Source organism: Trichomycterus rosablanca, chromosome 11, assembly GCF_030014385.1.
Source record: "Trichomycterus rosablanca isolate fTriRos1 chromosome 11, fTriRos1.hap1, whole genome shotgun sequence".
NCBI lineage: Eukaryota > Metazoa > Chordata > Actinopteri > Siluriformes > Trichomycteridae > Trichomycterus > Trichomycterus rosablanca.
Window position 1 is genome coordinate 39,421,934 of NC_085998.1, and position 121,854 is coordinate 39,543,787.

General features: G+C 38.3%; 17 protein-coding genes across 17 annotated transcripts; 1 reads left to right on the forward strand and 16 right to left on the reverse strand.

Annotated features, from left to right (window-relative positions):
• Positions 1 to 429: 429 nt before the first annotated feature.
• On the reverse strand, positions 430 to 3,796 carry LOC134323418 (extracellular calcium-sensing receptor-like). The gene is made up of 6 exons (XM_063004945.1): positions 3,582 to 3,796; positions 3,145 to 3,436; positions 2,159 to 2,953; positions 1,842 to 2,069; positions 1,621 to 1,744; positions 430 to 1,325 (listed from the first exon to the last, which is right to left on the reverse strand). Exons 1-6 carry the CDS (start codon positions 3,794 to 3,796, stop codon positions 430 to 432), a joined length of 2,550 nt encoding a protein of 849 aa, XP_062861015.1.
• Positions 3,797 to 7,383: 3,587 nt separating this feature from the next.
• On the reverse strand, positions 7,384 to 10,540 carry LOC134323419 (extracellular calcium-sensing receptor-like). Its single transcript, XM_063004946.1, has 6 exons — positions 10,326 to 10,540; positions 9,901 to 10,192; positions 8,962 to 9,753; positions 8,652 to 8,879; positions 8,396 to 8,519; positions 7,384 to 8,279 (listed from the first exon to the last, which is right to left on the reverse strand). Exons 1-6 carry the CDS (start codon positions 10,538 to 10,540, stop codon positions 7,384 to 7,386), a joined length of 2,547 nt encoding a protein of 848 aa, XP_062861016.1.
• Positions 10,541 to 14,163: 3,623 nt separating this feature from the next.
• LOC134322966 (extracellular calcium-sensing receptor-like) lies at positions 14,164 to 18,272 on the reverse strand. The gene is made up of 6 exons (XM_063004371.1): positions 18,058 to 18,272; positions 17,643 to 17,934; positions 16,704 to 17,495; positions 16,394 to 16,621; positions 16,138 to 16,261; positions 14,164 to 14,708 (listed from the first exon to the last, which is right to left on the reverse strand). Exons 1-6 carry the CDS (start codon positions 18,270 to 18,272, stop codon positions 14,164 to 14,166), a joined length of 2,196 nt encoding a protein of 731 aa, XP_062860441.1.
• Positions 18,273 to 22,452: 4,180 nt separating this feature from the next.
• LOC134323420 (extracellular calcium-sensing receptor-like) lies at positions 22,453 to 25,576 on the reverse strand. The gene is made up of 6 exons (XM_063004947.1): positions 25,362 to 25,576; positions 24,970 to 25,261; positions 24,031 to 24,822; positions 23,721 to 23,948; positions 23,465 to 23,588; positions 22,453 to 23,348 (listed from the first exon to the last, which is right to left on the reverse strand). Exons 1-6 carry the CDS (start codon positions 25,574 to 25,576, stop codon positions 22,453 to 22,455), a joined length of 2,547 nt encoding a protein of 848 aa, XP_062861017.1.
• A 7,140-nt stretch (positions 25,577 to 32,716) lies between these two features.
• On the forward strand, positions 32,717 to 35,147 carry LOC134322968 (uncharacterized). The gene is made up of 6 exons (XM_063004372.1): positions 32,717 to 32,806; positions 33,022 to 33,126; positions 33,480 to 33,596; positions 33,918 to 34,028; positions 34,120 to 34,251; positions 34,695 to 35,147. The coding sequence occupies exons 1-6, from the start codon at positions 32,717 to 32,719 to the stop codon at positions 35,145 to 35,147; spliced, it is 1,008 nt and encodes a 335-aa protein (XP_062860442.1).
• Positions 35,148 to 39,584: 4,437 nt separating this feature from the next.
• Positions 39,585 to 42,707, reverse strand: LOC134323421 (extracellular calcium-sensing receptor-like). Its single transcript, XM_063004949.1, has 6 exons — positions 42,493 to 42,707; positions 42,102 to 42,393; positions 41,163 to 41,954; positions 40,853 to 41,080; positions 40,597 to 40,720; positions 39,585 to 40,480 (listed from the first exon to the last, which is right to left on the reverse strand). Exons 1-6 carry the CDS (start codon positions 42,705 to 42,707, stop codon positions 39,585 to 39,587), a joined length of 2,547 nt encoding a protein of 848 aa, XP_062861019.1.
• A 6,346-nt stretch (positions 42,708 to 49,053) lies between these two features.
• LOC134323422 (extracellular calcium-sensing receptor-like) lies at positions 49,054 to 52,204 on the reverse strand. The gene is made up of 6 exons (XM_063004950.1): positions 51,990 to 52,204; positions 51,568 to 51,859; positions 50,629 to 51,420; positions 50,319 to 50,546; positions 50,066 to 50,189; positions 49,054 to 49,949 (listed from the first exon to the last, which is right to left on the reverse strand). The coding sequence occupies exons 1-6, from the start codon at positions 52,202 to 52,204 to the stop codon at positions 49,054 to 49,056; spliced, it is 2,547 nt and encodes an 848-aa protein (XP_062861020.1).
• A 2,393-nt stretch (positions 52,205 to 54,597) lies between these two features.
• Positions 54,598 to 57,738, reverse strand: LOC134323423 (extracellular calcium-sensing receptor-like). Its single transcript, XM_063004951.1, has 6 exons — positions 57,524 to 57,738; positions 57,115 to 57,406; positions 56,176 to 56,967; positions 55,866 to 56,093; positions 55,610 to 55,733; positions 54,598 to 55,493 (listed from the first exon to the last, which is right to left on the reverse strand). Exons 1-6 carry the CDS (start codon positions 57,736 to 57,738, stop codon positions 54,598 to 54,600), a joined length of 2,547 nt encoding a protein of 848 aa, XP_062861021.1.
• Positions 57,739 to 72,295: 14,557 nt separating this feature from the next.
• Positions 72,296 to 75,447, reverse strand: LOC134323424 (extracellular calcium-sensing receptor-like). Its single transcript, XM_063004952.1, has 6 exons — positions 75,233 to 75,447; positions 74,811 to 75,102; positions 73,872 to 74,663; positions 73,562 to 73,789; positions 73,306 to 73,429; positions 72,296 to 73,191 (listed from the first exon to the last, which is right to left on the reverse strand). The coding sequence occupies exons 1-6, from the start codon at positions 75,445 to 75,447 to the stop codon at positions 72,296 to 72,298; spliced, it is 2,547 nt and encodes an 848-aa protein (XP_062861022.1).
• Positions 75,448 to 77,688: 2,241 nt separating this feature from the next.
• Positions 77,689 to 80,842, reverse strand: LOC134323425 (extracellular calcium-sensing receptor-like). The gene is made up of 6 exons (XM_063004953.1): positions 80,628 to 80,842; positions 80,206 to 80,497; positions 79,267 to 80,058; positions 78,957 to 79,184; positions 78,701 to 78,824; positions 77,689 to 78,584 (listed from the first exon to the last, which is right to left on the reverse strand). The coding sequence occupies exons 1-6, from the start codon at positions 80,840 to 80,842 to the stop codon at positions 77,689 to 77,691; spliced, it is 2,547 nt and encodes an 848-aa protein (XP_062861023.1).
• A 5,159-nt stretch (positions 80,843 to 86,001) lies between these two features.
• On the reverse strand, positions 86,002 to 89,148 carry LOC134323426 (extracellular calcium-sensing receptor-like). The gene is made up of 6 exons (XM_063004954.1): positions 88,934 to 89,148; positions 88,519 to 88,810; positions 87,580 to 88,371; positions 87,270 to 87,497; positions 87,014 to 87,137; positions 86,002 to 86,897 (listed from the first exon to the last, which is right to left on the reverse strand). Exons 1-6 carry the CDS (start codon positions 89,146 to 89,148, stop codon positions 86,002 to 86,004), a joined length of 2,547 nt encoding a protein of 848 aa, XP_062861024.1.
• A 2,443-nt stretch (positions 89,149 to 91,591) lies between these two features.
• Positions 91,592 to 94,726, reverse strand: LOC134323427 (extracellular calcium-sensing receptor-like). The gene is made up of 6 exons (XM_063004955.1): positions 94,512 to 94,726; positions 94,109 to 94,400; positions 93,170 to 93,961; positions 92,860 to 93,087; positions 92,604 to 92,727; positions 91,592 to 92,487 (listed from the first exon to the last, which is right to left on the reverse strand). Exons 1-6 carry the CDS (start codon positions 94,724 to 94,726, stop codon positions 91,592 to 91,594), a joined length of 2,547 nt encoding a protein of 848 aa, XP_062861025.1.
• Positions 94,727 to 95,857: 1,131 nt separating this feature from the next.
• Positions 95,858 to 99,445, reverse strand: LOC134323429 (extracellular calcium-sensing receptor-like). Its single transcript, XM_063004956.1, has 6 exons — positions 99,231 to 99,445; positions 98,838 to 99,129; positions 97,906 to 98,697; positions 97,587 to 97,814; positions 97,337 to 97,460; positions 95,858 to 96,753 (listed from the first exon to the last, which is right to left on the reverse strand). Exons 1-6 carry the CDS (start codon positions 99,443 to 99,445, stop codon positions 95,858 to 95,860), a joined length of 2,547 nt encoding a protein of 848 aa, XP_062861026.1.
• Positions 99,446 to 101,508: 2,063 nt separating this feature from the next.
• Positions 101,509 to 104,664, reverse strand: LOC134323430 (extracellular calcium-sensing receptor-like). Its single transcript, XM_063004957.1, has 6 exons — positions 104,450 to 104,664; positions 104,065 to 104,356; positions 103,086 to 103,877; positions 102,754 to 102,981; positions 102,529 to 102,652; positions 101,509 to 102,416 (listed from the first exon to the last, which is right to left on the reverse strand). The coding sequence occupies exons 1-6, from the start codon at positions 104,662 to 104,664 to the stop codon at positions 101,509 to 101,511; spliced, it is 2,559 nt and encodes an 852-aa protein (XP_062861027.1).
• A 2,375-nt stretch (positions 104,665 to 107,039) lies between these two features.
• On the reverse strand, positions 107,040 to 110,364 carry LOC134323431 (extracellular calcium-sensing receptor-like). Its single transcript, XM_063004958.1, has 6 exons — positions 110,150 to 110,364; positions 109,747 to 110,038; positions 108,866 to 109,657; positions 108,524 to 108,751; positions 108,210 to 108,333; positions 107,040 to 107,935 (listed from the first exon to the last, which is right to left on the reverse strand). The coding sequence occupies exons 1-6, from the start codon at positions 110,362 to 110,364 to the stop codon at positions 107,040 to 107,042; spliced, it is 2,547 nt and encodes an 848-aa protein (XP_062861028.1).
• Positions 110,365 to 112,894: 2,530 nt separating this feature from the next.
• LOC134322969 (extracellular calcium-sensing receptor-like) lies at positions 112,895 to 116,854 on the reverse strand. Its single transcript, XM_063004373.1, has 7 exons — positions 116,829 to 116,854; positions 116,600 to 116,758; positions 116,158 to 116,446; positions 114,916 to 115,728; positions 114,122 to 114,349; positions 113,920 to 114,043; positions 112,895 to 113,790 (listed from the first exon to the last, which is right to left on the reverse strand). The coding sequence occupies exons 1-7, from the start codon at positions 116,852 to 116,854 to the stop codon at positions 112,895 to 112,897; spliced, it is 2,535 nt and encodes an 844-aa protein (XP_062860443.1).
• An 814-nt stretch (positions 116,855 to 117,668) lies between these two features.
• Positions 117,669 to 121,399, reverse strand: LOC134323432 (extracellular calcium-sensing receptor). The gene is made up of 6 exons (XM_063004959.1): positions 121,278 to 121,399; positions 120,861 to 121,146; positions 119,277 to 120,089; positions 118,915 to 119,142; positions 118,702 to 118,825; positions 117,669 to 118,573 (listed from the first exon to the last, which is right to left on the reverse strand). Exons 1-6 carry the CDS (start codon positions 121,289 to 121,291, stop codon positions 117,669 to 117,671), a joined length of 2,370 nt encoding a protein of 789 aa, XP_062861029.1. The 5' UTR covers positions 121,292 to 121,399.
• Between the last annotated feature and the right edge of the window lie 455 nt (positions 121,400 to 121,854).

Here is a 121,854-nt window from a genome sequence, read left to right on the forward strand (position 1 = left end):
TTCACATTAAAAGGTCTTTATGTGGTCATGTCTCAATAAAGGCTCCAGCTGATTTGTGGTCATTTATTTAAAGGCATTATTTATGTATCTATACCCACAACAAATGTACATTTATGTGATAATATGGTATTAAATTGAAGTAGAAGTAAAATTCAACTTTTTGGATTTTTAATTTATTGTTAATGGTGTTGTTCATAACTCGTAAGAGATCAAACCAAAAAAATGTGATTACAGCAAATTGTAATATTCACATATTTAGTGGTTTATAGAATATTTACAAAGGACAAACATTACAAAATTTGTTAATTTTTTAAATTGAAATATGGAGAAAAAGAGCAAAAATCAACAAATGGTAAGCTTTCACTTTACATTACAAAACTTCTTATTTTCTTAAACAGGAATATTTACACTGACAGCTCAGTTAAAAGCTCATTTTCCCATCATCTGTTTTTTGGTGTTCTTCTCAGGTTTCAGGATGATTATGTAACATTTAGGAAGGAAAATACAGAACAACAAACCAAAACTTGAGGCCAGAATAGCAAAAATCTCCACAGCTACAGTAAATTTACCAGGTGAACTGACATACGCTGGAATAAAAGTGATCCAAACTGCACAGAATATCAACATGCTGAAGGTGATAAATTTAGCTTCATTAAAATTATCAGGAAGTTTTCTAGCTAAAAAAGCCGAAACAAAACACAGAAGAGCCAAAATCCCGATATAACCCAGAACAGCCCAGAAACCCACGCTTGAGCCAAGGTGGCATTCTAAAATAATTTTTTCTTTAAAGTATTTTAAATTTTTGAAGGGAAAAGGAGGAGATATTATTAACCAACACACACAAATAATAACCTGTATTAAAGTAAAAGCAAGAACACTGAGTCTCTGCTGTGGAGGCCCAAACCATTTCATGATGTTACTGCCCGGAAGTGACGCCCTAAACGCCATCAAAACGACTACCGTTTTCCCCAGAACACAGGAGATGCAGAGGACGAAGGTGATCCCGAACGCTGTGTGGCGCAGCATGCAGGACCACTCCGAGGGCTGACCGATGAAAGTAAGTGAACAGAGGAAACACAGAGTCAGAGAGAAGAGCAGCAGGAAGCTCAGCTCAGAGTTGTTGGCCCTCACAATGGGGGTATTTTTATGTCTAAAAAATATAACTGCTATTACCATTGTCATGAACGCACCAATAATGGAAACCGTTGTTAGCAAAATTCCCATAGTTTCCTTATAGGACAAATACTCAATTTCCTTCCTTATGCATTCATTCCTCTGTGAATTTGACCAGAAGTCTTGAAAGCATTGTTCACATTCAATAGAATCTGCCAAGAGTGATAAGAAAATAGAACATGAGGTTAAAATCAAATGCTATACATATACTTATTGCAAGGCTGTGCCCATGAATGAAACATTGTTTGAATAATCTTAACATTAGTTTATTGAAAAGGACATTTTGTGCATATCTAAATATTAGTATGTTACAATCACAGAATATATTGTTATTACGGCCTTGACTTAAGACAATGAGAGGTGTCTACATACTTAAAAATGACATGTCTAAACAGCTTATTCTTGGTTAGCTTTCTATTTAAGTTTTGGATAGTTTGAATATAATACCTGTTATATTACTGATCTCTCCCTCAGCACATGGTATACAGTCAAAGCAGCAGATCGGTTTTCCTTTCTGTACAGCTTTTCTCATGCCAGGAGGGCAGCTCTCACTGCACACAGATACTGGAACCTGCAATAAGAAATGTTTTTCCTACATTTAATACTTTAAAGATTATATTTTAATGTTTTTTTTTAAAGCCGACCTACGATTCCCCCCCGATGCTCACCTGATTAGTATTTAGAGCCCACATAATAGATTGTGTGTTTACCACCAATCGATCGTCACCAGGTTTAGAGGAGTCATAAATTCCAACTGTGACAAATTCATGTTTCTGGTCCTTATTTAAATGCCAGTTTATTATTTCGTACTTTGCAACAGGGTCGCCGTTCTTATCAAAATATACTTCCTCACCGTCCCTGGTTTTAAAATGCACTTTTCTGAGGTGCTCCAGAAACTAGTGAAATAGAAAAGTATTATAGAAAGTATGAAAGTGTATATAGTATTTAAAGTGTGAATTAGCAGCACTGAGCACTGTTAACTTACTGTAAAAGGATCAGGCTGGTTCTTTGTAGGACAGGTTTCCTCGCAACCAAGAACTTTATGTAAGGTATGGGCAATGGCATACACCCCTTTATACACATTACTAAAGATTGGCATCAGGGTCATGTCCGTAAAGGTGTTTTCCACATCAGATAGTCTCTCTTTGCCGGTACAGACTGATCTGAAGTCCTCCGAATCATTCTGCATTGAATATTTACAATTGAACAGAGTTTCCCAGAACTCAGTAAAAATGGAACCCGCTGCAGATTTCAGTGAATGTACATCTAGAATGAACTCTTTCAGCCCGGTCACTTTTGTGTGTGGTATAGATAGCCCTATGGCTCCTCCAAGTATGTGGTGTTTATCCATTGTGGCCAGTTCTGATTCAGAAATCCAAGCCTCAGTTCCTACCCACTGGTATCCAGTGACGTTGTGCTCGAGAAACAGAGGCAGCAGGGTTTCCATGTCCCAGCTGTCAAGAAATCCCACTATCACCCGGGACGTGGAGCTTTTAATCTGTTCAATAATTCTCAGCACTTTTTCATGTGAGTACGTTCTAAAAAACGGAAGGGAGTATTCTAAGCAGATGCCCAACTGCTCTGCTGCTTCAGTAAACGTAGCCATGCCGTTCTTACCATAGTCATCATCACTTCTTATTGCTCCAACCCAGGTCCAACCAAAAAACTTGACCATCTCTGCTAGCGCTCTGCTTTGGTAGTAATCGCTGGGCACAGTGCGGAGAAATGAGGGATATTTGCTTTTGTCACTGAGACACTCACATGTGGAATAGTGACTGATCTAAAATGAGATTTACACAAGTGTCTTATGTGTTATGGTCGGATATATTATACACTATAATACCATGTACATCTCATAGCAAAAACAATTGATTTGCCACATAATTTTGCCATTTCTATTTTACAAAAACATATATAACATCGTTTAAATTACTGTTCAAATCAAACACATGAAATTGCATAAGATCTTACTAAGGGAATGCTGAAGGGTCCGATACTCTTCGCAATAGCCATGGACACTGAAGAATAAGTTTCTCCTATTATGGCCTGTACCTGGGCTGGTTTTGCACAAAGCTCTTCGAGGTTTGAGTTTTCATTTTCATTAATAAGCGTCATGGCCACTCGAACCCCTATTGTTGTTGAGCTACAGGTGTCATAGATCTTGTAGCCCAGTGAGACTCCAGGCAGTAAGGAGGAATTGTTGTTGATCTCCTCTACTGCATAAATCAGGGACTGTGAATACTGGAAAGCTCTAAAATCAAGACTGATTAAACACAAAACACAAATAAAATAGATTATTTAAGGATGATAAAATATATAATGATAAAATATCTATCAATCAAGCTGTAAAATTCATCCAGCACATTACATTTTACCACTACATATGCTCACCTGCGAATGCTGCTTACCTCGTGCACTTTATCGGTGCTGGCTTGAATACATACGACAAGTCTATGCTATCCCAATAACTATGAAATGGAAACATTCCACCCACTATAATATCGCCATTCTTCTGCAGCTGTGGATATGTTGGCTCTCCTTGCAGTATACAAGTAGTCCCATTACCTCTGGAAAAACTGATAATGGCCATTATTACATGTAACAGAGTAAAGATAGACTCCATCTACCTATCCAGCTATAGAATAAGTAACAGTAGATCTAGTACGTTCTAGCTCAGAGGTCTTATCTGACAGATTAGAAAGTATTTTGGGTATTTATAGAAATGGATTGGCAAATTCTCTGTGGTGATATTACACTGGTGGAACAAAAGAGGTGTGACCCAAATGTGAGAGGGAATAATGTTAAATAGGTTGGCCTTAACAGCTTTTTGGCCTAAATTAACCACTGGATTTAGTGTGTTTGTTACTGTTTTGTGCAGTTTTGCTATTAATAAAACAAACCAAAAAATATTTTAAATATTTGGCCATATAATACACATTGGTGGTCTATATCTTCCTTAATGAGACTTTCAGCAGTTTTCTGATGCACTTGTTCTCAAAAGCCTGAATGAGTCTTCAATGTTCAGGCTTCACATCCATGTGAGGCTACTAGCCAGACCAAGGCTTTCATCAGTTGCTTGGTAATGGTGCCAATTGACTTGTTTTTCCATACCCTTGTCAGTTTGACCATCACCACCACCACTGATGTCAGTAACGCATTACTTAGTAACGCGTTACTCTAATCTGACCACATTTTTCAGTAACAAGTAATCTAACGAGTTACTATTTCCAATCCAGTAATCAGATTAAAGTTACTTATCCAAGTTACTGTGCGTTACTATTTTTGCAACTCGGGGAGTGACGTCTGGCCAATGCGACAATTAAGTCACGAGCTGCGTCCGAAATCGCATACTTACAGAGTATGCACTAGATTGGAGGAAGTATGCACTACTCGGCCGGTAAAGAAGTACATACTTTCAGTACAGAAGTGTGCAGTATGCAAACAACACCGCTACGTACTACACGTGGGGACGTGATGACGTAATATCACCATAGTTACAGACTCATTACAAACCCCACTCGCCAAAATTTTTGATATTTCTCGTCTTTTTGTTATTTATTTGTCTTTAAAAATTTTATTTTATTTATCTTTCTTACACCTGTGAACAGAGGACGCCGTTTTCCGCGTCTTTCTTGTTTCTTATTCCGCTTCAATCGCCTACGCAGCTCCAGTTGCATTACGGCAGCTGCTGAATGTAACTAATAAAGTAACTTGTAATCTAACTTAGTTACTTTTAAAATCAAGTAATCAATAAAGTAACTAAGTTACTTTTTAAAGGTAACTATGCCATCACTGACCACCACCCATTGCCGTCTGTATTGATAGTCTACAGCTTAAATATAAGGAGTTCACTTATTCCAGTCTTCTACTTTTTACCACAATCTACAGCACTTCTTCAGTGTTCATTATTAAAGCAATAAGCCACGAGAGGCCGTGCATTACTGTGATTTTAGCACGGGGATGACGTTTTTGGAACGACGCGAAGCGGAGCGCCTAAAACTTCTTTCCCCGTGCTAAAATCATAACAGTAACGCACGGTCTCGAGTGGCTTATTGCTTTTATAAAACGGCGGTCAACAAAAAATATAATAAATACAACAATGTTTAATTCATAAATGTATTTATTGTGTATAAACTTACAATAAAGCGTTCTTCCGCGACGCAAAATAGTTCGATTAACAGTGTTGCTAGGCAACATGAGGGCGAAAATAACATTAACTTTTGTATTCAGTGGCGTATTAATATGGAATGATGTGAGGTGGTCCTAGGTGTGCGTTTATCGGGGATTTTACAACGGCTTCGAACGCGGCTCAGCCAATCAGATTTTAGGACCGGAACTATCCGTTTTATAAAACTTGTTTTGCTGCATTTATCAGAATGTTGTACTTCTTCACCAACCTGTAGTTCTTCTGATGACGTGACCATAATATGTCATCAGCATACCAGAGATTAAAATTAATGCATATCGCTACCCTATACAGTCACCCATGCTAAAAAGCTCCAATATAAATACTTCTTCTTTATACCTAAAGGTACCTTGAACTTGCAGAACTATTTAGTAATTCCAAAGCACTAGAACTTCCACCATGCAAACCTTAGTCTTGTACCCAAGAAATACCTTACGTTACCATGCCCTCTTGTGGTAAAATGTATTTACTGTTCATCCCTGAATCTCATGTTACGGTGAAATATGTAAGGCTCTGCAGGTGAGTTACCCTTGGCCATCTACTGTTCCACCTGCATGTGGTTTCTTTATGTAGATCCGACCAAAAACTGACCAATAATAACAAGGTCTTCTGCCAAGAACTGACCAATCATAACCAGGTCTTCTACCAAGAACTGACCAATCATAACCAGGTCTTCTACCAAGAACTGACCAATCATAACCAGGTCTTCTACCAAGAACTGATGATGATGCCACGGTATCCAGGGCCTCTCAACGGACGGCGGCCAATAGAAAGTCTATCCACTAACCGACCACTGGCCATTCACGGCCTGAGATTCGCAGACGTCACGGTATCTGGGGGACATAGCAACGGACGATGGAATTTTTCAACTAGTGCTTCTTGGCAAGTCAAGTATAAAGTATGTGCCCTCTGGTGCCGAATTAAATGCTTGTTTGTTTTAAAAGGTCAGAATATAGTTTACCCTTTAAATAAAATCAGCTTTGTGGTAATTAAATGCCCCAAAATGAACATGTTCCCCGAGATAATGGATGATTTAGGGCAGCTATCTATACAGCTGGAATGGATCTTTTCTTCAAGTGTGATGCTTACATGATCCTTATTTATTCACTTTTGTATTTCACAGCAAATTGAATGAAGTAAACAAATATTTTCATTTTAAAACATAAAAAGGTTCATAAACAGGATCATTATTGCGCTACACTACTGAGCAGGCGACCGTTATGGAGTTGTTTATCATGAAACCAAATCCTTGTGGTAACTGGTGTACACTGATTCCCTTTCTAAATAAAAGCTTCCTGTTTAAGACTTGATGGGGTACATGGTTTGTCTAAGAGATGGTTGTTTGCTTTATAGGCCAGACTACAGTGACCCTTATATAAAGTACAAATCTGACAGAACTTTAAACTATCTTAATGTCTTTTATTAGTCTTTTTTTATTTTTAAAAATTTTTTCCCACAGAGTTTTCTCACCATACCAGCTCAGTCTTCAATCAAAGACTCTAGTGTAATATAGTGCCGAGTCCAGGTGCTGCCAGTTTAGCTTACAAGCAAGGTGGTGACTGGGCTTTTTAACTCTGACTGAACTACAGAACATAGCACCACAGTTCTTGTTTCCTGGTGAAGTGGTGGATGTCAAATACCCCATTACCGGTTTACTTTTTACTCATTAGGCAATAAAATTATTTCTACAGACTTGAGAATAAAAGTGTTTTACACAAAATGTGACACAACGTTTTAGTTCCTCGTGGTTAGCACTGGTATTTACCTTGCAAATTCCCCATAAAAACTATTTTATGTCTTAATAAAATTCTCCACATTTTATTACAAATTAAATCGATTTATAAATTGGTTAAAATATGAAGAAAATGAGCTTTCAGTTAATGTTACAAAAAATCATAAAATATGTTATACAAGTAAAGTGTAAACTTTATTGATAGTTTCAGATCTTTTATGCACATTATATACATTTTCTGTAATTTAATGTATATTAAACAAATATTTACACTGACAGCTCAATAATGTGCTCATTTTCCCATCAGTTGTTTTTTGGTGTTCTTCTCAGGTTTCAGGATGATTATGTAACATTTAGGAAGAAAAATACAGAACAGCAAACCAAAACTTGAGGCCAGAATAGCAAAAATCTCCACAGCTACAGTAAATTTACCAGGTGAACTGACATACGCTGGAATAAAAGTGATCCAAACTGCACAGAATATCAACATGCTGAAGGTGATAAATTTAGCTTCATTAAAATTATCAGGAAGTTTTCTAGCTAAAAAAGCCAAAACAAAACACAGAAGAGCCAAAAGTCCAATATAACCCAGAACAGCCCAGAAACCCACGCTTGAGCCAAGGTGGCATTCTAAAATAATCTTTTCTTTAAAGTGTTTTAAATTTTTGAAGGGAAAAGGAGGAGATATTATTAACCAAAGAACACAAATAATAACCTGTATTAAAGTAAAAGCAAGAACACTGAGTCTCTGCTGTGGAGGCCCAAACCATTTCATGATGTTACTGCCCGGAAGTGTCGCTCTGAACGCCATCAACACCACTATTGTTTTACCCAGAACACAGGAGATGCAGAGGACGAAGGTGATCCCGAACGCTGTGTGGCGCAGCATGCAGGACCACTCCGAGGGTCGACCGATGAAAGTAAGTGAACAGAGGAAACACAGAGTCAGAGAGAAGAGCAGCAGGAAGCTCAGCTCAGAGTTGTTGGCCTTGACTATCGGTGTATTTCTATATCTAAGGAAAATCGTTGCTATTATCAGTGTCATACATGCACCAGTTATAGAAACAGCAGTTAACAAAATTCCCATCGTTTCCTCATAAGATAAAAATTCAATTTCCTTCTTTACACATTTATCTTTGTTTGGATTTGACCAGTAATCTTGCTGGCACTGCTCACATTCAACAGAATCTGTTATGAAGGGACAAAGAAGTTACAGTTAACAGTAACAGTTACATACTCAGAACAACAATGAGACATAATTCTGTACTATTCTATCAGATATATAGAATGAATACATTATATACCTGTCATGTTGCTGATTTCCCCTGCAGCACATGGAATGCAGTCAAAGCAACAGATCGGTTTTCCTTTTTTCACAGCCTTTCTCGTTCCTGGTGGGCAACTTTCACTGCATACAGATGTTGGTACCTGTACCCAATATAACAGGGTTTTTACCCATTTATTTAATTAAATATTATTTAAACATAATAACAGATAAAATGTAAAAGTAGCTATACTTTGTAAGAATGATATATATGAAGAAAAACCCTCTGAACTTACCTGATTGCTGTATTTTGCCCACACAATAGAGGCCATGTTTACTGTTAAACGGTCATGAATAGGAAAAGACGAATCATACAGTCCAACAGTAACAAATTCATGTTGGTGCTCTTTACTTGTTTGCCAGTTTATTATTTCATACTTTCCTGGGGGGTCACCGTTTTTATCAAAATAAACTTCTTCACCATCTTTGGTTTTGAATCGAACCTTTTTGAGTTGCTCCAGAAACTAAGAAAATAAAACAAAGATTCATTAATCATGGCTGGTTACCTGAAGTACTAAAGTTTAGAACAGTGTCTGAGCATCTTACTGTGAGAAGATCAGGTTGGTACTTAGAGGCACAGGTTTGTTGGCAATTAAGAAGGTCATGCAGGGTATGGGCAATGGCATAAACTCCTTTATACACATTACTGAAAATGGGCATCAGGGTCATGTCAGTATAAGAGTTTTTGATCTCGGACAGTTTCTCTTCTCCTGTGCACAAAGGTAATTCTTTTGAATCGATCTGCTTTGTGTATGTACACCCAAACAAAGCTTCCCAGAATTTAGTAAAAATGGCACTGCCTACAGATTTGAGTGGTTTTATATCTAAAATAAAGTCCTGCAGACCGGTTACTGTTGTTTTGGGGATAGCCAGGCCTATGGCTCCTTGTAGCATGTTGTGCTTGTCCAGTGTGGCCAGCACTGAATCAGAGATCCAGCCTTCAGTTCCGACCCACTGGTAACCAGTGATGTTGTGTTCAGCAAACACATGTAGCAAAATCTCCAGGTCCCAGTGAGAAAGAAATCCCACTATTACTCGAGAAGTGGAGCTTTTGATTGTTTCAACAATTCTCATCACTTTTTCTTGTGAGTAGGTTCTAAAAAATGGAAGAGAATATTCCAAACATATTCCCAACTGCTCAGCCACTTTAGTAAATGCAGCCATCCCATTGTTACCATAGTCATCATCTCTTCTTATTGCTCCAACCCAGGTCCAGTTAAAGTGCTTGACCATCTCTGCCAGTGCTCTGCTCTGATGGTAATCACTGGGAATAGTGCGCAGAAATGAGGGATATTTGCTCTTGTCACTGAGACACTCACAGGTAGAATAGTGACTGATCTAAAATTGGATTGACACACATTACAATTAATATTCACACATGATTTTTACAATATTACACATTAAACCACAGTCATGAAACACATTTTTACACGTAAATAACATAGTTGTGTTGTCATGTTCATAAAAACCTACAAAAATTCTTACTAAAGGCATACTGAAGGGTCCGATACTCTTTGCTATAGCCATGGATACTGATGAGTATGCTTCCCCAATTATGGCTTGAACCCTGGCTGACTTTGTACATGGCTCATCTAAAACTGATTTCTTATTCCCGTTAATCAATGCCATTGCTGCTTTAACACCCAGTGCTGTAGAAGTACAGGTGTCATAGATCTCGTAACCCAGTGAGACTCCAGGCAGCAAAGACGAGCTGTTGTTGATCTCCTCAATTGCAAAGATCAAGGACTGTGAATACTGGAAAGCTCTGAAATCCAGACTGGTAAAAAAAATAAACAAATATACAGATGCATTATTGTAGAAGAAAATCTAAGAACAACATTTGAATAATTAACAACAATAATATAACTGATACATTTTTAAATGCTATTTCTTTTACTTATGCTGCTTACCTCATGCAGTTTATTGAAGGTGGTACAATAGTATAGGTCATGTCTGTGATCTCCCAGCCACCATGGAAGGGAAAAATTGCTCCCACTATGATATCCCCATCCTTCCACAGCTGTGGGTACACAGGTTCTCCCAGCAAGCTGCAAATAGTCTCATTAGCTTTAGAAAAATTGATAATGGCTATTATCACATGCAAAAGAGTGAAGACAGACTCCATCTACCTACAGCACGCTAAAGTGTAGGTTATTATCAAGAGCATGTACTAAGACCTGTCTGATGTGGTATTGTGGTATTTATACCTTTAGATATGCTCATTCTCTATGGCAAATTTACACTCGAGGGCTTTTGTCAGTGGAGGTGTGACTTTTACATCTGCAAAAATAGACTTTGATATTTACCATGTTTTACTGTTCACTGAGTAGAACACAATAAAGTGCAGTAATGTTTTCTAACAATGTTTTTATCATCAAATTTATTTTGTTGACTTTTTACAAACATCTATAATGTATTCTGTATTTTCACATATTTTATCAGGGTCTTTATAACCCACCTGTTTGCTGTTATAAGAAAGCATTCTAAATCTATGTGGCGTCTGAACGTACAGATTTTCATTTGAGGCTTTAAAACTAGACAGTATAAATAAACCTATTTTACTAACAACTTAAGTAACTGTAAGTCTTATTAAAAATGCAATTTATTTCTGATAGTTTTACTGTGGCATATTCTGCACTTCAGTGACCCAGATGCCAGAGAGGCCAAACACAACACAGTGGTACCAAAGAAAAGATGCAGGGAGAGAAGGCTGGCATTATTACTCGCAAGAAATGCAAAAAAAGGAGAAGAAACCCAGTAACCAGTAACTGGTACTGTGAAGAACCAGCCATGGTGACACTGGCTGACTGGAAGGCCTCATTGTCTGCATGAGGTTATGGAAAAAAGCTACTAAATGAAACTCCCAACACACACAAAGACCACTTTTTTATTCATTATTAATTCATTTATTTATTTTAGTTGTACATTTATATAGTATATACAGATTTATTAATTTGTTTATTTACATACATGTATCATATTGTATATCTATTTTAGAATACATTTAGAGATGTTAAATTTATATATACTTAATAAGTTAATATACAACATAGAAATACATTTATAATTAAAATGTTTACATTATACTTGCGTAAATTGTGATTTTATAATATAATCTTAGTGTTTTTAAAATTGCTTACAAGGCCTTTATTAATTAATTTTTGTCTTTCGCAGCAGGTTTATTAAAGTCAATAAATATTTTCATTTTAAATAATGAAAAGGTTCCATAAACAGAGAACAATGAGGTGTGTGTTTATCCACATTATTAAGCCGGTGAGCGTTATGGAGAGCACAGCATTAAAGAGTTGTTTCATACGAACCGATTCAGTAAAGAGAGTTTGTTTTTATGTTATATATATTTTATTAGTTAAATGGAACGTCATCAGCACTCGGATCCCCCGACAATATATTTCATGTTAACAATAAGAACTTTTTACACAGAACGAGCTTCATTATACCGGTTCAGTCTTCATGCAATTAGAGATTCGGCACAATGAACCGAGTCCAGGTGCTGCGAGTTTAGATAACGAGCACGGCAGTGACTGGTCTGTGCGGTACTTACTTTTAACCTTAAAGTGTACTTATTTGTACAATAATAATGCATTTCTTTTATTGTGGGTGAGATAAAAACATTACTTGTGTTAGAATTTTAAAACCTGTTAGGATTTTGGGACAGATTTCACCCTGTTTTGTGTGTTCTTAATGGCACACCTAATGCCAGTAGGCCTCATGATGGACATGACATTCTGCACGTACACAGAAAACATTAGCATAAGAAAGCAGAAGATGGAACTGCACAAACAAGAGATGAAAGCTGTTTAGGCTCAAGTAAGGTGACGACCCCCCTTTCTGAGGTCAGCAATCGGCCTGGGTGTTAAACAACAATCTAAACAAAGCATGCAAAATAGGAAGTGTATGCAAAGCTAAGCCTTGGTTAGAGTAAACTAGTTTTAACTGGTAACCTAAAGAGACAAAGATTTTAAGTTGGGGCTCTCTGCTATAAAAAGGAAATTCAGCACGGAGGCGAGAGAGTTCCTCTTGATCTGGTGGCATACACAGGCTGAGAGAAACTTGCAGGCGAGCGCTCACTGCAGAGCTCAGAGACTTCCTTTCTTCTTTTCTAAATAAACAATTATATTTTAGTAGCTAATTTTGAGGTCCTTGGTCTTCATTCAATAAAAAATTTCATCGTAACACTTGTATGGTGTAAAACGTTATATAGTTTAACTTTGTGGGATTGCTTTTTAAATGTCGGATAGTTTCCATGATTGTTGCTGTTTATTTTCTGTGCTTATACGTGTGAGTTGTTTGTCGCCAAACGATTCAGTAAAGGGAGTCGACTCTCCGATTGACTCATGACGACTTTATGAACGGGTTTTATGTTTTAAAGAATTTATTAGTAAAATGGACGGTGAGCAGCTCTCAGATCCTCCCGACAACACTTCTCACCTTCACACTAACTTTAAACCTAAACCTAAATATCTTTTCTTTTAACTATATTATTTTTCTCACAGAGCGACCGTCATCATACCATCTCAGTGTTCAAACAATCAAAATGGCGGGTCGTAACTCACTTACAAATAATACTTTTAATAAAGAAATCGAACTGATGCTGAAAGTAGCAGAAAAGTTATAGATTTATTGAGGATTACACGTGAATACAAAACAGGGAACAACTTACTCATATTGCTTACAAGTTCGCTATTTATACACAAGGGTTGGCACTGGTCTTCACTTTGAAACTTCTCCATACACTTTTATTTTAAACTCATATTAATGATGTAATTACTTAAGTTGTCATTTTTAAGGCATGTCAGAGCTGCTTTGTTCATCTGTTTATCACATAACCAAGAGGCAATAACTGTTGTTTCATGAAGGGTCTAGATGTGTTGGATAACTTTTTTCTTTTAATAAATCTTCTTCTTGTTCCTCAGCCTTTGTCCCGTTTTTCGGGTTACAGGGTCGGCATTTCCGGCTTCTTCCCGTTAGGGGTCGCCGGCGGGATTTGGCACAGTTTTTACGCCGGATGCCCTTCCTGACACGACCCTCCCTATTCATCCAGGCTTGGGACCGGCACTACAATGCACTGGTTTGTGCATCTAGCGGCTAGGTATCTATAGGATATAATTAGTGTTAGTATAGGAAACAATTCAGTGTTTCCAGTTAGCCTGGTGGCATGTTTTTGGACTGTGGGAGGAAACCGGAACACCTGGAGGAAACCCACGCGGACACGGGGAGAACATGCAAACTCCGCACAGAAAGGACCCGGACCGCCCCACCTGGGGATCGATTCCAGGACCTTCTTGCTGTGAGGCGACAGTGCTACCCACTAAGCCACCGTGCCGCCCTATTTTTCTTTCAATAAATAAAATAATTGTTGATTCTAATTTCTCCTCGGGTTGATCATTATTATTTGTTTTCTTGGGCCGTCTGTGTCCTAAAATAAAGATTTTATGTGATCATGTTTCAATAAAGGCTGCTGCAGTTTTGTGAACATGAATTTAAAAAGTAATTTCAGTTATTTATTGTTATATTAAGACATCTTAGAGTTTTGTAATATTTATAAAACACCACATCACACATGGAGAAAGTGAGCTTTCAAGTCACATTACAAAACATGTTTAAAAGATGTTATTTCAGTTAAATGTAACATTTATTGATAATTTCAGATCTTATTTACATTGTAGTAATTTTCTGTAATTCAATGTGTATTAAATAAATATTTACACTGACAGCTCAGTTAAAAGCTCATTTTCCCATCAGTTGTTTTTTGGTGTTCTTCTCAGGTTTCAGGATGATTATGTAACATTTAGGAAGAAAAATACAGAACAGCAAACCAAAACTGGAGGCCAGAATAGCAAAAATCTCCACAGCTACAGTAAATTTACCAGGTGAACTGACATACGCTGGAATAAAAGTGATCCAAACTGCACAGAATATCAACATGCTGAAGGTGATAAATTTAGCTTCATTAAAATTATCAGGAAGTTTTCTAGCTAAAAAAGCCAAAACAAAACACAGAAGAGCCAAAATCCCGATATAACCCAGAACAGCCCAGAAACCCACAACAGAACCCAGATTACATTCCAGTATGATCTTTTCTTTGTAATGCTTGAGATTTTTAAACGGGTACGGAGGAGATATTATTAACCAAAGAACACAAATAATGACCTGTATTAAAGTAAAAGCAAGAACACTGAGTCTCTGCTGTGGAGGCCCAAACCATTTCATGATGTTACTGCCCGGAAGTGTCGCTCTGAACGCCATCAACACCACTATTGTTTTACCCAGAACAGAAAGTTGAGAAAAATGAATATTAGGCTGTTCAAAAAAATAGCAGTGCATAAAAATTTATCTATAACATGAAAACATGTTTGAGGTTTCACTTTACTTTAAATTACTGAAACTAATATTTAATTGTTTCCGAGATCTGTGTTGCATGGAGTCGACCAACTTCTGGCACCTCTGAACAGGTATTCCAGTCCAGGATGATTAGACGACATTCCACAGTTCTTCTGCATTTTTGGGTTTTGCCTCAAAAAAACGTGGTTTAGATTTCAGAACACAAGTTCTCTCTGGGATTGAAGTCAGGGGATTGGGCTGGCCACTCTATTACCTTAACCTTGTTTGTCTGTAACCAAGATGTTTTGGGTCATTGTCATGTTGAAACACCCATTTTAAGGACATTTCTTCTTCGACATGATTTCCTCAAGTATTCTGATATATTTAAATTGATCCATGATCCCTCATATGCCATAAATAGGCGTAACACTAATGTATGAAAAACATCCCAATATCATCATTTTGTACCACCATGCTTTACTGTCTTCACAGTGAACTTTGGCTTGAATTCAGTGCTCAGGGGTCGTCTGACATACTGTCTATGGCCACTAGACCCAAAAAGAACAATTTTGCTTTCATAAGTCCACAAAATTTCTCTTTGGACCAGTCAATGTGTTCCTTGGCAAATTTTACCCCATTCAGGACGTCTTTTTCTTAACAACGGGACTTTGCAAGGAGTTCTTGCTGGTAAATTGGCTTCACTTAATCATCTTCTGTACTTACTGGTAACTTCAGATGTTCCTTGATCTTTCTGAAGGTGATCACTGGCTGAACCTTTGCCATTTTGGCTATTCTTCGATCTATTTGAACAGTAGTTCCACGCTTCCTTCTGCGTCTTTCAGGTTTTGGTTGTCACTTCAAGGCATTTGAGATCATTTTAGCTGAGCAGCCGATAATCTGCTGCACTTCTCTGTATGTTTTTCCCTCTACAATCAACTTTTTAATCAAAGTATGCTGTTCATCAGAACAATGTCTGGAACGACCCATTTTACCCAGTATTTCAGAAGGAAATGCGCTATGACCAACCTGTGCAACATTTGCCCCCTCCTACCTTAAATAAGGGCCAAAATTGACACCCGTTCTTCTGCAGAATTAATGACTTTACCAATTGAACTCCTCACTGCTATTATTTTGAACAACCCCCTTTCAATTAATGCTTCGATTACTCAGAATGAGCGGCATGCATGTCCTAATTGTTGGGTTTGTTTTGTTTTCATTACTCTACTACACTTTCAGGTAATTTTTTGCTAAAACATTGATTTATCAGGTTAATGGTGTTGGACTGCTATTTTTTTGAACACCACTGTACATACTCAGAACGACAATGAGACATAATTCTGTACTATTCTATCAGATATATAGAATGAATACATTATATACCTGTCATGTTGCTGATTTCCCCTGCAGCACATGGAATGCAGTCAAAGCAGCAGATCGGTTTTCCTTTTTTCACAGCCTTTCTCGTTCCTGGTGGGCAACTTTCACTGCATACAGATGTTGGTACCTGTACCCAATATAACAGGGTTTTTACCCATTTATTTAAGTAAATATTATTTAAACATAACAACAGATAAAATGTAAAAGTAGCTATACTTTGTAAGAATGATATATATGAAGAAAAACCCTCTGAACTTACCTGATTGCTGTATTTTGCCCACACAATAGAGGCCATGTTTACTGTTAAACGGTCATGAATAGGAAAAGACGAATCATACAGTCCAACAGTAACAAATTCATGTTGGTGCTCTTTACTTGTTTGCCAGTTTATTATTTCATACTTTCCTGGGGGGTCACCGTTTTTATCAAAATAAACTTCTTCACCATCTTTGGTTTTGAATCGAACCTTTTTGAGTTGCTCCAGAAACTAAGAAAATAAAACAAAGATTCATTAATCATGGCTGGTTACCTGAAGTACTAAAGTTTAGAACAGTGTCTGAGCATCTTACTGTGAGAAGATCAGGTTGGTACTTAGAGGCACAGGTTTGTTGACAATTAAGAAGGTCATGCAGGGTATGGGCAATGGCATAAACTCCTTTATACACATTACTGAAAATGGGCATCAGGGTCATGTCAGTATAAGAGTTTTTCATCTCAGACAGTTTCTCTTCTCCTGTGCACAAAGGTAATTCTTTTGAATCGATCTGCTTTGTGTATGTACACCCAAACAACATCTCCCAGAATATAGTAAAAATGGCACTGCCTACAGATTTGAGTGGTTTTATATCTAAAATAAAGTCCTGCAGACCGGTTACTGTTGTTTTGGGAATAGCCAGGCCTATGGCTCCTTGTAGCACGTTGTATTGGTCCAGTGTGGCCAGTAGTGAATCAGAGACCCAGCCTTCAGTTCCGACCCACTGGTAACCAGTAATGTTGTGTTCAGCAAACACGTGTATCAAAATCTGCAGGTCCCAGTGAGAAAGAAATCCCACTATTACTCGAGAAGTGGAGCTTTTGATTGTTTCAACAATTCTCATCACTTTTTCTTGTGAGTAGGTTCTAAAAAATGGAAGAGAATATTCCAAACATATTCCCAACTGCTCAGCCACTTTAGTAAATGCAGCCATCCCATTGTTACCATAGTCATCATCTCTTCTTATTGCTCCAACCCAGGTCCAGTTAAAGTGCTTGACCATCTCTGCCAGTGCTCTGCTCTGATGGTAATCACTGGGAATAGTGCGCAGAAATGAGGGATATTTGCTCTTGTCACTGAGACACTCACAGGTAGAATAGTGACTGATCTAAAATTGGATTGACACACATTAGAATTAATATTCACACATGATTTTTACAATATTACACATTAAACCACAGTCATGAAACACATTTTTACACGTAATTAACATAGTTGTGTTGTCATAGTCATAAAAACCTACAAAAATTCTTACTAAAGGCATACTGAAGGGTCCGATACTCTTTGCTACAGCCATGGATATTGATGAGAATTCTTCTCCTATTATGGCTTGAACCTTTGCTGACTTTGTACATGGCTCATCTAAAACTGATTTCTTATTCCCATTAATCAATGCCATTGCTGCTTTAACACCCAGTGCTGTAGAACTACAGGTGTCATAGATCTCGTAGCCCAGTGAGACTCCAGGCAGCAAAGACGAGCTGTTGTTGATCTCCTCAATTGCAAAGATCAAGGACTGTGAATACTGGAAAGCTTTGAAATCCAGACTGGTAAAAAAAAAAAAAACACATATACAATGCATTATTGTAGAAGAAAATCTAAAAACAACATTTGAAATCATTAAAAACAGTAAAATACCTAATTCTATATTTTTCACTCATGCTGCTTACCTCGTGCAGTTTACTGAAGGTGGTACAATAGTATAGGTCATGTCTGTGACCTTCCAGCCACCATGGAAGGGAAAAATTGCTCCCACTATGATATCCCCATCCTTCCACAGCTGTGGGTACACAGGTTCTCCCAGCAAGCTGCAAGTAGTTTCATTAGCTTTGGAAACATTTATAATGGCTATTACCACATGCAAAAGAGTGAAAACAGACTCCATCTACCTACAGCACGCTAAAGTGTAGGTTATTATCAAGAGCATGTACTAAGACCTGTCTGATGTGGTATTGTGGTATTTATACCTTTAGATATGCTCATTCTCTATGGCAAATTCACACTCGAGGGCTTTTGTCAGTGGAGGTGTGACTTTTACATCTGCAAAAATAGACTTTGATATTTACCATGTTTTACTGTTCACTGAGTAGAACACAATAAAGTGCAGTAATGTTTTCTAACAATGTTTTTATCATCAAATTTATTTTGTTGACTTTTTACAAACATCTATAATGTATTCTGTATTTTCACATATTTTTTCAGGGTCTTTATAACCCACCTGTTTGCTGTTATAAGAAAACATTCTAAATCTATGTGGCGTCTGAACGTGCAGATTTTCATTTGAGGTTTTAAAACTAGACAGTATAAATATCTAAATTATGCTTTTTAAATAAAGCAAATCCTATTTTACTAACAACTTAAGTTATTATAGATCTTATTTAAGACATTGGCTTACTGCCTTTAATGGATTTACTTTGGTGATACTAACCACAACCACAGATTTTTTCGTCAGACCTTAAAATCCAATGAATTAAGAAAAAGAAATGCTATTTATTTCTGATAGTTCTACTGTGCCATGTTCTGCTTGGCGCTGCCAACCCAGCTACAACTGAACCCTCTCAGGTCACACTTCAGTGACCCAGACACCAGAGAGGCCAAACACAACACAGTGGTACCAAAGAAAAGGTGCAGGGAGAGAAGCTGGCATTATTACTTGCAAAAATGCAAAAAAGGAGAAGAAACCCCTACACTTCAGCAGTACTTCAGTAACTGGTACTGTGAAGAACCAGCCATGGTGACACTGGCTGACTGGAAGGCCTCATTATCCCGCATTATTACATTATTAAGCCGGTGAGCGTTATGGAGAGCACAGCATTAAAGAGTTGTTTGATACGAAGCGATTCAGTAAAGAGAGTTGACTCTTCAATAGTTTGTGAGGATTTTATGAACATGTTTTTATGTTATATATATTTTATTAGTTAAATGGAACGTCATCAGCACTCGGATCCCCCGACAATATATTTCATGTTAACAATAAGAACTTTTTACACAGAACGAGCTTCATTATACCAGTTCAGTATTCATGCAATTAGAGATTCGGCACAATGAACCGAGTCCAGGTGCTGCGAGTTTAGATCAGCCTTTCTCAACTGGGGTGCCGTCAAAAATATTCTGATAGCGATGGGTCGTTCGCGAACGATCCGATTCTATAGAACGGCTCTTAAAAATGAACAAAAGGAACCGAGTCGCGCCTCTGGGAGCCGCTATATATATTTTTATTTCTGTGCCGTTCAGACTGTAATCCACCCATTCTGCTTCCATCAGTGAAGGGAATCGATCAGTCATAATAAGAGCTGTTCATTATCGAAATTCAAACCCGAAAACGGAGAGCGGAGAGCGAGCGACACACACACACACACACACTCACACATTAATTTATATATTAAAATATTAATATATAAAGACACACACAGAGAGAGAGAGAGAGTGAGCGACACACACACAAAGAGAGCGAGCGACACACACACACACACAAATAGAGAAAGATTTAGAGATTTTACATTATTTTATTTATCAATACATCAAATACAAGAGAGAGAGACGCACACACACACACACACACACACACACACAGAGAGAGAGAGAGATGCACATACACACACAAACTGATCGTTATTACTACCTCATTACTGTAAATATTATAATTTTTATTGTTATTATTTTGCACTGTTTTTATTAATATTTTATTCTATTCTATATTTTTTTGCACATGTAACTGTTTTGTATACATTTGTTTTTTCGTATTGTTATTTTTATTATTTCTCTGTAACTGAGCTTTGGCAATATGAATGTCTTTATTTGTCATGCCAATAAAGCTTCTTTTGAGTTGAGAGAGCCGTAACCGAGCTACAGAGAGAACATGCAGAAAAGAAGCAGTGCTCTTAGTATAATGACAAACAATTGAGAAATAAACTATAAACATGTTTAATTATGTTAAATCCGATTCGTTCATGGCGCAAACTGAGCTTTCCGAGCCTAACTTACATCAAGCACAAGTACAGGGAGCGACTGAGGGCTCTGGACCAGGAGCTCCGTTTCTGCCTCTCATCCATCCCTGCCAGAATAGGGCGATTGTGTGCATCATCCCAGGCTCAGGTTTCCCATTAAAAGTAAGTCACGTTTACCCCTCCCTCCCTAAATGACACCTTATGGTGTGTGTGCATGTGTGTTAGCAGTCCGAGGGATGCAGAGTGTACGTTTTTTAATACATTTTAGACTGGGGTGACTTGAGATTTTGCATACTTTCAAAGGGTGCCGTGACTGAAAAAAGGTTGAGAAACACTGATTTAGATAACGAGCACGGCAGTGACTGGTCTGTGCGGTACTTACTTTTAACCTTAAAGTGTACTTATTTGTACAATAATAATGCATTTATTTTATTGTGGGTTAGATAAAAACATTACTTGTATGGTGTAAAACGTTATATAGTTTAACTTTGTGGGATTGCTTTTTAATTGTCGGATAGTTTCCATGATTGTTGCTGTTTATTTTCCGTGCGAGTTGTTTGTCGCCAACCGATTCAGTAAAGGGAGTCGACTCTCCGATTGACTCATGACGACTTTATGAACGGGTTTTATGTTTTAAAGAATTTATTAGTAAAATGGACGGTGAGCAGCTCTCAGATCCTCCCGACAACACTTCTCACCTTCACACTAACTTTAAACCTAAACCTAAACCTAAATATCTTTTCTTTTAACTATATTATTTTTCTCACAGAGCGACCGTCATCATACCATCTCAGTGTTCAAACAATCAAAATGGCGGGTCGTAACTCACTTACAAATAATACTTTTAATAAAGAAATCGAACTGATGCTGAAAGTAGCAGAAAAGTTATAGATTTATTGAGGATTACACGTGAATACACAACAGGGAACAACTTACTCATATTGCTTACAAGTTCTCTATTGATACATAAGTGTGGCTTTATTTGGGTAAATCTAGCCCTATGGCACACATATCTGGGGCCCTTTTCACATCTTATTAAGCTTAAACATTCACATATATACTATAGAATAATGAAACGTGTGGGAATTGCTTCACACGGGCCTTCATCCTCTACTGAGAAAAACTTACCAAATATTATAAAAAGAGAGAAAGGTATACTTCAATTATATTGATGAAACTACCAGAAATGCCTTTATGTTTACAATGCACTTATATTCCTACATCTTTATATTCAACTTCTCCACAAAAGACTCAGCACTGTATTGATCTACAAACACACTAATATAGTGCCGAGTCCAGACGCTGCTAGTGTAGTTGCCAATCATGGCGGTGAATGGACTTTGTGCTTCTTGTTTTCTGGTGAAGCAGTGAATGTTAAACACCCTGTTAGAGTTTCAGTTTTTGCTCATTAGTCTATAACATTATCCCAAAAGACTTGAGGATAGAAGTGTTTTACACAAAATGTGAGACTAGTGTTTTAGTTCCTAGTTGGCACTTGTTTTCACCCTGAAACTTCTCCATACACTTTTATTTTAAACTCATATTAATGATGTAATTACTTAAGTTGCCATTTTTAAGGCATGTAAGAGCTGCTTTGTTCATCTGTTTATCACATAACCAAGAGGCAATAACTGTTGATTCATGAAGGGTCTAGATGTGTTGGATAACTTTTTTTCTTTTAATAAATAAAATGATTATTTCACTAACCATTGTTGATTCTAATTTTCTCATGGTTATTCATTATTGTTCGTTTTCTTGGGCCGTCTGTGTCCTTAAATAAAGATTTTATGTGATCATATTTCTATAAAGGCTGCTGCTGCTTTGTGTACATGAATTTAAAAAGTAATTTCAGTTATTTATTGTTATATTAAGACATCTTAGAGTTTTGTAATATTTTTAAAACACCACATGTTATTAAAAATGTTATCTATTCATAAATGGGCTGAAATATGGAGAAAGTGAGCTTTCAATTCACATTATAAAACATGTATGAAAAAATTTATAACAGTAAAATGTAATATTTATTGATAGGTTCAGATCTTATATTCACATTGTAGTAATTTTCTGTAATTCAATGTGTATTAAATAAATATTTACACTGATAGCTCAGTTAAAAGCTCATTTTCCCATCAGTTGTTTTTTGGTGTTCTTCTCAGGTTTCAGGATGATTATGTAACATTTAGGAAGAAAAATACAGAACAGCAAACCAAAACTTGAGGCCAGAATAGCAAAAATCTCCACAGCGACAGTAAATTTACCAGGTGAACTGACATACGCTGGAATAAAAGTGATCCAAACTGCACAGAATATCAACATGCTGAATGTAATAAATTTAGCTTCATTAAAATTATCAGGAAGTTTTCTAGCTAAAAAAGCCAAAACAAAACACAGAAGAGCCAAAATCCCGATATAACCCAGAACAGCCCAGAAACCCACAGCTGACCCCAAGTTACATTCCAGAATGATCTTTTCTTTGTAATGCTTGAGATTTTTAAATGGGTACGGAGGAGATATTATTAACCAAAGAACACAAATAATAACCTGAATTAAAGTAAAAGCAAGAACACTGAGTCTCTGCTGTGGAGGCCCAAACCATTTCATGATGTTACTGCCCGGAAGTGTCGCTCTGAACGCCATCAACACCACTATTGTTTTACCCAGAACACAGGAGATGCAGAGGACGAAGATGATCCCGAACGCTGTGTGGCGCAGCATGCAGGACCACTCCGAGGGTCGATTGATGAAAGTAAGTGAACAGAGGAAACACAGAGTCAGAGAGAAGAGCAGCAGGAAGCTCAGCTCAGAGTTGTTGGCCTTGACTATCGGTGTATTTCTATATCTAAGGAAAATCGTTGCTATTATCAGTGTCATACATGCACCAGTTATAGAAACAGCAGTTAACAAAATTCCCATCGTTTCCTCATTAGATAAAAATTCAATTTCCTTCTTTACACATTTATCTTTGTTTGGATTTGACCAGTAATCTTGCTGGCACTGCTCACATTCAACAGAATCTGTTATGAAGGGACAAAGAAGTTACAGTTAACAGTAACAGTTACATACTCAGAACGACAATGAGACATAATTCTATACTATTCTATCAGATATATAGAATGAATACATTATATACCTGTCATGTTGCTGATTTCCCCTGCAGCACATGGAATGCAGTCAAAGCAGCAGATCGGTTTTCCTTTTTTCACAGCCTTTCTCGTTCCTGGTGGGCAACTTTCACTGCATACAGATGTTGGTACCTGTACCCAATATAACAGGGTTTTTACCCATTTATTTAAGTAAATATTATTTAAACATAACAACAGATAAAATGTAAAAGTAGCTATACTTTGTAAGAATGATATATATGAAGAAAAACCCTCTGAACTTACCTGATTGCTGTATTTTGCCCACACAATAGAGGCCATGTTTACTGTTAAACGGTCATGAATAGGAAAAGACGAATCATACAGTCCAACAGTAACAAATTCATGTTGGTGCTCTTTACTTGTTTGCCAGTTTATTATTTCATACTTTCCTGGGGGGTCACCGTTTTTATCAAAATAAACTTCTTCACCATCTTTGGTTTTGAATCGAACCTTTTTGAGTTGCTCCAGAAACTAAGAAAATAAAACAAAGATTCATTAATCATGGCTGGTTACCTGAAGTACTAAAGTTTAGAACAGTGTCTGAGCATCTTACTGTGAGAAGATCAGGTTGGTTCTTAGAGGCACAGGTTTGTTGGCAATTAAGAAGGTCATGCAGGGTATGGGCAATGGCATAAACTCCTTTATACACATTACTGAAAATGGGCATCAGGGTCATGTCAGTATAAGAGTTTTTCATCTCAGACAGTTTCTCTTCTCCTGTGCACAAAGGTAATTCTTTTGAATCGATCTGCTTTGTGTATGTACACCCAAACAAAGCTTCCCAGAATTTAGTAAAAATGGCACTGCCTACAGATTTGAGTGGTTTTATATCTAAAATAAAGTTCTGCAGACCGGTTACTGTTGCTTTGGGAATAGCCAGGCCTATGGCTCCTTGTAGCACGTTGTGTATGTCCATTCTAGCCAGTCCTGTAACAGAGATCCAGCCTTCAGTTCCGACCCACTGGTAACCAGTAATGTTGTGTTCAGCAAACGCGTCTATCAAAATCTGCAGGTCCCATTCAGCAAGAAATCCCACGATTACTCGAGAAGTGGAGCTTTTGATTGTTTTAACAATTCTCATCACTTTTTCTTGTGAGTAGGTTTTAACATATGGAAGAGAATATTCCAAACATATTCCCAACTGCTCAGCCACTTTAGTAAATGCAGCCATCCCATTGTTACCATAGTCATCATCTCTTCTTATTGCTCCAACCCAGGTCCAGTTAAAGTGCTTGACCATCTCTGCCAATGCTCTGCTCTGATGGTAATCACTGGGAATAGTGCGCAGAAATGAGGGATATTTGCTCTTGTCACTGAGACACTCACAGGTAGAATAGTGACTGATCTAAAATTGGATTGACACACATTAGAATTAAAATTCACACATGATTTTTACAATATTACACATTAAACCACAGTCATGAAACACATTTTTACACGTAAATAACATAGTTGTGTTGTCATGTTCATAAAAACCTACAAAAAATCTTACTAAAGGCATACTGAAGGGTCCGATACTCTTTGCTATAGCCATGGATATTGATGACACCGATTCTCCAATTATGGCTTGAACCTTTGCTGACTTTGTACATGGCTCATCTAAAACTGATTTCTTATTCCCGTTAATCAATGCCATTGCTGCTTTAACACCCAGTGCTGTAGAAGTACAGGTGTCATAGATCTCGTAGCCCAGTGAGACTCCAGGCAGCAAAGACGAGCTGTTGTTGATCTCCTCAATTGCAAAGATCAAGGACTGTGAATATTGGAAAGCTCTGAAATTTAGACTGGTCAGAAATATACAAAAGCATTATTTTAGAAGTAATAATGATAATACACGTAATTGACACATTTTTAAATGCAATTTCTTTTACTTATGCTGCTTACCTCGTGCAGTTTATTGAAGGTGGTACAATAGTATAGGTCATGTCTGTGATCTCCCAGCCACCATGGAAGGGAAAAATTGCTCCCACCATGATATCCCCATCCATCCACAGCTGTGGGTACACAGGTTCTCCCAGCAAGCTGCAAATAGTCTCATTAGCTTCAGAAAAATTTATAATGGCTATTATCACATGCAAAAGAGTGAAGACAGACTCCATCTACCTACAGCACGCTAAAGTGTAGGTTATTATCAAGAGCATGTACTAAGACCTGTCTGATGTGGTATTGTGGTATTTATACCTTTAGATATGCTCATTCTCTATGGCAAATTTACACTCGAGGGCTTTTGTCAGTGGAGGTGTGACTTTTACATCTGCAAAAATAGACTTTGATATTTACCATGTTTTACTGTTCACTGAGTAGAACACAATAAAGTGCAGTAATGTTTTCTAACAATGTTTTTATCATCAAATTTATTTTGTTGACTTTTTACAAACATCTATAATGTATTCTGTATTTTCACATATTTGTTCAGGGTCTTTATAACCCACCTGTTTGCTGTTATAAGAAAACATTCTAAATCTACGTGGCGTCTGAACGTGCAGATTTTCATTTGAGGTTTTAAAACTAGACAATATAAATATCCAAATTATGCTTTTTAAATAAAGCAAATCCTATTTTACTAACAACGTAAGTTATTATAGATCTTATTTAAGACATTGGCTTACTGCCTTTAATGGATTTACTTTGGTGATACTAACCACAACCACAGATTTTTTCGTCAGACCTTAAAATCCAATGAATTAAGAAAAAGAAATGCTATTTATTTCTGATAGTTCTACTGTGCCATGTTCTGCTTGACGCTGCCAACCCAGCTACAACTGAACCCTCTCAGGTCACACTTCAGTGACCCAGACACCAGATAGGCCAAATACAACACAGTGATACCAAAGAAAAGATGCAGGGAGAGAAGCTGGCATTATTACTTGCAAAAATGCAAAAAAGGAGAAGAAACCCCTACACTTCAGCAGTACTTCAGTAACTGGTACTGTGAAGAACCAGCCATGGTGACACTGGCTGACTGGAAGGCCTCATTATCCCGCATTATTACATTATTAAGCCGGTGAGCGTTATGGAGAGCACAGCATTAAAGAGTTGTTTGATACGAAGCGATTCAGTAAAGAGAGTTGACTCTTCAATAGTTTCTGAGGATTTTATGAACATGTTTTTATGTTATATATATTTTATTAGGTAAATGGAACGTCATCAGCACTCGGATCCCCCGACAATATATTTCATGTTAACAATAAAAACTTTTTACACAGAACGAGCTTCATTATACCGGTTCAGTCTTCATGCAATTAGAGATTCGGCACAATGAACCGAGTCCAGGTGCTGCGAGTTTAGATAACGAGCACGGCAGTGACTGGTCTGTGCGGTACTTACTTTTAACCTTAAAGTGTACTTATTTGTACAATAATAATGCATTTCTTTTATTGTGGGTGAGATAAAAACATTACTTGTATGGTGTAAAACGTTATATAGTTTAACTTTGTGGGATTGCCTTTTAATTGTCGGATAGTTTCCATGATTGTTGCTTTTTATTTTCTGTGTGAGTTGTTTGTCGCCAACCGATTCAGTAAAGGGAGTCGACTCTCCAATTGACTCATGACGACTTTACGAACGGGTTTTATGTTTTAAAGAATTTATTAGTAAAATGGACGGTGAGCAGCTCTCAGATCCTCCCGACAACACTTCTCACCTTCACACTAACTTTAAACCTAAACCTAAATATCTTTTCTTTTAACTATATTATTTTTCTCACAGAGCGACCGTCATCATACCATCTCAGTGTTCAAACAATCAAAATGGCGGGTCGTAACTCACTTACAAATAATACTTTTAATAAAGAAATCGAACTGATGCTGAAAGTAGCAGAAAAGTTATAGATTTATTGAGGATTACACGTGAATACACAACAGGGAACAACTTACTCATATTGCTTACAAGTTCGCTATTTATACATAAGTGTGGGCTTTATTTGGGTAAATCTAGCCCTATGGCACACATATCCTTACCAAAAAAAAGTATACTTAAAGTTTATTTTCTTAAGTAAACTTAAGTAAAGTTGAAGTATATTTCCCAAGTATACTTTATGTAGAAAGTATACTAATATCAATGTACTAATAGTGTACTGGTAAGTTTACTAATTCAATACTTCTTGGGACTAAATTGGCCCACTTTTTAGTTTATAAAAGTATACTTTAGGTGAAAGAGTAGTACATTTTGAGTGCACAACTAGTTTATATCCAAGTTTTATTTTGTACTACAACTATACTAAAAGTATACTTACATGTATACTGTTAGTTTACTCGTTATATACTTCTATTATACTTTTTAGTTCATGAAAGTACACTGTTAAGTATTACTGTATACTTAAAAGTGTACTCTCATAAACTAAAAAGTGGGATAGAAGTATATAACGAGTAAACGAACAGTATACAAATAAGCTTACTTTTGAACTTAACATAATAATTAGTTTACTACTTATATATGTTTTTAAGTATACAACTGTTTCAATTTAGTTTCCATTTTTTACACTAATATACCTTTAACTGTACTTTAAGTAGACTTACCAGAGGATTACATACATAAAAATAAACAAGACATACTCATGATTAAGAACATATTTCTTTATAAATTTAAATTTAACAAATAAATATAACAAATAACACTGGATGGCAAAATATGCCAAAATAAGAACATATCTCAAATTAACACCAGTTTGGGACAAGACAGAAACACAGTCTTGCAGCCTTTCTGGCTGCCCATAAGCAGGTTTTTGCCCTGTTAAATGGTCATCCAGAGGCAGAGGAACCACAAATCCAACCAAAAAGTGTTCAACAAAATGGAAAGAATGTTCTTTTCACACGGTCTTCTTTGCAGTGACTTGCTTTGTATAGCTTTCGTTGTTGCATTTTTTTCTTATGATGCGTCTCACTTCTTGGATGCTGATGTCAGGAAACTTTGACAGGGCATGGCCTGGGACACAGAAACAAAACCAAAAAACATTACTTTCTATCACCCTACGATCAACATCCTGAGTTAACATAATAAAACAGTCAAAGCAGCATGTCTCTACACGCAATGTGAAATTCAGTTTCATCAGGCAAGTATCTGAACACTAATGCAATTGGCAAAATTACTACGTTTACCTACAAATAACTGAAAATGTCCTTTAAATGTTTTCCTTCACATAAATTAAAGTTCATTTTTAGGTTCTTTTTTTCCCTTTTGTTTGCAGCAATAATGTTTTTTGCCACATTCACAAATATAAACTGATGATCGCAGATTACACTTTTAAGAGAGATTTAACTCAACATTGAATCAGTAATTTAACTAAATCATGGTAACTTCCAAAATGAAACATTCCAGTCATTTTGTTAAAAACTATACAAACGTGTAGAAATTTATTTTAGAATAAAATTTAATTTTATTTAAATGCAGTTACCTATTATAGCATCAAGTTTTGTGTTATCAAGTTGTGGCTTTGATTCCACGTCTTTGTGTGCCCCTGATTGTCTCCCTGTCAAGCTTGAATGAGATAGTGTTTCCCTGCCATAGACAAGCACAGCAAGGTCCCCGATGTAGACTGACGGATTCGTAGTCCGCAGAGAGTTAAGCTTTCGTCTAGGGACTTTGACATCAGAGCCTGGCAAAAGAAAGACCTGCAGAACAATTGAGTGATCAGTTAGTTTGCAATTGGTCATACATCGTTGTTACACACCAAAGTAATGATAAAATAACAACATATTCTCTGAGAAATCTATGCAGTATGTAAACCCAGCTGCCACTTTATTAGGTACACCTCCTTGTACCTCATTGTCCATTTTATCAGCAGTAGTGACCATATAGGACCACTTTGTAGTTCTACAATTACAGACTGTAGTTCATCTGTTTCTCTGTATACTGTTAGACCCTTTCACCCTTCATGGTTCTTCAGTGGCCAGGACCCCCACAAAGCAATAGGGGGTGCAAAATGCTACTGTGCCACGCAGGGGACAACCTGATGAAGACACTACACTCTGGGTACGTACCATATCATCAGACACTGCTGGAGTAGAAACGCATCCAGAAACTGGTGAGTTTAAAGATGTTGTGGGTGTTGACCAGGTGGATGCAGGAGTTGAGGGTTGAAATGCAAGTTTTTCAGTTACTTCTTTTAAATTTGTAACTACCACAGGAAGCTCTGTTAAGAAAATGAACATATAAATCATTATAAGACAATGGTGAAAGTTTAATTTCCAAACATCAGGATATTCACTTTAAAAAAAGAAATATCCATTCAAAAGCTAAGGCGAGTGAGAACAGTTGGATTTTTTATTTTTTTAGATTTTTGTGAAGCTTAGTGGGACCTCTATGAACCCTGAAGATAATGTCTTGAAGTTAAGTGTTGATGGACAGAAGGACCAACCGAAACTGCCATTCTTAGCAGGTAGCCAAGATGACAGGTAGACAGTAATCAGGACCAAATGGAAAAATATATTTCATTATCTTTAATATGAGTGTACTGCTCCTTTACAAGTTTGATGTTGATTTATTTTGCTACATTGTGATGTTGCATACAAATGGGGTACTGGTTTAATTTAATTACTTCAAATTAAAAATATCACCTCTCAAGGCATCTAGTATCTCTTTAGGGTTGCCTTCTTTCAGCCTCTTGTTCTCCCTTTTAAGCTCATTTATTTTCTGCTGCGCCTTACTCCAGTTCCTAGGCAGCAAGTCTTCATCTGATGAGTCCTCTTTTTCTGTAGATGACTACACCAAAAGAAAATCATCATCATTTTCACTAGTGTATAATTATAAAGTCATTAGGGAGTGTTGTGTTTAGAATGAGCCTTTAAGTATATATAGTGATGGGATGCAATGCTGTATTGTATGCATAAGATCTATTCTACAGACATTCAGCTCTCTGGCTTTAAATAGGTTTGGATCCAATAATAGGAACGGCTCATCTTCCAACAATGTAGCACCATTACATTATTACAGTAACATTATCAGTATATTTTTGAATAAAATAAATAAATGGCGTGACGTTGTGCATCACGTGACATTGGTAAGATGCCGGGTATAGTATGTCTGAAGTTCAGTGTATACTGAACATTCACATTTCTAAAAGATCCTACTGCTTTAACGGTCCAGCAGTGTGTACTGTACTAAATCGGGGTGACAACCGTTACACCCCTATTACACACTGCTCCTTTAAACACATAATTTAAACTCCAAACTGTGTAAATACTTAAATAATTTACCTCTAAAGATGCTTGCTTTGCCATCAACTCCTTCTTCAGGTCTTCAATTATTTGGTCTGCTGCCTCTTTTGAAGTACTGGATGCCTTTTTGCTCTTTTGCTGTAAAAAAAAAAAACATTTAAAGTTTTTCAATAGCAGGGGTGTGCAAATCTGCAGCCTCGATAGCAGCTCATCTTTTAGTTCAGTTCAAATCTCTCTTCATCACATCAGCATCACGTCTAACATCTACTCTGATGTTCTGTTTGTATCTTTCTCTCCTGATATCTCCTCACCTCCATCTCCTCCACTCTGTTCTTCACTTACTGCCTGTCTGGGTTTAAACGTTGTTGGATTGACATAAGGGAAAAGATGGCATTTAATTCTACTATTCCTTAACTGTATGAATGTAATTACCTGTTTTACTGGTCTTTCATTCACCTCTTCTACATCCCTCATCCACCTGCTGTTTGGCTTGGTCTTCCTCTTGAGTGACTGGTTCCAGATGTCCACACCCTTTATGAATTCCTCTCTCTTGTGGCAAAAGTCACTGTAGTTGTCTGTGTGAAAAAGTTTTGTGTACACTGAGCAAAATAAAATGCCAAATCGGTCATCAAACTATGTGTGATCTCTGCACTCTCCCTAACATACTCATTGGTGGCAACATAACACACTACACTTCCCTGCAAACACAGTTATGATGTGACAAAGTAACAATCTATTGTTTAATGCCAACAATGTTGAAATGCAATTTCTCAGAAAGTTCTCTTGGTACGTATGACGAATTCTAGAAGGTTATGACAGCGTACTGACAGCATTACCACTGCGTTCTCTGTGTAACAACGCAGTGGTAATGCTGTCAGTACGCTGTCATAACCTTCTAGAATTCGTCATACGTACCATTGTATCTGCATGGAACTCTAAATTGCCAGTAAGTTGTCATAATACCAAATGATATTGTGACAACCTAGTTCAGACAATATAAAAAAGCACCACCTTTTGACAAAATTGTAGCAACATTCGTTTCGTGCACTGGTCAATTTTGAGACTTAGGATTGTTTTGCTTCTATAACATGGATTCTTTCAGACTATGTGAAAGAAAACGTCTAAAGCACACATTTAAGTGTTTATTTTACTACACTTTATCTACTTTGTCTTCTCTCATACACTGAGTCAGAAATCTCTACTTTAGTAGCACTTACACACAACATAACTTTCCAGTTTTATTCTTATTTTTACTGTGAAGGTTTTTAAAGAAAGCTTTGCTCAGGGTGAAACTCTTAAACTAGCATACCTCACCCAGGACTATGTGACACTACATTAGTGACCTCCACATAGAAAACTGGTTAGTAAATATGAATTTGCTGTCCTTACAAATAATAAAACGTCAATTGGCCAACATTAACGCACTATGTTGGATATGTAACGTATATTATGAAGATACGTCTGATAATGTTTAACTTGGACGAGCGTTTCTAAAAGTCTGTTTCTCACAGTCTATACTTGACCGGAATTTTCAAACATTATGGCGCCAAAAGTCTCTGTAAAGGCTGAGTAATATGGAAGCCAAACGTAGCAAAAGTGATGCGTTTTAAAACTAAAACATAATGTCGACGTAGCCAAATTCAAACAGAGAACTTAGAAAGTTACTTACCACTGAGCATTAACACCTTAGCAGGAAAAAAGGCTGGACCATCTTTCTTTTTCTTGCCTTTGTCCCACTTTACATTTATCCATCCATCTTCATCATCTAGTCTGGGGCACTGTGTGATCATTTCCGAAGATGTACATTGCTGGTCTTCAGTAGTCATCCAGTCAATTTTCCCAACTTCCACGGACTTGTCCTTGAAGTAGTATATGGCAAATGCCATTGTGACGCAGAATAACTTCGTGTGTGCCAACCGCCGAAGATTCTCCCTCCATGCTCAACCGTCTAATTGCGCGCGAACAGGTCAAATGACCTTGATCTCGCGAGATGTGCGGGACTGCGACGAAAATAATTGTGGGAAGCATGAAAAACGCGCGAGATTCTCTCTACATCGCTAGCTGCTGTGTAACAGAGGCGAGAAAATGGCGAAACGTTCAGGACGGTACAAACGATACTTGGAGAACGATACAGAAATAATCCCAAGGCGAACCAAGTTCAGATGGAATGCAAAAGTAAGTAACATTTATTATTGATATACAGACATTAAAATACTACACACATGACTTTAGACAGACATAATAAATTTAAATTTGTTATTTATGACGTGCTGCACAGCATAAGTTATAATTACCATTATTTCTTATTATTTAATCAGTAATATTAACCTTGGGGAAAGAAATTACTATCTTTTTTCCCTAACATTCTGTCTTTCCTTGTCTACAAGTAGAACTACAATGAAAATGGTCCAAGAAATACTGGAGGTGACAGTAACACTTCCAACAGTGAAAATGAAAAAATGGGCAATGAGCACTTCGAGAAGGACATTCAAGAGGTATTAACACGATTATTCCCTACAGTATTATTGTAATATCGATACTAAGGTGTTCAGTCAGACATATTGTGATACTTAATTTTGTCCATATTGTCCATTCCTCATGCAGAGCATCTCTTTTTACAGCAGTAGTAATGTTCTTCATACTGTACTACACAATTTGTTTATATGACTTCCACTTTATATGTCTTTGAGTTGTCAAATAAACTTTTACCTTCTGTTTGTACTTCACATAAATTGTGTCTGTCACCCATTAGTGATTAACAAACACTGCCCAGTTCTATTATCTATTATTTGTGGTACAAGAAAAGTCTGCTATTTTTTAATTTACTTTTCACGTTTTCCCTTGTTAGCCTTTAGACATTGAGGATGACGGAGTAAACACAGAAGATGATATGGTTAATGCATCCAGCTGTGAAGTGGACAATGAAAACTCCACAACTAGCCTTATGGGTACTGACATTCAAGAGGTACAGTACATACATAATTGCAGTTTTGTCTAATGGCATTGTTATTTCTTTTCATCCAACTCATTGCTCCAACAACAAATCTTAAAATATGCTGATATCACTTGTAGTTAGTGGATTGCTGTGATAGTTGGTGAAAGCATTTATCCCCCTTACAGAAAGATTCCACTTTATTATGGCCAAATGACAAACTCCATTCTCCGTTCATTCCACTTATTTCCTCCCAACATGCACCAAGCCAGTGGCAGCAGAGGGCCTACACAAATTCAACGATATTCTGCCATTCATTCAGTTATTTATTCTTTTTCCCTTGTTAATCTTTAGAACAACATTGAAGATGACATGAGCAATGCATCCAACAGTGAAGATGATGATGGTGCAGTGGACAATGAAAACTCCTCCACAAGTAGCCTGTTTGGTGCTGACATTCAAGAGGTACATAAATAATTATACATCACACAGTTTTTTACCTTTTCGATATTTATATTGATATTCTTTTAAGTCATATCTTTTTCTTAACCTATAGTATGAGGAAGACCTGTCAGATTCTGAAGGAAGTATGCTTCATGCTACCAGGAGTGAAGCTGGAAATGATGGGGACAGTGAAAACATGATGGAGGACAATACTGGTGGAGGAAGCACCTCAGAATTTTCAGTGGTAAATGGTTTAATGACAAAGTGTTAGTAGTTAAGTTTAATAACTCATGTAAAGAAGATCATTTTGAAAATGAGTGCAATGTAGACAATATAAAATAGCTATGGGCTGACTGTAGCAGCTGTTTTTGTCCTGACATGATGCTTTATTTTTAAGTTGTGTGAGGTGGAGTTGAGGAAGCAGGTAGTAGTGCAAGGCATTCTGAATATCAGACTATTTCAAAATAGAGACAAAATAAAACCGATACAGATCACTACTCCTTCTATTGGGTTTGTAGCTTTTTATAATATGATGAAATTAACATTAATTTTGTGATAGCCTAGGGTAAGCATTTCTAGAAAATTACATTTAATAAAAAAAAAGAAAACATGCTGGACTGATATTCCTGCTTCGTTCTGTAGCTGCTCACATTTTTACATCTTTTGTCTCCCTCTCTTTCTCTCTAGGACAACGAAGATAGAGCTGATGCTGGTGACAAGCCCTTGTATCCTGGGGCACGTCTTTCTAAAGGAGAAAGTATATTGATGCTGATGTCCTATTTGTTACGACATAATTTAACCGGTGAAGCATTTACTCACTTACTGGAAATGTTTAACATAATGTTTCCAGGTCTTATCCCATCTTCACATTACCTTTTCCACAAAGAATTTGTTAGGAGTCGGTCCGTCCCCTTGGTGGACACCAGGGGGGGCCGATCCGCGTCTCACTCAGCTGACTCCGGTGCTTGCACGGACAGAAGCCGTTTGACTCCCTCTGCGCCCACCAGGGGGAGCCAAGCGCGTGAGACTCCTCTCATTGCCACCCGAGGGCGGGCTCGTGGTAGTTCTACTAGGGGGAGCAGAACTACAAAGCCCAAGCCGCCCTCGCGCAATCAGCAGCAACGGGGAACACCTGGCTGAGCAGGTACTTAAGGGAACGCTTAGCCAGGCATCCCCGTCACACCCTTTCTTTTGTGCTCTCTTGCACGGTTCGTTAGGGATACTGGTAACGCGAGGCCTCATAGAGGGTTCGCGGTAGACCTACGGTCGAGGTAATCAAAGTGACTCAGGGACAGGTCAGGACCGGTGTGACTACTTTGCATTTCACTAATTAAACTTGGGAATTTGCCCTTTAAGTCTCTTCCCTTTTCCTGTGCTCGTTGTGTCGCTTAACGTTCCTCGCTGTGCTTTCTCTGCATGGTCGCTAGACAGACCAAGCTCAGTTCGTCCCGCCCATGAGCTCGGGGTTTTCCGTACTCATCGGTGGTGTTCACGAGCGTATCGCCTCTCACTCGGGTGTGGGCGTAACGCGTTAGAATTCTCTCATTAATCCACTTTTGGTTAAGACGGGTTTATATTTTAGCCTGCTTCTTTCATAATTACCCCTTTGTTTGATATCGCCTTTAAATAGTCAGAGATAGAAAGAATTAATCTCTTTATTTACAAAAAAAAGCGATCCTTTGTTTGCCCTTCATATTGCTCACCAGCGCCGTATTTGTTAGTGGCGCTGTGGCGCATCCGGTTAAGTCACCGCGTGTTAGTATAGGACGGCGTCGGTTCGAATCACACCGAGGCGCGTTACAAATGCGCATCACGATTCGGCTTTTTGTCGTGTTTGGTGTAGCGAACCGGGCTCTTTAGCCCCTTTCTTTTATATCTCGTACTTAGTTGGGCTCGTCACTTCAGAGTAGTGAAACTTTTGTTATCTTCTCCTTTTCAGTTGGCTTGGGCTCGCCCAGCCCCTTTCCGTTCCGCGGTTTCAATTTTTGTCTTGAAGGGGTTCTCTGAGTTCTGCTTCGGATCGACTCTGCCCCCTCAGGGCGACACACACCCCGCGATTGAGTCCACCCATCAGTAAATCGTAACAGAATTTGGAAGTTCATCCAAATTTGAAGTTCACTTTTATTGTGAAAGCTGTTCAAAATACCTTGGCATTAGAGCAGAGTGTCCCTTTCAGTGTGACTCTTGCAACACAGTATTTGATGCCAGTGCAAATCTAAAGAATGGCTTTTATTTTCTTGTGTTGCCCCTGTATGCCCAAATTCAGCAACTTCTGCAAGAACACAGTGTCAGTCTTAATGAAAAAACTAGAACCTCTGGGGTTCTCTCTGACATACAGTCTGGTGAAGAGTATCAAAAGTTACATGACAGTGGAGTTCTTGGAAAAGATGACTTGACACTAATTTGGAATTGTGATGGTGCACCAGTTTTCAAAAGTTCTAAATGCAGCATTTGGCCTATTCAGTGTCAGGTAATTGAACTGAAACCAGAAGTGAGAAAAAAGCACATTTTGATGTCAGCGTTATGGTTTGGACCAAGTAAACCGTCCATGTTAACATTACTAACACCCTTTGTTAAAGAAGCCTCTTTATTAGAGACTGCAGGTATCGAGTGGCAAGACATACAGGGGAACTGTCATGTTTCTAAAGTGTTTGTGCTGGTTTGTAGCTCTGATTCGATGGCTCGTCCATTGCTTCGTAACACAAAGCAGTTCAATGGTTTTTATGGTTGTGATTTTTGTTATCATAAAGGTGGTAAATCCTATCCATATGATCGACCTGAACCCCAGCTTCGAAATGAGAGAGATCATTTTAGTCATGCGATGTCAGCTTCAGATAATGAGCCAGTGTTTGGCGTCAAAGGGCCATCTCCATTAATGAAGCTTTGCCACTTCCAAATGATAAATGGTTTCATTCCTGAATATCAACACAATGTGTGTCTTGGAGTCACTCGGCAACTGTCCACACTGTGGTTTGATACGGCAAACAGTGAAGCTGCCTGGTACATTGGCAAACAGATCGAAGAGGTTGATTTGCGACTTGTAAAAATAAAACCTCCTGTTGAGATAACCAGGACACCAAGGTCAATGAGTGAACGGAAGTTCTGGAAAGCTTCAGAATGGCGAGCATTTCTTCTTTTCTATGCTCTGCCTGTCTTGAAAGGCATACTCCCTGCCAGATTTTGGAATCATTTGTTCCTTTTGGTGTTTGGCATATATACATTGCTTCAGGATAAGATCAAAACTAGAAGCGTCTTGATGTCAGAACTGGCTCTTAAAAAATTTGTCATTGAATTTCAAAGATTGTATGGGAAACATCACATGACTTTCAACATACACTTACTCACACATGTTACACAAAGTGTAAAAAACTGGGGTCCATTATGGGCTACGTCAACATTCGTGTTTGAATCCAATATGGGCACTCTACTTAAATATTGTCATGGAACACAGTATATCCCTTCACAAATAGCTAGAAAATTTCTCTTGTGGAGAGAATTGCCAGAAAAGACCAAGCATACTATCACAAATGCAAAGGTTCAGTCATTTGTGGAAGAACTTCACTTTAATAAGCGAAGAACTGAAAAATGTGAAATACTAAATGAAAGTGTCAAGGGTTTTGGACATCCCCCATTGCAAGAGAACATCACAGCTTCGTATAGGCTTGCCATCGCCAAGTTATGTGGAAATCTAAGTAATTGCTTCTGGTCTTTCAGTCGTTTTTTGGTTGATGGAGTTTTGTATCACAGTCAAAAATATGAGAGGCTTAAGAAAAGGTATAACAGTGCTGTATACTTGAAAGATGGTACATTGTGTTTCATTAATGACATTTTTAAAGAACTCTGTGCCCATCAAAGCCCTGCAAATTGTGCATGTACCAAACATTGCTGTGTTATAGTTGAGGTACTTGCTACATCTAGAAGGCCATTTTGCAAAGATTCACAAATAAATGTACAGTGTACTTTTATACATGAGGTGAGGAAGACTGGAAATGTTAGTGCTATATGGACAGACATGATAACAGCAAAATGTGTTGTTGTTGAAACAGTTGACAAATTGTACATTACGCCTTTGCCAAATCGCCATGAACGGGACTAAAACAGCAGTCATGAGTGCCAGTGTATTAATGCTTTGTGATGAGCTTACAAAAATATGTTTTATATACAGGGGTTAGACAATGAAACTGAAACACCTGTCATTTTAGTGTGTGAGGTTTTCATGGCTAAATTGGACCAGTCTGGTGGCCAATCTTCATTAATTGCACATTGCACCAGTAAGAGCCTCCACCAGCTTCAAGTAGTGACCTGGCCACTATCCTGGCTTAAAATCCCTCTGAGCACTGTGCAGGACTTGTATATGTCATTCCCAAGACGAATTGATGCTGTATTGGCCGCAAAAGGAGGCCCTACACCATACTAATAAATTATTGTGGTCTAAAACCAGGTGTTTCAGTTTCATTGTCTAACCCCTGTATGTGTGTGCATGTGTATAATGTTATGTATTCAAGCTTGTTATAATGCTCTCAAACCTTGGAAGAATATTGTCAATAAAATTAGCCAAGTGTTTATCTGTTTCTGTATTGGTTAATAACTCTGTGTACATAAAGATCTGATTCACTTCCACCCATGTACTATTTACTCTAAGCTATTCCACCCCAAACTACAAGTCAAGTATACTTCTGTATACGGCAAGAGTACTTAATTATACTTTTCTTAAGTTTATATTGATCAAAAGTTTAAGTACAAGTAAACTCCACATATACTTAAACTATTCTGTATACTTGTCAGTATAAGCCAAGTATACTTAAGTATAACTGTGTTAAGTACATCACTGATAAGTACATAAAAAGTAAACTAAAAGCATACTTGCTTATTTTTAGTTTAAAAGAAGTATACTAATAGCATACTTGAATAAACTTCTTTTTCGTAAGGGTTATTAAGCTTAAACATTCACATATATACTACAGAATAATGAAACATGTGGGAATTGCTTGACACGGGCCTTCATCCTCTACTGAGAAAAACTTACCAAATATTATAAAAAGAGAGAAAGGTATACTTCAATTATATTGATGAAACTACCAGAAATGCCTTTATGTTTACAATGCACTTATATTCCTACATCTTTATATTCAACTTCTCCACAAAAGACTCAGCACTGTATTGAATGATTTATGGACTAACCAAGGGGCAATTACTGTTGTTTAATAAAGAGTGTAAATGTGTTGGATAACTTTTCTCTTTCAATACATAAAGTGATTATTTCATTAACCATTGTTGATCGTTTTTCTCCTAGGGTTATTCATTATTATTTATTTTCTTGGGTCATCCATGTCCTAAAATAAAGATTTGAAACAACATTTAAAGATTTTATGTGGTCTTGTTTATTTTAATGAAATCTATTCATAAATGGGATGAAATATGGAGAAAATGAGTCTTCAATTCACATTACAAAACATGTATGAAATATGTAAGTGTAAAATGTATTGATAGTTTGAGATCTTACATGCACATTGTAGTAATTTTCTGTAATTCAATGTGTATTAAATGAATATTTACACTGACAGCTCAGTTAAAAGCTCATTTACCCATCATCTGTTTTTTGGTGTTCTTCTCAGGTTTCAGGATGATTATGTAACATTTAGGAAGAAAAATACAGAACAGCAAACCAAAACTGGAGGCCAGAATAGCAAAAATCTCCACAGCTACAGTAAATTTACCAGGTGAACTGACATACGCTGGAATAAAAGTGATCCAAACTGCACAGAATATCAACATGCTGAAGGTGATAAATTTAGCTTCATTAAAATTATCAGGAAGTTTTCTAGCTAAAAAAGCCAAAACAAAACACAGAAGAGCCAAAATCCCGATATAACCCAGAACAGCCCAGAAACCCACAGCTGATCCCAAGTTACATTCCAGAATTATCTTTTCTTTGTAATGCTTGAGATTTTTAAACGGGTACGGAGGAGATATTATTAACCAAAGAACACAAATAATGACCTGTATTAAAGTAAAAGCAAGAACACTGAGTCTCTGCTGTGGAGGCCCAAACCATTTCATGACGTTACTGCCCGGAAGTGTCGCTCTGAACGCCATCAACACCACTATTGTTTTACCCAGAACACAGGAGATGCAGAGGACGAAGGTGATCCCGAACGCTGTGTGGCGCAGCATGCAGGACCACTCCGAGGGCAGACCGATGAAAGTAAGTGAACAGAGGAAACACAGAGTCAGAGAGAAGAGCAGCAGGAAGCTCAGCTCAGAGTTGTTGGCCTTGACTATCGGTGTATTTCTATATCTCAGGAAAATCGTTGCTATTATCAGTGTCATACATGCACCAGTTATAGAAACAGCAGTTAACAAAATTCCCATCGTTTCCTCATAAGATAAAAATTCAATTTCCTTCTTTACACATTTATCTTTGTTTGGATTTGACCAGTAATCTTGCTGGCACTGCTCACATTCAACAGAATCTGTTATGAAGGGACAAAGAAGTTACAGTTAACAGTAACAGTTACATACTCAGAACAACAATGAGACATAATTCTGTACTATTCTATCAGATATATAGAATGAATACATTATATACCTGTCATGTTGCTGATTTCCCCTGCAGCACATGGAATGCAGTCAAAGCAGCAGATCGGTTTTCCTTTTTTCACAGCCTTTCTCGTTCCTGGTGGGCAACTTTCACTGCATACAGATGTTGGTACCTGTACCCAATATAACAGGGTTTTTACCCATTTATTTAAGTAAATATTATTTAAACATAATAACAGATAAAATGTAAAAGTAGCTATACTTTGTAAGAATGATATATATGAAGAAAAACCCTCTAAACTTACCTGATTGCTGTATTTTGCCCACACAATAGAGGCCATGTTTACTGTTAAACGGTCATGAATAGGAAAAGACGAATCATACAGTCCAACAGTAACAAATTCATGTTGGTGCTCTTTACTTGTTTGCCAGTTTATTATTTCATACTTTCCTGGGGGGTCACCGTTTTTATCAAAATAAACTTCTTCACCATCTTTGGTTTTGAATCGAACCTTTTTGAGTTGCTCCAGAAACTAAGAAAATAAAACAAAGATTCATTAATCATGGCTGGTTACCTGAAGTACTAAAGTTTAGAACAGTGTCTGAGCATCTTACTGTGAGAAGATCAGGTTGGTACTTAGAGGCACAGGTTTGTTGACAATTAAGAAGGTCATGCAGGGTATGGGCAATGGCATAAACTCCTTTATACACATTACTGAAAATGGGCATCAGGGTCATGTCAGTATAAGAGTTTTTCATCTCAGACAGTTTCTCTTCTCCTGTGCACAAAGGTAATTCTTTTGAATCGATCTGCTTTGTGTATGTACACCCAAACAACATCTCCCAGAATTTAGTAAAAATGGCACTGCCTACAGATTTGAGTGGTTTTATATCTAAAATAAAGTCCTGCAGACCGGTTACTGTTGTTTTGGGAATAGCCAGGCCTATGGCTCCTTGTAGCACGTTGTGTATGTCCATTCTAGCCAGTCCTGTAACAGAGATCCAGCCTTCAGTTCCGACCCACTGGTAACCAGTAATGTTGTGTTCAGCAAACGCGTCTATCAAAATCTCCAGGTCCCAGTCAGCAAGAAATCCCACGATTACTCGAGAAGTGGAGCTTTTGATTGTTTCAACAATTCTCATCACTTTTTCTTGTGAGTAGGTTCTGAAATATGGAAGAGAATATTCCAAACATATTCCCAACTGCTCAGCCACTTTAGTAAATGCAGCCATCCCATTGTTACCATAGTCATCATCTCTTCTTATTGCTCCAACCCAGGTCCAGTTAAAGTGCTTGACCATCTCTGCCAGTGCTCTGCTCTGATGGTAATCACTGGGAATAGTGCGCAGAAATGAGGGATATTTGCTCTTGTCACTGAGACACTCACAGGTAGAATAGTGACTGATCTAAAATTGGATTGACACACATTAGAATTAATATTCACACATGATTTTTACAATATTACACATTAAACCACAGTCATGAAACACATTTTTACACGTAAATAACATAGTTGTGTTGTCATGTTCATAAAAACCTACAGAAATTCTTACTAAAGGCATACTGAAGGGTCCGATACTCTTTGCTATAGCCATGGATATTGATGACACCGATTCTCCAATTATGGCTTGAACCCTGGCTGACTTTGTACATGGCTCATCTAAAACTGATTTCTTATTCCCATTAATCAATGCCATTGCTGCTTTAACACCCAGTGCTGTAGAAGTACAGGTGTCATAGATCTCGTAGCCCAGTGAGACTCCAGGCAGCAAAGACGAGCTGTTGTTGATCTCCTCAATTGCAAAGATCAAGGACTGTGAATACTGGAAAGCTCTGAAATTTAGACTGGTCACAAATATACAAATGCATCATTTTAGAAGTAATGATCATAATACACGTAATTGACACATTTTAAATGCAATTTCTTTTACTTATGCTGCTTACCTCATGCAGTTTATTGAAGGTGGTACAATAGTATAGGTCATGTCTGTGACCTTCCAGCCACCATGGAAGGGAAAAATTGCTCCCACTATGATATCCCCATCCTTCCACAGCTGTGGGTACACAGGTTCTCCCAGCAAGCTGCAAGTAGTTTCATTAGCTTCAGAAAAATTGATAATGGCTATTATCACATGCAAGAGAGTGAAGACAGACTCCATCTACCTACAGCACGCTAAAGTGTAGGTTATTATCAAGAGCATGTACTAAGACCTGTCTGATGTGGTATTGTGGTATTTATACCTTTAGATATGCTCATTCTCTATGGCAAATTTACACTCGAGGGCTTTTGTCAGTGGAGGTGTGACTTTTACATCTGCAAAAATAGACTTTGATATTTACCATGTTTTACTGTTCACTGAGTAGAACACAATAAAGTGCAGTAATGTTTTCTAACAATGTTTTTATCATCAAATTTATTTTGTTGACTTTTTACAAACATCTATAATGTATTCTGTATTTTCACATATTTTTTCAGGGTCTTTATAACCCACCTGTTTGCTGTTATAAGAAAACATTCTAAATCTATGTGGCGTCTGAACGTGCAGATTTTCATTTGAGGTTTTAAAACTAGACAGTATAAATATCTAAATTATGCTTTTTAAATAAAGCAAATCCTATTTTACTAGCAACTTAAGTTATTATAAGTCTTATTTAAGACATTGGCTTACTGCCTTTAATGGATTTACTTTGGTGATACTAACCACAACCATACATTTTTTGTCAGACCTCCAAATCCAATGAATTAAGAAAAAGAAATGCTATTTATTTCTGATAGTTCTACTGTGCCATGTTCTGCTTGACGCTGCCAACCCAGCTACAACTGAACCCTCTCAGGTCACACTTCAGTGACCCAGACACCAGACAGGCCAAACACAACACAGTGGTACTAAAGAAAAGATGCAGGGAGAGAAGCTGGCATTATTACTTGCAAAAATGCAAAGAAGGAGAAGAAACCCCTACACTTCAGCAGTACTTCAGTAACTGGTACTGTGAAGAACCAGCCATGGTGACACTGGCTGACTGGAAGGCCTCATTATCCCGCATTATTACATTATTAAGCCGGTGAGCGTTATGGAGAGCACAGCATTAAAGAGTTGTTTGATACGAAGCGATTCAGTAAAGAGAGTTGACTCTCCAATAGTTTCTGAGGATTTTATAAACATGTTTTTATGTTATATATATTTTATTAGTTAAATGGAACGTCATCAGCACTCGGATCCCCCGACAATATATTTCATGTTATTGTAGCAGGATGGGGTTTTGTATTGATTTAATCTAAATTGCTCTCCAGCTGAGGACGATTTGTAGGTACTTTAAATTGCTGGGCGGTCCTTTCCCATGCTATAAGTATGGGCATTGGTTGGCTACCTGTGGTGCACTTCCTGCTGTTTCCTCTTCTGGGGCATCTGACGTCCATGCCTGCGGCGTTCAGCATGGACGAATTCGGCTTCGTGTCTCCCGGTGAATCGCTTCTTAACGGTTAAAAGCCATGTGGGCTTGTGTTTGTAGTACCAGTGCTATGTTGCAGGCTCTCTCTGCGTTTCTGTTGTCGTGTTTCGCTTTCAGTAAAGTGAAAATAGCGGCCACATTGCACTACTGTGACTACGGTAGTTGCTGTGCCTGCTGGTCTGTACTCTGACTTTCACTGCACGGAAAACTGCATTGCTGTATCCTGGTAGGTATACGATCTATTTTTAAATTGGTCATCGTGTGAGTTGATCATTTTAAGTGTTGTGTATTTTATAGGTCCTTTAGCCTGGATCGTGCTGGCTCGGTTCCAGTTCCCTGAGTGTGACTGTTTTGCCTGAGCGACTGTTTTGTCTACATTATTGTTTTGCCATTTTTGTATTAGTGTTTTGTTTGAGTTTCATATTTTGATTTATTGTTTTGTTTAAATACATTTGTTTATATTATTGATTTAATGTTCATTTATTTTGATTTATGGTTGATTTTATTGGAGCATTGTGGTTTGTGTATTTTCTATTTTTGTCTTTGTGTGGTGTAAGGGGGCTGTGAGAGACTAGGGACCCTGTGCTTACCTCATTGTGTGAGAAGCAAGAGAGATAAGTGTCCTTTGCCTCTTGAGTTATTAATGATCATTGCCCCCCCCCCCCTTTCCACCACCTGTTGTGTTTTTATAATTATTTGTTTCTCTTTTCCTTTGGCTAGACAGGAGCTGTGGGCCAAAGCAGGAGGCAGACGGACTTTGGTGGTGGAACCCCTTTCACTTGGCCTGCAGTCTAGAGCACGTTGGGTGTTATTGAGGTGTGCGGTGTGATCATGTGTGGTGTGTAGTGTAGGAGATTCCTTTACTTCCATATTTTCCGCTGCCGTGGTAAGCCCTCAGCCCTGTTCCTTACTGCCGTTGTTGTCTTTAAATTATAAATGGACCCATAGAGTATTAAATGTGATGTGGCTAATCATTTTATACTAATTGTGTCTGTCTCAGAACGTGGCCTGTCCCGTGTGGAAACTTTTGTAAACAATTGTTAATAAAATTGACTAAGTGTTGGAAGTACGTCTCTGGTCTCTAAGTGTGTTTGAACCTGGGTGTGTTTCTTTCAGAGCCTTAAGTGCCTGTTATATAAATATTCCTAGGGGTGAAATTCCCCTAGGTGGCGTTGTCGAGCAACTTTAACTAAACCACGTCCACCACTCCGTCACATTAACAATAATTTTCTACACAGAACGAGCTTCATTATACCGGTTCAGTCTTCATGCAATTAGAGATTCGGCACAATGAACCGAGTCCAGGTGCTGCGAGTTTAGATAACGAGCACGGCAGTATGGCAGTATGGCGTCCGTTTTTAACATAAAATGGCTTTCATCTGATTATCTGTACTTAAAATCTGGATATCTAAATATGAGTTTTGACTAGTAACAATTACATTTTGACTATCCGGAATGGCAATTCAAGATATCTGCATTTACAATCTGACTAAGAAGAACAATTCAAGATATCTTCAATTACATTTTGACTGGTCAGAATGGCTTTCAAGATATCTCGAATGACGTCTCTGGATTCGTCATTTGAATGGTCACACATCCGTAATTACAATTCAAGATATCTCTAACGTAATTATAACTAGTCAAAATGACATTTTCAGATATCTGAATTATATAAATTACGTGCATTAGGCCCCTTTGTGATGCCACTGAGCCGTCCAAACTGTTGCCTGCAGAATTTTGGGATTGGGACTGCGGTAAAGTTAGTTTAAGGCTACATACTACAAAAACTATTTTATAATAATTTTAAGATTACATGTATTTATTTAAAGAAAAAATAAAATGAAACCGCTGATCAAGCTCCCACTTCAGCTAACGCGTTACAGACCGTCATCAAACTAACAGAAAAACATAGGAAACATTTACTCTGCACTTACTACAGAGAAATAAATCTATTAAAGTCTTGTAATGTATTGATGAATTAATGTCAAACTATTTTTATACAACCACATCAATGTTTCTCATCTACTACAAACCCTATATATATTTTTTTAAAGTTAATATTTATTTGATATAAATTTTAAATGAAGATCAGTAAAACTGTGATAATTTTATATTGGAGATGAATAAATCTATAAATGTCTCAAGAAATTTTTAGCATTCTTATATGCAAACAATCAATGTTCCTCACCTACTACAAACCTTGTTTTTTTTATTGTAATTTATTTTATAATAAATGTATATTAAAGATAAATAAATCTATTAAAGTCTGATATGGTTAGATGAATTAATGTCAAACTAGTTTTATAAACACATGTCCCTCACAGCCTACAAACCTTGTTTTATAGAAACTGCTTTTATTTTTATTTTATTTTATTTATAATTAAGATCAGTAAATCCATAATTTTTAATATTATTGTGCAAATAAACAAATGTATTAAAGTTTTGTATAATTTGATAAATTAATGTTAAACAATTTTTATGCAATCATATTAATGTCCCTTACCTCCTACAAACCTTATATTTTTAAATAACTTTTGTTTTGTATTTATTTTATATTCATTTTAAATGAAGATTAATACATTTATCATTTAATAATGGAGATAAATAAATCTATTAAAGTCTGATATGATGTATTCACTTTTGTCAAACCACACATTCATTTCACAAATTCATTTTTTTAAATGCATTTTATATATTTATTTATAGTGAAGATGAATAAATATGTAATAATTGTACAGTGCTCATAAATAAATCTTTTAAAAACTTGTGTGAATTCTTTTATTGATGTAAAACCATTTCATATGTGTTGCTTAATTCCTGTCGAGCACGAGCTGCAGCACTAAAAATCGTGTTAAAAACACGAGAATGTGAGCTCGACTGGCCTGACTGGCTTAATAAACTTGGCGCTAAAATGCTACGTAAATCTGTGACGTTTTGACTGGACAGAATGATCATTCAAGATATCTACAAACACATTCTGACTATTCAAAATGATAATTCAAGATATCCGATATACAAAAGCCGTCGAGATAAAAAAATGTTCAAGATATCTTTAATTTATTTGGAGATATCTTAAAAGGACTTCTGACTAGTCAAAAATACAGTTCTGGATATCCCTAACTTAGTTTTGCCTAGTCATCATTATTTGCTTTTAAGATATCTGCAATTTAATTTGCACTAATCGAATCTTAGTTTCAGATATCTAAAAAATACATTTAAGTTATCTTAAATAATGACGACATTTAAGATATCTTTAATTGCAATTATGACTAATCAGAACAAAAATCGAGATATCTGTAATTTACTAGTCATAATTTAATTGTAGATATCTGAAATGTACGTTTCAGATAGTCAGTAATTAATAGCAGATATCTTGAACTGGAGCCTCCATACAACTCAAAAGTAAATTTTACGTCACTTATACTAGTCAAATATAATTAGAGATATCTTAATTATGTAATATGTCTAGTCATAAACGAATTACAGATATCTGTAATGTAAAGGTGGTGAAGCCAATTTTATGCTAAAACGGCCTGCCATAACGGCAGTGACTGGTCTGTGCTGTACTTACTTTTAACCTTAAAGTGTACTTATTTGTACAATAATAATGCATTTCTTTTATTGTGGGTGAGATAAAAACATTACTTGTAAACGTTATATAGTTTAACTTAGTGGGATTGCCTTTTAATTGTCGGATAGTTTCCATGATTGTTGCTTTTTATTTTCTGTGCGAGTTGTTTTGTCGCCAACCGATTCAGTAAAGGGAGTCGACTCTCCGATTGACTCATGACGACATTATGAACGGGTTTTATGTTTTAAAGAATTTATTAGTAAAATGGACGGTGAGCAGCTCTCAGATCCTCCCGACAACACTTCTCACCTTCACACTAACTTTAAACCTAAACCTAAATATCTTTTCTTTTAACTATATTATTTTTCTCACAGAGCGACCGTCATCATACCATCTCAGTGTTCAAACAATCAAAATGGCGGGTCGTAACTCACTTACAAATTTACATTTACATTTTCAGCATTTAGCAGACGCTTTTATCCAAAGCGACTTACACAATGAGCGGAACACGATGAGCAATTGAGGGTTAAGGGCCTTGCTCAGGGACCCAACAGTGACAACTTGGTGGTGGCGGGGCTTGAACCGGGAACCTTCTGTTTACTAGTCCGGTACCTTAACCACTGAGCTATCACTGGCACAAATAATACTTTTAATAAAGAAATCGAACTGATGCTGAAAGTAGCAGAAAAGTTATAGATTTATTGAGGATTACACGTGAATACACAACAGGGAACAACTTACTCATATTGCTTACAAGTTCTCTATTTATACATAAGTGTGGCTTTATTTGGGTAAATCTAGCCCTATGGCACACATATCTGGGGCCCTTTTCACATCTTATTAAGCTTAAACATTCACATATATACTATAGAATAATGAAACATGTGGGAATTGCTTCACACGGGCCTTCATCCTCTACTGAGAAAAACTTACCAAATATTATAAAAAGAGAGAAAGGTATACTTCAATTATATTGATGAAACTACCAGAAATGCCTTTATGTTTACAATGCACTTATATTCCTACATCTTTATATTCAACTTCTCCACAAAAGACTCAGCACTGTATTGAATGATTTATGGACTAACCAAGGGGCAATTACTGTTGTTTAATAAAGAGTGTAAATGTGTTGGATAACTTTTCTCTTTCAATACATAAAGTGATTATTTCATTAACCATTGTTGATCGTTTTTCTCCTAGGGTTATTCATTATTATTTATTTTCTTGGGTCATCCATGTCCTAAAATAAAGATTTGAAACAACATTTAAAGATTTTATGTGGTCTTGTTTATTTTAATGAAATCTATTCATAAATGGGATGAAATATGGAGAAAATGAGTCTTCAATTCACATTACAAAACATGTATGAAATATGTAAGTGTAAAATGTATTGATAGTTTGAGATCTTACATGCACATTGTAGTAATTTTCTGTAATTCAATGTGTATTAAATGAATATTTACACTGACAGCTCAGTTAAAAGCTCATTTACCCATCATCTGTTTTTTGGTGTTCTTCTCAGGTTTCAGGATGATTATGTAACATTTAGGAAGAAAAATACAGAACAGCAAACCAAAACTTGAGGCCAGAATAGCAAAAATCTCCACAGCTACAGTAAATTTACCAGGTGAACTGACATACGCTGGAATAAAAGTGATCCAAACTGCACAGAATATCAACATGCTGAATGTAATAAATTTAGCTTCATTAAAATTATCAGGAAGTTTTCTAGCTAAAAAAGCCAAAACAAAACACAGAAGAGCCAAAATCCCGATATAACCCAGAACAGCCCAGAAACCCACAGCTGATCCCAAGTTACATTCCAGAATGATCTTTTCTTTGTAATGCTTGAGATTTTTAAACGGGTACGGAGGAGATATTATTAACCAAAGAACACAAATAATGACCTGTATTAAAGTAAAAGCAAGAACACTGAGTCTCTGCTGTGGAGGCCCAAACCATTTCATGATGTTACTGCCCGGAAGTGTCGCTCTGAACGCCATCAACACCACTATTGTTTTACCCAGAACACAGGAGATGCAGAGGACGAAGGTGATCCCGAACGCTGTGTGGCGCAGCATGCAGGACCACTCCGAGGGTCGATTGATGAAAGTAAGTGAACAGAGGAAACACAGAGTCAGAGAGAAGAGCAGCAGGAAGCTCAGCTCAGAGTTGTTGGCCTTGACTATCGGTGTATTTCTATATCTAAGGAAAATCGTTGCTATTATCAGTGTCATACATGCACCAGTTATAGAAACAGCAGTTAACAAAATTCCCATCATTTCCTCATAAGATAAAAATTCAATTTCCTTCTTTACACATTTATCTTTGTTTGGATTTGACCAGTAATCTTGCTGGCACTGCTCACATTCAACAGAATCTGTTATGAAGGGACAAAGAAGTTACAGTTAACAGTAACAGTTACATACTCAGAACGACAATGAGACATAATTCTATACTATTCTATCAGATATATAGAATGAATACATTATATACCTGTCATGTTGCTGATTTCCCCTGCAGCACATGGAATGCAGTCAAAGCAGCAGATCGGTTTTCCTTTTTTCACAGCCTTTCTCGTTCCTGGTGGGCAACTTTCACTGCATACAGATGTTGGTACCTGTACCCAATATAACAGGGTTTTTACCCATTTATTTAATTAAATATTATTTAAACATAACAGATCAAATGTAAAAGTAGCTATACTTTGTAAGAATGATATATATGAAGAAAAACCCTCTGAACTTACCTGATTGCTGTATTTTGCCCACACAATAGAGGCCATGTTTACTGTTAAACGGTCATGAATAGGAAAAGACGAATCATACAGTCCAACAGTAACAAATTCATGTTGGTGCTCTTTACTTGTTTGCCAGTTTATTATTTCATACTTTCCTGGGGGGTCACCGTTTTTATCAAAATAAACTTCTTCACCATCTTTGGTTTTGAATCGAACCTTTTTGAGTTGCTCCAGAAACTAAGAAAATAAAACAAAGATTCATTAATCATGGCTGGTTACCTGAAATACTAAAGTTTAGAACAGTGTCTGAGCATCTTACTGTGAGAAGATCAGGTTGGTTCTTAGAGGCACAGGTTTGTTGGCAATTAAGAAGGTCATGCAGGGTATGGGCAATGGCATAAACTCCTTTATACACATTACTGAAAATGGGCATCAGGGTCATGTCAGTATAAGAGTTTTTGATCTCGGACAGTTTCTCTTCTCCTGTGCACAAAGGTAATTCTTTTGAATCGATCTGCTTTGTGTATGTACACCCAAACAAAGCTTCCCAGAATTTAGTAAAAATGGCACTGCCTACAGATTTGAGTGGTTTTATATCTAAAATAAAGTCCTGCAGACCGGTTACTGTTGTTTTGGGAATAGCCAGGCCTATGGCTCCTTGTAGCACGTTGTGTATGTCCATTCTAGCCAGTCCTGTATCAGAGATCCAGCTTTCAGTTCCGACCCACTGGTAACCAGTAATGTTGTGTTTAGCAAACGCGTCTATCAAAATCTGCAGGTCCCAGTGAGCAAGAAATCCCACTATTACTCGAGAAGTGGAGCTTTTGATTGTTTCAACAATTCTCATCACTTTTTCTTGTGAGTAGGTTCTAAAAAATGGAAGAGAATATTCCAAACATATTCCCAACTGCTCAGCCACTTTAGTAAATGCAGCCATCCCATTGTTACCATAGTCATCATCTCTTCTTATTGCTCCAACCCAGGTCCAGTTAAAGTGCTTGACCATCTCTGCCAGTGCTCTGCTCTGATGGTAATCACTGGGAATAGTGCGCAGAAATGAGGGATATTTGCTCTTGTCACTGAGACACTCACAGGTAGAATAGTGACTGATCTAAAATTGGATTGACACACATTAGAATTAATATTCACACATGATTTTTACAATATTACACATTAAACCACAGTCATGAAACACATTTTTACACGTAAATAACATAGTTGTGTTGTCATAGTCATAAAAACCTACAAAAATTCTTACTAAAGGCATACTGAAGGGTCCGATACTCTTTGCTATAGCCATGGATATTGATGAGAATGATTCTCCAATTATGGCTTGAACCTTTGCTAACTTTGTACATGGCTCATCTAAAACTGATTTCTTATTCCCATTAATCAATGCCATTGCTGCTTTAACACCCAGTGCTGTAGAAGTACAGGTGTCATAGATCTCGTAGCCCAGTGAGACTCCAGGCAGCAAAGACGAGCTGTTGTTGATCTCCTCAATTGCAAAGATCAAGGACTGTGAATATTGGAAAGCTCTGGAATTCAGACTGGAAAAAATAAACACATATACAGATGCATTATTGTCGAAGAAAATCTATGGGCAACATTTGAATAATTAATAACAATAATATACCTGATACATTTTTAAATGCTATTTCTTTTACTTATGCTGCTTACCTCATGCAGTTTACTGAAGGTGGTACAATAGTATAGGTCATGTCTGTGATCTCCCAGCCACCATGGAAGGGAAAAATTGCTCCCACTATGATATCCCCATCCTTCCACAGCTGTGGGTACACAGGTTCTCCCAGCAAGCTGCAAATAGTCTCATTAGCTTTAGAAAAATTTATAATGGCTATTACCACATGCAAGAGAGTGAAGACAGACTCCATCTACCTACAGCACGCTAAAGTGTAGGTTATTATCAAGAGCATGTACTAAGACCTGTCTGATGTGGTATTGTGGTATTTATACCTTTAGATATGCTAATTCTCTATGGCAAATTTACACTCGAGGGCTTTTGTCAGTGGAGGTGTGACTTTTACATCTGCAAAAATAGACTTTGATATTTACCATGTTTTACTGTTCACTGAGTAGAACACAATAAAGTGCAGTAATGTTTTCTAACAATGTTTTTATCATCAAATTTATTTTGTTGACTTTTTACAAACATCTATAATGTATTCTGTATTCTTACATATTTTATCAGGGTCTTTATAACCCACCTGTTTGCTGTTATAAGAAAACATTCTGAATCTATGTGGCGTCTGAACGTGCAGATTTTCATTTGAGGCTTTATAACTAGACAGTATAAATAAACCTATTTTACTAACAACTTAAGTAACTGTAAGTCTTATTAAAAATGCAATTTATTTCTGATAGTTTTACTGTGGCATATTCTGCTTGGCGCTGCCAACCCAGCTACAACTGAACCCTCTCAGGTCACACTTCAGTGACCCAGACACCAGAGAGGCCAAACACAACACAGTGGTACCAAAGAAAAGGTGCAGGGAGAGAAGCTGGCATTATTACTTGCAAAAATGCAAAAAAGGAGAAGAAACCCCTACACTTCAGCAGTACTTCAGTAACTGGTACTGTGAAGAACCAGCCATGGTGACACTGGCTGACTGGAAGGCCTCATTATCCCGCATTATTACATTATTAAGCCGGTGAGCGTTATGGAGAGCACAGCATTAAAGAGTTGTTTGATACGAAGCGATTCAGTAAAGAGAGTTGACTCTTCAATAGTTTCTGAGGATTTTATGAACATGTTTTTATGTTATATATATTTTATTAGGTAAATGGAACGTCATCAGCACTCGGATCCCCCGACAATATATTTCATGTTAACAATAAGAACTTTTTACACAGAACGAGCTTCATTATACCGGTTCAGTCTTCATGCAATTAGAGATTCGGCACAATGAACCGAGTCCAGGTGCTGCGAGTTTAGATAACGAGCACGGCAGTGACTGGTCTGTGCGGTACTTACTTTTAACCTTAAAGTGTACTTATTTGTACAATAATAATGCATTTCTTTTATTGTGGGTGAGATAAAAACATTACTTGTATGGTGTAAAACGTTATATAGTTTAACTTAGTGGGATTGCCTTTTAATTGTCGGATAGTTTCCATGATTGTTGCTGTTTATTTTCTGTGTGAGTTTTTTTGTCGCCAACCGATTCAGTAAAGGGAGTCGACTCTCCGATTGACTCATGACGACTTTATGAACGGGTTTTATGTTTTAAAGAATTTATTAGTAAAATGGACGGTGAGCAGCTCTCAGATCCTCCCGACAACACTTCTCACCTTCACACTAACTTTAAACCTAAACCTAAATATCTTTTCTTTTAACTATATTATTTTTCTCACAGAGCGACCGTCATCATACCATCTCAGTGTTCAAACAATCAAAATGGCGGGTCGTAACTCACTTACAAATAATACTTTTAATAAAGAAATCGAACTGATGCTGAAAGTAGCAGAAAAGTTATAGATTTATTGAGGATTACACGTGAATACACAACAGGGAACAACTTACTCATATTGCTTACAAGTTCTCTATTTATACATAAGTGTGGGCTTTATTTGGGTAAATCTAGCCCTATGGCACACATATCTGGGGCCCTTTTCACATCTTATTAAGCTTAAACATTCACATATATACTATAGAATAATGAAACATGTGGGAATTGCTTCACACGGGCCTTCATCCTCTACTGAGAAAAACTTACCAAATATTATAAAAAGAGAGAAAGGTATACTTCAATTATATTGATGAAACTACCAGAAATGCCTTTATGTTTACAATGCACTTATATTCCTACATCTTTATATTAAACTTCTCCACAAAAGACTCAGCACTGTATTGAATGATTTATGGACTAACCAAGGGGCAATTACTGTTGTATCATAAAGAGTGTAAATGTGTTGGATAACTTTTCTCTTTTAATAAATAAAGTGATTATTTCATTAACCATTGTTGATCGTTTTTCTCCTAGGGTTATTCATTATTATTTATTTTCCTGGGTCATCCATGTCCTAAAATAAAGATTTGAAACAACATTTAAAGATTTTATGTGGTCATGTTTATTTTAATGAAATCTATTCATAAATTGGCTGAAATATGGAAAAAATTAGTCTTCAATTCACATTACAAAACATGTAAAAAAGATCTAAATGTAAACTGTATTGATAGTTTGAGATCTTACATGCACATTGTAGTAATTTTCTGTAATTCAATGTGTATTAAATGAATATTTACACTGACAGCTTAATTAAAAGCTCATTTTCCCATCAGTTGTTTTTTGGTGTTCTTCTCAGGTTTCAGGATGATTATAAAACATTTAGGAAGAAAAATACAGAACAGCAAACCAAAACTTGAGGCCAGAATAGCAAAAATCTCCACAGCTACAGTAAATTTACCAGGTGAACTGACATACGCTGGAATAAAAGTGATCCAAACTGCACAGAATATCAACATGCTGAAGGTGATAAATTTAGCTTCATTAAAATTATCAGGAAGTTTTCTAGCTAAAAAAGCCAAAACAAAACACAAAAGAGCCAAAATCCCGATATAACCCAGAACAGCCCAGAAACCCACAGCTGACCCCAAGTTACATTCCAGAATGATCTTTTCTTTGTAATGCTTGAGATTTTTAAACGGGTACGGAGGAGATATTATTAACCAAAGAACACAAATAATAACCTGTATTAAAGTAAAAGCAAGAACACTGAGTCTCTGCTGTGGAGGCCCAAACCATTTCATGATGTTACTGCCCGGAAGTGTCGCTCTGAACGCCATCAACACCACTATTGTTTTACCCAGAACACAGGAGATGCAGAGGACGAAGGTGATCCCGAACGCTGTGTGGCGCAGCATGCAGGACCACTCCGAGGGTCGATTGATGAAAATAAGTGAACAGAGGAAACACAGAGTCAGAGAGAAGAGCAGCAGGAAGCTCAGCTCAGAGTTGTTGGCCTTGACTATCGGTGTATTTCTATATCTAAGGAAAATCGTTGCTATTATCAGTGTCATACATGCACCAGTTATAGAAACAGCAGTTAACAAAATTCCCATCGTTTCCTCATAAGATAAAAATTCAATTTCCTTCTTTACACATTTATCTTTGTTTGGATTTGACCAGTAATCTTGCTGGCACTGCTCACATTCAACAGAATCTGTTATGAAGGGACAAAGAAGTTACAGTTAACAGTAACAGTTACATACTCAGAACAACAATGAGACATAATTCTGTACTATTCTATCAGATATATAGAATGAATACATTATATACCTGTCATGTTGCTGATTTCCCCTGCAGCACATGGAATGCAGTCAAAGCAGCAGATCGGTTTTCCTTTTTTCACAGCCTTTCTCGTTCCTGGTGGGCAACTTTCACTGCATACAGATGTTGGTACCTGTACCCAATATAACAGGGTTTTTACCCATTGATTAAAGTAAATATTATTTAAACAAAACAACAGATAAAATGTAAAAGTAGCTATACTTTGTAAGAATGATATATATGAATAAAAACCCTCTGAACTTACCTGATTGCTGTATTTTGCCCACACAATAGAGGCCATGTTTACTGTTAAACGGTCATGAATAGGAAAAGACGAATCATACAGTCCAACAGTAACAAATTCATGTTGGTGCTCTTTACTTGTTTGCCAGTTTATTATTTCATACTTTCCTGGGGGGTCACCGTTTTTATCAAAATAAACTTCTTCACCATCTTTGGTTTTGAATCGAACCTTTTTGAGTTGCTCCAGAAACTAAGAAAATAAAACAAAGATTCATTAATCATGGCTGGTTACCTGAAGTACTAAAGTTTAGAACAGTGTCTGAGCATCTTACTGTGAGAAGATCAGGTTGGTTCTTAGAGGCACAGGTTTGTTGGCAATTAAGAAGGTCATGCAGGGTATGGGCAATGGCATAAACTCCTTTATACACATTACTGAAAATGGGCATCAGGGTCATGTCAGTATAAGAGTTTTTGATCTCAGACAGTTTCTCTTCTCCTGTGCACAAAGGTAATTCTTTTGAATCGATCTGCTTTGTGTATGTACACCCAAACAAAACTTCCCAGAATTTAGTAAAAATGGCACTGCCTACAGATTTGAGTGGTTTTATATCTAAAATAAAGTCCTGCAGACCGGTTACTGTTGTTTTGGGAATAGCCAGGCCTATGGCTCCTTGTAGCACGTTGTGTATGTCCATTCTAGCCAGTCCTGTAACAGAGATCCAGCCTTCAGTTCCGACCCACTGGTAACCAGTGATGTTGTGTTCAGCAAACGCGTCTATCAAAATCTGCAGGTCCCAGTCAACAAGAAATCCCACGATTACTCGAGAAGTGGAGCTTTTGATTGTTTCAACAATTCTCATCACTTTTTCTTGTGAGTAGGTTCTAAAATATGGAAGAGAATATTCCAAACATATTCCCAACTGCTCAGCCACTTTAGTAAATGCAGCCATCCCATTGTTACCATAGTCATCATCACTTCTTATTGCTCCAACCCAGGTCCAGTTAAAGTGCTTGACCATCTCTGCCAGTGCTCTGCTCTGATGGTAATCACTGGGAATAGTGCGCAGAAATGAGGGATATTTGCTCTTGTCACTGAGACACTCACATGTAGAATAGTAACTGATCTAAAATTGGATTGACACACATTACAATTAATATTCACACATGATTTTTACAATATTACACATTAAACCACAGTCATAACACACATTTTTACACGTAAATAACGTAGTTGTGTTGTCATGTTCATAAAAACCTACAAAAATTCTTACTAAAGGCATACTGAAGGGTCCGATACTCTTTGCTATAGCCATGGATATTGATGAGAATGATTCTCCAATTATGGCTTGAACCCTGGCTGACTTTGTACATGGCTCATCTAAAACTGATTTCTTATTCCCATTAATCAATGCCATTGCTGCTTTAACACCCAGTGCTGTAGAAGTACAGGTGTCATAGATCTCGTAGCCCAGTGAGACTCCAGGCAGCAAAGACGAGCTGTTGTTGATCTCCTCAATTGCAAAGATCAAGGACTGTGAATACTGGAAAGCTCTGGAACTCAGACTGGTCACAAATATACAAATGCATTATTTTAGAAGAGGATTTAGGGGCAACATTTGAATAATTAACAACAATAATATACCTGATACATTTTTAAATGCAATTTTTAATGCTGCTTACCTCATGCAGTTTACTGAAGGTGGTACAATAGTATAGGTCATGTCTGTGATCTCCCAGCCACCATGGAAGGGTAAAATTGCTCCCACTATGATATCCCCATCCTTCCACAGCTGTGGGTACACAGGTTCTCCCAGCAAGCTGCAAGTAGTTTCATTAGCTTCAGAAAAATTTATAATGGCTATTATCACATGCAAAAGAGTGAAGACAGACTCCATCTACCTACAGCACGCTAAAGTGTAGGTTATTATCAAGAGCATGTACTAAGACCTGTCTGATGTGGTATTGTGGTATTTATACCTTTAGATATGCTAATTCTCTATGGCAAATTTACACTCGAGGGCTTTTGTCAGTGGAGGTGTGACTTTTACATCTGCAAAAATAGACTTTGATATTTACCATGCTTTACTGTTCACTGAGTAGAACACAAAGTGCAGTAATGTTTTCTAACAATGTTTTTATCATCAAATTTATTTTGTTGACTTTTTACAAACATCTATAATGTATTCTGTATTTTCACATATTTTTTCAGGGTCTTTATAACCCACCTGTTTGCTGTTATAAGAAAACATTCTAAATCTATGTGGCGTCTGAACGTGCAAATTTTCATTTGAGGCTTTAAAACTAGACAGTATAAATATCGAAATTATGCTTTTTAAATGAAGCAAATCCTATTTTACTAACAACGTAAGTTATTATAAATCTTATTTAAGACATTGGCTTACTGCCTTTAATGGATTTACTTTGGTGATACTAACCACAACCACAGATTTTTTCGTCAGACCTTAAAATCCAATGAATTAAGAAAAAGAAATGCTATTTATTTCTGATAGTTCTACTGTGCCATGTTCTGCTTGGCGCTGCCAACCCAGCTACAACTGAACCCTCTCAGGTCACACTTCAGTGACCCAGACACCAGATAGGCCAAACACAACACAGTGGTACCAAAGAAAAGGTGCAGGGAGAGAAGCTGGCATTATTACTTGCAAAAATGCAAAAAAGGAGAAGAAACCCCTACACTTCAGCAGTACTTCAGTAACTGGTACTGTGAAGAACCAGCCATGGTGACACTGGCTGACTGGAAGGCCTCATTATCCCGCATTATTACATTATTAAGCCGGTGAGCGTTATGGAGAGCACAGCATTAAAGAGTTGTTTGATACGAACCGATTCAGTAAAGAGAGTTGACTCTTCAATAGTTTCTGAGGATTTTATGAACATGTTTTTATGTTATATATATTTTATTAGTTAAATGGAACGTCATCAGCACTCGGATCCCCCGACAATATATTTCATGTTAACAATAAGAACTTTTTACACAGAACGAGCTTCATTATACCGGTTCAGTCTTCATGCAATCACAGATTCGGCACAATGAACCGAGTCCAGGTGCTGCGAGTTTAGATAACGAGCACGGCAGTGACTGGTCTGTGCGGTACTTACTTTTAACCTTAAAGTGTACTTATTTGTACAAAAATAATGCATTTATTTTATTGTGGGTGAGATAAAAACATTACTTGTATGGTGTAAAACGTTATATAGTTTAACTTTGTGGGATTGCTTTTTAATTGTTTGATAGTTTCCATGATTGTTGCTGTTTATTTTCTGTGTGAGTTTGTCGCCAACAGATTCAGTAAAGGGAGTCGACTCTCCGATTGACTAATGACGACTTTATGAACGGGTTTTATGTTTTAAAGAATTTATTAGTAAAATGGACGGTGAGCAGCTCTCAGATCCTCCCGACAACACTTCTCACCTTCACACTAACTTTAAATCTAATGTTACGACGAATCTTTTTGTCGAGAGGCTCTGAAGAAGCAGTCGGAGAATCCAGAAAGTACTCTTCAAAAACACTTTATTAAGTGAAAGAAATGATCTGTGAATATATGTCAGAGCTAAGCCGATCGGCGTTCCTTTTCTCCTGCAATCAAGATGATCGCCAGCCAAAAAGACCCCGTGCGTCTGAGCGCGCGTTTTTTTTTAACTAATCTAGGCTCCTCCTCCTTCACTGCTGGTGGAGCCAGCCATGGCGCCTACCATGATCTCTTGGTAGGGTCCCTCCCTGCCTCGGAGGGACCCTACCAAGAGACCATGGTAGGTGCCATTTTGAACAAAGGGCCACGTGGGAAAATGCCGTAAAACTACCCATATTGAATTTACGTTTTTTATGTTCCGAAAATCCTAACCATCCCCCCTTGATAGCATCTTAATGCTTTCACATTAACTTTTAACTTTAGGTTAGGTGTTTCTAGATTCCAGGAGAAAAGGATAGCCGTCAGCAACCCCCCCCAATTTAACCCCTTCTGACTTACATGGCCACTGGGCTGAATTCTTACAATAAAAGGTATCTAAAAATAAAAAGGCTGCCAGTCAAATTAAAGGAACCGTACCTATCGCAACAGCTCCTACCCCTAAACCAAACAAACAAACAAAAAATAATAAATAAAATAAAATAAGAATAGGAAAACAAAATAAAGCAATTTAAAAATAGGAAATCAAAAGTGAGAAGAAAAATAAAAACAATGGGTGCGTAGCTTTTACAGGAAGTCCGCTCAGGTTGCCCTCCGCCGGACGGAGCTGCAGATATTCAGAAGGGGCCCATAGCTCCTGTTTCTCTGCATGGCTTCTACTGTCTCATGGATTCTCCCCTGTCGGTCTTACCTGTTTCCGCAGCGGCACAAACATTTATCCGATGAAAAACAGAGAATATCCTTCCTAAAAATAGCAGAGTACCAAACATATATACATCATAAATAATCCTGAACTAACCCCTTGCGTTTTGTAGCTAAACTATGTGTGTTGCACTTAACTAGTGTTTTCAAAGATGGTCCATGTGTCTGCGAACTACAGGGGTTGGACAAAATAACTGAAACACCTGGTTTTAGACCACAATAATTTATTAGTATGGTGTAGGGCCTCCTTTTGCGGCCAATACAGCGTCAATTCGTCTTGGAAATGACATATACAAGTCCTGCACAGTGGTCAGAGGGATTTTAAGCCATTCTTCTTGCAGGATAGTGGCCAGGTCACTACGTGATGCTGGTGGAGGAAAACGTTTCCTGACTCGCTTCTCCAAAACACCCCAAAGTGGCTCAATAATATTTAGATCTGGTGACTGTGCAGGCCATGGGAGATGTTCAACTTCACTTTCATGTTCATCAAACCAATCTTTCACCAGTCTTGCTGTGTGTATTGGTGCATTGTCATCCTGATACACGGCACCGCCATTGGATGCACATGGTCCTCCAGAATGGTTCGGTAGTCCTTGGCAGTGACGCGCCCATCTAGCACAAGTATTGGGCCAAGGGAATGCCATGATATGGCAGCCCAAACCATCACTGATCCACCGCCATGCTTCACTCTGGGCATGCAACAGTCTGGGTGGTACACTTCTTTGGGGCTTCTCCATACCGTAACTCTCCCGAATGTGGGGAAAACAGTAAAGGTGGACTCATCAGAGAACAATACATGTTTCACATTGTCCACAGCCCAAGATTTGCGCTCCTTGCACCATTGAAACCGACGTTTGGCATCGGCACGAGTGACCAAAGGTTTGGCTATAGCAGCCCGGCCGTGTATATTGACCCTGTGGAGCTCCCGACGGACAGTTCTGGTGGAAACAGGAGAGTTGAGGTGCACATTTAATTCTGCCGTGATTTGGGCAGCCGTGGTTTTATGTTTTTTGGATACAATCCGGGTTAGCACCCGAACATCCCTTTCAGACAGCTTCCTCTTGCGTCCACAGTTAATCCTGTCGGATGTGGTTTGTCCTTCTTGGTGGTATGCTGACATTACCCTGGATACCGTGGCTCTTGATACATCACAAAGACTTGCTGTCTTGGTCACAGATGCGCCAGCAAGACGTGCACCAAAAATTTGTCCTCTTTTGAACTCTGGTATGTCACCCATAATGTTGTGTGCATTGCAATATTTTGAGCAAAACTGTGCTCTTACCCTGCTAATTGAACCTTCACACTCTGCTCTTACTGGTGCAATGTGCAATTAATGAAGATTGGCCACCAGACTTGTCCAATTTAGCCATGAAACCTCCCACACTAAAATGACAGGTGTTTCAGTTATTTTGTCCAACCCCTGTATATGTTTATGTTTTTCTCTCCTAGTCTAACTAAATCCTCCCCCATCTTCTTGTTCCGTTCCGTTGACTCCACTGGACTTTTCTTCCACATAGTCGGTTTTGTCGGGCTTTCTGCTGTGTTTTGTTCCCTGTAGGCAGGTCCAGTTGGTGGCCCTTCTGTCCCTTGGAGTGGGTCTTCCAGCCCCCACAGAGTCTGCCTTTGCCAGTCCTTCCAAGTCTCCTTCCTTCATCACGGTGTATGATCAGTAGTGCTGGTCCTCTCTCCTCATCTTCTCTGGTCGGTTTTACCTTTAATTAAGCAGAGTTAGTAGCACTTATGCTGCTCGAAGTGGGTCTTCCGGCCCACCTTCAAGGGTATCCTCCACCTCATCATCTATATGATACTTAGACAAGTCTGCCAACACCATCTGGATAACTGGTGGATCCTGCCCCCCTCTACTTCCTCTACTCACTACTTCTACTACAAATTTCTCTATTAATACCCTGATACACGGGACACCACAACAACAACATACCACTAAAATTGCCAATCCCACACACACTGACATCACCAAACTCGTAATAACTCCCTTCCATGGTCCAAACATATTTTCTAGCCACTTGACCCATTCATTGTCTATCCCTGAATTTTCCTTCCATTCTCGTGACAAATCCCTCAATCCTTCCAAAGCTCGTGTCACACTACCATCGGGTGCAGTATTATTAGGGATGAAGGTGCAACACGATGAACCCACAATCTGGCAAACTCCACCTTTCTCTGCTAACAACATGTCTAATGCCATTCTATTCTGTATGGTCATAAGTGAAGTCTGGTCTAGCTGGTCTCTCAGTCCCTCAATAGCCTGAACACTGAAATTAACAAATCTCTGCTGATTGTAATAGAGATAGTTTATCCAGTCTACATTCTTATTGATAGTTACCCACCAAAAGAGTGCACTTTCAAACCCTGCAGCAATCTGGTTCCTAGCCTTAAATTCATCTGGGACCCCCCTTGGGACCCCTATACCATCAATCCACACGGTCTTGTCGAAGGATCCGCCAGGTTTGGCCTCTCGGGTGTCTCTTCGATGGCTGTGGTGATTGGTCAGGACGTCCGCGGCATCCTCCACTCCGTGCTGCTTGTAAATCCTGAAAGGCATAATCAGAAAGACCAACGCACACTCCCCAGACCAATTCCCATGCAACCTTCGCCGGATTCTCATATCTCCACACAACCACACTAAATCCGCCCTACTGAATTTTTGTGCATTCAGCTGGCTGCCTGTATAATTCCCATCACTATCCAGGATAATGGTTTCCCTACACCATCCTTCTGAAAAATGTCCCCTGTTTATCGGTCCTGGTTTGTTGCTCCTGAAACAGGTGTAATTGCCTTTATAGGCTTTGATGTTAGTTGGGGTTGGTTCCTGAGTTAATGGGTGGGACATGGATAAGTTCCCACACCCTACTGGCTCAATCTCATTGAACAATGAGAGTAGGCATGTCCAATTTCCTGAAATTACTGGATGAGTGGCCAAATTAGGTTTTGCAGCTGCGCATACAAAACAATCTTTAACATCTATGCTCTTTACTGTAAATCTGACCCATTCTAACCACATATTAGGCTCCTCATACCCAGTTTCCACCGCTAACTGATCGCGCCAGGCCATTATTTCCGTTGTCGCTATGGCAACCGGCTGTGACTTCTGACTACTTTCCCCTAATTCCTCTATCTTGCCAGTTATGTTGTTCGTAACTATGGTTGTCTTTGGTTTTACACACACTATGCCCAATGGGTCCTCGCCTTGCACATCTACTCCTAAGGTAAAATAGTAATTACGTTGGGGACCCCACCCATAGCTAGACAGCTTGGGTAGGGTTAGAAGAACTGTCTTTCCTCGCAACTGAAGTTTTGTGCCGAGATAGGCTCGGGACTTGTCGTCCAAATCTAATGCATGCCCCCTTGATGAACGGACCGTCGGGTCATAATGAAATCTATAATTTGGGTTCGAATGAGTGAACACTGATCCCCAAGTGGGACAGTAGGGTTCTGGCGAGGGATAGGAGGCGCAGCCATAAATATGATGACCCCTCCACCTATTTTCTTCACCACAATCCACTACTCTGCACACATCAAACAACACATTGGTGGATCGGTTGTAATCTATCTCAATCTCGAAGCACTTGGTGGGGATTCTATGGTTTTGCTCAAGGGATCTCTTTGATCTCGACCCTGGAGCAGTTATATTCGCAAAGTCGCACAATTCGGAAAGTCCCAGCAGGTGACACAGTCCTCTGAAAGTTAAACACCTCATGGTTATTACTGGGCTACTCCCGTATCTAAGGTCAAACCTCAATTTGTGTTATACTCACCACCTTGGTTTGTCTACCGCTTTTCCCCTTTTCCTTACTAGTCTGACCCGCCTTAAGCAGAATTAGGAATCACCCTCAAGGATGGGTGCCTGCAGATCCTGTCCAGTCCCTGCGAGGGTTCTGGTCGGAGGTTCAGCACGGACGCAGTGGCTCAGATGATACCAGTTGTTACCTTTGTTTCCTCTTACTCTGACTGCATGTGAAGTGGCTTCAGACACCTCCCAAGGTCCGGTCCACCTCGGCTTATCCCACTTTCTTTTGTGTGCCTTGATCCTGACCCACTGTCCTGGTTCCACCTTAGACAGCAATGGTACTCGTTCCTCTCCTTCTTCCGGTTTCTGGGGAGAGATACTGATAACAAACTTAGTTAAAGCTTCCATGTAATTGTCTACCTCTTCATCCCACAAATCTAACATTTTGCCTACTGCTCTATCTCGTGGCGGACTTGGCATGGGTCGACCAGTCAGCAGCTGGTGAGGTGAGTAATGAGTGTCCCCCCTAGGGGAGCTCCTCATGGACATGAGCACTAATGGTAATGCTTCAACCCAAGTCATCTTGGATTTATAGCAGGCTTTGGCCAATTTAGTCTTGATTGTTTGATTGGCTCTTTCTACAATACCCTGCGAACTCGGATGATAAACTGAGCCAAATTTATGGGTTATACCCAGGGCTTTTTCCACTTCTTGTAGTTGCTTGTTGCTGAAGTGGGTCCCATTATCCGACCTGATTGTTGTAGGTACACCATACCTTGGAATCAATTCTGTCTTAAGCCATTTCACTACAGTTTTGGCATCTTCACGCCTGGCGGGTATGGCTTCCACCCACCTTGTGTATCTGTCGATCATTACCAGTAGGTAACGATAACCCTTCACCACTCTGTCTGGACCCATGTCAGTGTAATCAATACAAATGTCTTTAAAAGGTGCGTCTGGTACTGGAAAGTTTCCGATAGGTAACCTGTAGGTTGGTTTCGGATTATTTTCCTGGCACGCCCCACACTCTCTCACATGCAACTGAACCATGTCTGCTAGATTTGGATGCCACCAATTGGCCCTAAGGTGGTGCAGCATGGTTTTTGTCCCTACATGGGTGGGACCATGGGCTTCGATTAAGAGTAGCTTTAGTACCGCCCCTGGTGCCACTATCTTCCCTTCGTGACTTCTCCAGATTCCGTCTACCTCTTTTGCTCCTTTCAGTAACCAACTGTTCTTTTCATATGCTCCTGCCCTTTCTTGCATCTGTCTAAGGTAAGTGTCCGTAAGTTCCGGCAGACTCGATGTCGTCAGTGCTACCAGCTGTCTTACATAGCCCCCAGCTGCTTTAGCTGCTAAGTCGGCTGCATTGTTTCCCTGGGCTACCTTTGTTTTCAGATTAGAATGTCCTTTACACTTAATTATGGCTACATGCTTTGGTAGGTGCACTGCTGTTAACATCTCCTGTAACTCAGTCATGTGTTTAATAGGGGTGCCCTGTGAGGTGACTAGGCCACGTCGGAGCCACTGAGGTCCATCTACATGTATGGCTGAGTGTGCATAGGCTGAATCAGTGTAGATGTTAACCCTTTTACCAGCTGACAGCTTCAGTGCCTTAGTTACAGCAGTGATTTCTGCCAGCTGGGCGGAAGCTGGTTGCGGTATGATTCCATCCTCTAAGGTCTCAAACTGTCCCTGTTTTTCACCTACCACAGCATATGAGGCTACCAACCCCTCATTGCTCTTGTAGCAGCATCCGTCGCAATACAGGTCCATGTCCCTTTCTCCTAGAGGTTCGGTGCTCAATTCCTCCCTAACCCTTAGCGCTTTACTAGCTACTAATTCACAGATGTGTAACTCATCTTCGTCTACTCTACCAGGAAGTGTGCTGGTCATATTAACCGTTTTTGCAGGTGCAAAGGTGATGCTTGGCTGAAGCAGGGTGTCACTAATCTTTGCCCGCCTAGCATTAGATAGTGTAAACGCAGCTGAGGTCAAGAATGCTACCACCCCATGCGATGTGTTGATTACCAAAGGATGACACATAACAATGTGGGCTGTTTTGTCCACTGCTGTGGCTAATGCTGCCAAATGTTTAGTACATTGTGGTTGTCCCTGTACTACCGGATCCAATTTTGAGCTATGGTATTGGAGAATTTGTCTTTCCCCATTGCTCCCCCCTCTCTGAAAAAGAACAGCATTTACAATGCCTTCTTTTTCAGAGACATCCAGATAAAAAGGTTTAGTGTAGTCAGGGGACTGCAAATGCTCTGCAAGTGCGAGTGCTTGTTTTACTTCTACAAAACTGGCTTCCAGGTTGGTACTCCACTCAATTAGAGCAGTGAGGTTACGTTGACCCAATCTGGTCACTTCAGACCTCAGTGGTGAGGTTAGGCCTGTGTAATTTGGGATGTAATTTCTACTATAGCCTGTCAGACCTAAAAAAGATAACATCTGGCTGACTGTTTTAGGTTTAGAGAAGGCTCGGATAGTTTGTACAACTTTCAAAGTCAATGTGTGTCCCTTTGGAGAAATGCAACGACCTAAGGTGACAACGGGTCGGCAAACCTGTAATTTGGATTTGTTGACTTTATATCCTGATTGTGCTAGCCTACAAAGGACCGTCTGTGTGTCTGTCAGGCAGGTGCGTGAGTCAGTGCAGGCAATAAGTAGGTCGTCTACATACTGAATTAGTGCTGTGTCATTGTCCAGCAATTGGTTAGTCAGCAGCTGGGAAAGATCTTGTTTCAGACACTTGTTAAAAATACCGGGACTGTCCTTGTAACCTTGTGGTAATCTAGTGTAGGTGTAATGTTGTCCCCGATATGAGAAAGCAAAAATATTTGCTAAATGCGATGGTACTGGTATGCAGAAGAAAGCATTGGCTAAGTCAATAACTGTGAAAAACTTGTGCTCAGGGGTCAAGTTCTGTAGTGATCTGTAGGGGTCCGGGACCGGTATGTTTTCAGTGACCAGTCACCTGATTGATCAGTCTCAAGTCATGTACCATCCTGTATTCGTCCTTGTCCGGCTTTTTAACTGGAAGTATGGGTGTGTTCCAATTTGATTGGGTTGGGACTAAGACCCCGGTATCCAATAGGCCTTGTATAGTAGGAGCAATGCCAGTCTCGGCCTCAGCAGAGAGTGGGTATTGTCTTTTATACACGACCTCCGCCTCAGGTTTCAGAGAAATAGGGGCGACATGATGTTTTACGTGCCCTACGTCTATTTTAGAGGTGGTCCATAAAGAAGTAGGGACAGTCCTTAGCATCTGATCATTCAGGTGGTGATCTGTGTGTTCTCGTCCATGGTGACGTGGGAGGGAAACCTGTTCATAATGTACATTGTCCACACACTTACAGTCAATTTTCCAATACTTACTGTCCTGAGTTCGTGACAGGTATGGAACGTCCGTCGGTGCATATGTCAGGGTCTGTGCAAGACATACCAAAGGACCAAGGGATCTAGCTTCAAAACCTTCAGCCAACAGCAAGGAGACATGTGGTGCCTGCGAGATGTCCGGATCCATTCTGAAGTACTCTTTCTGCTCCTGGTTTAGCTGCACCGCTGCTGCTACTCCCTCTGGTCCTAAGAAAATGGCTACACTACACAATTGGTTATTTAATCCTTCCATGTTTTGTTTCCATAGCCATTTCGGCGTTTAAGTCGTCCAACATGGCCAAGTGTACATTTAACTGCCCTCCGGTCACTACCATAGTAGTCCCTTGGGCTTCCGGACGGTGATGTGTGGGTGGAGCAACATCATGTCTGAGTATTGTAGTAGACTGGGTGGGTGGTTCAGTGGAATGTGTACACATGTTAGGGTCATTGTGGTGGTGCAACTCCTTAGGTGTAGTTACCTGCTTAGTAGGATCTGAATGCTCCTCATCTCTTAGCGACATATGCTGGAGAACTTTTAACATATTACTTACATTTTCATATGGAGGAGGGGCCTTAGGTAGGGGTACTGCACCAGAATTCAAAACTGATGGATCAGGGACTGGTAATTTAGGCTGAGGTGCGTCAACGTCTGGAGTCACAAGTCCTTTGCTCATTTCTCTATCTGTCTTGCTTATTACAACTTTCATATGTTGCAAAGCCACCTTAGTTCTAACTAGTTGGTCCTGCAGCTTTGTCAGCTGTCTTCTGTAGGCTAAAGACTTCAGTAGCCCTCCTCGATCTAATTTCTCCTGCTGTGCCCCAACTTCTCCCTGCTGGTGTTCCAAGATTTGTAATCTCTGTGCAGCTGGAGGAACAGGCTCACTTGAAACAGGATACAATCCCCTAGTTACCCATTTATGAAATAATTTTTTTATATTTCTCACCTTCCTTGTCTCTACCTTTTGCTGGTGTGGTGTCTTTGATCCTATTGATAACTACCTGCTGCAATTGTCTTGCTGTTAGATCTCCCATTTTAGGTTAAGTTTACTGTATATATTGCTATCAAAGACCTGAGCCGTCAAAGTCAAACACAAGTGTGATGGACTGTATAAAGTGTCAAGCTAAAAGGCAACACACACCAAGTTATTCACCTGGAGAAGAACTGGTCTTACTCAGAAATGGGGAGTCGCAGATAATGTCAGTCACTCGTGATGTCACTTTAGCTCCGCCCCTTGAGGGTCGTCCAGGGCCCCCAGTGGGATTCCTTCAATTCACTACCAACTACAGAGGGGAGCACATGCAGTATTTCTAAAGTTTAACATCAACACTACAATGGAGGCCTTAAACTTTTGGATCACGTAGACATGTGTTCCTAACTTCACAACCCCCACACATTAGAACAAAGAAACAATAGAACAATCTCTCAACAATACATGCACCAACCCACCCAGCAAATCTCTTATCACAATCAACAAGCACTGTGTTATTCTCAAATAATTTTAATCTTATTCATTTACATTACATTTTCAGCATTTAGCAGACGCTTTTATCCAAAGCGACTTACACAATGACCTGAACACGATGAGCAATTGAGGGTTAAGGGCCTTGCTCAGGGACCCAACAGTGGCAACCCGGTGGTGGCAGGGGCCTGAACCGACAACCTTCTGCTTACTAGCCCAGTACCTCAACCACTGAACTATCACTGGCCCCTATTCACTATAACAACCCTGATTAAGGAGATTTTCCTTAATTACTTGTGAAAATGTTTTACTCTTTTCAGTTGTGAGGGATAATACTTTTCACAAATGGATAAAATCTACTCTAAGTGCCCCCCCTTCCTAGTTTAAAAATTAAAACCTATTGTTCGGATACAATATGCCAGGGCTTGCAAGTCAATGGATTCTTCCAGACGCCACCTACCTTAAAACACACTTAATAAGGTACCATATCATATACTTCTCAACTCATAGTTTATAAAATTAAATTAAATTATAAAATTATCTACAACAACTTACACACCCCAGGCATACGAAGACAAAATAGCCCATGGACAAGAGATACGGCAAGCTGCGCACATAGAGCCAAAATGGCGCCGACGAACAAAAGAAAACACGCGGCGCATCCAGAGCCAAAATGGCGCCGACGAACAAAAGAAAACACGTTGCGCATCCAGAGCCAAAATGGCGCCGACGAACAAAAGAAAACACGCTGCGCATCCAGAGCCAAAATGGCCGACAGGCAGAAAACAACACGTGGGCAAGATGGCCGACAAACAAAAGGTAACACACAGACAAGATGGCCGTCAGACCAAAATAACACAACGCACACACACGGTTTCACCCGCGGTTCGCAGACAAATATACACAGAGATTTACTGACAAACAAAACTCCTGATGTACTATTTTCGAACCGAATTTAGAATTTAGAATAATCAAATTACTTGAGCCCCGTTACCAAAACAGACAGGCTCTTTAAAATTTAAAACACTCAAATCAGGCGAGTCCCGTTACCAAAACAGACAGACTCTTTAAAATTCAGAACGCTCAAATCAGGCGAGTCCCGTTACCAAAACAGACAGACTCTTTCAAGATTTGTGACACTCGAATTAATCGAATCCCGTTACCAAAACAGACAGATTCGTTAAAATTTAGAACGCTCAAATCAGGCGAGTCCCGTTACCAAAACAGACAGACTCTTTCAAGATTTGTGACACTCGAATTAATCGAATCCCGTTACCAAAACAGACAGATTCGTTAAAATTTTGAACGGTCAAATCAGGCGAGTCCCGTTACCAAAACAGACAGACTCTCCTTCCACTCCGATAGTGTCCCGGGCTCCGACCCAGCCGAACACAATGGCGCCCTGTACAGTTTATTTAGACCGGTCTGGTTTAAACTCAGCAATCAGGAAACATAAAATTTTTAGCTCCAGCATATATTCACAGTTTTAAACTATCTAATGATACTTTAGTAATTTAATCAGACACTTACGGATTCTCAGATTCAATTTCACACTCACTACGCTAAATAATAAGTGCAGCTAATCTATACAGAGAACGTCTGTTTACCTTGTGTAGGCGCGCCTTGTAGTGAGTACAAAAGATTTCCAGAATCCAGGTCTTAGCTCAGTCAGCTGAATCAATTTGATGCTATTTCAGGCCTCTTCGAGCCATCCTCTGCTACCATCTGTTACGACGAATCTTTTTGTCGAGAGGCTCTGAAGAAGCAGTCGGAGAATCCAGAAAGTACTCTTCAAAAACACTTTATTAAGTGAAAGAAATGATCTGTGAATATATGTCAGAGCTAAGCCGATCGGCGTTCCTTTTCTCCTGCAATCAAGATGATCGCCAGCCAAAAAGACCCCGTGCGTCTGAGCGCGCGGTTTTTTAAACTAATCTAGGCTCCTCCTCCTTCACTGCTGGTGGAGCCAATGAAATGTGCTAAAAAGCTCAGGCTCCGCCTCCCCCCCTCGGAGGGACCCTACCAAGAGATCATGGTAGGCGCCATTTTGAACAAAGGGCCACGTGGGAAAATGCCGTAAAACTTCCCATATTGAATTTACGTTTTTTATGTTCCGAAAATCCTAACACTAAACCTAAATATCTTTTCTTTTAACTATATTATTTTTCTCACAGAGCGACCGTCATCATACCATCTCAGTGTTCAAACAATCAAAATGGCGGGTCGTAACTCACTTACAAATAATACTTTTAATAAAGAAATCGAACTGATGCTGAAAGTAGCAGAAAAGTTATAGATTTATTGAGGATTACACGTGAATACACAACAGGGAACAACTTACTCATAGTGCTTACAAGTTCTCTATTTATACATAAGTGTGGGCTTTATTTGGGTAAATCTAGCCCTATGGCACACATATCTGGGGCCCTTTTCACATCTTATTAAGCTTAAACATTCACATATATACTATAGAATAATGAAACATGTGGGAATTGCTTCACACGGGCCTTCATCCTCTACTGAGAAAAACTTACCAAATATTATAAAAAGAGAGAAAGGTATACTTCAATTATATTGATGAAACTACCAGAAATGCCTTTATGTTTACAATGCACTTATATTCCTACATCTTTATATTAAACTTCTCCACAAAAGACTCAGCACTGTATTGATCTACAAACACACTAATATAGTGCAGAGTCCAGACGCTGCTAGTGTAGTTGCCAATCATGGCGGTGAATGGACTTTGTGCTTCTTGTTTTCTGGTGAAGCAGTGAATGTTAAACACCCCGTTAGAGTTTCAGTTTTTGCTCATTAGTCTATAACATTATCCCAAAAGACTTGAGGATAGAAGTGTTTTACACAAAATGTGAGACTAGTGTTTTAGTTCCTAGTTGGCACTTGTTTTCACCTTGAAACTTCTCCATAAATTTTTATTTTAAACTCATATTAATGATGTAATTACTTAAGTTGCCATTTTTAAGGCATGTAAGAGCTGCTTTGTTCATCTGTTTATCACATAACCAAGAGGCAATAACTGTTGATTCATGAAGGGTCTAGATGTGTTGGATAACTTTTTTTCTTTTAATAAATAAAATGATTATTTCACTAACCATTGTTGATTCTAATTTTCTCATGGTTATTCATTATTGTTCGTTTTCTTGGGCCGTCTGTGTCCTTAAATAAAGATTTTAAGTGATCATATTTCAATAAAGGCTGCTGCTGCTTTGTGTACATGAATTTAAAAAGTAATTTCAGTTAATTATTGTTATATTAAGACATCTTAGAGTTTTGTAATAGTTTTAAAACACCACATCTTATTAAAAATGTTATCTATTCATAAATAGGCTGAAATATGGAGAAAGTGTGCTTTCAATTCACATTATAAAACATGTATGAAAGATGTTATAACAGTAAAATGTAAAATGTATTAATAGGTTCAGATCTTACATTTACATTATAGTAATTTTAGTAATTCAATGTGTATTAAATGAATATTTGCTCCGTTAAAAGCTCATTTTCCCATCAGTTGTTTTTTGGTGTTCTTCTCAGGTTTCAGGATGATTATGTAACATTTAGGAAGAAAAATACAGAACAGCAAACCAAAACTTGAGGCCAGAATAGCAAAAATCTCCACAGCGACAGTAAATTTACCAGGTGAACTGACATACGCTGGAATAAAAGTGATCCAAACTGCACAGAATATCAACATGCTGAAGGTGATAAATTTAGCTTCATTAAAATTATCAGGAAGTTTTCTAGCTAAAAAAGCCAAAACAAAACACAGAAGAGCCAAAATCCCGATATAACCCAGAACAGCCCAGAAACCCACAGCTGATCCTAAGTTACATTCCAGAATGATCTTTTCTTTGTAATGCTTGAGATTTTTAAATGGGTACGGAGGAGATATTATTAACCAAAGAACACAAATAATGACCTGTATTAAAGTAAAAGCAAGAACACTGAGTCTCTGCTGTGGAGGCCCAAACCATTTCATGATGTTACTGCCCGGAAGTGTCGCTCTGAACGCCATCAACACCACTATTGTTTTACCCAGAACACAGGAGATGCAGAGGACGAAGGTGATCCCGAACGCTGTGTGGCGCAGCATGCAGGACCACTCCGAGGGTCGATTGATGAAAGTAAGTGAACAGAGGAAACACAGAGTCAGAGAGAAGAGCAGCAGGAAGCTCAGCTCAGAGTTGTTGGCCTTGACTATCGGTGTATTTCTATATCTAAGGAAAATCGTTGCTATTATCAGTGTCATACATGCACCAGTTATAGAAACAGCAGTTAACAAAATTCCCATCGTTTCCTCATTAGATAAAAATTCAATTTCCTTCTTTACACATTTATCTTTGTTTGGATTTGACCAGTAATCTTGCTGGCACTGCTCACATTCAACAGAATCTGTTATGAAGGGACAAAGAAGTTACAGTTAACAGTAACAGTTACATACTCAACAACAACGAGACATAATTCTGTACTATTCTATCAGATATATAGAATGAATACATTATATACCTGTCATGTTGCTGATTTCCCCTGCAGCACATGGAATGCAGTCAAAGCAGCAGATCGGTTTTCCTTTTTGCACAGCCTTTCTCGTTCCTGGTGGGCAACTTTCACTGCATACAGATGTTGGTACCTGTACCCAATATAACAGGGTTTTTACCCATTTATTTAATTAATTATTATTTAAACATAACAACAGATAAAATGTAAAAGTAGCTATACTTTGTAAGAATGATATATATGAAGAAAAACCCTCTAAACTTACCTGATTGCTGTATTTTGCCCACACAATAGAGGCCATGTTTACTGTTAAACGGTCATGAATAGGAAAAGACGAATCATACAGTCCAACAGTAACAAATTCATGTTGGTGCTCTTTACTTGTTTGCCAGTTTATTATTTCATACTTTCCTGGGGGGTCACCGTTTTTATCAAAATAAACTTCTTCACCATCTTTGGTTTTGAATCGAACCTTTTTGAGTTGCTCCAGAAACTAAGAAAATAAAACAAAGATTCATTAATCATGGCTGGTTACCTGAAGTACTAAAGTTTAGAACAGTGTCTGAGCATCTTACTGTGAGAAGATCGGGTTGGTTCTTAGAGGCACAGGTTTGTTGACAATTAAGAAGGTCATGCAGGGTATGGGCAATGGCATAAACTCCTTTATACACATTACTGAAAATGGGCATCAGGGTCATGTCAGTATAAGTGTTTTTGATCTCAGACAGTTTCTCTTCTCCTGTGCACAAAGGTAATTCTTTTGAATCGATCTGCTTTGTGTATGTACACCCAAACAAAGCTTCCCAGAATATAGTAAAAATGGCACTGCCTACAGATTTGAGTGGTTTTATATCTAAAATAAAGTCCTGCAGACCGGTTACTGTTGTTTTGGGAATAGCCAGGCCTATGGCTCCTTGTAGCACATTGTGTATGTCCATTCTAGCCAGTCCTGTATCAGAGATCCAGCCTTCAGTTCCGACCCACTGGTAACCAGTGATGTTGTGTTCAGCAAACAAGTGTATCAAAATCTGCAGATCCCATTCAGCAATAAATCCCACGATTACTCGAGAAGTGGAGCTTTTGATTGTTTTAACAATTCTCATCACTTTTTCTTGTGAGTAGGTTCTGAAATATGGAAGAGAATATTCCAAACATATTCCCAACTGCTCAGCCACTTTAGTAAATGCAGCCATCCCATTGTTACCATAGTCATCATCTCTTCTTATTGCTCCAACCCAGGTCCAGTTAAAGTGCTTGACCATCTCTGCCAGTGCTCTGCTCTGATGGTAATCACTGGGAATAGTGCGCAGAAATGAGGGATATTTGCTCTTGTCACTGAGACACTCACAGGTAGAATAGTGACTGATCTAAAATTGGATTGACACACATTAGAATTAATATTCACACATGATTTTTACAATATTACACATTAAACCACAGTCATGAAACACATTTTTACACGTAATTAACATGGTTGTGTTGTCATGTTCATAAAAACCTACAAAAATTCTTACTAAAGGCATACTGAAGGGTCCGATACTCTTTGCTATAGCCATGGATATTGATGAGAATTCTTCTCCCATTATGGCTTGAACCTTTGCTGACTTTGTACATGGCTCATCTAAAACTGATTTCTTATTCCCATTAATCAATGCCATTGCTGCTTTAACACCCAGTGCTGTAGAAGTACAGGTGTCATAGATCTCGTAGCCCAGTGAGACTCCAGGCAGCAAAGACGAACTGTTGTTGATCTCCTCAATTGCAAAGATCAAGGACTGTGAATATTGAAAAGCTTTGAATTCCAGACTGGTAGAAAATAAACAAATATACAGATGCATTATTGTAGAAGAAGATTTAGGGGCAACATTTGCATAATTAAAAACAATAATATCCTGACACATTTTTAAATGCTATTTCTTTTACTTATGCTGCTTACCTCATGCAGTTTATTGAAGGTGGTACAATAGTATAGGTCATGTCTGTGATCTCCCAGCCACCATGGAAGGGTAAAATTGCTCCCACTATGATATCCCCATCCTTCCACAGCTGTGGGTACACAGGTTCTCCCAGCAAGCTGCAAATAGTCTCATTAGCTTTAGAAAAATTGATAATGGCTATTACCACATGCAAAAGAGTGAAGACAGACTCCATCTACCTACAGCACGCTAAAGTGTAGGTTATTATCAAGAGCATGTACTAAGACCTGTCTGATGTGGTATTGTGGTATTTATACCTTTAGATATGCTAATTCTCTATGGCAAATTCACACTCGAGGGCTTTTGTCAGTGGAGGTGTGACTTTTACATCTGCAAAAATAGACTTTTATATTTACCATGTTTTACTGTTCACTGAGTAGAACACAATAAAGTGCAGTAATGTTTTCTAACAATGTTTTTATCATCAAATTTATTTTGTTGACTTTTTACAAACATCTATAATGTATTCTGTATTTTCACATATTTTATCAGGGTCTTTATAACCCACCTGTTTGCTGTTATAAGAAAACATTCTAAATCTATGTGGCGTCTGAACGTGCAAATTTTCATTTGAGGCTTTAAAACTAGACAGTATAAATATCGAAATTATGCTTTTTAAATAAAGCAAATCCTATTTTACTAACAACGTAAGTTATTATAAGTCTTATTTAAAACATTGGCTTACTGCCTTTAATGGATTTACTTTGGTGATACTAACCACAACCATAGATTTTTTCGTCAGACCTTAAAATCCAATGAATTAAGAAAAATAAATGCTATTTATTTCTGATAGTTCTACTGTGCCATGTTCTGCTTGGCGCTGCCAACCCAGCTACAACTGAACCCTCTCAGGTCACACTTCAGTGACCCAGACACCAGATAGGCCAAACACAACACAGTGATACCAAAGAAAAGGTGCAGGGAGAGAAGCTGGCATTATTACTTGCAAAAATGCAAAAAAGGAGAAGAAACCCCTACACTTCAGCAGTACTTCAGTAACTGGTACTGTGAAGAACCAGCCATGGTGACACTGGCTGACTGGAAGGCCTCATTATCCCGCATTATTACATTATTAAGCCGGTGAGCGTTATGGAGAGCACAGCATTAAAGAGTTGTTTGATACGAAGCGATTCAGTAAAGAGAGTTGACTCTTCAATAGTTTCTGAGGATTTTATGAACATGTTTTTATGTTATATATATTTTATTAGTTAAATGGAACGTCATCAGCACTCGGATCCCCCGACAATATATTTCATGTTAACAATAAGAACTTTTTACAGAGAACGAGCTTCATTATACCGGTTCAGTCTTCATGCAATTAGAGATTCGGCACAATGAACCGAGTCCAGGTGCTGCGAGTTTAGATAACGAGCACGGCAGTGACTGGTCTGTGCGGTACTTACTTTTAACCTTAAAGTGTACTTATTTGTACAAAAATAATGCATTTATTTGATTGTGGGTAAGATAAAAACATTACTTGTATGGTGTAAAACGTTATATAGTTTAACTTTGTGGGATTGCTTTTTAATTGTCCGATAGTTTCCATGATTGTTGCTGTTTATTTTCTGTGTGAGTTGTTTGTCGCCAACCGATTCACTAAAGGGAGTCGACTCTCCGATTGACTCATGACGACTTTATGAACGGGTTTTGTGTTTTAAAGAATTTATTAGTAAAATGGACGGTGAGCAGCTCTCAGATCCTCCCGACAACACTTCTCACCTTCACACTAACTTTAAACCTAAACTTAAATATCTTTTCTTTTAACTATATTATTTTTCTCACAGAGCGACCGTCATCATACCATCTCAGTGTTCAAACAATCAAAATGGCGGGTCGTAACTCACTTACAAATAATACTTTTAATAAAGAAATCGAACTGATGCTGAAAGTAGCAGAAAAGTTATAGATTTATTGAGGATTACACGTGAATACACAACAGGCAACAACTTACTCATATTGCTTACAAGTTCTCTATTTATACACAAGTGTGGGCTTTATTTGGGTAAATCTAGCCCTATGGCACACATATCTGGGGCCCTTTTCACATCTTATTAAGCTTAAACATTCACATATATACTATAGAATAATGAAACATGTGGGAATTGCTTCACACGGGCCTTCATCCTCTACTGAGAAAAACTTACCAAATATTATAAAAAGAGAGAAAGGTATACTTCAATTATATTGATGAAACTACCAGAAATGCCTTTATGTTTACAATGCACTTATATTCCTACATCTTTATATTAAACTTCTCCACAAAAGACACAGCACTGTATTGAATGATTTATGGACTAACCAAGGGGCAATTACTGTTGTTTAATAAAGAGTGTAAATGTGTTGGATAACTTTTCTCTTTTAATAAATTAAGTGATTATTTTATTTTTCAATGTTTATTAAATAAATAATGAAAAGCTTATTTTCCCATCAGTTGTTTTTTGGTGTTCTTCTCAGGTTTCAGGATGATTATAAAACATTTAGGAAGAAAAATACAGAACAGCAAACCAAAACTTGAGGCCAGAATAGCAAAAATCTCCACAGCTACAGTAAATTTACCAGGTGAACTGACATACGCTGGAATAAAAGTGATCCAAACTGCACAGAATATCAACATGCTGAAGGTGATAAATTTAGCTTCATTAAAATTATCAGGAAGTTTTCTAGCTAAAAAAGCCAAAACAAAACACAGAAGAGCCAAAATCCCGATATAACCCAGAACAGCCCAGAAACCCACAGCTGACCCCAAGTTACATTCCAGAATTATCTTTTCTTTGTAATGATTGAGATTTTTAAACGGGTACGGAGGAGATATTATTAACCAAAGAACACAAATAATGACCTGTATTAAAGTAAAAGCAAGAACACTGAGTCTCTGCTGTGGAGGCCCAAACCATTTCATGACGTTACTGCCCGGAAGTGTCGCTCTGAACGCCATCAACACCACTATTGTTTTACCCAGAACACAGGAGATGCAGAGGACGAAGGTGATCCCGAACGCTGTGTGGCGCAGCATGCAGGACCACTCCGAGGGTCGATTGATGAAAGTAAGTGAACAGAGGAAACACAGAGTCAGAGAGAAGAGCAGCAGGAAGCTCAGCTCAGAGTTGTTGGCCTTGACTATCGCTGTATTTCTAAATCTAAGAAAAATCGTTGCTATATTCAGTGTCATACATGCACCAGTTATAGAAACAGCAGTTAACAAAATTCCCATCGTTTCCTCATTAGATAAAAATTCAATTTCCTTCTTTACACATTTATCTTTGTTTGGATTTGACCAGTAATCTTGCTGGCACTGCTCACATTCAACAGAATCTGTTATGAAGGGACAAAGAAGTTACAGTTAACAGTAACAGTTACATACTCAGAACGACAATTAAACATAATTCTATACTATTCTATCAGATATATAGAATGAATACATTATATACCTGTCATGTTGCTGATTTCCCCTGCAGCACATGGAATGCAGTCAAAGCAGCAGATCGGTTTTCCTTTTTGCACAGCCTTTCTCGTTCCTGGTGGGCAACTTTCACTGCATACAGATGTTGGTACCTGTACCCAATATAACAGGGTTTTTACCCATTTATTGAAGTAAATATTATTTAAACAAAACAATAGATAAAATGTAAAAGTAGCTATACTTTGTAAGAATGATATATTTGAAGAAAAACCCTCTGAACTTACCTGATTGCTGTATTTTGCCCACACAATAGAGGCCATGTTTACTGTTAAACGGTCATGAATAGGAAAAGACGAATCATACAGTCCAACAGTAACAAATTCATGTTGGTGCTCTTTACTTGTTTGCCAGTTTATTATTTCATACTTTCCTGGGGGGTCACCGTTTTTATCAAAATAAACTTCTTCACCATCTTTGGTTTTGAATCGAACCTTTTTGAGTTGCTCCAGAAACTAAGAAAATAAAACAAAGATTCATTAATCATGGCTGGTTACCTGAAGTACTAAAGTTTAGAACAGTGTCTGAGCATCTTACTGTGAGAAGATCGGGTTGGTTCTTAGAGGCACAGGTTTGTTGGCAATTAAGAAGGTCATGCAGGGTATGGGCAATGGCATAAACTCCTTTATACACATTACTGAAAATGGGCATCAGGGTCATGTCAGTATAAGTGTTTTTGATCTCAGACAGTTTCTCTTCTCCTGTGCACAAAGGTAATTCTTTTGAATCGATCTGCTTTGTGTATGTACACCCAAACAGAGCTTCCCAGAATTTAGTAAAAATGGCACTGCCTACAGATTTGAGTGGTTTTATATCTAAAATAAAGTCCTGCAGACCGGTTACTGTTGTTTTGGGAATAGCCAGGCCTATGGCTCCTTGTAGCACATTGTGTATGTCCATTGTAGCCAGTCCTGTATCTAAGATCCAGCCTTCAGTTCCGACCCACTGGTAACCAGTGATTTTGTGTTCAGCAAACACATGTATCAACATCTGCAGGTCCCAGTGAGAAAGAAATCCCACGATTACTCGAGAAGTGCAGCTTTTGATTGTTTCAACAATTCTCATCACTTTTTCTTGTGAGTAGGTTCCAAGATATGGAAGAGAATATTCCAAACATATTCCCAACTGCTCAGCCACTTTAGTAAATGCAGCCATCCCATTGTTACCATAGTCATCATCTCTTCTTATTGCTCCAACCCAGGTCCAGTTAAAGTGCTTGACCATCTCTGCCAGTGCTCTGCTCTGATGGTAATCACTGGGAATAGTGCGCAGAAATGAGGGATATTTGCTCTTGTCACTGAGACACTCACAGGTAGAATAGTGACTGATCTAAAATTGGATTGACACACATTAGAATTAATATTCACACATGATTTTTACAATATTACACATTAAACCACAGTCATGAAACACATTTTTACACGTAATTAACATAGTTGTGTTGTCATGTTCATAAAAACCTAAAAAAATTCTTACTAAAGGCATACTGAAGGGTCCAATACTCTTTGCTACAGCCATGGATATTGATGAGAATAATTCTCCAATTATGGCTTGAACCTTTGCTGACTTTGTACATGGCTCATCTAAAACTGATTTCTTATTCCCGTTAATCAATGCCATTGCTGCTTTAACACCCAATGCTGTAGAAGTACAGGTGTCATAGATCTCGTAACCCAGTGAGACTCCAGGCAGCAAAGACGAACTGTTGTTGATCTCCTCAATTGCAAAGATCAAGGACTGTGAATACTGGAAAGCTCTGGAACTCAGACTGGTAAAAAAATAAACACATATACAAATGCATCATTTAAGAAGAAGATTTAAAAGCAACATTTGAATAATTAACAACAATAATATACCTGATACATTTTTACCTGATTACTTTTACTTATGCTGCTTACCTCATGCAGTTTATTGAAGGTGGTACAATAGTATAGGTCATGTCTGTGATCTCCCAGCCACCATGGAAGGGAAAAATTGCTCCCACTATGATATCCCCATCCTTCCACAGCTGTGGGTACACAGGTTCTCCCAGCAAGCTGCAAATAGTCTCATTAGCTTTAGAAAAATTGATAATGGCTATTACCACATGCAAAAGAGTGAAGACAGACTCCATCTACCTACAGCACGCTAAAGTGTAGGTTATTATCAAGAGCATGTACTAAGACCTGTCTGATGTGGTATTGTGGTATTTATACCTTTAGATATGCTAATTATCTAGAGCAAATTTACACTCGAGGGCTTTTGTCAATGGAGGTGTGACTTTTACATCTGCAAAAATAGACTTTGATATTTACCATGTTTTACTGTTCACTGAGTAGAACACAATAAAGTGCAGTAATGTTTTCTAACAATGTTTTTATCATCAAATTTATTTTGTTGACTTTTTACAAACATCTATAATGTATTCTGTATTTTCACATACAGTATTTTATCAGGGTCTTTATAACCCACCTGTTTGCTGTTATAAGAAAACATTCTAAATCTATGTGGCGTCTGAACGTACAGATTTTCATTTGAGGCTTTATAACTAGACAGTATAAATAAACCTATTTTACTAACAACTTAAGTAACTGTAAGTCTTATTAAAAATGCAATTTATTTCTGATAGTTTTACTGTGGCATATTCTGCACTTCAGTGACCCAGACGCCAGAGAGGCCAAACACAACACTGTGGTACCAAAGAAAAGATGCAGGGAGAGAAGGCTGGCATTATTACTCGCAAGAAATGCAAAAAAAGGAGAAGAAACCCAGTAACCAGTAACTGGTACTGTGAAGAACCAGCCATGGTGACACTGGCTGACTGGAAGGCCTCATTGTCTGCATGAGGTTATGGAAAAAAGCTACTAAATGAAACTCCCAACACACACAAAGACCACTTTTTTTATTTATTATTAATTCATTTATTTATTTTAGTTGTACATTTATATAGTATATACAGATTTATTAATTTGTTTATTTACATACATGTATCATATTGTATATCTATTTTAGCATACATTTAGAGATGTTAAATTTATATATACTTAATAAGTTAATATACAACATAGAAATACATTTATAATTAAAATGTTTACATTATACTTGCGTAAATTGTGATTTTATAATATAATCTTAGTGTTTTTAAAATTGCTTACAAGGCCTTTATTAATTAATTTTTGTCTTTCGCAGCAGGTTTATTAACGTAAATAAATATTTTCTTTTTAAATAATGAAAAGGTTCCATAAACAGAGAACAATGAGGTGTGTGTTTATCCACATTATTAAGCCGGTGAGCGTTATGGAGAGCACAGCATTAAAGAGTTGTTTGATACGAACCGATTCAGTAAAGAGAGTTGACTCTCCAATAGTTTGTGAGGATTTTATTTTATGTTTTTATGTTATATATATTTTATTAGTTAAATGGAACGTCATCAGCACTCGGATCCCCCGACAATATATTTCATGTTAACAATAAGAACTTTTCACACAAAACGACTTTCATTATACCGGTTCAGTCTTCATGCAATTAGAGATTCGGCACAATGAACCGAGTCCAGGTGCTGCGAGTTTAGATAACGAGCACGGCAGTGACTGGTCTGTGCGGTACTTACTTTTAACCTTAAAGTGTACTTATTTGTACAAAAATAATGCATTTATTTTATTGTGGGTTAGATAAAAACATTACATGTATGGTGTAAAACGTTACATAGTTTAACTTTGTGGGATTGCTTTTTAATTGTCGGATAGTTTCCATGATTGTTGCTGTTTATTTTCTGTGCTTGTACATGCGAGTTGTTTGTCGCCAACCGATTCAGTAAAGGGAGTCGACTCTACGATTGACTCGTGACGACTTTATGAACGGGTTTTATGTTTTAAAGAATTTATTAGTAAAATGGACGGTGAGCTGCTCTCAGATCCTCCCGACAACACTTCTCACCTTCACACTAACTTTAAACCTAAACTTAAATATCTTTTCTTTTAACTATATTATTTTTCTCACAGAGCGACCGTCATCATACCATCTCAGTGTTCAAACAATCAAAATGGCGGGTCGTAACTCACTTACAAATAATACTTTTAATAAAGAAATCGAACTGATGCTGAAAGTAGCAGAAAAGTTATAGATTTATTGAGGATTACACGTGAATACTGTTGAGTATTAATGTCCTGTATTAATTGTATTAGACTACAAATGTTTTATCTGTTTTGTAAGAGGCCCTGTAAATGCTGAGTTTCCATTTAAAATGTGTATGTATGTGTTTTTCAAAGAGGAAACTGAAATACAATAGCCTATTGTTCTTTACGCTCTATACCGATGGAAGATGAACGTAAAGCAGCCTTATCTCTTGATGAAATGGGCTGAAGAATAAGGATCTACATCCAGATGTTTCCTGTTCTAGCTACACAGAGAGTGTGAGAGCCGACTGAACAGGAAAACACCACAAGTCTTGCACTTTTGCTGAGTGTTCAAGGACAATACTCTTGCTCAGCTAAATCGTGTGAAAGTTTTGGTTGACCAGTGCTAGAGAAGGAGGAGTCAGTTTTATAAATAGGAATCGCGCCCTACAGAGAAGTACACTTCTGCATGCAGCTGCCTGTGTGTTTATGAGAAGTGTCCTGAGCTCAGAAATTACTTTTACCAATTTGTGTTTGAATTCTTAATAAATCACTTCTCTTGACTAATTTGTATATGCCCTTCTTTCCTGGGTAAAAGAACACAATCAGCATTTGGTGATCCTCGACGTGATCTGGGAAAACAGGAACCAAGAAGAGTTCTAGGACCATGGAGTGGACGAATTCCCACAGTCACAGGCCGGTCGATTGAAAAAGGTAAGCAGAAAACCTATTAAAATTGAATTTCTGCATAGGATTATAAAGGACATATTAGTTGTGACTGTGTGGATTCCTCCTATCCAGTAAGTGTCTTTAAATTATTGCGTATCATTGTAACTATAAAATTGTCCTTTAGAGATATTGGTAAAAGTATCTTTGTCTTATTTGTGAATTTAGGGTCTGGCCTTGTGGGTGACCCCGGGGCTGAATGAAAGATTCTCCTCGATATTTGTGAATTTGGGAATCGGCCGTGAGGGCATTCCTCACGGCCGATTCCCAAATTCACAAATATCAAGGAGAATCTTTCCGGGGCTGAATGAAAAATTATCCTCGATATTTGTAAGTTTTGTTTTTGTAAAAAGATTTGTGAGTTTGTTTTTGTCTCTCTGGTATATTGATTTACTAGTTAAAATGTGGATTATTGTAATTATTGTTATCACATTGATTGTTTTTCAAGTGGGAATTTGTTGTGATTGTGTTTAGAATATAAGTACATTTTCTGGTGTCTGTGTCAAAAGGTACAAAACGGTTAATAGAACAACAAATTGGACAACATTTGGACAACAAATTAAGGTCTGACAAAGAGGAACTTGGGTTCGTTGTGTGGACGGGGGGGTATTAAATTGTGTTTGTATTGTTTTATCTGAATCTACTGGCAAATTAAAAACATGTCTGAGTGTACTGAAAAGGAAGTAGGTACTGCTGGAAAACTGAAAGTGCGTATTTTTATTAGAATTGAAACTACCAGTATTGTTAAAGTCAAAAAGTTTAAAATTTAAAAAAAGGCTAAAAACCTATTCCTAGAGTGACAGGACAAAAGTTTGTGTCCAGCAGACTCGGATCCGGCCTCTATAAAAGAAGACAGAAAGCGTATTCTTTCTGTGGAAAAAAAAGGAATCTGTAACACCTTTTGTGGATTCTGAAGATACCACTGACTGTCGTAATGAACAGGACTGCATTTCCCAGGAGTCAGTGGGTGATCAGGTCACGCAATCAGCTAATCGGACAGCACCGAGGGGCTCTGCGTCACCTGTTTATTGATTAGCACCTGAAGCTAATTTAGAAAAGGCTATATAAGTGTTGGGATAACAGTGAAACTTTGCGAGGTATTGCTGTGTTTCTCCTGCATACTGTGCGCTTTAAATGTTGATTGCGATTTTGTGTATGACCGTTTCTGACTTCGACTTAGATTTTCCCTTTGGATTGTGATTGTTGATGATTTACGTGCCATACTACTGGCTGTTTTTGACTCTGCCTTGGATCATCCTTGTGTAATTTGAACTGATTAATGAAAGGTCTCTGATTATCTGCGAGCGTCTGCCGGCCTTGTTCACATTTGGCAAATGCCATTGACCTACTCCTACACATGAAGGCCATCAGTATAAATGTGGGCACCTCCCCTGAGATAAACACAGATAGTGAATCTCGATGTCCCATTAAGTCATCGAAACTTAATTTCGATGAGTTTTAAGTTTCGATAGAAACTTAAATAGAAAATTTAAGTTTTCTTAAAAAACGTAAAAAACTGGAGGTGTTTTCAGAGAAAATTTGTGGAAACAAAAATTTGTGGAGTCCGTGTTGCCCAGCGACAGCCCCAAAACATCACTGCTCTAGAGGAGATCTGCATGGAGGAATGGGCCAAAATACCAGCTACAGTGTGTGCAAACCTGGTGAAGACTTACAGGAAACGTTTGACCTCTGTTATTGCCAACAAAGGTTATGTTACAAAGTATTGAGTTGAACTTTTGTTATTGACCAAATACTTATTTTCCACCATAATTTACAAATAAATTCTTTAAAAATCGTACAATGTGATTTCCTGGATTTATTTTTCTCATTTTGTCTCTCATAGTTGAAGTGTACCTATGATGAAAATTACAGACCTCTCTCATCTTTCTAAGTAGGAGAACCTGCACAATCAGTGGCTGACTCAATACTTTTTGGCCCCACTGTAACAAAGAGGCAATAACTGTTGATTCATGAAGGGTCTAGATGTGTTGGATAACTTTTTTCTTTTAATAAATAAAATGATTATTTCACTAACCATTGTTGATTCTAATTTTTCTTAGAATTATTTGTTATTGTTCGTTTTCTTGGGCCGTCTATGTCTTATAATAAAGATTTTATGTGATCATGTTTCAATAAAGGCTGTTGCTGCTTTGTGTACATGAATTTAAAAAGTAATTTCAGTTTCCAGATTTATTGTTTTATTAAGACAGCTTAGAGTTTTGTAATATTTATAAAACACCACATCTTATTAAAAATGTTATCTATTCATAAATGGGCTGAAATATGGAGAAAGTGAGCTTTCAATTCACATTACAAAACATTTATAAAAGATGTTATAACAGTAAAATGTAAAATTTATTGATAGGTTCAGATCTTACATTCACATTGTAGTAATTTTCTGTAATTTAATGTACATTAAATAAATATTTGCACTGACAGCTCAGTTAAGAGCTCATTTTTCCATCAGTTGTTTTTTGGTGTTCTTCTCAGGTTTCAGGATGATTATGTAACATTTAGGAAGAAAAATACAGAACAGCAAACCAAAACTGGAGGCCAGAATAGCAAAAATCTCCACAGCTACAGTAAATTTACCAGGTGAACTGACATACGCTGGAATAAAAGTGATCCAAACTGCACAGAATATCAACATGCTGAAGGTGATTAATTTAGCTTCATTAAAATTATCAGGAAGTTTTCTAGCTAAAAAAGCCAAAACAAAACACAGAAGAGCCAAAATCCCGATATAACCCAGAACAGCCCAGAAACCCACAGCTGACCCCAAGTTACATTCCAGAATGATCTTTTCTTTGTAATGCTTGAGATTTTTAAACGGGTACGGAGGAGATATTATTAACCAAAGAACACAAATAATAACCTGTATTAAAGTAAAAGCAAGAACACTGAGTCTCTGCTGTGGAGGCCCAAACCATTTCATGACGTTACTGCCCGGAAGTGTCGCTCTGAACGCCATCAACACCACTATTGTTTTACCCAGAACACAGGAGATGCAGAGGACGAAGATGATCCCGAACGCTGTGTGGCGCAGCATGCAGGACCACTCCGAGGGTCGATTGATGAAAGTAAGTGAACAGAGGAAACACAGAGTCAGAGAGAAGAGCAGCAGGAAGCTCAGCTCAGAGTTGTTGGCCTTGACTATCGGTGTATTTCTATATCTAAGGAAAATCGTTGCTATTATCAGTGTCATACATGCACCAGTTATAGAAACAGCAGTTAACAAAATTCCCATCGTTTCCTCATAAGATAAAAATTCAATTTCCTTCTTTACACATTTATCTTTGTTTGGATTTGACCAGTAATCTTGCTGGCACTGCTCACATTCAACAGAATCTGTTATGAAGGGACAAAGAAGTTACAGTTAACAGTAACAGTTACATACTCAGAACAACAATGAGACATAATTCTGTACTATTCTATCAGATATATAGAATGAATACTTTATATACCTGTCATGTTGCTGATTTCCCCTGCAGCACATGGAATGCAGTCAAAGCAGCAGATCGGTTTTCCTTTTTTCACAGCCTTTCTCGTTCCTGGTGGGCAAATTTCACTGCATACAGATATTGGTACCTGTACCCAATATAACAGGGTTTTTACCCAATTATTTAATTAATTATTATTTAAACATAACAACAGATAAAATGTAAAAGTAGCTATACTTTGTAAGAATGATATATATGAAGAAAAACCCTCTGAACTTACCTGATTGCTGTATTTTGCCCACACAATAGAGGCCATGTTTACTGTTAAACGGTCATGAATAGGAAAAGACGAATCATACAGTCCAACAGTAACAAATTCATGTTGGTGCTCTTTACTTGTTTGCCAGTTTATTATTTTATACTTTCCTGGGGGGTCACCGTTTTTATCAAAATAAACTTCTTCACCATCTTTGGTTTTGAATCGAACCTTTTTCAGTTGCTCCAGAAACTAAGAAAATAAAACAAAGATTTATTAATCATGGCTGGTTACCTGAAGTACTAAAGTTTAGAACAGTGTCTGAGCATCTTACTGTGAGAAGATCAGGTTGGTACTTAGAGGCACAGGTTTGTTGGCAATTAAGAAGGTCATGCAGGGTATGGGCAATGGCATAAACTCCTTTATACACATTACTGAAAATGGGCATCAGGGTCATGTCAGTATAAGAGTTTTTCATCTCAGACAGTTTCTCTTCTCCTGTGCACAAAGGTAATTCTTTTGAATCGATCTGCTTTGTGTATGTACACCCAAACAAAGCTTCCCAGAATTTAGTAAAAATGGCACTGCCTACAGATTTGAGTGGTTTAATATCTAAAATAAAGTCCTGCAGACCGGTTACTGTTGTTTTGGGAATAGCCAGGCCTATGGCTCCTTGTAGCACATTGTGTATGTCCATTCTAGCCAGTACTGTATCAGAGATCCAGCCTTCAGTTCCGACCCACTGGTAACCAGTGATGTTGTGTTCAGCAAACGCGTCTATCAAAATCTGCAGATCCCATTCAGCAATAAATCCCACGATTACTCGAGAAGTGGAGCTTTTGATTGTTTCAACAATTCTCATCACTTTTTCTTGTGAGTAGGTTCTAAAAAATGGAAGAGAATATTCCAAACATATTCCCAACTGCTCAGCCTCTTTAGTAAATGCAGCCATCCCATTGTTACCATAGTCATCATCTCTTCTTATTGCTCCAACCCAGGTCCAGTTAAAGTGCTTGACCATCTCTGCCAGTGCTCTGCTCTGATGGTAATCACTGGGAATAGTGCGCAGAAATGAGGGATATTTGCTCTTGTCACTGAGACACTCACAGGTAGAATAGTGACTGATCTAAAATTGGATTGACACACATTAGAATTAATATTCACACATGATTTTTACAATATTACACATTAAACCACAGTCATGAAACACATTTTTACACGTAATTAACATAGTTGTGTTGTCATAGTCATAAAAACCTACAAAAATTCTTACTAAAGGCATACTGAAGGGTCCGATACTCTTTGCTACAGCCATGGATATTGATGAGAATGATTCTCCAATTATGGCTTGAACCCTGGCTGACTTTGTACATGGCTCATCTAAAACTGATTTCTTATTCCCATTAATCAATGCCATTGCTGCTTTAACACCCAGTGCTGTAGAAGTACAGGTGTCATAGATCTCGTAACCCAGTGAGACTCCAGGCAGCAAAGATGAGCTGTTGTTGATCTCCTCAATTGCAAAGATCAAGGACTGTGAATATTGGAAAGCTCTGGAATTTAGACTGGTCACACATATACAAATGCATCATTTTAGAAGAAAATCCAAGGGCAACATTTGAATAATTAATAACAATAATATACCTGATACATTTTTAAATGCTATTTCTTTTACTTATGCTGCTTACCTCGTGCAGTTTATTGAAGGTGGTACAATAGTATAGGTCATGTCTGTGATCTCCCAGCCACCATGGAAGGGAAAAATTGCTCCCACTATGATATCCCCATCCTTCCACAGCTGTGGGTACACAGGTTCTCCCAGCAAGCTGCAAATAGTCTCATTAGCTTTGGAAAAATTGATAATGGCTATTACCACATGCAAAAGAGTGAAGACAGACTCCATCTACCTACAGCACGCTAAAGTGTAGGTTATTATCAAGAGCATGTACTAAGACCTGTCTGATGTGGTATTGTGGTATTTATACCTTTAGATATGCTAATTCTCTATGGCAAATTCACACTCGTGGGCTTTTGTCAGTGGAAGTGTGACTTTTACATCTGCAAAAATAGACTTTGATATTTACCATGTTTTACTGTTCACTGAGCAGAACACAATAAAGTGCAGTAATGTTTTCTAACAATGTTTTTATCATCAAATTTATTTTGTTGACTTTTTACAAAGATCTATAATGCATTCTGTATTCTTACATATTTTATCAGGGTCTTTATAACCCACCTGTTTACTGTTATAAGAAAACATTCTAAATCTATGTGGCGTCTGAACGTGCAGATTTTCATTTGAGGCTTTAAAACTAGACAGTATAAATATCTAAATTATGCTTTTTAAATAAAGCAAATCCTATTTTACTAACAACGTAAGTTATTATAAGTCTTATTTAAAACATTGGCTTACTGCCTTTAATGGATTTACTTTGGTGATACTAACCACAACCATAGATTTTTTCGTCAGACCTTAAAATCCAATGAATTAAGAAAAAGAAATGCTATTTATTTCTGATAGTTCTACTGTGCCATGTTCTGCTTGGCGCTGCCAACCCAGCTACAACTGAACCCTCTCAGGTCACACTTCAGTGACCCAGACACCAGAGAGGCCAAACACAACACAGTGATACCAAAGAAAAGGTGCAGGGAGAGAAGCTGGCATTATTACTTGCAAAAATGCAAAAAAGGAGAAGAAACCCCTACACTTCAGCAGTACTTCAGTAACTGGTACTGTGAAGAACCAGCCATGGTGACACTGGCTGACTGGAAGGCCTCATTATTCAGTAAAGAGAGTTGACTCTTCAATAGTTTCTGAGGATTTTATGAACATGTTTTTATGTTATATATATTTTATTAGGTAAATGGAACGTCATCAGCACTTAGATCAACCGACAATATATTTCATGTTAACAATAAGAACTTTTTACACAGAACGAGCTTCATTATACCGGTTCAGTATTCATGCAATTACAGATTCGGCACAATGAACCGAGTCCAGGTGCTGCGAGTTTAGATAACGAGCACGGCAGTGACTGGTCTGTGCGGTACTTACTTTTAACCTTAAAGTGTACTTATTTGTACAATAATAATGCATTTATTTTATTGTGGGTTAGATAAAAACATTACATGTATGGTGTAAAACGTTATATAGTTTAATTTTGTGGGATTGCTTTTTAATTGTTTGATAGTTTCCATGATTGTTGCTGTTTATTTTCTGTGTGAGTTGTTTTGTCGCCAAACGATTCACTAAAGGGAGTCGACTCTCCAATTGACTCATGACGACTTTATGAACGGGTTTTATGTTTTAAAGAATTTATTAGTAAAATGGACGGTGAGCAGCTCTCAGATCCTCCCGACAACACTTCTCACCTTCACACTAACTTTAAACCTAAACCTAAATATCTTTTCTTTTAACTATATTATTTTTCTCACAGAGCGACCGTCATCATACCATCTCAGTGTTCAAACAATCAAAATGGCGGGTCGTAACTCACTTACAAATAATACTTTTAATAAAGAAATCGAACTGATGCTGAAAGTAGCAGAAAAGTTATAGATTTATTGAGGATTACACGTGAATACACAACAGGGAACAACTTACTCATATTGCTTACAAGTTCTCTATTTATACACAAGTGTGGGCTTTATTTGGGTAAATCTAGCCCTATGGCACACATATCTGGGGCCCTTTTCACATCTTATTAAGCTTAAACATTCACATATATACTATAGAATAATGAAACGTGGGAATTGCTTCACACGGGCCTTCATCCTCTACTGAGAAAAACTTAACAAATATTATAAAAAGAGAGAAAGGTATACTTCAATTATATTGATGAAACTACCAGAAATGCCTTTATGTTTACAATGCACTTATATTCCTACATCTTTATATTAAACTTCTCCACAAAAGACTCAGCACTGTATTGAATGATTTATGGACTAACCAAGGGGCAATTACTGTTGTATCATAAAGAGTGTAAATGTGTTGGATAACTTTTCTCTTTTAATAAATAAAGTGATTATTTCATTAACCATTGTTGATCGTTTTTCTCCTAGGGTTATTCATTATTATTTATTTTCCTGGGTCATCCATGTCCTAAAATAAAGATTTGAAACAACATTTAAAGATTTTATGTGGTCATGTTTATTTTAATGAAATCTATTCATAAATGGGCTGAAATATGGAAAAAATTAGTCTTCAATTCACATTACAAAACATGTAAAAAAGATCTAAATGTAAACTGTATTGATAGTTTGAGATCTTACATGCACATTGTAGTAATTTTCTGTAATTCAATGTGTATTAAATGAATATTTACACTGACAGCTTAATTAAAAGCTCATTTTCCCATCAGTTGTTTTTTGGTGTTCTTCTCAGGTTTCAGGATGATTATAAAACATTTAGGAAGGAAAATACAGAACAGCAAACCAAAACTTGAGGCCAGAATAGCAAAAATCTCCACAGCTACAGTAAATTTACCAGGTGAACTGACATACGCTGGAATAAAAGTGATCCAAACTGCACAGAATATCAACATGCTGAAGGTGATAAATTTAGCTTCATTAAAATTATCAGGAAGTTTTCTAGCTAAAAAAGCCAAAACAAAACACAGAAGAGCCAAAATCCCGATATAACCCAGAACAGCCCAGAAACCCACAGCTGACCCCAAGTTACATTCCAGAATGATCTTTTCTTTGTAATGCTTGAGATTTTTAAACGGGTACGGAGGAGATATTATTAACCAAAGAACACAAATAATAACCTGTATTAAAGTAAAAGCAAGAACACTGAGTCTCTGCTGTGGAGGCCCAAACCATTTCATGACGTTACTGCCCGGAAGTGTCGCTCTGAACGCCATCAACACCACTATTGTTTTACCCAGAACACAGGAGATGCAGAGGACGAAGATGATCCCGAACGCTGTGTGGCGCAGCATGCAGGACCACTCCGAGGGTCGATTGATGAAAGTAAGTGAACAGAGGAAACACAGAGTCAGAGAGAAGAGCAGCAGGAAGCTCAGCTCAGAGTTGTTGGCCTTGACTATCGGTGTATTTCTATATCTAAGGAAAATCGTTGCTATTATCAGTGTCATACATGCACCAGTTATAGAAACAGCAGTTAACAAAATTCCCATCGTTTCCTCATTAGATAAAAATTCAATTTCCTTCTTTACACATTTATCTTTGTTTGGATTTGACCAGTAATCTTGCTGGCACTGCTCACATTCAACAGAATCTGTTATGAAGGGACAAAGAAGTTACAGTTAACAGTAACAGTTACATACTCAGAACAACAATGAGACATAATTCTGTACTATTCTATCAGATATATAGAATGAATACATTATATACCTGTCATGTTGCTGATTTCCCCTGCAGCACATGGAATGCAGTCAAAGCAGCAGATCGGTTTTCCTTTTTTCACAGCCTTTCTCGTTCCTGGTGGGCAAATTTCACTGCATACAGATATTGGTACCTGTACCCAATATAACAGGGTTTTTACCCAATTATTTAATTAATTATTATTTAAACATAACAACAGATAAAATGTAAAAGTAGCTATACTTTGTAAGAATGATATATATGAAGAAAAACCCTCTGAACTTACCTGATTGCTGTATTTTGCCCACACAATAGAGGCCATGTTTACTGTTAAACGGTCATGAATAGGAAAAGACGAATCATACAGTCCAACAGTAACAAATTCATGTTGGTGCTCTTTACTTGTTTGCCGGTTTATTATTTCATACTTTCCTGGGGGGTCACCGTTTTTATCAAAATAAACTTCTTCACCATCTTTGGTTTCGAATCGAACCTTTTTGAGTTGCTCCAGAAACTAAGAAAATAAAACAAAGATTCATTAATCATGGCTGGTTACCTGAAGTACTAAAGTTTAGAACAGTGTCTGAGCATCTTACTGTGAGAAGATCGGGTTGGTTCTTAGAGGCACAGGTTTGTTGGCAATTAAGAAGGTCATGCAGGGTATGGGCAATGGCATAAACTCCTTTATACACATTACTGAAAATGGGCATCAGGGTCATGTCAGTATAAGAGTTTTTGATCTCGGACAGTTTCTCTTCTCCTGTGCACAAAGGTAATTCTTTTGAATCGATCTGCTTTGTGTATGTACACCCAAACAAAGCTTCCCAGAATTTAGTAAAAATGGCACTGCCTACAGATTTGAGTGGTTTTATATCCAAAATAAAGTCCTGCAGACCGGTTACTGTTGCTTTGGGAATAGCCAGGCCTATGGCTCCTTGTAGCACGTTGTGTATGTCCATTGTAGCCAGTCCTGTAACAGAGATCCAGCCTTCAGTTCCGACCCACTGGTAACCAGTGATGTTGTGTTCAGCAAACACGTGTATCAAAATCTGCAGGTCCCAGTGAGAAAGAAATCCCACTATTACTCGAGAAGTGGAGCTTTTGATTGTTTCAACAATTCTCATCACTTTTTCTTGTGAGTAGGTTCTAAAAAATGGAAGAGAATATTCCAAACATATTCCCAACTGCTCAGCCACTTTAGTAAATGCAGCCATCCCATTGTTACCATAGTCATCATCTCTTCTTATTGCTCCAACCCAGGTCCAGTTAAAGTGCTTGACCATCTCTGCCAGTGCTCTGCTCTGATGGTAATCACTGGGAATAGTGCGCAGAAATGAGGGATATTTGCTCTTGTCACTGAGACACTCACAGGTAGAATAGTGACTGATCTAAAATTGGATTGACACACATTAGAATTAATATTCACACATGATTTTTACAATATTACACATTAAACCACAGTCATGAAACACATTTTTACACGTAAATAACATAGTTGTGTTGTCATGTTCATAAAAACCTACAAAAATTCTTACTAAAGGCATACTGAAGGGTCCGATACTCTTTGCTACAGCCATGGATATTGATGAGAATGATTCTCCAATTATGGCTTGAACCCTGGCTGACTTTGTACATGGCTCATCTAAAACTGATTTCTTATTCCCATTAATCAATGCCATTGCTGCTTTAACACCCAGTGCTGTAGAAGTACAGGTGTCATAGATCTCGTAGCCCAGTGAGACTCCAGGCAGCAAAGACGAGCTGTTGTTGATCTCCTCAATTGCAAAGATCAAGGACTGTGAATACTGGAAAGCTCTGAAATTTAGACTGGTCACAAATATACAAATGCATTATTTTAGAAGAAGATTTAGGGGCAACATTTGAACAATTAATAATAATAATATACCTAATGCTTTATTTTTTACTTATGCTGCTTACCTCATGCAGTTTATTGAAGGTGGTACAATAGTATAGGTCATGTCTGTGATCTCCCAACTACCATGGAAGGGTAAAACTGCTCCCACTATGATATCCCCATCCTTCCACAGCTGTGGGTACACAGGTTCTCCCAGCAAGCTGCAAATAGTCTCATTAGCTTTGGAAAAATTGATAATGGCTATTACCACATGCAAAAGAGTGAAGACAGACTCCATCTACCTACAGCACGCTAAAGTGTAGGTTATTATCAAGAGCATGTACTAAGACCTGTCTGATGTGGTATTGTGGTATTTATACCTTTAGATATGCTCATTCTCTATGGCAAATTCACACTCGTGGGCTTTTGTCAGTGGAGGTGTGACTTTTACATCTGCAAAAATAGACTTTGATATTTACCATGTAATAGATATTACAATTTATAAATATTTTACCAAATGAATAAATGACAATAAAGTACAATTATGTTTTCTAACATTTTTTAAATCTCCAAAATGTATATATTTTGACTTTTTTATCAAGGTCTTTATAACGCTCCTGTTAGCTGCGATGGGCTGTAATAACAAACGTTCCTAATCTATTTGGCCGCCCAACTGTGTGAACTTTCATTAGAAGTCTAGAAATTAGACAGTATAAACAAATTAATTAAACTATTTGATTAAACATTTAAGCAACTGTAAGTTTTATTAAATATAGTGGCTTCCTGCCTTCACTGGTTGCTTGTTAACATTGTATAAAATAACTTAAATAATGCAGTTTACCCGATGGGTTACTTTGGCGATACTAACCATAACCAGAGATTGAATCTTATACTAAATATTTAGGTCTTTTTGAATTTTTTCTTTGAATTCTTTTTTTTCTGGTCAGAATTTGGTTGATCTTTTCCAGTCGTTGGCCGAACTCTTGCAGAATCAACATTTTTATAAACAGAAATCATAGATCCAGAGACACAAATAATAAACAAATGTTTTAATAGTATTTACCAATATCACCAATAAATGACCAATGTATTTATTTATTCATTTATTTTTCATTTGTAAACTCAAAATAGTCGTCAGAACTCTAAATTCTAATCAACAGGTAAAAAGTGCAATTTATTCTTATAGTTTTACTGTGTTGTTTCTGCTGTTTAATTAGAAATATAACACCATGTTTCTTAACCATGATTGCTATTAGTCGCAATAAATATTTACAGCCAATATCAACATTTTATAATCACAACATGGGCTATCAAAATTATTTACAGATTTTTAGAACTTTTCTATTTTATGCAGCATTTTACACGTATAAATCACAGTTACCCATAATATTTTACAAGCCATTTATTAATTACCAAAATGTTATGGGCATTATTTTCCCATCATTTGCTTTTTAGTGTTCTTTTCTGGTTTTAATATGATTATGTAACACTTTGGAAGAAAAATACAGAACAGCAAACCAAAACTTGAGGCCAGAATAGCAAAAATCTCCACAGCTACAGTAAATTTACCAGGTGAACTGACATACGCTGGAATAAAAGTGATCCAAACTGCACAGAATATCAACATGCTGAAGGTGATAAATTTAGCTTCATTAAAATTATCAGGCAGCTTCCGAGCCAGAAAAGCCAAAACAAAACACAGAAGAGCCAAAATTCCGATATAACCAAGAACAGCCCAGAAACCCACGGTCGAGCCCAAATGACATTCCAGAATGATCTTTTCTTTGTAGTGCTTTAGATTTTTAAAGGGAAAAGGAGGTGAAATTGTTAACCAAAGAACACAAATAATGACCTGTATTAAAGTAAAAGCAAGAACACTGAGTCTCTGCTGTGGAGGCCCAAACCATTTCATGATGTTACTGCCCGGAAGTGTCGCTCTGAACGCCATCAACACCACTATTGTTTTACCCAGAACACAGGAGATGCAGAGGACGAAGATGATCCCGAACGCTGTGTGGCGCAGCATGCACGACCAATCAGAAGGCTGACCGATGAAAGTAAGTGAACAGAGGAAACACAGAGTCAGAGAGAAGAGCAGCAGGAAGCTCAGCTCAGAGTTGTTGGCCCTGACTATGGGGGTATTTTTATATCTAAAGAAGATGACCGCTATCACCAGTGTTATAAAAGCTCCAACAATGGAAACCACAGTGAGCAAAATCCCCATAGTTTCCTCATAAGATAGATACTCAATTTCCTTTTGTACACATTCATCCTTGTTTGGATTTGACCAGTAATCTTGCTGGCACTGCTCACATTCAACAGAATCTGGTTAAAAGAAAGAAGAAATGTTAAAAGAGGGGTTAGATCCAAAGTGGAACCAGAGGGTAAATGATAATGTATGTTTGATATGCAATGAAACCACGTTGTTGCCAATACAACATTTAACTATTTATCTCTAAAACAATATTTAGCCAAATAAGCTCATTCGGGGTGGAGTTGCCCTCTCACAGCCTTTACTCTTTGGGCCTTTATGCTTTATACCAGATTTGGACTGTGCCTGCGTACTTTGAGCCCATTTAGTCAAAATAGCCTTTGTGAGGTCAGGCATTAAAGTATTTTAAAGCCTGTCTTAAAACCCAGTGAGGTTGAGATCAGGGCGCTGTGTAGGCCACTGGAGCTCCTCCACATTCACACCTAATCGATCAGTAATTAGGATGGGTGTGCATATTTGTTTACCATATAGTGCACTAATAATCATGTGGTACTATAGTATTAACTAATCTCTACACCCAGTGGGCTGCACATTTTATCACTGCATATACTATTATTAGTAATTAAAAATACTAGATTATTGTGTGATTTTTAACTAAACAGCGCAGTTCTATGATGTCTTGGTATTTATCTGTACCAGTCATATTACTGATCTCTCCTGCAGCACACGGAATGCAGTCGAAGCAGCAGATCGGTTTTCCTTTCTGTGTAGCCTTTCTCGTTCCAGGCTGACAGCTCTCACTGCACACAGATTTTGGCACCTATATCCAAGGTACAAACGGTTATTCTTTCTCAGACATGCCTTTCATTAATTCACATATAACATGGGTAATTAAACGATCAATTTATATAAGTAGTTTAATCCACAATTTCCCTCTTAGACTCACCTGGTTGGAATTTTCGGCCCACACAATAGAGGCCAGATCTACCGCCAAACGACTTTGAGCAGGAAAAGAGGAATCGTAAAGTCCAACGGTAACAAATTCATGCTGGTGTGTTTTGCCCATTTGCCAGTTTATTATGTCATACTTGCCAGCAGGATCACCATTTTTATCAAAATAAACAAATTCATCATCTTTGGTCTTGAAGCGTACCCTTTTTAGGTTCTCCAAAAACTAAAGAAAATTAAAACAAACAGAGCAAATTTCATTCATGTATTTTGCATCGATACACTTTTCATAAAGTAATTCAGCAAACTAAGCTTACTGTGAGAGGGTCAGGCTGCTTTATCATGGGACATGTTATTTGACAGCCCAGAAGGCTGTGCAGCGTATGGGCAATAGCATAAACTCCTTTATACACATTACTAATAATGGGAAATTGGGTCATGTCAGTAAAGGAGTTATCCATCTCCTCCATTTTCTCTTCACCTGTACACACTCGTAAGTCATTCGAATCATTCTGCTCTGTGTATGTACACCTAAACAGAGCTTCCCAGAATTTAGTAAAAATGGCACTGCCTACAGATTCGAGTGGTTTTACATCTAGAATAAAGTCCTTCAGACCTGTGACTTTTGTTTGGGGAATAGCCAGGCCTATGGCTCCTTGCAGTATGTTGTGCTTGTCAAGTGCGGCCAGCACTGAATCAGAGATCCAGCCTTCAGTTCCGACCCACTGGTATCCAGTGATGTTGTGTTCAGCAAATACATGTAGTAAAATCTCCAGGTCCCAATGAGCAAGAAATCCCACTATTACTCGAGAAGTGGAGCTTTTGATTGTTTCAACAATTCTCATCACTTTTTCTTGTGAGTAGGTTCTGAAAAATGGAAGAGAATATTCCAAACATATTCCCAACTGCTCAGCCTCTTTGGTGAATGCAGCCATTCCGATGTTACCATAGTCATCATCTCGTCTTATTGCTCCAACCCAGGTCCAGTTAAAGTGCTTGACCATCTCTGCCAGTGCTCTGCTCTGATGGTAATCACTGGGAATAGTGCGCAGAAATGAGGGATATTTGCTCTTGTCACTGAGACACTCACAGGTAGAATAGTGACTGATCTAAAATCAGAATAACATGAGTATCTCAGGCATTACATTGAGTAATAAGCTATAAAGTGCATTTACATACTTAAAATTCTTTTAAATTGGTCTTGTCTTAATCAGAAAATAATACCAATACCAGTTAAATAATGTCTTACTAAGGGCATGCTGAAGGGTCCGATACTCTTTGCTATAGCCATGGATACAGATGAGTATGCTTCTCCTATGATGGCTTGTGCTTGAGCTGGTTTTGTGCATGGAACATCAGAAACCAGGTCCTCATTTCCATTCAGAAGTGTCAATGCTGCTTTAACACCCATTGCCGTGGAACTACAGGTGTCGTAGATCTTGTAACCCAACGAGACTCCAGGCAGTATCGACGAACTGTTGTTGATCTCCTCAATTGCAAAAATGAGAGCTTGTGCATACTGGAAGGCTCTGAAATCCAGACTGGTTTAAAAATAAAACAGACAAAGATACAATCATAAAAACAAGAGGCATTAGTGTGGATTATTAATTATTAAACACAGATGAACTGCAATGATTCTTACCTTATGCACTTTAGTGGAGGTGGCACGATCGAATAGGACGTGTCTGTAAACTCCCATCCACTATGAAAGGGGAAAATTGCTCCAACTATTATATCTCCATTCTTCCATAGCTGTGGATATGCAGGCTCTCCCTGCAGGCTACAAATAGTCTCGTTAGCTTTGGAAAAATTAATGATGGCCATAACCACATGCAAAAGAGTGAAGATTGACTCCATCTACCTATAGAGCTTTGGGGTGGAGATAATTATAGAAAGCGGGACTGCACTGTCCTATACGTAGACTGTCAGATCAGGAAGGACTTGTGATATTTATACTAATCCCTTTATGGCAAACCCACATTTGTGGGCTTCAGTTGAGGGAGGTGTGACAGAAGTAGACTTTGACGTAAATACTTCACCAATTTTACCTCTGGGTTTTGTTATTTGATGCTTTCCTATTGGTATACAATAGTTTAAGTCGATTTATAATTTAACATTTGTGTTTTTCTTTTTTACATGTAATGTTTTGTAGAGACTTTTGAATGGCTTGTGTTAGGTAAAATATCATGGTGTCCATAAACCTTGGTGACTTGTCCTTTTCCTATGGCCTATGTATTGCAACAGAGGTGCTCATTTTAACAATAGCTAACCACTGCACCCTCCAAATGTTAACAACCCCAACACCCCTAACTATTAACTTGGTTCTGGACTATGCTTGTAATAATTTTGTTTGTGCTCTACCATTAAAATCCCACTAAGCTTGGACATAGGCTCACTTAGCTTAAGTCAGAAATCAGGGTGGATACTAGAGGTTCCCCAAAAGCCGACAGAAGGCTTTTTAGTACTGGTTAGTAAACTGGGGTTCCCAATCCAACACCATGTCACTGGGTAAGATATCAGTTTGACCACTTTGTCGAGGAGGCTGTCAGCGGTTTTTTATGTAAAGGGGAGTTCTGGCAACACAACAAATTTGCAGCCTATGAGAATCTATCGTGGCCAAAATCACGGTCTAATGATAAAGCTGAGGGCCAGGTGGGACCACAAGAAGGATGTGAGGGCAGTGGGTGCAGTAGGCCCACAGCACTTGTTGTGTGAGCTTCTTTTGGTAAGGTTGGTCAGAGGCACAATATACAGTAGTACTAAAGTTCCTTATGAACCATCAGAAAAAATTTGCAAAACTCAGGAAGTGTTGGACAAGCCAGACCAAGGTGGGCCAAAACCAATTATTGATGGCCTTGGTTTTGGCAGGATCCAAAACCTTTTGACTGCTCTTAAAAAGGCTATAATGCTTACCTCTGAAGACGTCTGGGGCATTCACAAGCCCAAAGTGCATCACTCTGTACTCATACCTGTTGAGTCTTTTGCATTGACTCTCTATGCTAGAGATCAACCTTTGATGGCCTAGATGGGAAGTAGGACATCAAAAAGCAGGAGAGTCAGCACTCCAAAAGCAAGAGTTGCCTTAAGAAGAACCACTGAGGTCCAGGGGGCAGATTTTTGGTCTATCACAGCCCCCCCACCTTATTAATTGTAGCTTCAAACTAGATGGCCGGGAATGCTCTGTCCTACCATAAAAAGGTGTCCCAAGGAGCAGGGTAGGTAGGGGATTAGGTGGTTTTGGGTCTAACCAGCTGTGGGACCTCTACCCTGACACTCCACTCCAATTCTTGGAGATAGTTGTCCAGCTTAATGGCCAAATCATACAGTAGATCCACAGACAGTGGATGTTTAAGGTGCTTAGACAACCCCTCCAGAAAGGCCACTAGTGTGCTGAACTTGATTAGATAGTTGGCCATGGAGTATCAGCCCTGCTGAATGCAAAGGAAGCCTGGGACCACCTCTTTTCCACCCAGTTGGGTGCTCAAAGGTCTGCCGCAGCTCACAGGTCATTTAGGGGCCTGATATATTATATTATAGGCAGCTTGGTGATGCTGCTGGTTAAGTATCTACTACAAAGCAACATGGATTCTAAAATCTGGGTTTGATTCTAACTTTTGGTCACTTTAGGCCACTGTAAATTAGCTCTGGATATAAGTATCTGAGTAAATAAAGGTCAGTGTGTCACCCTGTTATGGAAAGGCATCCATGCATTCTACATTCCCAGAATAATTCATTATTTATTTTGTTGCCCACCTTTTTTCTTATGACTGGAAATGACATACTTCAAAATATGTATATATATATTTAATGTTTTATTTCGTAGCATAGGGCAAAATGCATTCTATTCCTTTAGAACCAGTGACATGTACAGTTTATTTGGTATTGGACTTCATATAAGGGCATACAAAGACTATGGTAGCTTACTTAGGTGGCACCTTTCCCATCATCTGTTTTTTGGTGTTCTTCTCAGGTTTCAGGATGATTATGTAACATTTTGGAAGAAAAATACAGAACAGCAAACCAAAACTTGATGCTAAAATGGCAAAAATCTCCACAGCTACAGTAAATTTACCAGGTGAACTGACATACGCTGGAATAAAAGTGATCCAAACTGCACAGAACATGAGCATGCTAAATGTTATAAATTTGGCTTCATTAAAATTATCAGGCAGTTTCCGAGCCAGAAAAGCCAAAACAAAACATAGAAGAGCCAAAATCCCGATATAACCCAGAACAGCCCAGAAACCCACGTTTGATCCCAAGTTGCATTCAAGAATAATCTTTTCTTTGTAGTAATTTAAATTTTTGAAGGGAAAAGGAGGAGATATTATCAACCAACACACACAAATAATGACCTGTATTAAAGTAAAAGCAAGAACACTGAGTCTCTGCTGTGGAGGCCCAAACCATTTCATGATGTTACTGCCCGGAAGTGTCGCTCTGAACGCCATCAACACCACTATTGTTTTACCCAGAACACAGGAGATGCAGAGGACGAAGGTGATCCCGAACGCTGTGTGGCGCAGCATGCAGGACCACTCCGAGGGTCGACCGATGAAAGTAAGTGAACAGAGGAAACACAGAGTCAGAGAGAAGAGCAGCAGGAAGCTCAGCTCAGAGTTGTTGGCCTTGACTATCGGAGTATCTTTATATCTGAAGAATATCACCGCTATTAACATTGTCAGAAATGCACCAACAATAGAAACTACAGTGAGCAAAATTCCCATCGTTTCCTCATAGGATAAATATTCAACCTCCTTTTGTACGCATTCATCCTTGTTTAGATTTGACCAGTAATCTTGTTTGCACTGCTCACATTCAACAGAGTCTGTTACGGATTGAGGAGAAAATAAATAACAAAACATAGTTAGAGAGAAAACACACATTCATAGAATATGCATATTTTAATTCCTTATTTTACCTTATTTAAGTTACTTTACCTGTCATATTGCTGATCTCTCCTGCAGCACACGGTATACAGTCAAAGCAGCAGATCGGTTTTCCTTTTTTCACAGCCTTTCTCGTTCCTGGTGGGCAACTTTCTTGGCATACAGATTTTGGTACCTAGAAAAATGTAGGTATAATACATTTCACATGTTAATAGATGTTATGAACATACCTTGCATTATAAACTATATGAGGTTTTTCTAAGCTTTCTAACTTACTTGCTTTGTATTTTGCACCCACACGATAGAGGTCATGTTTACTGATAATCGATGGAGAGCAGGAGCCGAGGAGTCATAAAGTCCAACAGTGACAAATTCGTTTTGTTTTTCTTTATTCAGCTGCCAGTTTATGATTTCATATTTTGCTGGGGGGTCACCATTTTCATCAAAATAAACTTCTTCACCCTCTTTGGTTTTAAAACGCACCTTTTTGAGATGTTCAAGAAACTATAAAAGTAGAACAAAAAGTTCATTAATATAATAGATTTTTAAAGCTGCACGTGTGCACCAGAGCTCTGCAATAAAAATGCAATTGCAGTAACACAACTCACAGTTTGAGGATCAGGCTGTTTCTTGGTACGGCATGTTTGATTGCAGCCAAGAAGGTCATGTAGAGTATGTGCAATGGCATACACTCCTTTATACACATTACTAAAAATGGGCATCAGTGACATATCAGTGAAGGTGTTTTTCATTTCTGAGATCTTCTCTTCACCTGTACATGCTGGTAGTTCCTCTGAATCATTCTGTGTCGTATATTTACAGTTAAACAGAGCCTCCCAGAATGTAGTAAAAATGGCACTGCCTACAGATTTGAGTGGTTTTATATCTAGAATGAAATCTTGCAGACCGGTCACTGTTGTTTTAGGAATCGCCAGCCCTATGGCTCCTTGTAGTATGTTGTGTTTGTCCAGCGTGGCTACTACAGGATCTGCAATCCATCCTTCAGTTCCAACCCACTGATATCCAGTGATGTTGTGATGAGAAAATAACTCGACCAAAATCTCTACATCCCACTGTGTTAGAAATCCCACAATCACTCGGGACGTGGAGCTTTTGATTGTTTCAACTATTCTTAGAACCTTTTCTTGTGAGTAGGTTCTAAAAAATGGAAGATTGTATTCTAAACATATTCCCAACTGCTCAGCCTCTTTAGTAAATGCAGCCATCCCATTGTTACCATAGTCATCATCTCTTCTTATTGCTCCAACCCAGGTCCAGTTAAAGTGCTTGACCATCTCTGCCAGTGCTCTGCTCTGATGGTAATCACTGGGCACAGTACGCAGAAATGAGGGATATTTCCTTTTGTCACTGAGACACTCACATGTGGCATAGTAACTGATCTACAATTAGATTTACACAAGTATCTCAGGCATTACTTACAGTTATAACATTTTATTATATCACCTAACATTAAAAATAAGCTACACAATTACTATTCAGCTATTACTACTATATTTTAGCCTATATTATTGTTCAAAATGGTCTGTAAAGAGTCAAAATATTGATAAAAATGGCATAAATCCTTACTAAGGGCATGCTGAAGGGTCCGATACTCTTTGCTATACCCATGGATACTGATGAGTATGTCTCTCCTATAATAGCCTGGACCTGAGCTGGTTTTGTACAGGATTCATCAGAGGATGAATTTTCATTTCCATTCATAAGTGTCATTGACACTTTAACCCCCAGTGCTGTGGAACCACACGTGTCGAAGATCTTGTAACCCAACGAGACCCCAGGCAGTAAGGAGGAGCTGTTGTTGATCTCCTCTGTTGCAAAGATCAAGGATTGTGAATACTGGAAAGCTCTGAAATCCAGACTAGTGGAAAAAATACAATTATTTTATAATAAAATGTAATACAAGTACTACTGCAATATATTTTTTAAAGTATTTATTTTCAAATCTGCTCACCTTAAGCACTTCATTGGCTGTGGCATAGCCAAATAGGACAAATCTGTGCTCTCCCAGGTACTGTGGAAGGGAAAAATTGCTCCAACTATGATATCACCGTCCTTCCATAGATGTGGGTATGTAGGCTCTCCACGTAGGACACAAGTTGTCTCGTTAGCCCTGGAAATATTAATAATGGCTATAACTACATGCAAAAGAGTAAAGAAAGACTCCATTGACCTGTACAGCTCTAAAAACACGTGTGCCTGGTGTTAGGTGTCATCTAGTCGATCAGGAAGCAGTCGTGTTATTTATACCGATGGAACCACATATCCTCTATGGTAAAATCACATGGTGTGACATTTTTCTAAACTTTGATAGGATGTTCAGTCTGTTTCATTCCTGGGCCTTTGTGGCTAATTAGTGGTTTTCTGTTTCTTATTCCCCAGATTTTAAACAGGTTATGAAACTAATTGTAAGTTCATAATCATTATCATGCTTTCATTACAATTTATTTTAAAAGGCACGTTAAACTATTAGTCTCTAACATGTCATGACAGTGTTGAGTTTTAAATATGAATTCATTTATTTATTTATTGTCCGTTTTACCACTTCTTTATCCTCGTCAGGGTCGTGAGGGGTTTGATTCATTGGGCGAAAGGTAGCTAACACCCCAGACAGATCAGCAGTCCATAATTTTTAATAGTTTATTTATTTATTTATTTTCTTCTGTAAATACATAATTAGAACATACAGTACTTTGTCAAAATATAGTTTTTATAGTAAATGTAGTGTGTAATGTGAGTGCTGGTTGGTATTGAACTGTTAAGGCCTCACTAAAAAGGCACCACCAGATCTGGTCCGATGGATGGAGCATTGCCAGTAGGACTAGGTGAATAACCTCCCTAACTTTTATCTCACTTTTGTGTTGCAGACAGATGCATCTGACAGAGGGCAGGTGGCTGTTTTGTCCCGGTGATGGGCAAAGAACACCCATTGCTTAAAAACCTCAGTGAAAGAGATTAAGTCCTGCATGAAACAGCCATGCCTGTGAATCTCACTCACCGGTACTACCTGCACCCATTGGGCACATATTCACCCTTTAATTGGTACCTGGCTTTAAAGTCATTTAAATTAATTGTGGTCCACAGGCCAGGGGGAACAGATGGTAGTGGCAGATTTCCTCTACAATTAGGGAGGGGGGGGGCAGTCACAAGGCCAAACAGCTTATGGCATCGGCCTGTTTTAGGCCGTGGAGTGATGTGACAGGTGTTGCTTTGCTCAGGTCTACAATAGGAGGGAGGAGATGAGGGGTGAACATGAGGGTTAATTAGAGGTTACATCTATGAAACCTAATTACCCTATTTAATGTCTTGTTCCCCCTTTGTGTGAGTCCACTAGTATGTGTCTGTGTGTTAAAGAGAAATGATCACCAAGCTGAAAAAGTAAAATTTTGAGTGTTTTGAGAAATTAAAGTTGTTAAAACCATTTTATTGTTTGTTTGATTTATTAGAATCTGCTTAAAGATGAGAGTGTTACAGTCATATTTTTACATACACTTAGCTTTTGAGTAGAACATTTGTGGACATTTAAAATTTACCATTTGGTGTAATTTTGCTACCAAAGGCCAAAACCAAAAACTTCAGAAGTTGTTTAAATTGTATAAATAAATGTTAAATGTTAATCAAGAGATCTTAAAGAAATCTCGGTGCTCGGATCTACTCTTACTCGAGTAGGAGTAAGAGTAAGTAAGTTTCCATTTTATTGTAGTAAGAACTGAGATTATATAGCTGATGTGTATGTGAGAATGTGAGGCTATGTCCAAGCTTAGTGGGATTTTAATGGTAGAGCACAAAGAGAATTATTATACAAAGTTAATGGTTAGGGGTGTTAACATTCGGAGGGGCCACAAAACCTGTTGAAACCTTTGCTGAAATGAGCACCACTGTTGTAACACAGAGGGCAAAGGAGTGAGACAAGTTACCAATAGTTTATGGACATCTTGATATTTTACCTAACATTAAATATGTTTATGATGGTCATTATATATTCTACTATGACTGTGGATTCACAGCCAAATGCATAAATGCATAGTTTTACAAGATATATGTAGAGAAATCTATGGGGAGATTTTGACTTAATGATGAGTGGGACTCAATCAAGGGAACACACTAAGTTTGAATTGTATAAATCAATCAATGTCTTGTGAAGGTGGAGCTCAAACTTTCAACAGCATTCGTAAATCGGACCCTACTCTACTACTCACCTGAGTAAACATAACCGGATAACAAGTCAGTTAGGAGTGAAGTTATTTATCCTAAATCAGAATGATAATGCAGTTAAAGTAGATATAATTTGTTAAAAAGGAATAAACTGTACACTGCACTATAGGATTATAAGAATTCTTAAAACTTAGGGTAAAGTAAATGGAGATAAACAAAGTGCTGTTATTGAACGTTTGAGCCCAAAATTTGTCCTTTTAAGAAAAGGATGAGAATAAGGGGACAAAAGGTCATTTCTCTGCAACTGATTTATTAAAACCAAACGTTCTAATGAAATATGTGCTTCTTTTTTATCACACCAGAAATGTGTTCATATTATTTGATGATGCTCATTTTCCCATCATCTGTTTTTTGGTGTTCTTCTCAGGTTTCAGGATGATTATGTAACATTTAGGAAGGAAAATACAGAACAGCAAACCAAAACTTGAGGCCAGAATAGCAAAAATCTCCACAGCTACAGTAAATTTACCAGGTGAACTGACATACGCTGGAATAAAAGTGATCCAAACTGCACAGAACATCAACATGCTGAAGGTGATAAATTTAGCTTCATTAAAATTATCAGGCAGCTTCCGAGCCAGAAAAGCCAAAACAAAACACAGAAGAGCCAAAATCCCGATATAACCCAGAACAGCCCAGAAACCCACAGCTGACCCCAAGTTGCATTCCAGAATGATTCTTTCCTTGTAGTGTTTTAAATTTTTAAAGGGAAAAGGAGGAGATATTATCAACCAACACACACAAATAATAACCTGTATTAAAGTAAAAGCAAGAACACTGAGTCTCTGCTGTGGAGGCCCAAACCATTTCATTATGTTACTGCCCGGAAGTGTCGCTCTGAACGCCATCAACACCACTATTGTTTTACCCAGAACACAGGAGATGCAGAGGACGAAGGTGATCCCGAACGCTGTGTGGCGCAGCATGCAGGACCACTCCGAGGGTCGACCGATGAAAGTAAGTGAACAGAGGAAACACAGAGTCAGAGAGAAGAGCAGCAGGAAGCTCAGCTCAGAGTTGTTGGCCCTCACAATGGGGGTATTTTTATATCTAAAGAATATGGTCGCTATCACCAAGGTCATTAGTGCACCAATAATGGAGACTGATGTTAACAAAATCCCCATCGTTTCCTCATAAGACAGATACTCAATTTCCTTTTTTACACATTTATCTTTGTGTAAATTTGACCAGTAATCTTGCTGGCACTGCTTACATTCAATAGAATCTGTTAACGTAAGAAATAAAGATATAGATATATTAGGTACAAGGTAAAGCAGTCAATACAAGTATGAGGATAGATGCTCTGGAATCAAACAGTGTTTTATAACCATACTGTCCATTTACCAATACAGTAACTTTGTTAAAAGAGGAATCACCTTTAACTACCATCTTTAACCCATCACATGGAGTTTGACTGTTTAGGATGACAGTACTAATATTTGTTTTCTATATTTGCACTTGATGAATTGATTGTTATTAATTGTATTAATGTTTTGTACCGGTCATATTGCTGATCTCTCCTGCAGCACATGGAATACAGTCGAAGCAGCAGATCGGTTTTCCTTTCTGCACAGCCTTCCTCGTCCCCGCAGGGCAACTTTCACTGCATACAGATTTTGGCACCTATATTTAAAGCAAATGATTAATTTTCTCATGTATAAACCTGATGTTGTGTTTATTGAATGTTGTTATTTATACCAGGCCATTAAACCAAAGACTAAAGACAAAAATGTATTCATTTAACTAATAGCATCCAATACAGATTTCAGTTATGATTTTCAACAAGAAGAGACTTAATCTCCGTCATACTCACCTGATTGGCATATTGCGCCCAAACAATAGCCTCCATGTTTACTGCTAATCGACTACGATCATTTGCAGAAGAGTCGTAAAGTCCAACAGTGACAAATCCACGCTGGTGGTCTTTAATTGTCTGCCAGTTTATGATTTCATATTTTGCTGGGGGGTCACCGTTTTTATCAAAAAAAACTTCTTCTCCTTCCTTGGTTTTAAAGCGCACCTTTTTGAGGTGTTCTAAGAACTGAAATAATGAATTAAAGATAAATAAAATTTATATATTAGATTGTTAAAGAATCATAGAAACATGTTTATCAAAACTGCAACACACCCTTAGTGACACTAAGTGTTTACTCACAGTAAAAGGATCTGGCTGCTTCTTTATAGGACAAGTTTGATTGCAACCGAGAAGCGTATGCAGGGTATGGGCGACAGCATACACTCCTTTATACACATTACTAAAAATGGGCATCAGAGACATTTCAGTGAAGGTGTTTTCCAACTCTGACACTTTCTCTTCACCTGTACATGCTCGTAGTTTCTCTGTATCATTCCGCATTGTGTATTTACAGTTAAACAGAACTTCCCAGAATGTAGTAAAAATGGCACTGCCTACAGATTTGAGTGGTTTTATATCTAGAATGAAATCTTGCAGGCCGGTCACTGTTGTTTTAGGAATCGCCAGCCCTATGGCTCCTTCCAGTATGTTGTGCTTGTCCAGTGTAACAGCCACTGGATCAGCAATCCACCCTTCAGTTCCAACCCACTGATATCCAGTGATGTTGTGTTCAGCAAATATATTCAGCAAAATCTCCAAGTCCCACGGAGTGACAAATCCCACAATCACTCGAGACGTGGAGCTTTTAATTGTTTCAACTATTCTCAGGACTTTTTCTTGTGAGTAGGTTGTATAAAATGGAAGATTGTATTCTAAGCAGATGCCCATTTGTTCTGCAGCTTGAGTAAATGCAGCCATTCCGCTGTTACCGTAATCATCATCTCGTCTTATTGCTCCAACCCAGGTCCAACCGAAGAATTTGACCATCTCTGCGAGTGCTTTGGTTTGGTAGTAATCGCTGGGAATGGTGCGCAGAAATGAGGGGTATTTTCTTTTGTCACTCAGACACTCACAGGTAGAATAATAACTGATCTACGATTAGATCGACACACATTAGTTTCAGGTAAAGGATTAAACTTGATCTAGCGAGAATACTGATAACAAAAGACGTAAATTCTTACTAAGGGCATGCTGAAGGGTCCGATACTCTTTGCTATAGCCATGGATACTGATGAATACGTTTCTCCTATTATGGCCTGTACCTGAGCCGGCTTTGTGCACATCTCATCAGAGCCGGAGATCTCGTTTCCATTCAGAAGTGTCATTGCCACTTTTACCCCCAGTGTAGCAAAGCCACAACTGTCATATATCTTGTAGCCCAAGGAGATTCCAGGCAGTAAAGAGGAACTGTTGTTGATCTCCTCTATTGCAAAGATTAAGGTCTGTGAATACTGGAAAGCTCTGAGTTCCAGACTGGTTTAAAGAGGAGATAAAATCATTTAGAGACACAAATATTTTGCTTCAGTATAAAATGTAAGTGTGGCATTACTGATGTAATTGTACCAAAATATAACTTCTGCTTACCTCATGCACTTTACTGAAGATGGCTTTGCTGAATAGGGCAATTCTGTGATGTCCCATTTGTTATGGAAGGGGAAAATCGCTCCAACAGTGATATCGCCATCCTTCCATATTTGCGGGTATGTTGATTCTCCACTAAGGCTACAATTGGTCTCATTAGCTGTTAAATATTTAATTATTGCTAGTATTACATGCAAAAGGGTTAAGATAGACTCCATTAATATATAAATATATATAGTTCTAAACAGTGATGATTGTTAGGAGTAGATGCATCTGGTTGGCCGCTTATATGGGGGATTTGCTGTATTTATCCACAAGGAAATGCAAATCTTCACTGACAGAATTATACTTGTTGGTTACGGTGATTGAAGGTGTGACATTTTTTGGCCTATGAAATTGTACCTTAATTGCATTTCTGATGTTCCTCTAGAGTTTTGATGACTGTAGGTGGTGTGTTTATGTTTTATGTTTGTGGCATCACTGCATAATTTTAAGAATTGTTTTGATTTTTAGACAGACTTACTTCTTTATGTATTCAAAGGCTGCTGTATGGTCCTAACTACCGAACCACAAGAATAAAATATGATTTTTAAATCGATGAAACCACTAACAAAACTATGCAACTAGAACTTTTATATTTACAGCATTCAGCAGACATTTTTATCCAAAGCAACTTACAATTGCGATAGTATGCAGTTCAAGCAACTGAGGGTTAAGAGCTGTGCTCAAGAGCCCAACACTGGCAACCTGGCAGTAGTGGAGCTTGAACCAGCAACTTTCTGATCACCAGTTTAGTAATTTAACCACTAAACTAAAACTGTATGTGACCAACTTTTAGATTATTGTCACTTATTCTATTGGTGTTTTGTGATTTTTTTTTTGTTAAAGCCATATGAACTTGTCCACAAGTGAAGTAAAAATAACTGTACAGTACATTCAGTACATGGACCTTGTGTGTAATGGCATCTGCCTTGACAGGGTTAAGGTGCTGGCAGCGAAGACAGAGCATGGTGGCAGTACAACTGCAGCAAACTGGTCTGCTGGAAGGAAACCTCCTGGGTCTGGAGTAGCTGGACACACAGCACCAAGCTTTGGTGGAAGAACTTCCATGCCTTCCATTTGGTGATCCCCTATTTGCTGATGGACCTGAACACACAGCACTAGCGGGTATTGGGGGAACCACTGGAGCCGTGGGCAGAGCACCTCAGCAGCACAATGCACCGGACAGTTTTCGCGAAGGTGCAGCCAGCGAGGTGGACTGCACACTATCAGACCTCCAATACAGCAATAAACTAGGTGGTGGCACTGATCTGGTTGTGGCCTTACCTTTCATCTTTGGTATCATATTGCCTGGGACAAAACTCAGAAGATGGCACTGGCAGGAGTTATTGAGCTGTCCAACACACCCGCCGAGTTAATCAAAAGAAGAGCAGGGACTGGCGGTTCTGTGGAAACTACTGAAAAATGAATGTGGTGACCACTGTGGACTCAGAGTCAACCTGGTTCAGTTTGCTGGACCTGTGCAGTGCAGTGAAAAAGAAATACACCATCGGTGAAGGTTTGTTGCAGTTTAACATCATGCCATTTGGATTCTGCAATGCCCCTGCCACATTTGAGAAGTAGATAGTGCAGATACTTGTGGGTTTCTCTCAGTACCGGTGCGTTGTGTACCTAGACAACATGCTAGTACATGGGCCCAGCAACAACAAAGCCTAGAGTACTTGAAGGTGGACGCCGTACAGCACTGGCCAACACCTACCAACATCAAACTGCAGCAGTTCATGGCGAAGGGCTCCTGTCATCGTACTCATCCTGGCACTTCTGTAGTTAAAGTCTCATCCCTTATGACAGGTGGATGGCTGACACACCAGAGCTAAGCCATATTGTGTATTTAAAACATTAACTTGGCTCCACAAAATCTGGAGCAAGAAGGGGACAAAACTCTTTTATTTCAGAACAAAGGGTGTATAAAGAGCCACACATCTACATTCCCTTACACTGTTTCTAAATTTTATATTACAACTTCAGTAACCTCCACTACTGAATATGAAATGCCCAAAGCTTCATTATGTACTTTCGAATGAATCCCAACAGGGTGGAAATGTTCACCAATAGAACCCTGAGTTAAAAAAGGACACCGCCTCTTGGCTTTATTACTTTTTAAAGACAATCCAAGAAATGTTTTATTTAGTTGTACTGAGACTCTCGAATAACCTGTATTAGCCCAGTTAGTCTTGTTTCTGTGTTAATAAACTAAAGAACAAAGACGTGGTTTTGGTGCAAAAGTCCAAGGATGTTTTTGTAAAAAAAAAAAAACCAGGCTTATTGCACCATCTAGAGGTTACAAATGGTGAAAGTTCTGTGTGGAACAGGAAAGATAACTTTATTGCACACAAATGGGACAGAATTTGGGAAGAAGGCTCTGTCCTGATGTATATTATGTGTTTCATGTAATCGTTGTCATCGATTTTTTAGATGTGTGATAGTGTTTTGTTACCTTAACCCACTTAGTCACTGTAAAAGTCAGTCAGAAATAGATCTGGCCTACCCCAGAATATATTCAAATCCCACATTTTGATTATAAAACACAGTAAAATGAAGAATCTGTGATGTGTTCATTTACTTGAATCTTTATTTAACTGATGAAAGTAGTAAGAAAAAATTGCCAATGTTTCACTGATCAACTTCATTGTAGTCTGTAAATATTAACATTAACATGTTCCTAAGAATTATGATCTCAGTTGATGGTTATTTTCCCATCAGTTGTTTTTTGGTGTTCTTCTCAGGTTTCAGGATGATTATAAAACATTTAGGAAGAAAAATACAGAACAGCAAACCAAAACTTGAAGCCAGAATAGCAAAAATCTCCACAGCGACAGTAAATTTACCAGGTGAACTGACATACGCTGGAATAAAAGTGATCCAAACTGCACAGAATATCAACATGCTGAAGGTGATGTACTTGGCCTCATTGAAGGTATCAGGCAGCTTCCGAGCCAGAAAAGCCAAAACAAAACACAAGAACGCCAGGAATCCGATATAACCCAGAACAGCCCAGAAACCCACAGCTGTTCCCACATGACATTCTAAAATGATTCTATCTTTGTAGTGGTGCATATTTTTATAAGGGAAGGGAGGAAACGTGATTAACCAAACCACACAAATAAAGACTTGTATTAACGTAAACAAAATCACACTGAGTCTCTGCTGTACAGGTCCAAACCATTTCATGATGTTACTGCCCGGAAGTGTCGCTCTGAACGCCATCAACACCACTATTGTTTTCCCCAGAACACAGGATATGCAGAGGGCAAAGGTGATCCCGAACGCGGTGTGTCGGAGCATGCAGGACCACTCCGAGGGTCGACCGATGAAAGTAAGTGAACAGAGGAAACACAGAGTCAGAGAGAAGAGCAGCAGGAAGCTCAGCTCAGAGTTGTTGGCTTTAACAATCGGGGTTTGTCTGTAATAAAAGAAAATAACGCCAATCGTGATGGTAAGGCATCCACCGAACAAAGAAAAGGTTATGAGCAGAATGCTTATGAGCTCATTAAAGTCGAGGAATTCAATGTTTTTCAGATCACACCGAGTCTTGTTTCCATTTGATTTGTACTCGAGAGGGCATGGAAGACATGTCACTGCATCTGAAACCATAGACATATAAAACATGTGATATAACGTCTTTCCAAGATGCTTCAAAATGATGTGAGTTTTAAGTGGACCACTACAAAGGACCATCAGCATTAATGTAAATGAGAGCAGCTTTGTCTCACTTGTGGTGTTGCTGAACTCGCCGTCTGCACAAGGGTTGCAGTCAAAGCAGCAGTTCGGCTTTCCTGTTATAAAGGCCCTGCTGGTTCCAGGAGGACAGTTTTCACTGCATACTGACCGGGGAACCTGATGAATACAGGATATTGTTTAGTAAATACAGTTAAAGAATTAAATAAGCATTTTCTGATTATCTGATTATCTTACTGTTTTCTGGTTTCCTGCCCAGACTGCATCAGCAGTGTTTATTATAAACTCTTGGCCTGCTGGTCGGGATACATCGTACTGGCCAATGGTTTCAAATGTTATCTTTCCATCACTCTTCATCTGCCAGTTAACAAGGATGTAACGTGCAACTGGATCACCAACCTTGTCAAATCGGACGTTTTCTCCACTTTTAGTAGTGAAGTTCACATGATACAGGTAATGGAGCACCTGAAATGAGAGGGTAGTAAAGTGTGTTCTGTGGGTTGTCAGGGTTATTCATATTCAAACATTTCTGTAATGCTTTTTTGGTTATGCAACCAGCAACATGTTTCCTGGGGACCAGCATGCATTACTTGCCTCCCGTATCCTGCCAAAATCAGGCATAAAGTAGACTGCTACTAACTACTCTAGATTGTCACTATTGCCCTGTGTTAATGGTTTCTAAAGGGAGTCACACTTGTGACATCCCGTATAAATAAAAATAATTTGATATTAATGCGTAGGAATGAGATCCTTACATGTAAACATGACTTGGCATGGCATGGGAATGAGATATGCAAACATCATATATCTGGGTTTAAGTTAAAACTTGGAGCCTTGGTTTATATAAAGCCAGGCTTATCTTGCTTGGACAGTCAAGTACATGAATCCACATACACACCAACACTTACACACACAAAGATGAGTGTGTATATGTGTGTGTGTTTTAAAGATTTATGCATTAAGTTATTTCCTAAGAAAGCACAAAAACACACGACTGAACTGGTATGAAGGAAATGAAGTGCTGAGATCACCTGCCATGGCTTTATATTGTCTCTGTTTGTACATGAGCCATTGGAAAATGGTCCTTTCTTGTCTTCACAGGTCAAGAGTGCATCCAGGGCGTATGCTACAGCATATATAGCCTTATAAACGTTGTTCAGTAATCTGGCATCCGACACATCTGTAAAGCTTGCACGTACATTCTGTAGAGATTCCCCTCCAGTGCAGGGTTTTGTAGCCTCCTGTGATTGAGAGCTTAAAGTGCAGCCAAAAACACTCTCCCAAATTTCAATCAGACCAGTATTACCTGGTTCTGTAGAGGGCCGGCTGTTTTGAATATACTCTTTTAATCCAGGAATGTAAGCATTAGGTATAGCAAGGCCTACCGAACCACCTAACACAGCATAGTTGATGTTATTTATTAGGAACTTGTAAGTGACCCAGCCCTCACTTCCAACCCACTGGTGACCAGTCACATTCTGGTAGTAAAGCTCTTTAAGGAGGATGTCCAGGTCGTTCCCATCTGCAAAAGCTACAATCACCCTGGATGTAGACATCTTGATAACATCCACCACATCTAGGAACTTCTGTCTAGAGTCTGTCCTGTAAATACCCACCGAGTACTCAATACAAACACCCTCTTTCTCAGCAGCTTCTAAAAATATGGCCATTCCATCATTTCCGTAGTCATTTTTGCTCCTCACAGCTCCCACCCAGGTCCAGCCGAAGTACTTGAGTAGCTTTGCAAGTGCTATGACTTGGTAGGCATCATTGGGAACTGTTCTGAAAAAGGAAGGGAACTCTTTTCGGTTGCTGAGACATGCACAGGAAGATGAATGGCTGAGCTGCCAAGGAAAAGAATGTATTTAATAATAATAATTTAGTAATATGTAATAATAACAATAAATAACAACAAAACAATAATAATAATCTAGCAGAACTGCTACAGCACTGGTAATGACTAACATGGAATGAGGAGGCCTTGCCAATTTAAGGACATCATAAAACGTTCAGCACCACCAAATTAATCATCCAGTTTCAATATGCATAATGTCGATCCGGTATATATTCCCCCAGAAAATCCACAACAAACTAATACAAGTTATTTTTGGACAACAAATAATGTGTTCCAAATATTTAGTTAAAGAAAAAGAACAGTTGCACAAATCACCAGAATTACAGTCGTCTCCCACCATACCAAATAATCTGATTAGAATTTGTTGTGATAAACACAGATTATTATTCTTCAGCACTTATTATTACTATTTACTCACCACTGGTATAGAAAATGGGCCCACAGTTTTTCCAAGACCTACTGTTGCTGTCGAGGTGGTTTCACCAATGATAGCAACCACATTAGAAGATCTAGTGCAGTTGTCTCGGTTTTCTTCCTCCGGCCTGTTCATGAGAATCAAAGATGCTTTTACAGAGAGAGGATAGACAGGGCAAGAATCGTAGATTCTGTAGCCCAGCGTGAAGTCAGGAAGGATATCGGTTCTATTATTAATCTCCTCTATAGCAAACATCATTGTCATGGCATACTGCAGCTCATCCAAATCCATTCTAAACGAAAAGGAAGGTGTATATTTATTTTACACCATGCTTTTTAGTATTGTAATGTGACCAGAAGTATGTGATACAAAGTAAGCAGTGATAATAGTGTTTAAAAAGTTTTACAGCAATAATATCCCAAAGATTACCTTACTGTCACCTTACCCATAGCATTTCATAGTTCCTCGAATGGCGTACGGTGTTGGAGGTTCAGGATATGGATACAGATGGTAGGAAAAAATTGCTCCTATGGACACGTCCCCTTCTTTGTAAAAAGAAAGGAGCTCATCTGTTCCGTACACTGTACATTGCTGAGCTTCAGCTCTAGCAGTGAGAAATATAATTATAAGTATATACACTATAAACAGCATGATGCTTTACAGTGAATGTATACCCTGTAGGATCGCAAAGGAACTCCATCGTCTTCCTTCTTTATATAGTTAAAACGTGGGACCTAATATGATTCTAATGAGCATGTTTACTAATTCTGTCCAGTGGTGAAAGCGAGCGTTATGATTGACAGAGAAAAACAAGCAATTATATGTGGATTGTGTTTGGGCCAATCAGACAGAAGCAAAACAGTTTACCTTGTTTACTATTTTATTGTTTCACCCTTGTGGAATGTAATATTTTGGCTGTAGGAGTGGGTGGAAATTAATTTCTACTTATTTTCAGTTAGAATGTATTTATTAGATTGCAAACAGATGCAATTACAATCATATAAAACAAGTAATACTTGGTGGTAGGTTGGGTAATGCACACCAACATGGGTTCTGGACCTAGATCTTTGTGTAACATCACTGAAGGCTTGCTTGTACATACCCCCACACACACCCCATGCACGGTTCTGCACAGGGTTTCCTGCTGCTTTAAATTGATTAAACAAACATGCCAGTTTTGCGACTGTTTGATTGGCACTTCAGCCAGGCCCACCACACCCTTTCATTTAATTTTTATGGACTGCTTTATCCTTATCAGGGTTGTTGAGGGTTTAGTTCACCCAGAAACATTTGGTGCAGTGCAGGAATATCCTGGACAGGGCGCCAATCCATCGCCAACCTTTTGACTTTTGATTGTACATCATGGCCAGTTAAAGGCTCACGTTAAAGACTGCATTTCAAAGAAGAAAAAACAAGGATGCACACATGATTGAATACTTTTTTATTTATTTGTTCATTTACATTCATTTATTTATTATATAATCTTGCTGTGCTATTAGCTTAAGGTTTTAAAGTTAAGAGGGTGTTTTACCCATCATGTGTTTCTTTGTATTTTTGTCAGGTCTCATTAAAATGATGTAGCATTTAGGAACAAATATGCAAAAGAGCAAACCAGAACTCGAGGCTAAAATGGCGAAAATCTCCACAGCTACGATAAATTTACCAGGTGAACTGACATACGCTGGAATAAAAGTGATCCAAACTGCACAGAATATCAACATGCTGAAGGTGATGTACTTGGCCTCGTTGAAGTTATCAGGAAGCTTCCGAGCCAGAAAAGCCAAAACAAAACACAAGAACGCCAGGAATCCGATATAACCCAGAACAGCCCAGAAACCCACAGCTGATCCTACATGACATTCTAAAATGATTCTATCTTTGTAGTGGTGCATATTTTTATAAGGGAAGGGAGGAAACGTGATTATCCAAACCACACAGATAAAGACTTGTATTAACGTAAAGGAAATCACACTGAGTCTCTGCTGTACAGGTCCAAACAGTTTCATGATGTTACTGCCCGGAAGTGTCGCTCTGAACGCCATCAACACCACTATTGTTTTCCCCAGAACACAGGAGATGCAGAGGACGAAGGTGATCCCGAACGCGGTGTGTCGGAGCATGCAGGACCACTCCGAGGGTCGACCGATGAAAGTAAGTGAACAGAGGAAACACAGAGTCAGAGAGAAGAGCAGCAGGAAGCTCAGCTCAGAGTTGTTGGCTTTAACAATCGGGGTTTGTCTATAACAGAAGAAAATAACGCCAATTGTGATGGTAAGGCATCCACCGAACAAAGAAAAGGTCATCAGCAGGATGCCCATGAGCTCATTAAAGTCGAGGAATTCAATGTTTTTCAGATCACACCGAGTCTTGTTTCCATTTGATTTGTACTCGAGAGGGCATGGAAGACATGTCACTGCATCTGAAACCATAGACATATAAAAAGACGATATGAGATCTTTCCGAGATGTTTCAAAATGACGTGAGCTTCTAGTGGACCACTACAAAGCATCTTCAGCATTAGTGTAAATGAGAGCAGCTTTGTCTCACTTGTGGTGTTGCTGAACTCGCCGTCTGCACAAGGGTTGCAGTCAAAGCAGCAAATTGGCTTTCCCTTTATAAAGGCCCTGCTGGTTCCAGGAAAACAGCTTTCACTGCATACTGACCGGGGAACCTGATGAATATGTAAATATAGGATATTGTTTGATAAATTTAAAGTCACAGTAGAAAAACAGCTAAATAATTAAATTCTGATCATCTTACTGTTTTCTGGTTTCCTGCCCAGACTGCACCAACGTTGTTTATTATGAACTCCTGGCCATCCTGCTGGGATGCATCATACAGGCCAATGGTCTCAAATGTTATCGTTCCATCACTCTTCATCTGCCAGTTCACAAGGGCGTAACGTGCAACCGGATCACCAACCTTGTCAAATCGGACGTTTTCTCCACTTTTAGTGGTAAAGTTCACCTGAGACAGATAATGGAGGACCTAAAAAGAGAAGCAAAGTGTGTCCTGTGGGTTGTCAGGGTTGTTTACATTAACACGTCTGTAATGCTTTAATGTAAAGCTGGCTATGCAACCAAATTTTTTCAGTACAAAAGCACATGCAGTGCGGACATCACCTGCCATGGCTTTATATTGTCTCTGTTTGTACATGAGCCACTGGAAAATGGTCCTTTCTTGTCTTCACAGGCCAAGAGTGCATCCAAGGCGTATGCTACAGCATATATAGCCTTATAAATGTTGTTCAGTAAGCTGGCGTCCGACACATCTGTAAAGCTTGCACGTACATTCTGTAGAGATTCCCCTCCAGTGCAGGGTTTTGTAGCTTCCTGTGATTGAGAGCTTAAAGTGCAGCCAAAAACACTCTCCCAAATTTCAATCAGACCAGTATTACCTGGTTCTGTAGAGGGCCGGCTGTTTTGAATATACTCTTTCAATCCAGGAATGTAAGCATTAGGAACAGCAAGGCCTACCGAACCACCTACGACGGCGTAGTTCATTTGATTTGATAGGTACCTGTAGGTGATCCAGCCCTCACTTCCAACCCACTGGTGACCAGTCACATTCTGGTAGTAAAGCTCTTTAATGAGGATGTCAAAATCATTTCCATCTGCAAAAGCTACGATCACCCTGGATGTAGACATCTTGATAATATCCACCACATCTAGGAACTTCTGTCTAGAGTCTGTCCTGTAAATACCCACCGAGTACTCAATACATACACCCTCTTTCTCAGCAGCTTCTAAGAAGCTGGACATTCCATCATTTCCGTAGTCGCTTCTGCTCCTCACAGCTCCCACCCAGGTCCAGCCGAAGTACCTGACCAGTTTTGCAAGTGCTCTGCTCTGGTAGTAATCACTGGGAACTGTTCTGAAGAAGGAAGGATACTCTTTTCGGTTGCTGAGACATGCACAAGTGGCTGAATGACTGAGCTGTAAAAGAGAAGGTATAATCTAATGTTTTATACAGCATCTAATAGCACAGTGGTTATGAGGACCAGGTACAGGCAGTGATTTATATTTACAGCAGACAGTTGTGATCGAATACACTTTAGGCAATTTAGGGTTCAGACCTCAAGCCTTCCAATAATTAGTCCAGTACTTTGGTCGCTGAACTACCACTGCCAAGTTAAAGGATATTAGAAAATGTTTACCACCACCAAATTAATAATCCAATAATCCAGTTTTAATATGCATAATGTTGACCCAGTATTTGTCCCCTTGGAAAATCCATAACAAACTGATTAAAGTTATTTTTGATGACAAATAATGTGTTCCAAATATTTTATTACAGAAACACAAGGTTTATTATTAAGTGTTGTGCTGTATTACTCAATACTGATCACACTTTAATTGTTGGATATTAGCTCCAATAATACCATCATGTAGTGTGTGTGTGTGTGTGTGTGTGTTTCTATATGGATTCCTTGTTTAACATTTAATTAAACATCACGCTTACTTTCTTTTAGTTTCTTAGTTTATTCTATTTTATACTTATCTTAGTTCATTCTTATTTTATTCATGTCACACACACCAAGGCCTGGGTAACTGTATTTCGTTCATATCATGTTCGTGGTTTTGAATGACAATAAAGCTCAGTCTTAGTCTAATCACAGATTAAGAATAGATTTAGGTATTTAATTTGCTTTTTAGTAATAAACACAGATTATTATTCTTCAGCACTTATTCATAGTATTTACTCACCACTGGTATATAAAACGGTCCCACAGTTTTTGCGATACCTATCGTCGCTGTCGAGGTGGTTTCCCCAATCACAGCATGTACAGTGGGAGATCTAGTGCAGTTGTTTTGGTTTTCTCCAGGTCCATTCATGAGAATCAGGGATGCTTTTACAGAGAGAGGAATGCTGGGGCAAGACCCGTAGATTCTGTAGCCCAGCGTGAAGTCAGGAAGGATATCGGTTCTATTATTAATCTCTTCAATAGCGAACATCATTGTCATGGCGTACTGCAGCTCTCCTGGATCTATTCTAAAAAAAAACAGGTGTATATTATTATTATTATTATTACATGTGAGCACTATTTATATCTGGCTTCAGATTTTGGTGTTAAAAAGGTTTACAGCTTTAATATCACATTAATGGACTTACTATCATCTTACCCAAAGCATCTCATGTTTCCTGGATTGACCTGCAGCGTTGGAGTCACACCAACTGGATACTGATGGAAGGAGAAAATGCCTCCTATGGACACGTCCCCCTCTTTAGAAAAATGAAGGAGCTCATCTGTTCCGTACACTGTACATTGCTGATCTTCAGCACTAGCAGTGAGAAATATAATTATAAGTATATACACTATAAACAGCATGATGCTTTACAGTGAATGTATACCCTGTAGGATTCTCTGGCAGTGGTAAGGGAACCCCTGCCTTTATATAGTTAAAACGTGGGACCTAATATGATTCTAATGAGCATGTTTACTAATTCTGTCCAATGGTGAAAGCGAGCGTTATGATTGACAGAGAAAAGCAAGCAATAATATGTGGATTGTGTTTGGGCCAATCAGACAGAAGCAAAACAGTTTACCTTGTTTACTATTTTATTGTTTCACCCTTTAAAAAATATAATGATTGACTGTAGGAGTGGGGTGGAAATTATTTTCTAATTCTAATCAGTTAGAATGTGTGTATTAGATCTTACACATCAGCAAACAAATGCAATTACAACAAACTCATTGAT

Excerpts from the sequence above, each read along its gene's own strand:
- LOC134323418 (XM_063004945.1), bottom strand. The coding sequence starts at position 3,796 with ATGGAGTCTATCTTTACTCTGTTACATGTAATAATGGCCATTATCAGT. Across the intron at positions 2,954-3,144 it reads GACCCTTCAGCATTCCCTTA|ATCAGTCACTATTCCACATG; the intron begins GTAAGATCTTAT and ends ATCTCATTTTAG. Across the intron at positions 1,326-1,620 it reads AGAGATCAGTAATATAACAG|ATTCTATTGAATGTGAACAA; the intron begins GTATTATATTCA and ends CACTCTTGGCAG.
- LOC134323419 (XM_063004946.1), bottom strand. The coding sequence starts at position 10,540 with ATGGAGTCTGTCTTCACTCTTTTGCATGTGATAATAGCCATTATCAAT. Across the intron at positions 8,520-8,651 it reads GGGCAAAATACAGCAATCAG|GTACCAACATCTGTATGCAG; the intron begins GTAAGTTCAGAG and ends TATTGGGTACAG. Across the intron at positions 8,280-8,395 it reads GGAAATCAGCAACATGACAG|ATTCTGTTGAATGTGAGCAG; the intron begins GTATATAATGTA and ends CCTTCATAACAG.
- LOC134322966 (XM_063004371.1), bottom strand. The coding sequence starts at position 18,272 with ATGGAGTCTGTTTTCACTCTTTTGCATGTGGTAATAGCCATTATAAAT. Across the intron at positions 17,935-18,057 it reads CCTTCAGTAAACTGCACGAG|TCTGGATTTCAAAGCTTTCC; the intron begins GTAAGCAGCATG and ends TTTTTTTACCAG. Across the intron at positions 16,262-16,393 it reads GGGCAAAATACAGCAATCAG|GTACCAACATCTGTATGCAG; the intron begins GTAAGTTCAGAG and ends TATTGGGTACAG.
- LOC134323420 (XM_063004947.1), bottom strand. The coding sequence starts at position 25,576 with ATGGAGTCTGTCTTCACTCTTTTGCATGTGATAATAGCCATTATAAAT. Across the intron at positions 23,589-23,720 it reads GGGCAAAATACAGCAATCAG|GTACCAACATCTGTATGCAG; the intron begins GTAAGTTCAGAG and ends TATTGGGTACAG. Across the intron at positions 23,349-23,464 it reads GGAAATCAGCAACATGACAG|ATTCTGTTGAATGTGAGCAG; the intron begins GTATATAATGTA and ends CCTTCATAACAG.
- LOC134322968 (XM_063004372.1), top strand. The coding sequence starts at position 32,717 with ATGGCGAAACGTTCAGGACGGTACAAACGATACTTGGAGAACGATACA. Across the intron at positions 32,807-33,021 it reads AGTTCAGATGGAATGCAAAA|AACTACAATGAAAATGGTCC; the intron begins GTAAGTAACATT and ends GTCTACAAGTAG. Across the intron at positions 33,127-33,479 it reads TCGAGAAGGACATTCAAGAG|CCTTTAGACATTGAGGATGA; the intron begins GTATTAACACGA and ends TTCCCTTGTTAG.
- LOC134323421 (XM_063004949.1), bottom strand. The coding sequence starts at position 42,707 with ATGGAGTCTGTCTTCACTCTCTTGCATGTGATAATAGCCATTATCAAT. Across the intron at positions 41,081-41,162 it reads ACCAACCTGATCTTCTCACA|TTTCTGGAGCAACTCAAAAA; the intron begins GTAAGATGCTCA and ends TTATTTTCTTAG. Across the intron at positions 40,481-40,596 it reads GGAAATCAGCAACATGACAG|ATTCTGTTGAATGTGAGCAG; the intron begins GTATATAATGTA and ends CCTTCATAACAG.
- LOC134323422 (XM_063004950.1), bottom strand. The coding sequence starts at position 52,204 with ATGGAGTCTGTCTTCACTCTCTTGCATGTGGTAATAGCCATTATAAAT. Across the intron at positions 51,860-51,989 it reads CCTTCAGTAAACTGCATGAG|TCTGAATTCCAGAGCTTTCC; the intron begins GTAAGCAGCATA and ends TATTTTTTCCAG. Across the intron at positions 49,950-50,065 it reads GGAAATCAGCAACATGACAG|ATTCTGTTGAATGTGAGCAG; the intron begins GTATATAATGTA and ends CCTTCATAACAG.
- LOC134323423 (XM_063004951.1), bottom strand. The coding sequence starts at position 57,738 with ATGGAGTCTGTCTTCACTCTTTTGCATGTGATAATAGCCATTATAAAT. Across the intron at positions 56,968-57,114 it reads GACCCTTCAGTATGCCTTTA|ATCAGTTACTATTCTACATG; the intron begins GTAAGAATTTTT and ends ATCCAATTTTAG. Across the intron at positions 56,094-56,175 it reads ACCAACCTGATCTTCTCACA|TTTCTGGAGCAACTCAAAAA; the intron begins GTAAGATGCTCA and ends TTATTTTCTTAG.
- LOC134323424 (XM_063004952.1), bottom strand. The coding sequence starts at position 75,447 with ATGGAGTCTGTCTTCACTCTTTTGCATGTGGTAATAGCCATTATCAAT. Across the intron at positions 74,664-74,810 it reads GACCCTTCAGTATGCCTTTA|ATCAGTCACTATTCTACCTG; the intron begins GTAAGAATTTTT and ends ATCCAATTTTAG. Across the intron at positions 73,790-73,871 it reads ACCAACCCGATCTTCTCACA|TTTCTGGAGCAACTCAAAAA; the intron begins GTAAGATGCTCA and ends TTATTTTCTTAG.
- LOC134323425 (XM_063004953.1), bottom strand. The coding sequence starts at position 80,842 with ATGGAGTCTGTCTTCACTCTTTTGCATGTGGTAATAGCCATTATCAAT. Across the intron at positions 80,059-80,205 it reads GACCCTTCAGTATGCCTTTA|ATCAGTCACTATTCTACCTG; the intron begins GTAAGAATTTTT and ends ATCCAATTTTAG. Across the intron at positions 79,185-79,266 it reads ACCAACCCGATCTTCTCACA|TTTCTGGAGCAACTCAAAAA; the intron begins GTAAGATGCTCA and ends TTATTTTCTTAG.
- LOC134323426 (XM_063004954.1), bottom strand. The coding sequence starts at position 89,148 with ATGGAGTCTGTCTTCACTCTTTTGCATGTGGTAATAGCCATTATCAAT. Across the intron at positions 88,372-88,518 it reads GACCCTTCAGTATGCCTTTA|ATCAGTCACTATTCTACCTG; the intron begins GTAAGAATTTTT and ends ATCCAATTTTAG. Across the intron at positions 86,898-87,013 it reads GGAAATCAGCAACATGACAG|ATTCTGTTGAATGTGAGCAG; the intron begins GTATATAAAGTA and ends CCTTCATAACAG.
- LOC134323427 (XM_063004955.1), bottom strand. The coding sequence starts at position 94,726 with ATGGAGTCTGTCTTCACTCTTTTGCATGTGGTAATAGCCATTATCAAT. Across the intron at positions 94,401-94,511 it reads CCTTCAATAAACTGCATGAG|TCTAAATTTCAGAGCTTTCC; the intron begins GTAAGCAGCATA and ends ATTTGTGACCAG. Across the intron at positions 93,962-94,108 it reads GACCCTTCAGTATGCCTTTA|ATCAGTCACTATTCTACCTG; the intron begins GTAAGAATTTTT and ends ATCCAATTTTAG.
- LOC134323429 (XM_063004956.1), bottom strand. The coding sequence starts at position 99,445 with ATGGAGTCAATCTTCACTCTTTTGCATGTGGTTATGGCCATCATTAAT. Across the intron at positions 99,130-99,230 it reads CCTCCACTAAAGTGCATAAG|TCTGGATTTCAGAGCCTTCC; the intron begins GTAAGAATCATT and ends TTTTTAAACCAG. Across the intron at positions 97,461-97,586 it reads GGGCCGAAAATTCCAACCAG|GTGCCAAAATCTGTGTGCAG; the intron begins GTGAGTCTAAGA and ends CCTTGGATATAG.
- LOC134323430 (XM_063004957.1), bottom strand. The coding sequence starts at position 104,664 with ATGGAGTCTTTCTTTACTCTTTTGCATGTAGTTATAGCCATTATTAAT. Across the intron at positions 102,982-103,085 it reads AACAGCCTGATCCTCAAACT|TTTCTTGAACATCTCAAAAA; the intron begins GTGAGTTGTGTT and ends CTACTTTTATAG. Across the intron at positions 102,417-102,528 it reads AGAGATCAGCAATATGACAG|ACTCTGTTGAATGTGAGCAG; the intron begins GTAAAGTAACTT and ends AATCCGTAACAG.
- LOC134323431 (XM_063004958.1), bottom strand. The coding sequence starts at position 110,364 with ATGGAGTCTATCTTAACCCTTTTGCATGTAATACTAGCAATAATTAAA. Across the intron at positions 108,752-108,865 it reads AGCAGCCAGATCCTTTTACT|TTCTTAGAACACCTCAAAAA; the intron begins GTGAGTAAACAC and ends TCATTATTTCAG. Across the intron at positions 108,334-108,523 it reads GGGCGCAATATGCCAATCAG|GTGCCAAAATCTGTATGCAG; the intron begins GTGAGTATGACG and ends CTTTAAATATAG.
- LOC134322969 (XM_063004373.1), bottom strand. The coding sequence starts at position 116,854 with ATGGAGTTCCTTTGCGATCCTACAGG. Across the intron at positions 116,447-116,599 it reads GGAACTATGAAATGCTATGG|AATGGATTTGGATGAGCTGC; the intron begins GTAAGGTGACAG and ends CTTTTCGTTTAG. Across the intron at positions 114,044-114,121 it reads GGGCAGGAAACCAGAAAACA|GTTCCCCGGTCAGTATGCAG; the intron begins GTAAGATAATCA and ends TGTATTCATCAG.
- LOC134323432 (XM_063004959.1), bottom strand. Across the intron at positions 119,143-119,276 it reads ACAATATAAAGCCATGGCAG|GTCCTCCATTATCTGTCTCA; the intron begins GTGATGTCCGCA and ends TTCTCTTTTTAG. Across the intron at positions 118,574-118,701 it reads CGAGTTCAGCAACACCACAA|ATGCAGTGACATGTCTTCCA; the intron begins GTGAGACAAAGC and ends CTATGGTTTCAG.